General features: G+C 37.3%; 2 protein-coding genes across 5 annotated transcripts; one reads left to right on the forward strand and one right to left on the reverse strand.

Annotated features, from left to right (window-relative positions):
- Nucleotides 1-14,156: 14,156 nt before the first annotated feature.
- Nucleotides 14,157-114,286, reverse strand: LOC131050076 (pentatricopeptide repeat-containing protein At1g63330). Of its 4 annotated transcripts, none has more exons than XM_059218474.1 (6): nt 111,600-114,286; nt 111,381-111,492; nt 110,782-110,925; nt 80,713-80,809; nt 51,726-51,873; nt 14,157-15,331 (listed from the first exon to the last, which is right to left on the reverse strand). In XM_059218474.1, exon 1 carries the CDS (start codon nt 114,255-114,257, stop codon nt 112,173-112,175), a length of 2,085 nt encoding a protein of 694 aa, XP_059074457.1. In that variant the 5' UTR covers nt 114,258-114,286; the 3' UTR covers nt 14,157-15,331; nt 51,726-51,873; nt 80,713-80,809; nt 110,782-110,925; nt 111,381-111,492; nt 111,600-112,172. The 4 variants fall into 4 exon arrangements, with proteins under 4 accessions (XP_059074457.1, XP_059074458.1, XP_059074456.1 ...); XM_059218475.1 differs by having other exon boundaries at nt 110,782-110,919; nt 111,576-114,286; XM_059218473.1 differs by having other exon boundaries at nt 14,158-15,331; nt 110,782-110,919.
- A 23,957-nt stretch (nt 114,287-138,243) lies between these two features.
- On the forward strand, nt 138,244-140,162 carry LOC131050077 (berberine bridge enzyme-like D-2). The gene has a single exon (XM_057984215.2). It carries the CDS (start codon nt 138,421-138,423, stop codon nt 139,954-139,956), a length of 1,536 nt encoding a protein of 511 aa, XP_057840198.2. The 5' UTR covers nt 138,244-138,420; the 3' UTR covers nt 139,957-140,162.
- Nucleotides 140,163-144,179: the final 4,017 nt, after the last annotated feature.

The following is a 144,179-nucleotide window of genomic DNA, read 5'->3' on the forward strand; positions in this document are numbered from 1 at the left end:
ATATATCGATCCAAAGGATCCAGTTGGCCCAAAAAGGATCAAAACCCGAAGAACAAGACCTAACATGCAAAGTGAACAAGGTCGGCCTCCACCAAGAGATTCCTCCGAAAAATCCAAAGGATGAAATGTAGAAGGTTGGCCACACACCAAGGAACATCGAAATCAACGCTCAAGGCTCCGGAAGATTCGGAATGGGTTTTGGTAGATCACTAGAATAGGTCTCAGGCAACCGGTATCAAGAAACTGTTATGGAAACCGATGGGGATATCTTGCCGGAAAGTGATCCAAATGGGATGTGGTTTGAAAGCAAGAAAGATGATCAAGTCTTCAAGTAGAATCCAACTCCACGAGATCCAGTGAGCTAAAACCGGGACACAGAGAAAAAAAACTGAAACTGCAAACAGAAAACAAAACAGAAAGGAAAATATTTTTCTTGGTTGATGCAAGATTCTTGTGAACCGAGGATGCTCCTGCATCACTATGAGAGAGAAAGATAATTTTCAATCAAGAATGGCAGCCATAACTCCCGCTATTGACCTAATCATAACCTCCTTATTAATATCATTATAATAATATTCAAGATTCCTAAGAAAATAATTTTTTTAAAATTATCCATTCATACCTCAAGGGAATCTAATCACCCATTTAAAAAGTGTTGGAGAAATATCCAACATACATAGGATTTCAAGGTTAATAGCATTTAACCACTCCATAGTGGCTTTTAGATGAAAAATGTAAAAAATAGTGTCCAGTATAAATAAATAATTTGGTTTTTATAAGAGAAAACTTCTCACATTTCAAGCTTAGAATAAAAGTGCACCTTTCTTGTTGAATCAATCATCCTTCAAACTAATGAGAATTGAGAATAATATTTTTTTCAAACACATACGAATTTGTATGCATGCTTAGAACAACCACAATTTAACCTTACATACACCTCCAATCACTATTCAAAATTAAATTAGAATCTTGAAAAAATATATATAAACCATAACTCTCCTAATAATTCTAAAAAATTTGTTAATCTATTATTAATTTCAAAAAATAACTATAAATTTAAATTTACATCATTTATCCTTCATCAACTTTGTAAAATTGAAATTTAAATATAAAACCAATTTAAAAAAATAAAACCTTTGATACAACTCAATTAAAAAAAGCAAGCTAGACAAATTCCATCAAAGTAACCATGCTTAACTAACAATTTTGAAAATACTAGGAGAGTAAAGATCAAGAGAAATGGAATTATTAAAAACATTTGAGGCAAACTTCCTTTATGTTTCCAGCTATGATTCTTTTATGCAATTTTTCAATTCAAGCTTATTTCTTTTATTTAACAATCTAAAACCCACTCTAAAGCTTTTGATTAGGATTTTTTATATTATTTACACAAAACACAATGATTTTGATTTGAAGTGTTTACAACCAATGGTAGTTGCCCGAGAACCTATTTTTAAAGGGTGATGACCATTTGATGGCCCCATCCCCATCACTATACTACAATTTACCTATCAAATTTACAAAAGTTAAACTATTTAAATTGCCCAAGCCCCAAAATATTTAAAACATTAAAAGTGGCTTTGGTCCCATTATATTAATATAATGTGATAACACCAATAGCTATTTATTCCATCCTCTTGTTTTACAATTAATATAACACCTATATTAACTACACATCTTGCATTTCTTTCTTTATTTTGGATTTGCAATTTTATTACTATTTGTAATGGTAAAAATTGTATATTTTGTATTTCTTTTTTTTATTTTGGATTTTCTTTAATCTATATATCCTTAATAAATAAATAATGATAAAAAATAATTATTTGCATGGGAAAGTTAGTAAATAAGTTGATCTTAAATTTTTGTTTCCATTTGCTGTTATTTCCAAGGTTTAAACCGGATCTTAAATTTGTCTATTGTCTACATTGGATTAGATTTGATGTCATGGAAGCTAGATCACTTCCACAATCTAGAAAATAATCTCTTGTTTCAAAAATAAAATTCAAACTTTAACCTAGTTGTTTCCTTCAATTAATTATTATGAAACAACTTGAAGTGTAAAATAGTTAAATTGCATGTTATGGTGTTGTATTTAAGGGAAAACCATTATTCATTTAGAATGTCTAGTAAATATAATTTAACACATTCTTTTACACAACTCACCCTAACAAGAATTTTTTAATGATATTAATATTGCATCATAATTTTATGGTACACACACAACCATTTGTCCTTGATCTTGTTCAAAGTTATTAACTTGACGTCCTCTGCATTATTTGGCACAAGGAAGTAATTATCCCTACTATATGCAAACCAAGGAGTTCGAGAACCATTTTTTTATAGACAAGCAAACTAATTATTTTGAGGTAAACCAAAAGTATGAAATGCTAAAAAAATAACCAAGATCATATTCAAAAAAGAGAATATATTTCTTGATTTGGTTAAGACCAATACTTGTGCTCGATCAATTCCACAATCATAGAAACGGTCCTAATTGAAGAACAAAGAGTTTACATATATTGATACATTCATCTAGTAAGCCCTAAAGAGACAAGTTACTCCAATGCACTTAATACAATCATATGGTAATGATGATTAATTAATTAATACTAATGTGTTTGATTAAAAAAGCAGTGTTAACTAGGGCACTGACCCTTTACATAGTCAAGGTCTATCAAAAAATAAAAATTACAAACAAACCAAGTAAATGAAGAAAGCCTACCGAAAGAAAACAAACACAACCCCAATCAAGGGGGAACAGAGACATCTAGCCCCAAGATAAGGGAAGAGGTGGGAGGAGAGAGGATTTCCCCTTTCGCTGACGATGAACCACTATCCAAGCAATGGAGTCATTAGGGTCCACAAACTATAGATCATTTGGCATGGAGCCGAAAGAAGGCGAATCGAAAGGGGTCTCTATGGACTACAAGGGGGTCGTAGGAGCTTGGGTGAGTCAAACTGCAGATCAGGTTGAGTAGCACAAGAGTCGTCAGAATGTTCCTTTGAAGCATAGACCCTTAAATGGTCCAGAGTAGCATCCTTCCACCAAGTGGGATCCCCTCGTCGATGAGAAACTGAGCAATAGCAAAGCATTTTCAGAAACAAAAGGTGAGGCCCTCGAAATCAAGCGGTTATGTCCATGGCCAGTCCCCAACCATCAGAACCACATTACCAGGGAGTGGTGAAGCAACATCAATGTCAACTAAAATTTGGGCAAAGATGGAGTGGCCCATAGAGGAGGTGTCCTCGTCCACCATCAGGAAGCGACCAATGGAGGTACCAATAGCCTCGTAGCACGACTACTCCCAAGAATGAAAAGGTTCAAAAGAGAGACACAAACTGGATGCACATTTAGTAGTTCAATGAGGGGGTTGAAAGCAGTAGTCCAGGGTTTAATCGAGAGAGGGTGAGCGTCCTAGGCCCACACCTTACTCGGAATAAGATCCCAATGAACAATCCCTTTGCATAAGGAAACAATTCAATGTTGTAAACAATCAAGGGTTTCCAAGATTCACTTACCCAACGGTGAAGATTCGGTAGGGATGGCCAAAACCAAGAAAATGTGCATAACAAGGCGCAGCGCTGGTAAAAACTAATGTTATCCACCACATCTTGCCCATAGACAATCACAGGGGATATCTTGGCACATGAGAGAGGACGGACACCAGAGGAGGAGGGAGCCGCAGAATGGGCCACACGAGTGAAGCTACATTTCCTCGTAGGAGGAGCAGCGCCAGAAGTGTGTTTGCCAAGAGCAGTCGCTGGACCACAAGCCAGAGGCGAAGCCATCAAGAACATGTGGTTCACGAGTGCCTCAGTAGCGCTAGGAGAGGCCACCAGAGTGGGGTCCCCATATGGAAGGGAACCCCCTGGAGTAGCAACCAAGGCAAGAGGTGGAAGACCAAGTGAGGAAGGGAGGGAAGAGTTCAAATGAGCGGGAGCGGGAGAGCCATTGAGAGCCATGCGAGCAAATTCAATACTAATATGTATGTATAGAAGTAATTATTTTATTATAATTTTTCGTGAACCCAACATTCAAATCCCCCTAGAGTTTTACCCTAGGCTTTTAACTTTTTTATTACTAATTTTTGAATCTATATTTTTAATTGATATATCTTTATTTTAGATTTTATGGACTTTGGATTCACCCTTTCTTGTTCTTCTTAGACCTATTTTGATTAGGGTTCGGGCTTTCATTGTTTCACATCTCCTCAATATTTACCCTCGCGCCCTTTAGATTTAAGGAATTCTTTAAATTTCAAGTCTGGTTTTTTTCTTATTTCATATTAGATATAAATTTTACCATGGATCCCTCCTTGGTCTTTGATGATGATTATTATTGCTCTCATTATAGTGTAATAGGCAATTATTTTATTTATATATTGATTACTCCTCATATATTGCCGAAGGTTCCTTGTTGAGAGTATGATTTTCATGAGGCCTATATGTTTTCTAACCCTAATGAGGATGATCTCTCTTGTGTTCAATTAGTTTGCATTTTCGATGGTTGTGCCTTTAAATGCCCTTGTGTAATGGTATTTATGTTGATGGTTCTCTCTATTTATGATGATAGGCATGGTGATGCATTATGTAATAGGATGCGCCTTTTGTCATTCATGATGTTGTTGAGCCTTATGATGCTATCCCCACCTTTATATCCTTTGATTCATGTTCTATTGATGTGGTATCATATAAGGAGCCTAGAGATAGTGCATGAACTAAACTACCTTTACTCATCCATGATGATATCACTCTACCATATCAAACTCCAATATTGTGGCATGCTTCATTGCATGACAATGGTTTGCTTCATTGGAACCAATTATTAATATCTCATTTTGATTCTATAGTTAGCCAAGAAGATTCATTGTTTCATCCCACATTGTACATCATGACATTTGTGCTCTTGGTGAGAACTAATTGCAAACATAACTTTGATATTTTGACTAATTACATGTCAAGTCCTCACTTGATAATAATGAATAATTAGATGATAACTTATTAATAAGAGAATTTAGACTCATTGTGCAAGATAAAGCATTAGATTGATTTGATTCCTCTTGCCTAGGCATTGATGTAAGCTTTCATACTACATATTTCCCTTTCCCTAGACCCTTGTTTATCTGTTTCATTTACACTTTATATGGTTGATAGTATTCACTAAGCATCAACAAAGAATGAGGTGCTTATTCTCTTATACAGTATAGTGTAGTGTGATATAGAAGGAACAATAAAAATAAATTGAGGACCATATATAGTTACAAGTATCGTAATTAATGGGTTGATCAAAGTGGTGGGCTTTGGAAATATCCCACTAATGCGCCTCCAAATAATTACCGATACTATCACATACTCCTACTCCAACCAATATTCCAATTATGAGTACAAGAAACCTAGATGCCCCTACACTCTATAGGGATATTTCCTAAAGAATGTAACTTCTTCAAGTAGGATTTCCTCCAGGCTGCTTCATTCATCCCAAAACTTGTCAATGCCTCTCTTCTTGAGATTGGGGCGCTCACTCCTACATAGGATAACTATTCTTATTCATTTCTAGGAGGGTGTATTGATTAATCACTTTTTAATCTTTAAGGTTGATACCCAGCACTAAACTGGGGTTGACAAGAGATGAACAAAATCCCCATACCCATGACACATTGATTAAAACTTAGGGGTTGACTCAATGGAAAAGAAGAAAAAATTATTCCATACTTCCTACTTTTCATGGATTGATTCCTTTCCTCAATATAAAGGATTGAGCATACATTGTGATATCCCTATCTTTACCTTATAATAAGAAGCAATAAAAACACTTATATGATCAAGGGTGGCAACCTTGAAACACCTTTAACTAGTTAGTAGTTAGGAAATAATAATTTGTACATAGTAATTAAGTAGTACAAGTAGGCAACATTACACATTGTATCAATAAAGAATGAAGTATGATGACCTAATGGAGGAAAGTCATCTTATTCATAAGACTTCACGATTTTCCTATCTTGGATCAGAGTAAAGCATAGAGAATGTGATAGAGACGTGAATACAAGAAGTTTGATTTGTTATTCACACCTTGCATAATCAAGGAATGAAGGCTTACAACATACTAAAGCTATGGTTATAATGAAGATCTCTTATGCACCAATCATATATGCATCCATATCAATCTATAACATTTGTAGTGCAAAAGAAAGACAATGGAGAGGATGAGTAACATATCCCATCATCGTTAGCAAGACAACATGAAGTCAATTGATTGCATAGATATAACAACACTCAAATATCGTTGCTTTACTAATAAAAAACAGCACTCAAATATCAATGCTACACCAATCATACATAGAGACAACTTCTTATCAATGTAACCACTATAACATCCATTTTTATTCATCACTGTCATAAAGATAGCAAAAAGAGTATCAATTGCCTCATGATTATATAATGGGATATATTGACTAACATCATGGATCCGATCAGGAAGACAAGATCATGGCAGTTAGGAAACCTATTAATGATTGCAAAGGAGAATCAATATTGCTTAAACTAATTGATTAAGGACAACAATTAATGGCTAGCGATTAAGCAATGGTTAATAATTAAGAAAATACAAATTAAAGGAATCGATCAACAACTAACCATTCCATTAGTTAGTCATTTAAATAATAACCATAAAACCAAGCAACTCTGATTACAAATAATCATGTAATGATGCGATTAGAACATCATATCTAATCTTCATGAAGCAGTGTGATTAACCCCTAATATTCACTTATGAGGAGACATGATCAAGGAAAGGCATGACTACTCCAAATCGAAGGGATGCAATCGATCAATATTACAGATATTTATAAACGGTGAAGCCACAATAGTGGGTTACACATTTTTGGATGAAGAAATTGCACTCATTTGTCCAAAACATATTTTTTACCACTTTCAATCAAATGCCATGTTCGATTGAACAAAAAAAATCATTCGATCGAACATACTATTTTATATACATTCCATCAAATATAAAATTATTTTAAAAAGGGGTTCAATTGAACCCCCCTTTTTAATGGTTTTTTTTTAAAGAACGTGGTCGTTAAAAAAATTTACGCTGGCCATGTTCGATAGAAGATGGGTTTGATCGAACCCCTTTCGATAGAGCATATGTTCTATCGAACCAACCTACTAGAGATCTCCCCCACAAACTCTCGTAGTTTCTGCAAATTCATGGCCTTCAAAGCTCAAATTGGGAGCTCAAATTGGGAGCTCAAATGGAATGATCTTGACAAACCCAAATGCATGATAATAGTACTCGAAACAAGCTTTCCAATGATTATTTTTTTGATATACATTGAATTTATTATGATTATTTTTTAGATTTACTAAACATAGGTTTCTCACTAAGCATCCTCTTATGTTCAATGCTTATGAAAAAATAGTAAACAAGTGAAAAAATTCTAAAAAATATCTACACAATAGGTATTGAAGTCCTCTTTCCAACAAAAAATAATTAAAAAAAAATCGATACATACACAACAAGTTATGAGCTACCAAATGAACATATGTCAAAATTACAATCAACTCAACTTCGAAACTTAATAAAATATGAAATATTGAAGATAATGTTATGAAACCAATTGCAAACATTAGATATGGATGTCAGAAAACTAAATTCGAAAGAATCACATTCATATCTATTTTAGAATAAAAGTTATGCCATACCAAATCGGTATCACTCTTTAAAAATGTTTTTTTTGTAAAAAAAAAGTTTTCATGGGAGATAAAATGTAAAAAAATTGATTCCAAAAATTTTCAAAAAAATATATTTAGAATCTACATACAAAATTTCACAAATCACTAGTTCTCATCATCTACAAATTCCTTAAGGTTTAGTAGTAATAGGTGTCTGAATGTGAATTTTTTTCTCAAAATTAATATTGCAGTGTCAAAGTTGGCTAAAAAATGTAACCCACTATTGTGGGTTAATACTTAAGGGAGGATCAAATACCCATTCCTATCATCAAATTTTGTCTTTATTTCTTATTTGCATCCATATTTGGATCTACTCAATCAAGACTTTTCCTTTGGCATCAAACAGGTTGCATACTTCAAGAGATAAATGAAAAATAACACCACCATAATTGCACATTCCCAAAGACCAATCGAAGACAACAATATAGCATTCTTGCTATCAGGGAATTAGGAGGCTCATTGCATATCTCACATCGATACATCAGGAAGAGCAAAAATCTCTATATATCAACAGATTGGAATATCTTAACCTTGCATAATTCCTCAAGTCATATCGGATATAGCAGTGATCTATCATCCAATCCACATATTATTATTTGCAGATTATACATATTACTTAGATTATCATATACTTCGAAATTGATAAATTATCATTCTATTAAGTATTTGTTATCAACATTATCAATATTTCATAAGAATTCAGAGCAATTGATTTACAAGTTAGTTGTTCCCTTCTTCCCAAGTGCTAACATAAGGGGACATTACATACATCCTACTCTATAATAGTTGCCCCATCCACCTAACCTCCTTTCTTTAGTTATTTTGAGGGCAATTTGGAAAGCATCTCCAATGGCCACAACATATTCCTTTCACCTAAGGGACACGAGTCTTGTTGATTTAGCTTTCATCTCAATAGAGATCATCTACCTAATATGACTACTTTGAGATGCTTGAAGAGATAAGTAATTATATTCACTTCTCTTGGACTTCAATTTATTGTCAAGGGTATACTTGATTGCTCTCCAAATTAACCTACATTCTACATGGCATTTAATTCATAGAATTACAATATAATGGGTCACCATTATCAATAGATGGCCTAGGGGTAGAAAGTTAAACCTAATCATCCAAGATTGTCTTGCATACTCATCAAAAGTTGACTAGGGTTCAAAGGATTATATCTAATCTTGTTATTGTATCCCCTCTCAACCCAATCTTCCTCCTAAATCTAGGCTCATAAGGAATTTGATATTATTCACCAAACACAAAACACAAGCTAAACTACCACTTTGGGATATATTATGTATGTTACCCTATATATGAAAATCTTGCAAAAATATTTTGGGAAAATATAGGTTGAGTATTCCTCCACAAACCATAAAATCATTGATTGGATCCATTGGATCTTTTATCTAATCATGTGTTTTGTTTGATGATGTAGAGCTTCTGCCTAGCATGATTATCAATGCTCATATTTGCCTCTACATATAGTGGTAAATTTTCAAATAAATATTAAGCATGCCTTGGATAATGATAGTTTTAATTTGAACATATGTAGTGAGGATTGTTTGCAAATCCCAAGAGTGGCTATAAGAAAATTAAAGAAAAATTGATTTCACCAATAAGGATTTTGATCATTTTGGTCACCAATCTATGGATGTTATTTGCCTATCCATCACCTTCGGTCAAATCAGCTTTAATACATTGTTTAATTTGATGCCTAATTAAATAGCTTATAATTTATTATTAGGTTTCCCTAAAATTCATGTCATGGGGGTTGTAGCATCTAAATTTTCGTAGAGGTCAAATTTACTTAAAATAGTAAGCAATCTCATATAGATGTTAACCCTCATCCATACAATCATTGTCAAATGGTTCCCCAATATAAAATTGATAGTACATAGAATCAATCTATTCTCAACATATGAAAACTAATAAATCTCCAAAATAAATACTTGCATAAGAAGAATATCAGGAACAAGAAATTAAGGAGCAATTCACTACCCATTATGGCAATGCTTTGTTTGGTGATGATTGGTATACATTAGATTTCACCTTGTAGTATTGGCAAACACAATATTAAAAATATTATTTACGCCATTATTTTATATGGACCCATTCATCTATGGTTGACCACCACCTACTAATATATTATAGAAATGAAACAAAACTATCTTGCATGTGCAATAGTGATGTAGAGAGAGACAAGTAAACTCTAGATTATTGTACTCCCTCTATACTATTTGATAAAGTATAATGCCTAACATGTAAGATTATGCAAAAACTCATATATAATGGTCATGGACTTGGAAATTGTGAGCAATTCATTTTAGAACCAATACAATTACAATAAAACAAACACTAACACATTGGATATGTATAAAAAAAATTTAAGAAATTATTAAAAGACAAACAAGAGAAAAAAAAAAGATATTATATAGCTTTGAGCTTTACATGTACCTTTTTATTATATATACTCATAAATATTATAGCAACCCATAATAGAATTACAATTGATTCAATTCATTTAGCTATGCAAGATCTAGTGATTTCTTATAGGGTTTTGCATGATAACTTATGGCGATTCTATAACCATTATGATTTACAACTTTGTACAATGTTTGCTTCACCCACATTTATTATAATGGTTTCATTTCCAAAATGGGGTACATGAACCTACGGTTACATGGATATGTTACATTTGGTGAGAGACAATTAATGATAAAAATTATTCTTATGAGCATTACACATCCAATCTCCCAAATACTAACTTTAGAAAAAACAAAAAACAAATGACTAGAAGTCCATTTATAAATTACACATGTATCAATAGTCGTTCATTTTTTAGCATTTTTGAACCATAATTCGCTAATTTGTACACCTTTATTGGTACCCATAGTGCACGACTACTAGGTGCATTTGTTCATAAGTATTGACAATTTTAAGTGCATGGTTATAGGGGCATCTTTAAGCAGGTATCGAGCGACACTTTGAAATGTGTACTTTTTTACCCTTGCGTGCACAATGGGTCCCACTACATGCATCATTATTACCCAGAAGCCAAAACAATAGCTATAAGCAATTAAGTCGCATGCGGAAACAACAAAAAAAAATCTTCAAAATCTAAGTACCATTTAGAATCTATGGGTTCACAAAGTTAGCTATAATGGCTACTAGTACACTTCCCGTATCAAGAAGCAATACCATATACTTTATTATAGATATTTTGTAGTTGTGATTATGCTTATTTTTTAATGTTTTACATGCTAATTATTTGGATATTTTATTGTATGTTTGCAAGTTTTAGCTAGGACACTCGAAGGAACTTGTATCAAACAGTGTCTTCTTCTTTTTATATATCCTTGAAACACTGTGAAAATGGGGATTAGTAAAATAATATGAAAACATGCTAGTAACGAACTTTCAACCATAAGCAAAACATGAAAACAAATCCATCCAAAGCATTATCAAAGAATATTAGCACAAGAGGTTAGTTAGGAAATAAATAAACAAACATGAATATTACTTCATCATGATGCTCCCTATACCATGACTCTTCTTTGTCCTCCTCCTCTCCAAGATCTTGCTACTATGTGAAGTATGCCCTCAGCTTGAGCATTAGCACAAAAGGGATGTCTAATGGAAGATGGGAGATGGTTGATTATGTCAAATGTGGATGACGCTTATGAATGGAGTATTAATGTCAAATAGAAATTCCAACTAGTGGAAGAACTAAAACATAATACAAATCATTCAAAATCTAAACAAAATAACAATGCATGGATAACTTTTGTGTGACTCTTCAACAATAAGGAAACCATTAAAGGCATAAAGACTTTAAAGGTAACCATTAAAAATTTGAAGATTCTGGAAGGAAACCATCAAAGGCTTGAAGACTATTAAGGAAGCCATTAAAGGTTTGAGTTGATGGATTTTGGGCTAACCTTTGGTTTAGGAATGTGCAAACCATTAAGGATGATTAGGCTAATGATAGGGGTTTTTAGAAATGATTAGGAAGAGGGTTAACTTGCAACTTGCATTTTTTTTGAAGTGCAAGTGGGTGAGAGTTTTTAGGAATTTATTTAAATGTAAGAGATGGGATTAAAATACTTGTTAATTTATTTAAATGTGAGAGATGAGATTTAAATAATTGTTAATTTTTTAAAATGTGAGAGGGGGGTTAATTAAACAAATATGCTTTATTTATTTAATTAATTGTCAAAATATGGTTAAGTGAATTAAATCAAATAAATTGAATAATTTATTTAATTAATATAGAAGAACATAGTTAGGATGAATTAATTAAATATTAGTTTTTGATTAAGGAAAAACAAGTTTTTAAGGGACCAGAAACCCTTTACAAGACAGGTTTTAGAAGGACCTACAACCCGAACCAAAAGATAAACTTGAAAGACCACTCAAAGAAACAGAACACAAAAGAGATTTGGCCCAGCCAATCAAAAGAAAGGGAACAACATTAACCCCCACCAACAACCTTCAGGCTGCAAAAAACCAGCAGCCCTAACCCAACCAGGAAGGATCAAGAATTTGACCTACCCTTATGGGATCAAAGGGTCATATCAAAAGAGGATTGGGACAATTTAGATTTTTTACTTTTAACAGTAATCCATCCCTCATCAACCCTAGCAGCAGCCTTTTGCCAAGAGGATGGGTCCAGAATAGAGGACCTCCCCTCATTAGGAGGAACAGAGCCAGCATCCAGAGAGGCAAATACAGCAGCCACAATCTAAGATGCAGGAGGGTCATCCATCGAAGAGGAAGATCCGTCATTTTTCAAACGATCACTTGGGATGCCACCGCAGGCATCCACACATACCTGAGGCAAGGCAACACCAAAAACAAGAGGCGTACCCTCAGTTTGAGGAACCTATGCCACCACCTGGGAGAAGCTTTTCTTTTTAACAAAATAGTGTTCAGAGGATGCACCCTTCCACCAAGAAGCAGGTCTTTTTTTCTTTTTATCTGTTTCACACCCTGCAGCAACATGTCCAGTCTGGAAGCACTTTCGACATCTAAAGGGGATACCTTCAAAGTCGAGTGGTTGGACCCAAGATCCCAAGGAAGATTCAATCTCTAACTCAGCTGGAAGCCCTTTAGAGACATCAATGTTAACCAAAATACGAGCATAAGTAGAATGATAAATTTGGTAAGATTCCTTATCAATCATTAGGAATTCGCCTAAAGCCTCCCCCACTTCCTCTAGCAGAGAGTCCATCCATAGATGAAGGGGAAGGTTAGGGAGCCTAACCCAAATAGAAATCTCATTAAATGAATCAATAGATGGGTTAAAGCCTAAGATCCAGGGTTTAACCATCAAAACATATTTGTCCTCCCAGCTGAAAGGATTAATCCCTAAGATTTTCGATCTGTCATCTACATATTCAAATTTAGCAATGAAAAAACCCTTGGCTGAAGGAAAAATGTTAACTAAAAAGTGTGCAGCTGAGGAAGGCTTGGCCAAAAACCCCGAAACCTGTAGATCAGACCATGAGCTTCAAACACAGAGGAAGTGTGGATGATCTCCATATCAGTATCAGTAGACACCTTGAAAACCAAAGGTTTGCAAACAGAAACAACCAGAGGCCCCAAGCCATGGATACCCCGATCAGCAGTAGAGGGCGCTGGATGCACCATATCACCATCCATAGAGGAAACCCCTGCAGAGCTCCCATTCACAACACCAAGCAAAGTCTCACCAGCCGCACCAGGGGAACTAGGGGACTGGACGAAATCACCAGCGGACCTAAGGGTAGACAGCTTCGCTGCAGCAAACGACCTAAGGGCAGCGGCAGCGGCAGCTGCAGACGCAGATGGCCTTAGGGCGGCAGACGCAGACAGCATCGCGATGAGTCTAATCAAAAAGAGAATAATATTAGTTGAATGATGGTTAAATAATCAAATAAATATCAAATATCTATTTAATAAAATGGACAGAAATGGTTGTCTACAATCCTCATTGGGTGTCTAAATAAATTAAATTCCATGTTGGTTATGTGTATTGTAGTTTGACATGCATTCTAGTAGTAAATTGCATGCAAGTAATAGTGGGCACAAAGATTAGTCATCTATGTATCTAAGAATGTTGATAATGTGTCAATGTTGCTAGATGATTTTTTTCAAGCCCATGATATGTGTTAGGTGTTCAATTCATATACATGTTCTGAATGAATTAAAGTGTGCTTAAATACAACAACCCAACATGACTTTTAAACAAGATCAAGGACAAAAAGTAGTCATGTGTGTGTCTAAGAATGTTGATGATGTGTCAATATCACTAGAAAATTATCAAAAGTCTTGGTGAAAGAAAATTTAATTTCACCAATAAGGATTTTGATAATTTTGGTGACTAATTTATGAATGCTATTTGCCTACCCATCACCTTCAGTCAAATTACTATTAATACATTGTTTAATTTGATGCCTAATTACTATTACTATAAATTGTGTGTATTGTACTTTCACATGCATTCTCATAGTAAATTGCATGCAAGTAATAGTGTTGACAAAAAGCAATGGTGAAAATTGCTTCCCTTGTACTTTTCCCCTTTGTGTTGGACTCAATGAGACCATGAAATCCCTAATGTAATAACCAATGTGCAAAAATGATGATTCTTGTGTAAAAATTGGCAAATAACATATTCTTGGTTTTTTGTTCCCATCTGTACTCATTCCCAAAGTCTAAAATTGGCTCTCAATTTGTCCATTTCCTACCCTCTATCGAAAATGCAATCATGGAAGCAATTAGCACACTCGCAAATATAAAACTCAAATTTGGGCTCAATTCTTTTCCCTTTGATTGAGCGTATGAGTTGTGTTGAAGCATGAAATGCTTAAATTACATGTTGTGTTGTTGTGTTTAAGCACAATTTAATTCATTAAGAACATGTAGTAAATATATGAATTGAACACCTAACACACATCATGGGCCTTAAAAAATCATCTAGCAATATTGACACATCATCAACACTCTTAGACACACAGATGACTACTTTTTGTCCTTGATCTTGACATTGTTCAAGGAAAAATATTTCCTAAATAGCTGCAAAATGCTCAAATGACACCACAAACCAGAAAGTCAACCTGCCACCTGTCTGTGACTGAAGTCGGAAATCAAGGATCCTCTGGCAATCTCACCCCTAAAATCTAGGGATGCTCCTAGAAACTAGGAAACAAATCCAAATCCTCTGAAACTGAACCCAAAGAATAATCTCAAGGAGACCCAACCCTGGGTATGGTCATAACCTCCTAAATAGTAGGGATATCCTCCATAAATGTAGGAACTGTCTCCTAAAAATAAGGAACTGCTCCAAACTGATCAACTACTGCCAGAACACCAAGTCCCAGACACTGTATAACCACACTGAGTCTCTATCCATCGCTGTCAGCCTACAAGACCCCATAATACGCTGACTCACATGTCTCTGCTAGATAGAGCTAAAGAGGGGACATGACAGTAAAATAGCTACAATTAAAACTAATCATGAGGTCGTTACATCATTTTTCTCTTGCTTTTCCACTATTCCAAGTTGCAATTGAGCTCCCATATGATTTACCCTTCTCTTTTTCATGACGTGTCCCTAGCACAAAAGTGAAAAGAGAAAGATTACATTAGTATCAGCTAATGGAATCAATAATCGCAAGTCATTAATGAAATTATAGCAATTATAGCTTAATTGTTATTAACATTACCTATACATGTCATAATCAAATTACATCATTGCATATTTAAATTATCGTACAAGATAAATGTGAAATTAATTATTCTAAAATTGATCAAAATCCATGATAGATTAGATAATAATGTTCAATATAATGGGGCACTACAATTTCAAAGAGGGCAATAACAAACAATGGCTTTGACAGTGGAGCAGTCCAATGTGCAGAGGGCTGATTGGACCTCAAATATCTTTTTAAATTAGGAAAAAAGAAATCTATTATTTTGCCACTCTGCTCTTGTAATAGGAATTTCGAGTTTGACTAAGGTTCTGTTAGCATATTTCTATTTTGGTACCATGAGGTCCTTGGTGTGGCAATGATTCCATGTCTCTTTGTGGATGCACTTCATCTACATGTTATGTTTGTGATATGATATAAAATTATTTGAGCTGTGAAGTTTGTGAAGTTTCTGGGTTAGATTGTGTAAAAGTTTTTGCATCAACATTTTAGATCACACTCCATGATCCATGATCAAGATAGTAGAGAGCTAAAGAGAACATACAAAAAAATTATAAAAATTAAAATTATTTGTTTGTTGCATTAGAAAACATCCAGCCTAGCCACCCAATTCTAGACTCCCTATTGGGACAGTACGAATTTATCCATGTGATTGAAAGTCAACCCACAAGATCTACCTCTCTGACAGAAGGTCTTTGAAAAACTTCAAAATCACCTTCTTTTCCAATCAATATATAAAATTATCCCTGAAATATTGCCTCTTTGTCGGAGTCATAGATATGCAGCTGTGTATGCTTCCATTAAAGTATACATGATTGGCAAAAAAGCCTAGCCCGTTGTTGTCACTTACCAAATTTTCACTAAAAATTCACACTGAAGGTTGCCACAGAGATGGAACTTTATGAGTCTTCAACATAACATATTTCTGCCCCATGTCAAAGACTATTAGTATTAACTAACGAATCTATTTACTCTGCAAACATGAGAATCTGTCAAAACAAGCAATGACAAATTCCAGGAATATATTACTCTATTAATTTCCATAAAATTCAACTTCTTGTAAACCATTAACATTCTGGCAAAGAACTCCCAAATTTATATTATTAACTAAATTGAAAAAGAATATTTAAGTACTTCCTACTTCCAAATGCACCTTCATGCCAACTTGATGCATCCAATTTCTGTGCCCTCAAGTTAGTTGAGAATTAGAAACGAAATGCCAAACCTTCGTTTCAAGCAAGTACGAAAGAGAACCTTGCATGCACCATTCATATGCTTGTAACAAGTTCAAACCTTGATTACCTGTCATGTCCCTTTTCACTTAAGGTTGGCCTTCAGCGCAAGTCATAAATAAGGGTTTTTAATAACACCACCAATGTATATTAAATAATAAAAATATTTCATATAAAATGAATAAAGAAAATTTCAAATTCTCAGTTTGGCACCCAATTTAGGGCCTAGGGCCCCAGTCTAAAACCCAGCTATTAAATCCATTCCAGGCGCCAATTTGAGGGCATGTTTTTGAAAATTGGATTTTGGCTGTCGCGAGAATTTTTGCTGCTCCAAACAGGGAAGAAACCCTCTGTTCGGAACGCCCTGAGGCTGGGACAAACAGATTTTAACCAATCTATGGAGACATATCCTATCTACAGTAGGCATCACCCTACCATATTTAGCCATTGTAACTGCAAGGAGCCTGAAGGGTTTGTTAGCACTGCTCAGGCTGGGGTCCCACAGATGAGAGCTTCCTAAAAAAAATCAGTGGGTGCTGCTGAGATTTCTCAGGAGTATCTTAAAGCTGGTGGTTACATGCATAATTGAAAAACTCTTACTCGGCAATAACTCTTTTGGCACAAAACTAATTAAAACTTGGGATTCGAGAAAAACTCGACAATAACCAGCAATTTTATCGAGCATTTTATATACATAAATGTTTTAAAATATTCTTTAAAAACACCCATTACTAAATTTGTCGAGCATATTACTAATTTCCATCATGTATAAATCAAAATTAGAATTTAATGCATACCATAGACCAAAAAACAAGTTCAACTCTAAATGAGTTATAATGCCACTTCCACTAGCCATGTTACATGTAGAAGTTACCTCACCTACAGAGATTTTTGGCAAGTTGTGTAATAATAACGTCTAAGTAGGCACATTCAAGAGTTATATCCCAATTCCCCATCACCCCCTCATTGTAATCAAGTTTTTTATTTGACAGATTCCAATAACTAATGGGGATTTGGGAGTGGAAACCTCAATGAGGGTGGGTAGTGCCCCTCGTGGGGATCTGAGGGCAACACCAGCAATGGGGACAAGGGGCAGCACCCCTTGTGGAGATTTTGGGGCAACGCCCCTAACAGGGTCAAGGGGCAGTCAAGCCCAAATTAAGGCCTTCGAAACCATTACCACCATTATCATAAATGAAAATCGCATTTTTTAACTGCAAGCAAATAAAATAAAAAATTATATGAATCTAGAAGAGTTTTTTAAACAAAACTCGTGGTTTTTTCATTTACTCGGGAGTTTTATAGGAAAAAATAGCCAAGAGTTTTTCAAAAACTCATTGGAGAGTTTTTGGGTGAGTAACTCACCTGGCATTTTAACTCGAGAGCAATCGCAAGTCAAAAGAGTTATTGGAGAGTTTTTCAACTATGGTTCCATGAATTTAGAAGTGCAGTTCAGCTTAAAATTTTAAGCTCTGAAATTTAAAAAAGTGGAATGAACTGTAAATATAGAGATTAAAATAAATAAATAAAATCACTTTCCCTTCAATTTTTTTTCCTGGCAGGAATCTAAAACTTCAGATGATTGACAAGTGTGAAGAAAACTTCCTAAACTGGTGGGGCAATTTCTAGCCACACCACAATTTCACCTGCTCAAATCTGCAGCCCTGAAAAGTAGGGGATGCTATTATTCAGGAAAGGATTCCAATTAATCCTGTAGCATATCTTTTTTTGCTTCACGGGACTCACTGCTCCTTAAAAATAGAACTTGAAGCCCCTCCATAGGACCCCAACCTCACAATCAGACCTGAGGTACTTTCAGGAGTTGTACTGCAGCGATCTGGTACAAACTTACCCTCACACACCACCAATCAAGCTAAGATACCAGACTCTACCCAAGCAAGCAGGTACCAGGCAGAACTCAATCCAAGGTCATCTCTAAAACAAAATCAAATGCTACAGATCAAAAACCCACCCAGCAGTTTGGAATCTCATTGTTGGTGCTGTACAGGAGATTTCTATAGAACTACAGAGGCATCAAACAAATTGTCTGAGTGCAGGCTTCAATGTGATTTAGATCCAATCCAAGGGCATCATTCAGGCATGCCAAAGACCACCACTAGTCTGATCTGGAGGTTCCTAATCAGTCCTGCACAGAACAATCTGCCTTAAAATGCACTCCTGAGCACTGCCAGTCATATCTGTTTGCAGCACAAACATACTGTGAGGGAACTAATAACCAGTCACCTGACTTGCTGTTATCTATTCATGTGTTGGAGTTGTACCCTAGGTGTATTTAATGAATAAAATTGTCAGAATTATTTCCTTTTCTTTTCAGGATCTGATACTGCTGTCATTGTCTGCAAAGTTTATCAGTGGTTTGATTTCATCTAATCTGAGTGCCTTGCATTAACTAATAATCATTTCCAGATCTGCAGTATTTGTCATCATATTTTAAGGTTTAACAGTAATGTGATAGTTTGGATCTGATTATATTTATATTGAATTTCCAAGAGTTAACCCTAGGGACACTATATGGCCATCCTAATGTTATATCTCTCATAATTCTCAAGCCAGGATAAGGGAATCCCAAATAGGCCAGCCTTCTTCAACCTGTAAGCTAACATGCTATGGTTCCTTATTTCCTTCCCTGTCACCTGCTAGATCCACTCAAGAACCATTCTTTAAATCACACGATGCAGGTTGACTATAACTCAGCTACTGAACAAAACATCCTTTTAGCAGCCAGCACCGTTAACTGAGAATTCTCTTACATAGACTGACTGAAAAAACACATTCCCATTGGAATCATCATCTTAAATACCATTACTAGGAGCAGCAGCATGCTATCCTGCTTGATCCCAGTGAGAGCAATAGTGTTGGACTGCAGCTGAATGAGAATGGCCTGATAACAAGAAGATTTTTTCTCAAAAGGCTGACGATGTGACATTATGAGCACCTGAAATGCTCTTGATGATAGTTAACTATAGTTTGGCAAATACAATTTCCAGGATTCAGAATAGCATGGTCCCTTTAGAGAAAGGCTCTGCAAGGAAATACTCAGGTCAGACACTCAATAGTACAAGGATAAGCCTCAAGAGAGCACCAAAAATGAGCCTTGTCCTAGCATGCACCTCTTCAGCCCTAAATTCATCAAGCAAATGTGTGAATTTGAACAAAATTAGAACAGTAAGACATCCTGGATTCTCACAATCAAGCTTGAACATGTAATGATACAAAAATAAACTGTGCTTTCCTCTACTTTCTCATTATTATCTGATAGGTAAGCACAAGAAACATTCTGTACATCGTACAGTGCAGTTTGACTCTTAAAGTGCCACTTACTGAATGAACCTTCCATTTAGTAGCCAACATTGGTAACTGAAAATTCTCTCTCACAAAATTTCTGAGCCTCCAAACTGAACAACAATTGCTGAGAAATGCAGTTTATCCCAGCTATATTTAACCTGATTCCCACTAGAATTCCTATCCTAAAAATCACTACTAGCAATAGCATCACCCCACTTGACCTGAGTAGAAGTAATATGCAGCAGAACGAGAATTCTCTAATAAACATGTAAAATCTCCGTTGAAGATCAACAATCTAGCAGTACAATCACTTAAAGGGCAACTGGTCATAGTGTAAGAACCCTATTGGCTCAACCACTAATGCTGCTGTGGTATTTGTTTTTGGTTTTGTAATTTTGTGATTTTTTTGTGTTTTGCAAGGGTTTGAATGCAAAAAGAAAATGCATATAATCTGATTGAACTATTTGCAACTGAATATCTAAAACTTGTTACAAGAAATGATAACTTCATTCACACAACTTCATCATTTATTGAATAATAAGCCCTTACAACATGCATACCCGGAAATAGAGATATCAATGGCTGCTGGAGACCAAAAAGCAACCAATAAACAGTACGAACCAGCAAGCTTGTTGATTTTATTGGAATTAATGTATGGCAGGCATCTTCACAGCAAGGTGCCCCTCCTAGAATATTTTTGAGATTTTTGAAGGCTTCCTTGACAATATTCGCCCTACCCAAGCTGGCTGCCTTGGCTGATGTTCTTGCTGCTGATAGAAAGCAAGCCGTCCCTCTCTAATAAGTGTGCAAACAATTAAATAACTCCCCTGAATATGATCTGCACTCTCTCTGAATTCCTTTGAGTGATTTATACGCTGAAACCCTTTGATTCAACACCAAAATAAGCCCAAATAGAACTTCTGATTGAAGCCCCCTCTGAAAGCCAAATTCACTGGATATTTCACCAATTCAGATGGCCGCAATCACTGAAGATTTTCCGTTCTTCAATGGCTGATGAAAGACTGAAACCCTTGGTCTCTGCTCTCCACAAGTCATGAAAAAGAGATGCAACAATAATAATCGAACTTCTTCTTGTTAAGCATAAATAATCCTCAAGAGAGTTTGATTTTCACCCAAAAAGCACTTTATAACATTAAATGTTATAACATTAAGTTGGCATCATTAAATGAAATAAAGACCTTGGGTTATGTGCACAAAATTAATTAATAAGTCGGCCCCCTTCTCATGATGCCTAGACCCTCAAGTTATAAAGTTAAGTTATAACTTTATATTTACCTTATTTAATGATTATTATTAATTTGGCCACCTAAACATTAATATCTCCTAAAATACTTAAAATTTTTCGATGCCGCCTGAAATGGGAGTCCACCCTGCTTTTCCCCATGTGACCATACACCTCTACTAAAAATAGAAAGGGTCCTTCTCAAACAACCCAAGACTTACTATAAATGGTAAGTATAGCAATTACCATAGCAAATGAAGTCCGAATGATGCCAAACGAAGACCAAACCGAAGTATACTGAACACTAGAGATGATACAATCCTCAGGAGACCCTCTAACCATTCTCATTAGCCTACGAGGGTCAAAATGATAAGCTAATCTCATTGAAAGTTTGATGTCAACAAGAAGGGGAAATCACACATAGTTAAATCAAATCTACCAAATACAATTTCTCAGCTTCAAAATAATATGGTTCCTTAGAGTCGGGCCATCACATGAGTCAAAACACCTCATTGAACAAGAATAGGGATTCAATGCAACTTTAATCTTTGAACCCAAATTCGTGGGGAAAAGATGGACTTGATCCAAACCAAAAGCTATTTTTTCAAATACTATCATGGACAAGTCATGTCCATTCAATTAAATACTCTCTTAATTAAGCTATGTTCAACAATGTCCTTCCATTCTATAGCTCCTCATTTGTGCATTTCCAAGGGAGCTACAGACAAACCATGAAATTTCCAAGCATGCACATGAATATAAACTCGAGGCCTTGATTTAAAAAATTTTGAAAGTCAATACCTTTTGGTAAGAAATATGGCCTAATGACTAGGTTCTCACATTATTGGGCTATATAGTGGATACAAACTAAATGCTTCTATTTCTACACTCAAGAAAATTCACCAAATTCAAATAAACTCAATAGAATGCAAAAGGATGGAATGTTTTTCTGAGGACAGACATAATTCTTGAAATTCTTGATGTAGTCTTGTACAATATACTGATTCTATACATATTGGAAAAGGTACAAAATGTATGTCATTATATTTGACAGTCGCTGAATATTATAAAAATCCATAGATGTGTACTAATACTAATACAGACTGAACAAATGTTCCAGCCCTAATCTGGAACCTGACCCAAAATACAGAGAAATTTTAGTTGACAATAATAAACTAGAAACCTTGCCATTTTATTTCTATAGCATAGTATAAGATTAAATGATTTCTCACATGAAAAAGATACCATAATGCACACATTTATTGTAAGGAAGTTTCAAGAAACAGAAAATCAAAAGTAAGATATAAGTAATAAGCACACAAGCTCCCAGACAAACTTTCAATAATTGCACTGCACTTAAAAATTAGCCATGGTGAATGATTGAAGTGAGGGAGATGGCAAAGTCACAGCCAACAAAAATGATGTAGTGATCAGAGCTAGACCAATGATACTACCTGGCATAAGTAATCTAACTATAAGCAGATCTGGGAAGTTGGAGGTTGCAGAGAATGGCACAGTTAAGGATAGTTCCACCCATTTTCAGAAAGGTTTCCTTGATCTGTCTAATCTGAAAGCTAAAAACAAAGTCAAAGCACAGCAGCAGAAGCCTGTAGAAGTACTGTTGATGTGTTTTTTATGCACATGCAAACACAGAATAAAATACCCAAAAGTATCTTATCCTCTCTTGAACAAAGCTTCTCAAATGCTGAAGATTGTCTTAAGGATCACTTTAGACGACTCCAAGGTTCTTATATGTCGGTTCATGACGTGTGGATAAGCACAGTTGGTTGATGTGATTGCTGGTATCACAAAGGGACTTACGTGAATTGTCGAATTCTTGAATCGCTGGAACTTGATCATCTGATGTTGCAATATAGTGATGCCTTTTGATCCTAAACTAACTCATTATTGAAAAAAGGGCAAAAGGTGAAGGGTTGAGACAGTCTATTCTAAGGCCTAGAATGTAAGAAGATGGATGAATGATTAGATGGAATCCTACCGAGCGAGGTCTCACCATCAAACTGAACAATTTGACACAAGCTCAATGCAATCTTCTAAGGACATTTCAAAGATGTTCAAATCATTACCCTCAAGCATTGCTCACCATTCAAGTTAATGCATAAACAATGGAAGCATAACAATTTGAATTTAAGCTCACATTACTCCAGTTGACCATGCAAGGCACACTTACAATCAGCAAGAGGCTAGTGGTATGGACTAAATGGATTCCACATAAATGCATTCAACAAATTCCTCCATTCAATCTAATTAACATGAAAACAAAATTGAGAAATAGAACCATGAGGCTTGTTGAAATAACAAATTTCACCATTACTTCAATGAAAAGAGTATCTCATTTACAAGTCATAACAACAATTCTTCCTTCTCCTAATCTACTCTAACTTATATTCTATCTTCTATTCTATTCTTCTAAGACTATCCATTTTCTAATTATTCACTATTAGCTATTCCCTCTTACAAATGAGAGACTTGAGCCTTTTATAGTGCTCTCAATACAATTCAATGGTTCAGATCCATTTGAAATCAATAGCCGAGATTTTACAATGAAACCTAACTAGGGTTTGTTACAACAAACTCAATTTGGCCAATGAAATGATTACAACACTTTGGCATGACCAATAGATAACAAGGGTAGGTGTCTCGGAGTCTGTGCCATCACTGGTGAGTCAGGTACATTGAATCAAGACGTGTTGATATGGAACTTCTTTGACTGGGGAGTGGTGACTGGGACGATGACTAGGATTCTACCTTTATCTTGCACTTGTAGGCTTGATAGATCATCATGAAGGAATATTTCTTGATACTCAACATTGTCTAGCTTCAACGATGATGACAATGATCTTCTAACTTTGATTAACTCTTCTGAAACTGTCTTCTCAAATGCCTTGATCATGGAAGTGCAAGGTATAAATCTTAGTTTTTGAAGAATTGATGAACTTCTGATGTCACCATTGTCTCTCTCCTTCGGAATTCCTTCTCTTGTGACTCCCTTCATGTCATTGATGTTGTAGATCATGTCTTTGTGTAAGTGAATGCTTCTTGTGTGATCTCCTTATTTCTTTCTTCATCTCCTACAAGACAAACAAGCAAGTATCAAATACACTTGATATATATAGGTTTAATAAGAGCATATAAAGAGAATTCGCCCTCATGAAGGGACACTTGAAGTTGTTTTTTTTTGCTTGTAGAGAGGGGCTCTTGAAGTTTACTCCACCCTCTGAAGTTCATGAAGGTACCCTTATCTTTTGAACTTGCTCTTTTTCATTTTCTTGAACTTCGTTCATACCCTTGATTTCTTGAACTTCATTGATGTATCTCATTCCTGAAGCTCATTGAGATGAAGTTCTTGAGGTCTTGGAGATGAAATGAATTTCAAATGAACTTCCCTTTAATCTTTTTGTTGTTTCATTGATTTAATCCTTACACTTACACATACACTCAAACAAAGCTCTTAAGAAAAAATTCGCTCATCACCCTCCAATCATGAAGTTTGCTCATGTAGGTGAGTTTATGAAGTTCAATTCGCTTATGTATGTTGATTCATGAAGTTGAGATTTACTCATGTAGGTTATAACTTATAACATGGAGTTAAGATTCGCTCATGTAGGTGAATTCATGAAGTTCGCTCCAAATCTCCAACTCATGAAGTTCGCTCCAAACCTCCAGGTCATGAAGTTCGCTCCAATCTTTCAACTCCTGAAGTTCGCTCCAAATCTCCAGGTCATGAAGTTCGCTTCCCTTGTTGAGTTCATGAAATTCGTTTCAAATTGAATCCATTCAAGGTAAAAACTATCAAACATCTTCCGCTCCTCTACTTCCCATTTTGCTCATGAAGGCTTGAAGGTGAAATTCCCTCATGTGTGCTCACTCATGAAGTTTGCTCCATTTCATCAACTCATGAAGTTCGGCCCATTTCATCAACTAATGAAGTTCGCTCCAAATCATCAACTCATGAAGTTCGCTCCAATTTCTCAACTCATGAAGTTCGCTCCACACTTCCAACTCATAAGTTTGCTCCAATTTCTCAACTTATGAAGTTTGCTCCAAACTTCCAACTCATGAAGTTCGCTCCAATTTCTCAACTCATGAAGTTTGCTCCAAATTCTCAACTCATGAAGTTCGCTCCAATTTTCCAACTCATGAAGTTCGCTCCAAACTTCCAACTCATGAAGTTCGCTCCAAACTTCCAACTCATGAAGTTCGCTCCAATTTCTCAACTCATGAAGTTCGCTCCAAACTTCCAACTCATGAAGTTTGCTCCAAATTCTCAACTCATGAAGTTCGCTCCAAATTTCCAACTCTTGAAGTTCGCTCCGAATTCTCAACTCATGAAGTTGAAGTTCACTCTCCTGACCTTGAAGATGAAGTCTCTCCTCATGGAGGAGCTTATGAAGTGGATTTCAAATCAAGACTAAACTCTCCTTTTCTCACTTTCACTTACTTTCTCAACTTCAATACATGATAACTTGCTCAACATGAGGTCTTAGAGTGAATTTTCGCTCTGTGGGAGAAGTGCAAGAAATTTGCTACACAAGGAGTGTTCATGAAGTGAAGTTCGTTCCTTTAAGAGGAGCACTTGAAGTGACCTTCAAATTAGCAATCCTTCCTCACTCATGGTTGAACTCATCATATCTAGACTTTGCAAACTTACTTCACACTCATGCAAGACTATCCACCTGACTCCTAGCCTTTTGGGCGCCTATACCTCCCTAATGAAAAGGCTAATAGCTAAGGACATCAAACACTACCTAGAAAGCAGGAAAAAAGTGGGGGTCCCCATTTGCGATGGGGCGATGTGTGAATACCTCACAACAAGTACCAGGCATTCACAAGATATTCTCAAAATGTAAAAAATGCCTTAATCCATTTCATAGCTGCAGAGACTTCTAAAAGAAGCAAACCTTAAAAGACATAGGCTCTTTGTCACCTGTTCTGATGAAAGTGTCTCGTCTTAAGGCAAGAGAGCCAAAAATTTCACAGGGTCTCTGTAGTGAAGGGGATTGTTTGACAACATAGGAAGGGAGGATCCGTTGGATAGGAGCAAGGGTAAGGTTTGGCCCAGTAGCCTTCAGACTTTTGACAAGGCAGATCAGCCTTTGAACGACTTTTTAGTCCCTTACCTTGGGGCACATCCCATCATTTTCACTTTAAGGATCAACAAAGCTTTTTCTCCCAGATGATTGCAATGAAGAGATTTCTAGGGAGATAGGAAATAGATCCCTTGTAAGACAGCAAAGAATACACAGATAGGATTAGAAAGTTCATATCAAGCTGCAACTCAATTAAGGGTTACAAAGCTTCAAACCTATGACTGGGTTTGGAGAATTTAAGAATGAAAGATAATGAAAAAATAGAAGATTATTGTGTTAGAATTATAGATTTCGTGAATAAAATAAAAATATATGGTGTGAAGTGAAAGATTATGTGGTTGTGAAGAAGATCTTGAGATCTCTTACACCCAAATGGATGCATATTGTGATTACTCTGCAGATTTAATGCAGGAAAGAAGCTAGTGCAATGTTATTACTACAAGAAATTTGGTAGTATAGAAAGAGACTGCAGATTGAAGAATTCACATGAAGGAAGCAAAGAAACTATGCACAAGAGTGCAGAAGGAATTCAAATGAAGGTTCAAAACAAGATAAAGATAAAGATCCACTGAACTTCTACTTTTCATGGAATGAAGTTGAAAACACAAACAATGAGATATGGTTTCTAGATTTAGGTTTTTTCTAATCATATGATAGGTTGTCAAGAAGCATTTTCAAATATTAATGATGAATTCAAAAGTAAAGTAGGGTTGGGTGATAATACAGTATTAGAAGATTGTGGAAAAGGAAAATGGATATATACATTAGACAATAGAAATTGTTGATGTATATCACTCACCATCATACCAGCAAAAATTGTTTGGGGGAAAAATCGGCAAACCAAAAGTAATTTTTTTTTTTTAAAAATCAGGAAAAAGTATCTGATTTGAAAAAAAACATTAAAAATTGTAGAAAAGAGACAAAAACACTTTTTTTAAGATTTAAGGGCATTTCCGTAGCATAGAGATATAGAGAGCAACTGAAATAAAGAGTTTAACCCATCAATTGTACAAAATACATGTATGAAATGTGTATTTCTAGAGCAAGTGTGGAAAATTATTTTCTATTTAATATTGGGTGAACCATTTTCTATAACTGATGTACTTGATTTGACATTTTGGGTAGAGCTTGGAAGTGCACAACAGAGCTGCCATTGTGTGGATTGTAATGCCGAAAGTCTCTACATATGTTGTATTGTTTTTATCCAATATTGCATACCAACCCTAAAAAGTTACAACACAATACAAAAGCAAAACTACATTTATTCCTCACTCACCTGAAACTCCATACCTACTCATTGCTCAGGGCTACAAGTTTTCTGTGGTGTTCTTTAACATTCAACATTGAATTATCAATTATCAGCTGTGTCTATACTTAATTTTGTAAATTACAGCCAAACCCAACCATACCAAACCTAGGGAAAAAGAAATCGGCAAACTGCCAAACTCAAACCTGAATCAGCAACTTAGGAGTTTAGCAATCTAGGAATACCAGTTTCAATGCCTAAATATCAATTTCATTGGTTTCGCAAAAAAATAGAAAAAATTTCACCTTCCTTGATATTTTGTACATTTTATATTAAAATTGGGCCAATCCTAAGGAGATAATTCTTTTTATATACATTTAAGAGAATATTTATATTAAATTGGCAAAGAAAAAGATTTTTGGAATAAACTACCAACTGGCAAATATTTTTGATGAAATTTTACTTTATATGAGAGCTTATTTTCTCTCCATTGTCCATTTAACTTGTAACATGTTGACCATTGTGGCTGTATCTACTCTTCTGCTCTGTTATTTGCTGACCCCAAAAAAATGATTTCCATCCCCAAATATATCTTCCAAAGTTTGCCAATCTACAAAAGAATACTCCAACAAATGTTTCACACTTCCTTTCCTCGATAATTAAATGATATTGGTGTTTTGATATAGTCTACTGTTTCAGAAGAATGGTAAGAAGAGTCGAGAGTTGATTGCATGTGTGCATGTTGACCACAAACAACATGAGAAACAATCTACAATCAAGGGAACAATTTGTGATGTTTTGTCATTTGTATTTTATGTACACAGAAATTGAAAATCATCACAATAGAGTGATTATATGCCCCATAATACAGCTACAAGATGTGACAAGGTGAGTTATAATACCCTTCGAGGGTAGTGTAGCCAATTTCCCTTTCTTAAATTTGCAACATTTATGATTATGGCTTATGGAACACAACCAACTGATTAAGAATTGGAGACTATAGAAGAGGTAAACAAATTTGATGTGTTAATCTTGGATTTCGCTCGAGAAGGTGAAGAAGACATCTAGGATTTAAGGAAGGAAAACTTAATCAAATGGAAGTCAACTATTCACAACATTAAAGAAGATCGTGATACGACAATTCACAATCTGTAAATATATCTTACGGGGTTGAAAATTGTAGCAACCATAGACAATGCACTTGAAACATAGACAGATATATTTAACGGCAGGCAATTGTATACTTCAACACATTAGTCAAACAATTATCATTGAAGACCCCTACCTCTAATCGCTCAAATTCGCAGTCACGGCTTTTTTCATGTCCCTCTATTCCTGCAAATTTACAGTCATGCCTTTTTTCATGTTGCTCTATTCGCTCAAATTCACAGTCCCGCCGTTTTTCACATCTCAGCAGCACTAAAAATTGCAATAGTGGTCAAAATAGGTCATGCAACTACAATATATAAAGAAAATCACGTTTTAAGGGTTTGTGATGCATTTTTTACACGATTTTTCGATGAGTTTTTCACAATTTAAACTGGTCAATGCTAGTATAAAAAATCACAATTTTTGCAATGTTTTTCAGATTTTTGCTTCTATGCTCACCATAACTAAGGCATAATCTAATGAGTGTTTGACAGCTTGTTGAAAAAGAACTTGAATTGGTATTTGATGATAAAGTATGTACTATCTATGATAAGAGACAAGGAGAAAAGCTGATTGTTACAGCAGAGATGACAAAGAACCAAATGTTCAAAGCAAGTGAATCAAATGTTTGTTATGTTGCTATAGAGAATGCAAGTTGGTTACAGCACCAAAGGTATGGACATCTTAATTTTAAAGGACTGCATATTTTGTAACTTGTATCAAATAAATATAACATATGAGTTACCAGAGATTCAAGCACAAGGAAAGGAAGTGACCAAGGGTTGTGCACTTGGAAAGCAGGGACGGGTTTCCCAAAAGTGCATGGAAAGCAAGTCAGCCATTGGAGGTTATTCGTTCAGATTTGTGTGGCCCCATGTCCAAGCAAGCATAGGCATGAAACACTACATGATTACTTTCATTGATGATTTTTCTACATATATAGTTTGATTTTGAAGAAAAAGAGTGATTCTTTTGAAGCCTTCAAAATGTTTAAGGCTATTGTAGAAAACAAAAGCGGAAATACATAAAATGTTTAAGAATGGATAGAGGAGGCGAATCTTATTCAGAAGAATTTAATAAATTTTATGCAAAGAATGGAGTCAAGAGAATTAATAACACCTTATGCAGTGTAGCAAAAAGAAAGAATAGGATGCTAATAGAAGGTCGGCAAAAAGCATGCTGGAAGCAAAAGAGTATGGAAAAGATTTTTTGGGCTAAAGCAGATAGCACTATTGTTTACATCATGAATAGAATACAATTATTGCAGGAATAGAAAGAACATTGCATGAAGATTGGTATAGAAGAAAAATTATAGTAAAATGCATCGAAGTTCAAAGTATTTGGTTGTTCGGCATATGTTCACATAAGTGATGAAAAAAGACAAAAACTAGATGCAAAGATTGAAGCATGCATATTTACAGGTTATAGTGCAAAAAGAAAAGCCTAAAAATTTTATTCACTAGAAGGAAGAAAGAGACTTCTTTCACAAGATGCATTATTTGTTGAAAGAAGATTCTATTTAGGTAATTTGAAAAGACAATGAAATAGTGAATCAAGGAATAATTTGGGACCAAGATGAAAAATTAAAAGTGCAAAACTTACATCAAGTTCAAGCAATGTTGTTACAAAAAGTAAAAAGGTAATGCAATCTCATCCTCCAAATCTAATGACAGATCAAATTTTTGAAAGAAAATTTAAAAGAAGACAAGTTAGAGAAAACAATGAAGATGGTGAATTAATCAATGATGCATTTTTTTCAAATATTAAGATGGAACCTAGTAAGTTTGAAGAATCAACTGAAAAGAAAGAATGGATTGCAGCAATGGAAGAGGAGATTGATGCTACTGAAAGAAACAAAAAATGGTAGCTTGTAAACTACCAAAAGATAAAGAATTGATAGGAACTAAATAGGTTTACAAAGTGAAAAACAAAGTGATCAAATAGTTGAAAAAAAAAAGCTAGATTGATTGCAAAAGGATGTGCTTGAAGGTATGGTATAGTCTATAAAGAGATTTATGCACTTGTTACAAGGCATGACACTATAAGATTGATATTATCATTTGGCAAAATAAAAGGGATAGAAACTATACTGCCTAGATGTGAAAAGTGCATTTCTGAATAGATACATTGAAGAGGAAATATATGTGAATCAGCCACAAGGATTTGAAGAAAGTGAAGATGGATATGTTTACAAGTTGAAGAAAGTGCTCTATGGTTTGAACTTTGAAACAAGAACCAAATGCATGGCATTCAAAAATTGATACATGGTTCTTAACGAATGGGTATATGAGAAGCAAGAATAAACCATCACCATATTTCAAGAAGGAAGGTAATGAAACACAATATGTTTGTCTATCTGTTGATGATCTAAACTATACAAGAAGTTCAAATAGGATGAAGACAAAATTCAAAGAGTCGATGATGAGAGAATTTGAAAGGACTAATTTATAACTAATGCAATATCTTCTTGGCATGGGGGTATGTCAATCTCTTGGTAAAATCTTTATTTGTCAAGCTAAGTATGTGTGATATGTGGAAGAAGTTTAATATGCTAAATATTATGATTGTAATATCAGCGGTTTTGTAATTTATAAGTGAACCTATAGAAAGACATTTACAAGCAGCAAAGAGAACACTGAGGTATGTGAAATAAACAAAGAATCATGGAATTCATTATTATTCAATTGAGAATTCAAAGTTATTCATTGTTTAGATGCAGTTTAGGCAAGATCATTGAATGATAGAGAAAGCACATCTAGACATTGTTTTTACACTAGGAAGTGGATTGGTTAAATGGGGTTCAAAGAAGTAGAATACAGTGGCATTATCATATATAAGTAAAATATCTTGCATTAATGATAGCATCTACACAAGCATGTCATGCCCCGGCCCTGATACCTTCATAAATCTGATATACATAACTGATTAGAAAATTGTCTTATTTAGAAGACATCACAATTTTCTAATATCTAGCCGACTCCCTTGAGTTTGATAAAAATTAGATAAAATGCTGGCCGACTCATTAAAAGATGGAAATAATATGAAATAGAATTAATAATAATAATGAAAATATTGTTATCTTTAATAGCTGACTACTTAGAGAGGAATTGCTCCCCCTAAAACAATACAGATTTGATAAGGCCGACCTTCCAACTTGAATAGCGGCCACATTCCATAAAGTTCCCCTATTTGTAAGAGTTGCCTCTATTCATGAAATGTATAATGAAATAAATAAAATACAAACCCTTGCCTGGCCAACCTTAATATCTTTCCAAGAAAAAAGATATATAAATGATAGGCTAATCGCAGACATAGGGGAGGAGAGGAGGTTGCAAGTGCAGAAAGTTAGTGCAGCAATTACATTGTTTACAAAAACAGCAATCCCGTTACATATAAAGCAGCGATCTCAGTGACCTAAATAATAATTAAGGTAGCAATTTCAATATGTTAACAGCAGCAATTAGGTTAAGGCATTTGAAAAAGACACCACTTTTTAGGGAAGGGTGACTACAAGAAGGGACACAACCTTCCATTGTCAAGTGAAGGTTATTTAAGAACTCCATTTGAAGTTAGGCATCAACTCAGAATCAGACAAACATATCCAGCAATGAATGCAGGCGGAAGAGGAATGCAGATCAGAGAAGATACCAAATAATAAATACCAAACAGCATTTAGGTAATAAATCGAAGAAGATCGGAGTTCTCATAAAGTAATCAGATCAGATCCAAACCCCACTACTCTGATTCTCTGTGGTATGCAGAAATAATTATTTTAACATGTATATATATCTAATGGGTTGTATACAGTAATAGATGCATGAATCTTTATATACTAATATAATATATACATCTATGTACTTAACAACATGAATATTAGACAATAGTAATAATATGATTTCCAATTTGCAACAATTAATCATAGTAGAGTTGAGGAAGGGAATGCAAGGAGGGGGAACGGCTATAGATTCCTCACTCGGCACACCACCTCATATGAGATGGCGAAAGGCCACATGAGGCCAAGAGGGATAGGATACCCGCTCTTGGGTCTAGGGTGGAGGATCACTTTGGGGCACCCCATTGCAGTTTCCTCTTCCATCTCTATGCTGATTGATTGTTGAGATGAACTCTTGGGAATTTCAATCATAAGAGGATAAAGAGGGATTTCACGATGAGGGAGAATGGCTATGGATGCCTCACTAGGTACATCACCTCATATGAGATGGCAGAAGGCCACATGAGGACAAGAGGGATAGGAGATCCACTATTGGGCCTAGGGTAGAGGATCTCTTTGGGCACCCTATCGTGTCTCCTTATCTCATGCCCCATTATGTTTGAACCCCACATAATAGTTTAGATTTGTTATATGTTTATGAATAAATGTTTCTTTAGCCCTAGTAATGGATTTATCTCATGAATTATATCTTCAATATTTGTCTAACTTGATTACAGGTTTCCAAAATGGACTTTATCTTTTCTTATCCTTGGGTGAGAATTACATCTTTAACTATATTATATTCTTTGTTTCATTTGGATTTGTGAATTTAGGGCAAAATATAAGGTGATCCAGAAAGGGGACATTGCAAAGCATTATGGTTAAGAAGAGTTTTAGAATATCTAGGAGAGGAACAAAGAAATCCTAACAAAGATGATAACAATTGATGCTGATGACATTTTAATACATTATGCAGTTAACTAGAATTTTGAACATAGTTAATAATAGCAAATTATGTTTTAAACATTACTTTTCCAACAGTCAAACTTTTTTCAGGAATCAAAATTTAGAGATTTATTTATTAATTAGATGTTTTAAAAAAAAAGTTTGTCACTATGTTTTGAGGCATAAGTTTTTTTGGAGATTTAGGATCTCATTTTAGAGGACAAAATCTTCTGATTTATTCACTCAAATTTTGGTTTTATATTTAGATCTTACCTATGTTCCACCAAGTTTTCGGGGATGGGATATTTTGAGGCCATTTTGGGGGATGACAGGGGACGGATATATATATATATATATATATATATACATTTCACATATTCATTCATATGATGACATTGATAAAGCATTCATCATATTGGCATATACGTTATAGAATCCTTAAAACACAACAATAGAGTATACATGAGAGTCGAACAAATTAATATTTAATTGCTTCCATAATTCATGTCAATGTGCATATGATATAAAATTGAAAAATAGTAATACTACATACACCAAAATGCCCAAAGGCTACAAGTTTGTACTACAATGTCAAAATGACAAAGTCAAAAATGTCAAAAACTGTAAAACATAATGATGGAAAGTACTATGGCTGCCTCTAATTGATGCTGGTTTTTCCAACAACACCTTCAAATTCGGCTGCTTTGTCTTTCTAACTTTGCTGCAAAAAAAAATTAATGTAAAAATCAACTCAAACGCTACTCAGGGAGTGTTATGTTTAGTCATGTTAGGGTTAGAGCGGCATGGGGGCCACAAATATCATTTAAAAATGTTATTTTTAAAGCTGGGTGTTTTTTATGTTTTTTGAGCACTAGAAAAAAAGGGATGACTGGCTATCTCCGGGATGTTTGGGGACGCTACGGACATCCCTAATGTGTTCTGGGGATGGCCAGCCATCCCCATGCCGTTTCCAGGACATCATTGTTGATTAGGGACGTTTCCTGTCCAAATTGTTTTTGGTAATGCCTTGGAGCGGGGACAGAGGCTAAAACTCCCAAGGACGCATCCCCGTGTACTGCTGGTTTTTACTGCCTAGCTGGAGAATTGCATGCAAGGCATCTTATTTTGGGAGATTGTTTAGTTGTTTTTTATCATCTATGTTTAGGAGATCAGATTCTATATTGGATACATTGATCCAATCTATTTGTAAGAAGTTTTGCATGAAATTCAAAGAGAAAATCGTATTTTAATTCAAACTCAAGGAACTCAATATAGAACAAATAAGAGTTCATTTTCTTGTCTTAATTTATGAGCAGGCCCTGTTCCATACAAAATTTACTAACAATTTCATGATTGGAATTGCCCACATTCAATTATTCAAATTGAAGCTGCGATATTGAATATGAGTATTTTGGCACTAAGTAGGTATGCAATGACAACTAAGCAAGTATTCATCACAGAGATGATGTGCAGTAACACCATTAAGCTTTATGTATTCATATATCAGGATCTATGGTGTCACAAACTTTAATTATATTGTAGTTGTTTTCCTTTACTTGGAGGATAATAGGAATACATTCCATGGCTTGCAGTAAAGAACAAGGCTGACTACAATCATTCCCAAGGTATAGTTATACAAGTTTGGTAATTTGGGGCCACAATGATCCTTACTAAAGACCCAGTTCTTGGTGCAAGAGAGTAGAATGTTTTCCACTTCCTAGGAATTGATAAAGGAAAGGTCTAAGTTACCGGTTCGGGTTCAGATTCAGGTTCAGATTCGGGTACAGATTCGCGGATTCAGCAAACAAAAAAAAAATTCTTGGGTACGGGTACGGGTTTGTCCATACATATATATATATATTTTTTAATTATATATAAATATTATATATATATATATATATACATGTGTCATATATTATATATATGTTCAAACATCAAAATTATAAATATATATGTTCACAGTTCAAACATACAAATATGAAACATACAATGTAACTTTCCCATGCAATGATACATAAATGATAGCAGATAGATCATAAATCATAAATCCATAATTGCCAATGCCAGTAAATATTCTGATATTCATATATCATAAATGTAATATCATATTCATAATATGCAAAAAAGATATTATTCAAGTTTCAAGTTTCAACTGATTCAAGTTTCAAAATGTGAAAATGTCATGACACAGTAAAGTATAAAAAAGCATTTAAAAAACTGTTTTTATTTGGTTTTTTGTTTTCTGACCCGTGGGCCTTGTTTTTGGGAACCCACGAGCTTGGGTTCACCCGGGTCTGCCTAAGTTCGACTTGGGTCCCACCCGGGTCCTGCCCAGGTGGCTGGGTTCCCTGTGGGTCCTACCACACAGGACCCACAGGGAACCCAGCCGCCTGGACAGGACCCGGGTGGGACCCAGGTCGAACCAGGCTCAGACCAAGACCGGGCAAGAACCAAGACCCGGACCTGGCCATTTTTTGCAAGAACCGGTATCTGAGGGAAAGGTTGTAAGAGATAATTATTTCACGAGAATGACCTAATTTAGCTTGTGCTCCTTTCCTCAAGGATTATTTAAAAATTGTCTATATAAACTAGACATTTGAGACTCATTGAGTAGTAAGGTCAGAGGATAAAGCTTGAGGCGGAATTTAAAATTTGGGCACGACACCAATTTCCAAGTTGAATCCAAGTAACTATGATCAGAAGTCTGATGGCACATCAATGGGGAATCTAATTATGTATTGCCTGTGTAGACAAGGGACTAGACATTTGTAATATTGCTCATGTTGCAGAATTGTCTATAACTATAGTCTAGGAGATAGTTCTTAGTTAAGCCCATTGTATTAGATTGTAAAATCTATTGATCTATAACGATCGTAAGGTTGAAGGCTTGATTATATTATCTACGGGCTTGGTGTAATTATTATGGATGGATAAAGACATCATTATATCAATGTTTTTGCTATGTACTTGTTTTTATCCATTGTTGGATAAGATATGGGTGTTTGTTCTTGTTTTTATCCACTGATGGATAAGATATGGGTGTTTGTTATTAAGATCCAAGAACGAGGGGTTAGGCTACATGTCTGGACAGTCTTTCATCAGACCCTTCATTTGTAATTGCATCAAATAGTATTAGAGCAAAGGTTATTGCTGGAGTGAATAATAATACCATAGCAGAAGATTTGTGTGTGTTGCATCCATTTAGAGTTGCTCAGAAATTCTTGTGCATTGGTTGCACTTCAGGTGATCATTCAAAGGAGTGGTTCACAAAGTTTTATGCATGTGTCACACTACAAGTGATCCAAGAAGTGGTTCACAAAAACCTTGTATGTGTGTCACATTACAAGTGAACTATTAGGGAGGTGGCTCAAAAAGGAAGTTGCCTTCAACACTATGGTGCAAGATTGTAGGTTGTGGAAAAGGTTATATGAACTAAAAAGTAACTTGATAGGCCATGCTAACAAGATGCAAAACATAGGAGTGTTTGTCAGAGGTAAAGTTCTAGTTCCTGATTTGGAAAGAGCCTTGAAGAAGCAAGAAGAAAAGACAATTGACCCTTTCAAGAATGTGGTGTCTAACTTTGAAAGGTTGATGAACCAGCAAAACAAGGAGATGCTTGGTCAGATTAAGGTGATGCTCGGTCAGCTCAAAATGGGAATAGATCAGCCAAAACAAGTAATGATAATGGTGTTAAGAACTAGTAGATAAACAAGGAAAACTGTCAAGCGTAGTAGCACAAACACTTCTAGAGGATGTGCAGTAGACCTAAAATGGGTATGGAAGAGAAGTAGAATTGCTTGGGTGGCAGAGACCAAGTGCAAGCAGGAAGTGGAATTTCACAAAGATGTGGATGGACCTAAGATTCTGAATTTGAGGATGTTGACACAATGTGCGGTAACGCCTACAAGGATGAGAAGATTACAAAGATGTTATAATGGATAATAGCTGGATGCATAATGTATTACCCAACAAAGAAGAGGATCTGTGCAGTTCTGGTCAGCACATAGTGGATTTAGACCCAGCAGAGGATGTGATAGTAACAACTCAAAGCTGGGAGGAGTAATTGAGAATCAGCATGACAGAAAGATGAAAAGGAAAGTCCAAGAAGTTTGTGTGTTTAGTGGAGTTGTCATTAAAGGAGAGACGGTAAACAAGGATTTCAAAAAGAACATGTGAAGATGGAGTTAGATGTTGCCAGCTAGTGCAATATTATCAACAAATACTCTAAGGAGTTACAATGTGCAGAAGTAATATACGTTTAGGAGGGTGTAGATGAGCCATTACAAAGATGTTGTGATAGCTATGTTGAAGGAATTATATGGCGAGAGGACACCATGGAAGAACACTTGGTGAGGGTGGACAATACAAGTGAGACTCGTGTCCTCAAGGAGCAAGAAAGTGTACTATAGGGTCAATTATGGGTGGAGGAGGTCAGTATCTTACCCAATTCTTGCCTTTAGAACTAGAAGAGGCGTAAGGAAATATTCTTGCATGTTTCCTAAAACCTATCCATGTGTTGAGAATGCATTAAAATTGAACTACCAGCCAAAAGGGTGGTTCTACTATCAAGTCCTTATTTGCTTGTTCTAAGCTTGCAAATTTCATACCTAGGGTGTCTGATGTGTGTTGTACTCTGCAAAACTCATATTTGATAGGGTCAAATCATTAGGGGATGTCTTGCCATTGTTGTCCAAGTTTTGGTGAGTTTTGACCTTCATTTTCCTAGCTTTTTCTTCAATTTTGGGTTTCAAAGCAGTCACTGCAAGTAGGAGATTTTAATACAAAATTTGTGATTCAAAGGCTCTAAGGCATGCTTTTCAAGGTGGAAAGTCTACATTTCTTGATGGTAAATCAATCATGAGTTTATCTTCCATCTTTGTGAAAATTTTGGTTACTTTTGGCCTTCATTTTGGCCATTTTCTGTGCAATTTCAGGTTTCAGAGCAGTCGCTGCAAGTGGGGCTTTTTTGATGTCATTGCAAGTAAAGTCACTACAAGTGGGGGTCTTTTAGATGTCATTACAAGTTAAGTTGTTGAAATAATAGCTATGGTCGGATCTTTCAGGCCGACATAACAAATTACAAATGTGTGAATGGCCTTTGACCTTACACATTTATATATAACGATTTATAAGTTATCTTGCCTATTAAAAGGAATCGTATTTATGTTATCCGAATTTGTTACTAACTAAATCTAATTGATTAACAATAATAACGTTGTATAATCGGTTAATGAGAATCGGTTATCCCTTGACCCGCCACCTTTGGGAAAGGCACATTTGGAGAGGCACAGCCGACTTGGTCAAGGAGTCATGTTGTTTAGATGACCCGCAGATGGATACATAAGAACGTCTTTTTCTCTCTAAGCAGGAAGCAACATATGTGTGGGCAGATCAAATCATATACACTACGATCTAGATATGTGTGGGCAGATCGAATTATATACACTGCAATCTGGAATGTGTGGGCAGTACAGATCAAATTGTAGCAGATCGAAATACATATAACATACTTGCAGATCAAACTATATCTACAGCAAATTACTCCAGTGATCTAATATCATCTACAGCACTATCGTACTGTATGCACTGTCATTCTTGAGAATGTTGTGAGTTCTTCAGCACTATCGTGCTGTATGCAAGCAACTCGTGTGTATTCATCTTCAGCTGTGCACATTCATCTCAGTGCATGATTTGTCTACAGTGGATTGTCCTTAACACATAGCAGATTTGATTTGTAGAGGAAAGCATTGGTGGTACATCCTGCAGCAATTCAGTTTGCATCTCCTTCAGTCTAAAGTGACTGGATCCATCTATAAGCTTCAAGGAGTGAAGCAATTACATTGGTCTTTGTACTTGATCATTGTAACAGCATCTTGTTGTTCATATTTAATATATATATATATATATTAGAGATATAATTTCCGTGCTCGGGGGAGACGATAACAGTATATCGTCTATGGTTGGGAGGGCAACAATGATGTGAATCATTGCCCGTGGTTAATCAAGCACACCCTATGATTACTGTGCATGGTCATCTTCTTGTGATCCTAGTATTGTAACAAATTCAACATAAGTCACTACAAGTAGGAACTTTTTGATGCAATTACAAGTTTTAAATTTCACTTTATGTTTCTTTTTTCACTTTAAGTGTTTGTGGGGGTCTTTTTGAGGTGATTGCAAGTAATTGAAATTACAAGTCTTTCAACTTGTAAAGTGTCCTTCAAAACCCGAAATTGGCCTTAAGTCATTTTTTCAAACTTGTAAAGTGACTTTTGAAACCTGAATTTGGCTTTAAGTCATGTTTGAAACTTGTAAAGTGATTTTAAAAGCCCTATTACAAGTTATTTGTCAAAAAGTAACTTGTAATAGGTCATGAAAAACCCGATTTGCTTGAAGTAAAGTTTTACAAGTTATTTTAAACTTGTAATGAGTCTCTCCAAACCCGAAATTAGTTTTGCAAGTGCGATGATTACAAGTGCAAGTCATATTTCACTTGCAGTCCGGTCCTCAAGACCCAATTGCAAGTAGTTCCTAAATGTGTAAAACTTGCCTTCTTGCCATCAAATTCCAAAAACCCAATTATACCTCTTGCTGACTGTTATGTGTCATATATAGTCAAAAACCTGACTCATCTTCTTGAAACCCGTTTTGTTCTTAAAAGACATGTTATGCCTTTCATAGAACCCGATTCCAAGTAGAGGATTTCAAGTTATGTGCTAATGTAACTTGCAATTGGGTCCTCAAGACCCGACTGCAAGTGTTTATTGATATACTTCCCTCTGATTACTCTCTCATATGGCTTTTCGAGTTTCAAGGAGAGGAGTGCAAGTTCATGATTGCAAGTAGAATGTATCATGCATCATAAGAGTGGTTGCAGATTTTCCCCTTTAAAGTTTCAAGTTCAATTTGTTATCAAATCCCCAAGTTCTGATTTCAAGGGCAGATTATGAAGGCTTTCCCACAAGATTGCAAGCAATACACACTTGTAATTGGGTCTTCAAGACCCGATTACAAGTGGAAATGTAAAAGTTTCTCTCTACATTGGACTTGTAGTCAGCCTCCCAAAACCCGAAATTGGTCCAAAATGCACTCAAAAACACTTTAAAATGAGTCTCTAGGGTCCGATCACAAGTGCAAACTTGTATTTTCCCATTACACATATGAAGTTGCATGTTCATCCTACATAATTGCAAGTCAATGCTCTTGTTTTTCCACACATGTAATGCAGTCTTCAAAACCCGAAATTGAACTTTGGCCCCACTTTTGTAGTCCCTTTGTCTCACCCATGTCAGTCATGTTTGCAGTTGCACACATGGCCTACCAAATCAATAAATTAAGGCATGGGCATTATTTTGCAAGCAGATTCCAAGATAGGAGAAAGACCAACAACATGACGGAGCCACACAAGGAGATGGATAAGTGATATGAATGATTGAGAGCATAGAATGCTTTCAAGATAGAGATAGGCTTCTATGTGGGGGAAAAAAAGTGAGACTAAGCAAACAAGCCCTAATCCCACTCTCATGTACACACTGTGGAATACCAAAGAGCCTAGGGAGGTAACACACTTTGGCTACTTCTTGTGAGGAAGAGAGAGCCAAGGATTACCTCTTAGGGTTTCTATTCCTTTGCTGCAAATGAGAGGAAGAAGTGATGCAAAGTGCAGATTTGAATTTTAACCTAGAATACAAGTATGCATAAACAACCCTAATTTGGAAATGCAGAACTGAGAATAACTGATATGTTGCTGCAAAGTACAGATTAAGAGACAAATTCAGATGTGCACCTGTACCAAAAATCTGAGCAAAAATGTCCAAGACTGGAGTGCTACGCCCATGTCCTGATTCTACAGACTGGAGGTTGTACCTGACAGGCTGGGATCTCTAGATTCTGAACTGATGATCTCCCAAACTCTGCTGAAAACAGGGAGGACCAAGGCGCCATGCCCCTGTCCTGGGTAGGACCAAGGTGCCATGCCCCTGTCCCAGGGGCTTCTAATCAAGTCTCTGTGTGCTCTGTCAGTCCTGAAAGTTGCAGCAACGCTCGGATCCCGAATCTGCACCTATAGCTGAAAATAGGGTTTTGGGTGGCTATATGGGGTTTTGCCTTAGTCAAACCCCTATTTTAGTGATTCCCACCTCAACAAATAGCTGATTTATATAGTAAAATAGTGTGTGCAAGATCCTAGGATGGGAGTAAACAATCTAGAGCAACCCTAAAGAGTAAACCCTAAATGCTTGTAACTGACAAAGTAAATGCTCTAAATCAATGATGCAAAGTGATCTAAAGCATGAATGTAAATCAAATTGATGTAATGAAGTTCATACAAAGACATAGAAACAACATGAACCATACCCAACCCCAAAGGAGAGGTACAAGCCAATCTTCAGTCGGCGATCTCCTATTGCTTTCCTATATCTTCAAAAGCCCCCAATTGATGAAAGAATGTTTGATGAATGCTTGATAGGTGTTGTTGAATGTTGTTGAAGACTCCAAAGATCTACTCTTTCGCTACATAGAAGACTCCTTGTAATCACTCCCAAAAGCTTTTTCCAGATTCGATCCCTTAGACCTTCAAATAAAGAAAGAGAGCTCTTATGTATGAAATCCTAGATCTTAATTTCATCTTTAGGCCGACCTAGGATTTGAATTTCCCGCCAATCTTTTGGGGTTAAGCATTATAATATCATAGAATTGTGCTCCCAAAATTTCGGGAAAAATGTCAGCGACCGTGTTGCACTTGCACACGGTCCGACCAACTTTTCACCAAATTTCCAGGGCCGTTAGATATGATGATATTAGAGCGGATTCCAAAATTACAGTTGATTCTGAGATGTTTTGATATGCGAAATCGGGCCTTAAAAGTCAAAATAGGACCTAATTAGGGTTTATGATTTAATGATTAAAGGAATAAGATGAAAAGGGGAACGCTTAGGGTAAAGGGTCAAACTTTATAATGTGTGAAATGATGAAATATGGATTTAGATTTAACTAAATTAATTAATTAAATGCTTAAGGGAATTAGAAATGCAAGATGCAAAACACACTAAGGCGGGTGCTAAACCAAGCGTGGAATTGTAACACCCTAGCAAGGGTGTACAATTTACAACGCTACAGCTTCTTACTTCAACCTTGCAAAGAACTTCCCTCCTAAAAAGCCAGTACTACCCCAAGCAAGAAAATAAGATTGAAGTTCATTGGCCAAAGACACAAAGATCATTAAGGATGCAAATTCTTGTTCTGGTTCGAGATCTCTTCACCAATCCTGAATACTTCAAGTTCTAGCATCCTAAAGCAGCATGAAGATCATCACAGACAAAGGATGATGTAGTTAGAGTCGTGTCTTCGGACACATAGAATAGTTTCAATTATGTATTTTATTTTTTTTTGACAAGTTACATGTAAAGACAATTTTTGTGATTGCAAGTGTCGCTTTCACTCGCATTCTTGTAAAATGTAATTGCATTTAAGGCAACTACAAGTTGAGTTAGATTAGGACTATAGTTGGAATAAGTCATAGTAGTTGAGAGAATTTCTCAAGTTAGTTAGGATCCTCCCACTTTTTTCTCAAGGCTCCTCTCCTATAAATACTTGAGGGGGTCTATTGTAATTGATATCTTTTGGCAATGCAACAAAATTTTGCCAGTTTGTATGTGCACTCTAAGACTTTGAGCTTAGATGTAAATCAAATTGCTTTCAATAAAAGAGGCAAGTTGTGTTAAGACTTTGTGCCAATTCAATTTGTTATGTGATTAAATTTTTTGGAGTTAATTATGATTTTTGTTCTATTGTTCAAGAGAGATTTAAATTCAATCTTGCAGACTTTGAGCTGCTAATTGTATTTAGAGTCATAGGTTTGGTTTTCAAGCTTGTTATTGCAGATTTTGAGCTGCTTATCACATTTGAAGCTAGTGTAGAAAGCTCATGTAAGGAGATAACATGTACACTTTGTGCTGCTTTATATTTTTAGGACTTGTGCATGTAAGGTAAAAGTGCATCATACTCACAGACTTTGTGCTGCTATATGTTGCACTTGAACTTAAAGTTATCGTTATAAAAAGGGTAGATAGGATTGTGGATATTCAAGACTTTGTGCTTGATATTGTTTTCCCGTTCCGGAGGAGGTGACGAAAGTCTTTGTGCTTTCATGAAACTTCATTTCCTCTCTCATTTTGCTTTATAATTTGTTGTTATTTATTTACAATTGCTATTACTTTTCTATGAAGAGGAAAGAATAGTCTTTCTTGAAAGAAGAAAAAAGATTGCTGTCCTACCCATATTAGTTTAGATTAGTTTATAGATAGGGGGAGCCTTCCCTAATTTAGGAGAGTATCATACTCACACACTGTGGCTGAAACCACAATTTTGCGCATCCCTCAAGTATGCAAAATTTTCAACCAACAATGTAGAAGCATCTCAAGGGTCAAGCAATCTTACAAAACCCAAAATATATGTTTTATTTCCTGATTTTTTTTGTTCTTTTGGCAAATTTTCAAATTCTCATTAGAATTTGGCTTTGTGGGTTTGATAGTAATTTACATCAAGCGTAAGAATGTATTTGGCAATGGCACATGATGATTGGTTTGCTGCATGAAGAGAAAAAAGAGCTAATTGATAGTATCAATCCTATGTGATAATGTATATAAAGTATTTCATCACCAAGAAGCTATGTTGTAACACCCAAGAAAGGATTCCTCACAAGGATGCTATACAATGACACCTTTGAGCTTTATGAGTTCAAATTTTATAGCTAGAGATGGCACAAAGTTTAATTATTCAAATTGAACTTGAGATAACACATATGAAGTATTTCATCACTAAGAAAATATACAGTAAGAACTAAACTAGTATTCATCATAGGGATATTGTGCGATAATACCATTGATCTTTATGTGTTCATACTTCATAATTTGAGGTGGACCAAAACTGAATTATTCAAATTGGAATTGCTTTCCTTTACTTGGAGGATAAGAGGAATGCATCCCATGGCTAGCAATGAAGAAAAAAGAGTACTAGAATCATTCCCAAGGTGCAAGTATACATGTTTGGTGATTGAGGCCATAATGATCCTTATTGAAGACCTAATTCCTAGCACAAAGGAGTAGAATACATTTCGATGGCTACGAATTGATGAAGAAAAAGTTGTAAAAGATAATTATTTCAGATGGCCAGCCAGATTTAATTTTAGTTCCTTTCCTCAACGATTATTTGAGAATTGGCTATATAAATCAAAGGTTTGAGACACATTTGAGCAACAAGGTTTGAGGTTACAGCTTGGGACATAGTGTTCAAAGTAAAATTGAAGATTTGTGTAGAAGGCTTGTTTCCAAGTTGTTTCCAAGTGGAAACAATGATCAAAAGTTTGATGGAACGTCATTGAGAAATCTAATTATTTTATTGCTTGTGGTGTCACAAGGGAGTGAAGATTTGTAGTATTGCTCATGTTGTAGAATTGTCTATAACAAATTTTGGGAGATCCATATGGCTCGCAGATTTTCGCAATCAACTTCACATGCAAATTCCCGTCTCCCTTCTCCTGTGTAGCTTCGGAATGGAGGCATTGGTTCATTTGGCACGACAAAGAGGGCATCCCTTGATGCCCTAGGTCACTTGGACAAGGGTTCACACCCTGTGGCTTCCGATTATGGTCAAATTTTGCACCCTCCTATGTTTGTTGCTACTCCACCTAACCTAGATTGCAGCTCAATACGTTTGGGTTTGGATCAAATTGTGGAAGCAAAAAATTTTGTGAGGTATTGCACCAAGGTCTTCAAGATGCCAATAGGGGCTATGGGGATTCCTCCTTTGAGAGTACCACTCAAGGCAACAACAATATTCGGAATTGTTCATCTCTACTTGTGTGCACATCAAATTTGACCCCAGAAGTTTGCCTAGATAACTTTGCTATTGACAGGGAAGCTACCTTGTAGGGTTATGCTTATATTTGTCACTTGACAAATATTTGGCCAAAACTTTGTGACCTATATTCATGGGTCTCTAAGAAGTCGAAAGAATATATGAAGGGAGAAATTTGGATTTACCCCTATGCTAAGGGTTTCTTTATTCTAGAATTTGATTCTCAAGAAGATAGTGAGCTAGTGATGGAGAATGTGCCTTGGATCTTCCAAGGTGATTTCCTGTGTATGAAACCCTAGTTCCTAGCTTTTGATCCATGCACAAAATTCTTCACGATAGCTTATTTTTGGGTGCAGCTACCGTATCTCCCTTTACAATTCTGGGAACTCGATTGTCTAAGGGCTAGTGGAAATGGCTTAGGGAAGTATCATTGCACTTCCAAGGAAACAATAGATTATCAAACTCTACTCGTGCTCGAATATGCATTGAAATGGATTTATCCGATGGCCTCCCGACAAATATACTTTGGAAGGTGGGTGATAGATGTTGGAGGGCAGTCTATTGATTGTGAGAAGATATCCTACAAATGCAAGAGATGTTTCTCAACAAATCACTTCACTCCACAATGTCAAAAACTACATGCTATGGGGAATACAACTTCTTCTGGTAAACCATCCCAATGGGCGAGAGCTAGGCCTCCGCATCATGTCATTCCTCTCAAATCCTCTCACGAGTCAAATCAACTCCCTACTCCTCCTATGGCCACTAAGGCTTGCTCCCCTTCTCCTTCTAGCTCACTCCACCTATGATCCACCCTTATGATGGCTCCTTGACAACCTCCCATTCTTCACAGTCATCACCCAATTTGCGAGATTACATTCCATTCAGCTCTCTCGTGCCGATGGAAAATTCAATGGTGATTGGCAATAAAAAGGATCCTGAGGCTATTGATGGTCATTCTAATGATCATGGTGGACAAAAGTGAAGAGGAGGAAACAGGAATCCTCAACATCAGATGACATTGAGATCCTCCAAGAAAGGGATAAATGTGAAGTCTTACTTGCTTCAACTTATCCATATGGGCTGAGCATTTTTCTTTATCATAGGTTTGTTACAATAGGTGGCAACAGTAACCTTTTAGATTTGGCCCGAATTGACCCTTTTGTCATGATGCATCCCTATTAGAGGGTTGATGTGTTTCATGACTTTTATTACCTTTTAATACAATACTTACAACTTCGGTTGTATCTTACCGAACAAAAAAAAAGAATTGTCTATAACTACAAACTAAGAAAGAGCTCCTAATGAGATCCATTATATTGGACTATAAGAATTGTTGGTCTATAATGATTGTAAGGGTGAAGACTTGATTTTGTTGCCTAAAAGCTTGGTGTAAATCTTGTGGATGAATAGAGGCATTGTTATCTCTATGTTTTTGCTATGTCGTTGCTTTTATATGTTGTTTGATTAGATTTGGGTGCTTCTTACTACAATCTACGGGTTAGGCTACATGCTTGAATAGTCTTTCATCAAACCCTTCATCCATGAATGCGTCATATATACCTTGCTATGAAATAATGTGGCCAAGATACTCCACCCACTTGACCCTAAATGCATGCTTACAACACTTAGCAAAAAGGGAATGATCCTTTAAAATCTTGAGAGTCATCTTTGCATGCCTTAGATGATTAACCAAAGTGCAATTGTAAATTAGAATGTCATCAAAGAAAACCATGATGAAGTTGTGAGCACAGCCTTGGAACAACTTATTAATTAAACTATGAAAGGTAGGAGCAGTAATTAAGCCAAAGGGCATTGCCTAGAATTCATAATGATCTTCACAAGTCCAAAAGGTTATTTTGGTCATGTCCTCCTTGACACAAATTTGGTCATAGCTTGAGCAAAGATTCAATTTTGTAAAAAAAGTGGCCCTAGAAAGCTCAACCAAGAAATCATCAATGACTACAATAGGGAACTTATATTTGATGGTTAATTTATTGTTCCAAAAATTAGGACACATCTACCCTCCGCCATCTTTTTTTGGAAAAATAACCACATGAGATGAATAAGGGTTGGTACTAGGTCAAATGACACCTACTCTTGTAGCTAGTTAACCATCTTTTCAAATTCATTATTTTGTTCAAAAGGATATATAGAGGGCTTTATATTTGGAAGTTGATTGCTAAGAATGAGGAGAATCGCATGGTCATGGGATTGCATGGAAGGCAACCTTTTGATCTCCTCGACAATTGATGATGCTAATCCACTAGCCCTTGCAAATCATACAAAAGAAAAGTACAAAAAGGAGGTTTAGCTTCGATAGAGTGGAATTGTGCAATAATGCAAAAACACTTAACAACTTCTCCACTCAATGAGAACTAACCATTTGAACATCACTAGCCTTCAAACCTTGTAAGGTCCGTTCCTTACAATTGGGAGTAGTCACAAGCAAGTTGCCCTACTGTTTGCAGCCATTGTACTCCCAACACTAATCAATACCCCCCCAAGAAAAGAGCATACATATTAGTGGCTAGTTAATAGTCTCCCATAGTGAGTTTACATTACAACACTTGCCACCGCATGACATGGTGTTCCCATTGGCCACCATAATTTGGAAATTGTTGTAAGCATGGACATAACAATGGACCTAATCAGCAAGTTTCCTATTAATGTAGTTATGCATGCTACCACCTTCAATCCAGACCACCACCCATTGGCATTTGATGTAGTCAATGACTAAGAATTTTGAGGGAAGAGAATCCAGCAAGAGTATGAATAGATATGTGAATATCCTCAATGGGTACAATTTCTAGTAAAGCGACCCCTTCTTCCTCTTTTGAAGATTCCGTCATGTCCCTAGGCACCCCTATAGAAACAATGAGATACAATTGTTGTTCCTTGCATCTGTGACCTTTCTCCATTTTTATCACAATTGAAACATATCCCCTCAACCTTTACTGAGCTAACTCTTCTCTAAATAACATGTGAATAGTGGTGAGTTTACAACCTCAACCTATCATCTCTTTCTGCCTAGAGGACAAAGAAGAGGATTGTAAAGCTTTTTCTATGCTGCAAACTTATACTCAACTTAGTGGACTAAACCAAGAGCATCCCAAAATGTGGCTAGTTTGAACATTTGGACCTCAGCTTAAATATCTTCTTTGAGATCACTAACAAGACAACTTTTAAAAAATTGTTCAAGGCCACTTGTTTGATTTGCTAGTTTCTTAGACTCTATGTGGTATTCCCAAACTGAAAGTGTCTAGCACAACTTAGTGAGGGCTCTGTTGATGTGTTTTTATGCACTTCATACACAAAATAAATTACCAAGGTATCTCATCCTCTCTTGAACAAAATCTTCTCAAATGTTGAGCAAATGGATCACTTGAGATGACTCCAAGGTTTATACTGTCAAGTCTTGATATGTGGATAACTCAATGGTTTGATGTGATATTGTTGGTATCACAAGGGGAACTTACATTTTGCATGAATGCTTGAATGCTGTTGGAATGTGGAAATTCACTTGATTTGAAAAAAAGACAAAAGGGATTGAGGGTTTAGAGAAATCTAAGCTATTCCTAAGATCATGATAGCACTAGATCCTAAAACCGAGCTTTGCTTTGCCATGTTACCAACAACTACACAAAACCAATGCAATCTTCCAAGGTAAATGAAAGGTTTTCATATCATGACCATTCATCCAAATACCCAATACACTGGCGCAACTTGAATAAACATATCCACAATCGAACTTAGCACATCTTGATGTTCAAGCTAACTATGCACTGTAATTGAAAATCATCCAACCACAAATAGTATGAACCAAGGAATTATCAACATCCACGCATTACTCAGTCACAATCAATGAACTTCATCTAGCATGAGGATATAACAAGAAACCATAAAATATGGAAAAGAAACACCACCATTCACCATAAACTCAATGAAAAGTATGTTTATTTACATTCTTGGCAACACTTTCCACCTTCTCCTCCTACTCTACCTCTAGCTACTTCTAACTGCTTGCTCTCTAATGTCTATTGCCTAGCCACTATTAACCTTACAAATGAGGAGAGCAAGTCCTTTTATAGAGCTCCCCTTACAAATGAATGCCCTGGATAAAATCCAAATCAATGGCCAAGATTACAAGATAAAACCCTAATTAGGGTTTGTTACACCCATGAGATAACATTTAAAGCTTGACCAATGATTTAATTACAATAAATAGGACACATGTCCTTCCTTGAATGTTAACCAATAGGAATCGAGGTTGGGCGAGATAAACAACATTTGATGAAGTGACAAGTGTTGCTTGCTCCACTCTTGGATGCATCAGGTTCAATGCATCTAGATGTAATGTCCCCATTTTTCCTAGCCTTTCATGAAAATTTAGCCTTTTGGCTAAGTGGAGAGATAAGGAGAAATTCATTAAATTAATTTCTTATAAATTCGTTAAATTAATTTCTTATAAATTCATTAAATAAATTAAAAAATTAAAAAGTGACTTTATATTTAATTAATTTAATTAAATAGTGACTAAAATAAAATATTAAATTATAAAGTCACTTAATAAATAATAAAGTGTACCTACCCTCTTCAAGAAGGAATCTCATGATGGGTTATGAAAAGGATAAATAGAAGAGGGTGATTGATGATCAGGCAGATTGGAAGATTGATTGGATATGATAACATGACTGATGTGTTGCATTGGTTGAATCTCTGAGGATGCAAACCTTCAGCAGATTGAGGAAGGGCTGGACAAAACCCTAGCTTCTTCTTGGGAGTGGGAGATACTCAGTTTTCCACATTGTGCATAACGGGTTTATGGTGGTTGGGAAGGACAATTCAGTCCTTTCACTTGAGCTTAAGGAGATTTTATATCAGATTGGAGAGTTTGCTTTAGAGTGACATTTTGGCTTGATTTTGCCCTTTGGTCATGATAGATGCAAGCTCACTTGAGTTTGAGGGAAGCGATATTGCCTTAAGAGGAAAGCAATGTTATTTTGGTGTATTTAAAGGTGAATTGATGGAGCAATTAGTTGCTGATCAGATCTGAGACATTTTTGTAGTAGACCTACCTGGCCCTTCGATTTTGTCATTCTTTATCACCTAAACACCGAAAATGCCTTTTGGGAGGTTAGAAATTTCATTGGCATGATAAGGCGCTTCTTTTGAGGATGTTAGAAGACAATCAGCAAACTTAACCAAGGATATTCACAGTCTAAAGAAAGGTCCGAACTGCATCCTCTTATCCACGATTTTGTTCAACACATATCATTGAAGCATTAAAATTACAGTTGGAGGTTAGTGATTTTGAAAAGAGACTTAGGCGCCTCATTCCATGGCAATTTGGAGATGACTTGGAGAGAGATCGGCTTCCAACTGTTGCAAATCAGAAATCGGACCTGATTGCTACCATCCTACATTTTGGCTCCGAGGACGAGTATTGGACTTTCAAAATTTCACACTAAGTTGGGCAATCCATCCTCGTCAACAAGGCGATCATTTTGAAAGAGATTTGGAGTGCTTTGGACTGACTAATAATGATATCTTAGATCATTGTTGCAGCAGCAGGGGCGGCTTAGGAGAGGCCCGATTTGGCATGGTGAAGGGGCCAAGACATCAATGCATGAATGATCCTAGAAGGCGTCTTGAATCAGGTTCCTATTACCTTGCTTTAAATAAGTGTTATCAGTCAATGCGCTTGAGTATATCTGCAGTCTCTTATGTACTCAGAAATCTGAATTATGACAGTGAATGTACTTATTGATTAGCAGTTTAAATCATAGCTGTCTATTGAAATGTAATGTGATTCATCATGTGAATAAGACAGCTAGGAGTTTGCTTGAGTCAACTTTCCATTGTATGTACTTTTCTGAGGGCAGATGCCAACTGTTTGACATAATGTCAGCAAGCCTATGAATCTGATTTTTGAGTCTAATTTGGTGTTAGGACATCATAATTTGATTGTATATGCATTCTTGGCTATCATGCTTTCACTTGCAGTCATTTGTAGTTGTACATTTATGAGAAATATGTGATGGTTCACCTCTATACCAATCTTCAAACTTCTGAGACAGCAGTCCGCATAACACGCAACATTAGCAAACAGCATAACACACGGTTCTTGACAGCAAATATTCCCTGTTTTCAGTATTCTATTAGACAGGGGATATTACACTAGACGTGTTGACCTTGACTGATGAATGAAGGTGAGCCGTCACCACCTCAGCTACTTGCACGCCTTGTAACTCATCACAAGTGTGTGGTTGACTGCTCTTGACCTTGATCATTGTATTGATGATTGATCTTCCATGCTTGCTGATGAAATTTTCCTCCTAAGGTCATCATCCTTGTAGTAGTTGCAATGCTTGATGTCATGATGTCTCTCTCTTGCATTGTTAAACCTTCCTTGTGTTTGTAAGGTGAACCCTATGTAGTGATGTAAAATGCTTAGAAGACCTGGCCCTAATCATGATTTGCACTGGAATTGATACCTTGAATTTCATCCTTGATATTGCAATTTCCCCCTTCGGGCCATCTAGCCCTGCTGAAATGTTGTTGAGAGCTTTCCTCTTTTGTTGCAATGTTTCCTCGAAACGCTTGCAGCCTGTTCCTTCACCCTGCTTCTCCTATGCATCAAACCTGAAAAGAAAACATTTATGAATCAAGAATCATATAAGTATAATAATATAGTATTTCACACTCTTGATACATCCTTAATCATGCTTCCAAATATTCATTCAAACCTGGAAATGACTGAGTTTCACTTTGAAAATGATGTTCTCAGCTCTGAAATCTGATCAATATACTAGTAAAATTTAGCTAATTCTGAATGTATATCTTCTTCACCAATCAATGAATTCCAAAAAATTTACCTTATATCAGACCTGGGATGAATGAATTAGCCTTCCACCTCATACCCTTCAATTCTGGAAATCAGAAGGTGTAAAATTCTGAGTCTGATTGCATTTACTTATAGTCTGGTTATGATTATACTTGACCTAAATTCACACCTATGCCTACTCCAGTTCACCAAAGTCTGCTCTGTTAATCTGCTGGTAAAAGTCTGCTCTGCTAAAGTTCACTTTAATGTTTGAAAATGAAAATTTAGCCCTTCTTTATACCTTTTCACACCTTTGAATTTGCATCCCTAAAGAATCAGGCCTACCTGAATACTTATTTGTTGAATTAAAATGAATTTATGTCGGCTAGGGTTAACTTCATTCATTTTGATTTCAAACCTTGTGTTTCTTCTTCCAACAAGGCCAACTTGGATAGAAATGTGTTGAGCGCATTTAGGGATGTACTAAGGATAAAGCTGAGTGCTATTTCTAGGCTTTCAAGGACAAACTCAAGTTGGCCAAAGGATCTAATCGATTTGTCTTTTATCCTTTTGAAGACCAGGTTGGCTGGAAAAAATAATTATTAGAAATTTTTAAGTTTTAACCATGCTAATTTAACCCAAGGATGAAAAAATCGTCTGATTTGCGATTTATCGGGAGTCAAGTTGAAACGATTTAATCTGCAAAAAAATCGTTGGCCATTTTTAGGAAAAAACCGTGCTATTTTAAGAGGGAAAATCACAACAAAATTGCGAGAAAAATGGCAAAAAATCGTGTTTTAAAAAGCGATTTCGGTTTTTAATGAAACCCTAAACGCGTGGGAGAAAATGCATGCAGTACACACCCGATGGCTATGTCACAGGGTTCACTGAACTTCAAAATTCATCTAAAAATTCGTCAAAATTCGCCCTATATTCATACGGGCAAAGGGCATAGTTTTTTTTATAAGTATATTTAAAAAACGTTTTCCAAAGCTTTTTCTATTTGAGCAACACGAATGTGTTAAAGTTTTTTTAACCGCTCCAATGTCAAACAGCATGAATGAGTATATCCACAACCGGCCAGGATGGAGTTTTTTAAATGTTTTTCATTGTCAAAATGCACAATCATGGCGAAACCAAAAATTTGTGGTCGAAACCTTCGGAAACAAAATAAGCGATATCGCAGATTAAAGAAAAGAGCACACTGTTTTTATTTTAATTTTTAAAAATAAAAGTTAATATCTTTTAATTTTATGTTTTAAATCATGTAGTTCTAGTATTTATTTTTTTTAATTAAATATAGCAAAATTAAATATAATATTTCAAATACTTGATTTAATATATTTATTATTTAAACAAAAATAAAATTTTAAATCTTTAATTTTATGTTTTAAATCAAGTAGATTTGTTATTTAATTTGTTTTCTATTAAATATATTAAAGTCACAAGAAATTTGTCAAATGTTTGATAAATTTGCCAATTTTTTCCCTATTTTTTGCTGGGTCCCGGTTTTTTTTTAATTTTGGGCCAAAAGATTTATTGCCGAGTAAGAGTTTTCCATCTTTGATTTGAACACATATAAATAGGTGTTTGTGCACCTAACCTCAAGCACAATCTGCCTTCACACTTGCCTTTTTCCTAAATCTCTCTGCTCTGCTATTAGCAAATTAGGGGGCTGCCTTAGGTCTGCCTTTAGGCGAATTTCTGCCCTGCACTGCGAATTAGGTCTGCTGTGCCTTTAGGACTGATTTCAGGTGAATTAGGTCTGCTTTTTTAGGTCTTGCCCTAATGTCTTCTTCCATGTTTTGATCTTGCTTCCACATATTGTGTTTGGTGAATACTCCAGCCAACTTTCTTCCTTGCTGATTCAAACATGCTTACTTCCTTACTTCGTGGATTTCAGTTGAGCGTGGATTTTGCTGAGTCATGGACAAGCCCCTCCTTTGCATTTTGTGGATTCCAGCACTTCATGGATAAATTTGCTCACGTCAACTCTCATCCACCTTGAGCATTAAGGAGGTTAAGTTGTGGATTTTGAAGGTTCAAGGATAAAATCATGAATTATATCATACTTCTCTCATTTTCCTTCCATTCCTTAAGCGTTTCTCACCTTCATTCCTTAATCACTTTTAATCCTTCTTCCCTGAACTTGTTTCACTTAGGCATTCATTTGCTCAAACATGGGATATTTCACTCATCTCCACAAGGTCATGGATTTTATCAACTCAAGGACAAATTTGCTTACCTCCCTCCGTGCTATTGATTGCATCGATCACTTCATCACATCATGAACTCACTTCACTCGGCGCTCATGTACTCAAACATATGGATGTTGCACTCACCTTCACTAGGTCATGGATTTTCTCAAGTCATGGATGATCTCTTGCTTCCTCAAGATGGTGGTCTTTAGCACTTCATCACTTGATTTACTCATTGCCATGTTGCTGATTTAGCTAAGGCAGAGATAAAGTTGATTTCCAGCCTCAAAGTCAGTGACCCAACAAGGTAGTGGATTTGAGCATCACTCACCTCAGTAGGTCAAGGATTTGAGCATCACTCACCTAGGTAGGTTGGGGATTTTGGAGACCCAAGGATAATTTCACACGCCTTCCTCAAGTTGTGGATTGCTTTGGTTGCTTCACTCTTCAACATACTTAGTCACCTAAAACATCAAACATCATCATGTTGGGAACATCTTCATCAAGTCGTGGATTTTATCAACCCAAGGATAAATTTGCTCACATCCACCTCCAAGTCGTGGATTTCCTTGGTTCGTGGATTTTGAAGGGTTGTGAATTTTGGCAACCTAAGGATAATCTCTCTCACATCCACCTTCAAGTTGTGGATTTTGCCAACTCAAGGATGATTTTGCTCACATCCATCTCCAAGTCGTGGATTTCCCTAGTTTGTGGATTTTGGCAACCTAAGGATAATCTCTCTCACATCCACCTTCAAGTCGTGGATTTTGCCAACTCAAGGATGATTTCGCTCACATCCATCTCCAAGTCGTGGATTTTAGCAAGTGGAGGATGATCTCGCTCACTATTCAATCTCGCCAACTCCAACACTTAGTTTATCGAATCACCCTCAATTTTATCTTCATCTTCATTCTCCAAGCAAGGATCAACCTTGCCATTTTCATGCTTTAGGCGTGGATTTTAGCAACTAAAGGATGTGCTCAAGTCATGGATTTATCGTTGTCATTTACCTTCAACATCAAGATCTCTTCATCTAATTCGCTTCAAGACATCTTTATCATCATTTGTCAAGGCATTAGAATAGCATTACTTCAACCCATCCTCGCTTTCAAATTTCTTCAAGCATTGGACCTCCACAAGTTGTGGATTTCAGCAACTCGAGGATAAGATCATCAGCTCACCATCTAGGTCGTGCATTTGATGTAATGTCCCTTTCTCAATAGTAATCAGTTTCGTTGGCCATTAGCCTATTCCGGAGACCAGTATGCTAATCAGGAGCAAAAATTAGGGTTTCCTACTTCTAGGAGGATGTTTTGGCTTTTTTGGTGGCTTACATGTTGGAGTTTCACAGTTTTGATTATGGATGCCTTCTGGGTTTTCAAAAAGCTTCGCAATGATGATACATGCATAGCAAGCAGTGAAATTTGGTAAACTTACCATTTTTAGTAATTGGAGGTGAGGGCAACTCATTTCTCTGGGTTTTTTTGGGTTTTCAAAGAGCTTCCGAATGGTATGACATGCAAATGAATTGGAGGACTTTTCCGAACGCTATTTGTAGTAAGTTGCGACGGCTGCTCTAAATGTGGTTAAAATCACTTTGGAAACACTTACTATTTTTAGTAAGTGCTATTTTTAGCAGGGTTTTAGCAAGTCAGTGCAGACAGTTATTTCTGGCAGGTTAGTTTGAGCAATTTGTCTTCCAGCATTTTTGGAGCTATTTTGGCAAGTCTGAGCTTATTTTGGGCGATTCATGCTTGAGGAAAAAATATTTTATAAGTGAATTATTAATAAGGCTAGATGGACGCCTTAGGAGGAAATGAGTTAATGTTATGATATAATTCACTTTATTACTTTGGAAGCCTTAACACACTTTATTGATATTTTTTATTAAAGTATCATTTTCAAGACATAAGGTGGGCAATCATTTTGGAGATTTTTCATTTAAAGATTATAACCTTTAAAGTGTCCAAGCAATAGTTGATTTTGGCATCCCTTTTGGAGGAATATATGATTTAAAATAAAGGCAAATATTATATTGCTTTGGGCGTCCAAGTTGGCATTTGACTTCATTTCATTTCATGTCAATTTGGAGGGAGTTGAATTTGAATTTGAAGAAATTTCTCTATAAATACAGGACTCTACTCCTCATTTGATCATCCATGATTATTTGCAATGAAGTGTTGCCGAAATTCCGATTGATTGCTTCAAGGAATGCATACCTCCTAGCTAGTTCTTGGCTTCTTGCTTGAAAGATAGCAACTAGTTGAGATTGTGAGACTGTTCTTTACACTGAAGAACAGATGGAGTTCATTGTTGTAGTAACATTTGATGTTTTCTAATGTGATTTGGGATGTTTGTGAGTTTTCGGGTTGCAAGTGGATTGTAGAGCTGAAGTGGTTTTTTCATCATAAGTCTAAGGGGGAAATTTTGTGGCTTCTAGGTATTCTATCTTTATTTTCCTAAGGCCTAGGCGATCCTATATGCCAGTTTTCAGAAGTTAATTTGGAGTTGTGAATTTTATATAGCAAGTCGCCCTTCTTCCCAGGTCGTATCATGTCTGGGGCTGTCTTGGAATGTGTGCATTAAGGGATAGATCGGATTTGTAGCTGGTTGTTGGTCTTGGTTTGGGGCTCCTCCTCATTAGAGCTCATTTGCACTTAGTTTCAGGTCTTTCCATTGAGTTATGGAGGAGTGATAAGCATTTTAGTGTGTTTTAATGTTGTCGGTCTATGTTTTTCAGTCTGCTGGTGAAGTATATCAGATTCAGAGTTTTGGAGTGTGGGGTTGTTTTTTGAGGAGTTAGTCTCTTGTAGCTTGTGAAGTGCATTGAACATCATTTGCAGCTTTGGACAGCGATATCTCTTGATCTGAAAATTCTTGTTATGTATTGTAATGCTGATTAGTACTACTAACAACAATCTCATTTTGGAATTGTTTCACAACACCCACTGAATAAGTGGAAGAGGTTGGCTTCACCACCTATCTTTATTTCATTGTACTCCTATCTTCTCGCTGAATAAGTGGTTGGGTAGATAGTTTGTTATTTCTAGTCCTCCCGCTGAATAAGTGGTTGAGTGATTGTCTTGTTTACTTCAATTTCTTGGATTTGTAATTGGCTGGTTATACCGCCAAATAGCTGTTGAATTTCAGTATTTCTTTATCCCACTGAAAAGTGGAAGTGGCTGGTCCAACCGCCAATTTGTATTGCTCTCCATATTTTATCATGCTAAAGCTAATGGGTGAATCTATGGTGTTAAAAATCTGAAAAAAAATTGTGGTGGACATTCTAGTGGTATCAAAGCTGGTTTTCCTACCAGCCTGTGTGTTCAGTTGATCAGAGATCTCCATGAGCCATACAGAAGTCTATTACTACAACAAAGAGAAAAATAGACAGCAATATCAGATCCCAGCAGTGTCGGTTGAAGAGACTTTTTCAGAGGTTCTTAGAAACCAAGATACAACAGTGGACACTATGGCAGAGAGAATGGCAGCACAGAGTGAGTCCGCTGAAGCAAGAGCATAAAGGAAGTTTGACACCATGATGTACATGATGTCCCAATTGTTGGCCAAAATTAATCAAAATATTGGTGGGTGCGATGTTCCCGGTATAATTAAATAATAAATTTAATTACTTTATTGTAAGGCCCCAAATTTAATAACAAATCTTTCGGGCCCTTTATTTAATTAGATTAGGCAAGTCTTAGTTTGGTCGTGTCGGCCCGTTTGTAACCCTTCGGGAAGTTTTCCAGAGCCCATATATATGGCCGAGTTAGTCTTTGTCATAGGTATGCGAATTTTGGTATTTTTCTCTATTGTGCAAATTCCTGTTGGAGTTCTGTTATCCGCCATTTCAGAGGTGAAAGACCCTCCCTATTTGGTATTTGTAGTTTCGGTGAAATTCACCCCTCACCCTATTCTGTTTTGTGTACTCGTTCCGGATCTGGCAAATCTTGAATCTCGGCATTGTTTACTTTCTCCAGTTGCATATCTGTTAATCTGATATACATGCATAAGGGATTCCTAATATTTAGAATTCATTACTTATGGAAGATGAACCCCTTCACCGCACACCCGCTGAAGCCCACCATACGATTATACCACCGTACATCTCACCTTCACCGTACATCCCCACCATACGTCACACCTCCACCGTACATCTCACCTTCACCATACATCCCCACCGTACGTCACACCTCCACTGTACATCCCCACCGTACATCCCCACAATACCCCCTCACCTACACCGTACGGTTCCACACCCTCACTGTACGTAGCACCCTCACTTGCAACCTCATCTCCATAGTACACCCTCACCCTCACCATACGGTCACACCCTATACATTCACAATCTTGTCGTACATTGACAAAGGAACATTACAGTGGTATCAGAGCTGGTGATCTTGCCAGCCTGTCGTGTAGTGGATGCAAGTGTACACTAGAAGGAGGTACCGTTCGACCGATCGAATGGGGGAAACAGAGGACTCTACAAGAGAAGTCATGGCACTATTAAGGGAGCTAACCAAAAGCCAAGCTCAGCTCAACAACACCATAACCAGAGGGGAGCAACAACAACAAATCATGGAGGAAACCTTACGACAATTGGCCTTGGAAAAAACGAATGGAGAACAAAATGGGCAAGGTGATGATTCGGTCACTGGAAGGTCAAACATCCAACGCTCACATTCACGGCCACTGATGCTGACTTTTCCTCGGAAATCAGAAGCACCACGTGGGGAGCAAGAACCCACCTTTCAGGAGATGCAAGCACAGTTGAACCAAGATTGGAGGGATGCAAATCTCGAGGAGGACATATCCTTCAAGGATTATGCTGAGCTCGGGATGAAATACTCAAGCGGCAGAAGTCGGGGCTATTATGGACACTAACAATGACATCAAGCGGAAGGTTGGCAAGATCAACCTGTCATCCTTTGATGGGACTGGAGCAACCTCGGCACGAGCTTGGGTTCAACAAGCAGATACCTACTTCCAACTCAACCTGATGCCTGAAGATGAAGCTATCAAGTTTGCAACACTTCACCTGGAAGGAGTTGCGCACAAATGGTGGCATCATGGAATGGTCACCCTCGGCCATGACCAGATAATTTCCTATGCCGACTTCACGGAGAAGCTCATAGATCGATTTGATGGGAAGGATCCCGAACTCAATTTTAAGGAGCTAGCGCAACTAAAATAGTCGGGACCTGTGGACAATTACATCACGGAGTTCCAGAGACTATCCGTGTTGGTAACAGACATCTCAGAGCAGAGATTGGTGGTCTTGTTCATGGACGGATTGATGGAACCTTTGAAAGGTTGGGTGAAAGGGTTCAACCCTAGCACGCTCACGGAAGCAATCAAAAAGGCGCGTAACATGGCAACATCTTCCTCTTCCATAAATTTTGCACATACCAAACCACCTTTCGTTCTGAAGGATAAGGATAATAAACCCTTTCCGAAGAGGTCATTGTTGGATGAAGCCACAAAACAGGAACTTAGAAGGAAGAAAATTTGTTTCACCTGCAAGGAGCCATGGGAACCAAGACACCGATGTTTGGGCGAAGGAAAGATTCACTATATTGAAGTGATGTCCGATGGAGAAGAGGAGCCTGAGGGAAGTGAACCACCAAGGGAAGGGTCTCTCAAAGAAACCAGCCTGGCGGAGAGAATCTCCACATTGGTACGGAGGGGAGGCATCATTGCCACACTGGCGGGTACCCCAAGGTGCAGTGTATTTAGGGTATGTGGTACACTCCTAGGGCAATGAGTCCTGGTTATGCTCGATAGTGGGGCCTCGCTCAACTTCATAAACTCATCACTCGTCACCCGAAGGGGTTTGTGTACAAAGGAGCATGAAGGGTTCGATCTCAAGGTGGCAAGAGGCAATCTCCTATCATGCACTCACCTGGTTCCGCAATTGAGCATCACCATGGGAAATTACACAGTGACCGACGATTTCTTCGTAGTAGATCTAGATGACACGGATGTCATATTGGGCATTCAATGGATGGAGACCCTCGACCAGTACACGCAGAGCTTCAAAAGGATGGAGTTCTCATTCGAGGTAGATGGCAAGAAGGTGGTTCTTAGAGGAATGCGAATGGCGGCCCAAGGGAGATTTCCGCCAAACGGATGGAAGCCATCTTTAGCCATGATGTAGTCTGGGTAGCACATTGCTTGATCTCGACAAAACCTATGAAAGAGCAACCCACTTACTACCAGGATGAGGAACTTCAGTCGGTTTTGGATAAGCATAGTTTGGTCTTCGCTGATATTCCACCTAGTATACCCCCACATCGAGGGTTTGAGCACACCATCGAGTTGGAGGGAGCAAAACCCATTATCACCACACCCTATCGCCACCCGAAGAAGTTCAAAGAAGAGATAGAGAAAACGATCCAGGAACTCCTCGATAAAGGATAGATCTAGCCTAGCTCTAGCCCCTTTGCATCCTCGGTGGTACTGGTGAAGAAGGACGGAACTCTCAGAATTGAAGAAGGACGGAACTCTCAGAATGTGTGCTGACTACCGTGCACTGAACAAAAAGACTATCAAGAATAGATACCCCATTCCCAGGATCAATGAGCTGCTGGACGAACTACATGGCGCAGCCTATTTTTCCAAAATTGATCTCCGCTCCGGCTACCATCAGATCCGTATGAGGGAGCAAGATGTGGAAAAGACAGCCTTTTGTTGCCATTATGGACACTATGAGTTCTTGGTCATGCCGTTTGGATTAACCAATGTTTTGGCCACTTTCCAGTCCTGCATGAACCACATCTTCAACGGACAACTGCGTAAGTTCCTACTGGTATTCTTCGATGACATACTCATCTACAGCAAGACCTGGGAGGAACACCTAGGACATTTGAATGAAGTATTGGGAATTATGAAATCGCAATCATTGTATGCCAAAAAGTCCAAATGTGAATTTGGAATGACCGAGGTCCTGTGAATTTGGGTCACGTCATCAGCGCCCAGGGGGTACAAGTGCATTAGGAGAAGATTCAAGCAATTTTGGATTGGCCTCCACCCAAGACTCTCTCGGAGCTACATGGATTTTTCGGGTTGTGCAGTTATTATAGAAGGTTTGTCAAAGGATTTTCACAACTTGGTGCACCACTGACAAATCTAAAAAGAAAGGATCCTTCCATTGGACTGCGAAGGCGCAACACACCTTCGATAAATTAAAAGAAGTTATGAGTACGTGTTCAATTCTGGCACTACGAGACTTCACTCGCCCTTTCATCCTGGAGTGCGATGCCTCGAGTGAAGGCATTGGAGCGGTGTTGATGCAAGACCATCACCCCATTGCGTTCGAGAGTCGGAATCTTTCGGGAGCTGAGCAGTTGTACTCCATCTACAACAAGGAGATGCTCGCCATCATGCACGCACTGACGAAGTTTCGGCAGTACCTCGTCGGGGCAAAGTTTGTCGTACGGACAGACCTCAACAGCTTGCAATATTTCTTGGAGCAGAGGAATCTGAATGAACGACAACAGAAGTGGGTGAGCAAAGTCCAAGCATTTGATTTTGACATTGAATATGTGAAGGGAAAGAATAACGTGGTAGCCAACGCCCTGTCAAGAAGGCCTGCCATATGTTCTCTATCCCAGATTTCGGCGGATTGGAAGGAACACCTGTTGGTTGAATACTCCAAGAATACTTTTGCCTGCGAACTGATGGATGGTCAAGTGCAGGATGACCGATACAATGTGGTTGACGACATCATTTACTAAAAGCACAGAATTTATCTGGTACCCGAGTCTAAGATGAAGGAAAAGATTCTGAAGGAAATGCACGACTCTCCCTTGGCCGAACACCCAGGATACTTGAAAACCTACAAATAGATCCGAGAAAGGTTTTCCTAGAAGGGACTTAAGAACGACATCCTGTAGTATGTGCAGGAATGCGCCACCTGCTAGCAGAACAAATCTGAGCACACCTTACCGGCTGGACTGCTGCAATCACTGCCAATCCCCGACCAGAAATGGGATAGCATCTCGATGGATTTCATTACTGGGCTCCCCAAAGTGCAAGGAAAGGATTGCATTTTCGTCGTAGTTGACCGCTTAACCAAGTATGCCCATTTTTTTGCAATCCCCACAGGATACCAAGCAGTTCAAGTGGCCGAGTTGTTCTTCTGTGAGGTATTCCACTTACATGGTCTACCGCGAAACATAGTCGATGACAGGCATAGCCGTTTTTTGAGTGCCTTCTGGATGGAGTTATTTCGGTTGGCAGGAACTGAGTTGTCGCCTAGCACGAGCTACCATCCATAGACAGACGGACAGACCGAGATTGTGAACAAATGGCTGGAGGGTTATCTCAGGAACTACGTCTCAGCTCAACCGAAGGCTTGGGTTCACTGGCTACATTTGGGTGAACATTGTTACAACACCACCTATCACATGTCGATAGGCATGCCACCCTTCAAAGCATTGTAAGGTTATGAACCTTCTTCATTTGTTGATCTGGCATTGGGAGACAGTTGTGCACCGAGGGCCAAAGATTGGCTTCAGGAGAGTTTAGACATCCTGAGATCTCTCAAAGATAACCTGCAGAAGGCTCAGAACCAGCAAAAGATGTATGCCGACCAACACCGGGTTGAGCGAACTTTTGAGGTGGGCGATCTGGTATACCTCTGACTTCAACCGTACAGACAATCCTCCTTGAAGACAAGTGGTAAGGAGAAGTTGAAGCCGTGTTTCTATGGACCCTACAGGGTGGTTCGGAGGGTGGGCGAAGTTGCCTATGAGTTGGAGCTTCCTGAGGGGAGTCGGATTCACAAGGTTTCTCACGTATCACGTCTCAAGAAGGCCGTTGGGCAGCGCATCACAGTGTCCAAGGATTTGCCACCCATTGACGAGTAAGGAAAACTAATTCTGGAGTCGGCAGAGCTCATCGAGGTCAGAGAAAAGAGGCTGAGATCACGCACAGTCAAGGAGTTCCTTGTGCACTGGAAGAATCTACCCATCGAGGATGCCACCTGGGAAGGCGAGCAAATTCTGGAGCATCCAAGCCTGCAATTTTTGGCCCGAGAGGACTGTGATGTCCCCGATATAATTAAATAATAAATTTAATTACTTTATTGTAAGGCCCCAAATTTAATAACAAATCTTTCGGGCCCTTTATTTAATTAAATTAAGCAAGTCTTAGTTTGGTCGTGTCGACCCGTTTGTAACCCTTCGGGAAGTTTTCCGGAGCCCATATATATGGTCGAGTTAGTCTTTGTCATAGGTATGCGAATTTTGGTATTTTTCTCTATTGTGCGAATTCCTATTGGAGTTCTGTTATCCGCCATTTCGGAGGTGAAAGACCCTCCCTATTTGGTATTTGCAGTTTCGGTGAGATTCACCCCTCACCCTATTTTGTTCTGTGTACTCGATCCGGATCTAGCAAATCTTGAGTCTCAACATTGTTTACTTTCTCCAGTTGCATATCTGTTAATCTGATATACATGCATAAGGGATTCCTAATATTCATAATTCATTACTTACAGAAGATGAACCCCTTCACCACACACCCGCTAAAGCCCACCATACGGTTATACCACCATACATCTCACCTTCACCGTACATCCCCACCGTACGTCACACCCCCACCATACATCCCCACCGTACCTTCCCACCGTACATCTCATCTCACCATACATCTCACCTCACCGTACATCTCACCCCACCGAACATCATCACCGTACATCTCACCCCACCGTACATCATCATCGTACATCCCCACCGTACCCCCTCACCGTACGTAGCACCCTCACCTGCAACCTCACCTCCACCATACACCCTCACCCTCACCATATAGTCACACCTCGTACATTCACAATCTTGTCGTACATTAACAAAGGAACATTACAGTGGGACTCCTAATCAACCCACTAATGGCCCTGAAGCTAGCACTTCCAACAACCTTGGTGGAAATGGAAACAACAAATGGAGAAAAAGGAAGTAACCAAGGGAGTAACAATGGAGGTCCTAATGGAGGAATGCCTGGAGGGTCAATCTCTAGGCCTTTGCAACTTGTCTTCCTACCCAAGGAAGCATCACAAGCTGAAATTGATATTCCAACAACTGATGAAGTAAGAAACAATTATATGGAGTATGTCTCTCTCCTTGTTGAGATTCGGGAAATCCTCACCCTCGATCAGTTCATGAACCAAAAAAAGAAGAGAGGTGGAAGATATGATAACCGCCCTTATGCTCTAAGAGATTATCAGCAAGCCCTTGGAAAGGTTACTCTAGCCCACTTTGACGAAAGTGATAAGTAATCTACTAGATCATGGGTTCAGAAGTTGGATAATTATTTGTCCTTGAGACCAATGCCGGAAGAAGATGCTATCAAGTTTACTACTTTGCATTTGGATGGAGCTGCTCATGAGTGGTGGTATCATGGTTTGGTCACTCTTGGCCATGGTCTTATTGTCACCTACAATGAGTTCACCAACAAGCTCATTGAAAGATTCGACACAAAAGATCCTGAGGTGAAGTTTCGAGAGCTTGCTTAGCTGAAACAGCAAGGTTCATTGGACACTTACATAGCTGATTTCCAAAGACTCGTTGTGATGGTGCCAAACATCACAGAGAAAAGGCTTATATTCCTTTTTACGGAGGGATTGGAGGAACCTTTGAAAGGTTGGGTGAAGGCTTTTGATCCACCAACTTTGCATGAAGCCATTAAAAAATCAAAAAGTATGGAGTTGGATGCCCCTAAGTCAAAATTTCAGTCCAAGTCTTTCCCTTATCGAAAGGACAAGAAGAAATTTTCTGATCAGACCAAGAAGTTTCCTTCTAGGATGGATGATGAGCTCCGAAGGAAGAATTTGTGTTACTCTTGCAAGGAACCATGGGCCCCAAGTCATAAGTGCTATGGAAAAGGCAATGCGCATTGCATGGAAGCCTATTTTGCTGATGGATCAGAATTTGAAAATACAGAACAGCGGACTGATATGGAGGAAAGTGAGTACGAAGAGGTTGAAGATGACCAAGAAGATGGGGGTGTAGTTGCTCAAATTTCCAATCTCCATAAAAATGAATCATTCAGAGTTAGGGGAGTGCTTGGAGAGCACCAAGACATTGCCCTTATTGACACGGGAGCTGTTAATGCATGGTAGCTTATGCAAGATAAGATCTTCCTAACCTTCCTTGTTCTGTTATTTACATACTTCATGTCTGATTTATATTGCATATGATTATCGGATTGTACAAACATTACTTATCATTATGCTATCGGGCTAACAACCCGATAGCATATTAATGTCAATTATTAATTGGCATTAATATGCTATCGGGGTATTAACCCGATAGCATATTAAATGCTATAAGTTATCGGGTTATTAGCCGATACATACTTGCTATCGGGTGCATAACCATTGGCACCGGTTCACATCTGTTATCGGGCTTAATTATATCGGGCATATTTGTTATCGGGTTTAATGAAAACACCGCTTCATTTGGAATTAACATTGGTTAACAACTGCACCGGTTAGATTACATACATCGTGCACTTTGAATCATCGGTGTTTATATGAACCGATTCATTACATTGACCAGTCATTATATTATGATATTACAATATGCTATCGGGGGTTTTGAATCGATAATCAGCATTGTGTTAATGGTATAATTACAAAGGCACCGATCAATGAATGCATTGATCGGTCATGCCTAAAAGGCATGACCGGTCAATACACCAATTGACCGGTTGCCTAAATGATATATATGCCAATTGAATTCATTTGGAGTAGACAATAGAAAATATTAAATGATTTCTCTCCTTCAGACCTGCAGATAAAATCAGAATTATTAGACATTGACATAATTCCTCATACCCATTTATAGCATACATAGTTCATAACTTGTTCTTTAATTGAAATTGAAATAACTTTACATGGTATCAGAGCCAGGTTATCGAACCTAAGGCTATTCAATTTTGATAAAATTCAAGGACTAAGTTACAAACTACATCACATTTCCATAATGGCCAACGCTATCAGATTCGAAGATAGACTCGGAGGTAGCGAAGATTTTTCAGCTTGGAAGTTTAGAATCAAAATGATTTTAAGAGAAAACAAAGTTGATTCATATGTCCAAACTGAAAGTGCACAACCAGAAGATGAAACCAAGAAATCCACATGGATCGAGAGAAATGATAAGGCTATTAAAATAATAGTGGATGGGGTAAGAAATAATATAATGCCCATCATTAGAAAGCAGGAGACGGCTTATAAAATGTTCAAGGCACTTGAAAAGACATTTGAGATATCAAATGCAAGTCGTACTCTAGCACTAAAACGAGAAATAAATCATATCACCATGAACAAAGGGGAGACAATCAACGCCTACTTCATGCGGATATCAGTTCTAAAAGATGATCTTGCAACTCTGGACTACGAGATCCGAGGCAAAGAACTAACACTCATTGTTTTAGATGGGTTGCCTAGTGGATGGAGTACATTCGTCCAAGGCATCAGTGCAAGGTCCAAATATCCTAAGTTTGAGAGACTAAGAGATGACTGTCTACAAAAAGAATCCCGATTGAACAAGGTAGGAATAAAACAGAAGAATATAGATGAAGACTTGCAAGTCCTAAATACAAACATCAATAAAAAATACAAAAAGAAGCAATCCAGGAAAAGAAAAGCTAAACAAGGTAAGAACACTTCTAAGAAAGACCTATCACATGTTCAATGTTATAGGTGTGACAAATTCGGACACTATGTTGCAAACTGTCCAGAGAAAGGGAAGCAAGCCACATTTGCAAAAGTAAAGAAATCTAGAAAAGAAAATGACTCCAAGAACTATGTCCTCTACTCAGCACTTACAAGCCATACTTCAAACAAATCTAACTCATGGGTGATCGACAGTGGTTCATCCAGACACATCACCGGCTTAAGAGAAATACTAGACTCCATGATAGAGAAAGATGATGAGGAAGTAACCATCGCAGACGATTCTTCACATCCAGTCAGAGGAATTGGAACCTGCACCATCAAACTGAAGTCAGGCATGTCACTACGACTTGAAGAAGTACTATATGTTCCAGGCATCAAAAGAAATCTAATCTCCATATCAGCACTAGAAGATCAAGGATACAGAGTGACCTTCATGGAAAACAAGGTGTTGGCTTGGCCAAAGAGATCCTCCATCAAAGACGCTAAGGTCATTGGTCGAAGACAAGGCTATTTGTATGAGCTATGTACAGAGCCCAATCTAGCATTGATCCATGAAGCAACTAATGCAAATGAAGTATGGCACAGGAGATTAGGTCATCTGAATTATAGAGCTTTGTCAACCATGGGAAACCTTGTCACAGGTCTACCTAAGTTGAAGCAATATCATTCAAAGGCATGCAAAGGGTGTGCCTTAGGTAAAAATACCAAAAATGCATTTCAGAATAGTACTAGGAAAACTAGCAAAGTTTTGGAGTTAATTCATTCTGATGTATGTGGACCTATGTTCGTACCCTCGCTAGGGGGATTTTTGTACTATGTAATTTTTGTTGATGACTACTCTAGGAAGACGTGGATCTACTTTCTGAAATATAAAGAATCAGAAGAGATCCTAAGTAGGTTCAAAGAGTTTAAAACATTAACAGAAAATCTCTCTGAAAACAAAATTAAAACCTTAAGAACTGACAATGGGGGGGAATACACATCAGAACTATTTAAAGACTTTTGTAAAAATTCTGGGATTAAGAGGGAGTTGACAATACCTTATAATCCACAACAAAATGGAGTAGCTGAAAGGAAAAATAGGACCATAGTAGAAGCTGCCAAAGCCATGATACTAGATCAAAATCTAAACTTGAACCTTTGGGCAGAAGCAACTAACACTGCTGTGTACATACAAAATAGATGTCCTCATTCACACCTTGAAGATAAAACTCCTGAGGAAGTCTTTACCAAGACAAAACCAGATATCAGCCATCTTAGGATATTTGGGTGTCCGGTCTATATTCATGTACCTAAAGAGAAAAGACTAAAACTAGAACTCTCTGGAAAAAGGGGAATACTTGTAGGATACAGTGAAACTTCTAAAGCCTACAGAATCTATGTACAAGGGCAAAGAAATATTGAACTCAGTAGAGATGTAATCTTTGAAGAAGATTTAGCCTTCAAAAGGGCTCAAAATACAATAGAACCTGAAATTCATAATCCTACTCCTAACCTAGAAGAAGAACCTACTCCTGAGCTTCAGAGGGAGTATCTTGAGGAAACTATAAGTGAAACACAAGACCCACCTATAGATAATCGCAAGAAAAGACCACTATGGGCCACCAAAACTATAGCAGAAGCTCAGAAGTTCGCTGCTCCTTCAGGAACCTTCAGGGAAAGCAAGAGGCCTAATAAATTCATCAACTATGCTGCACTTATGAATGATCTATCTAAAGCTGAACCTAACAATGTTTCAGATGCATTCAAACATCAAGTATGGATAGATGCCATGACTGAAGAATATCAGTCCATTATGAAGAATGATGTTTGGGAGATTGTTCCTAGGCCAACCAAGAAGTCTGTCGTGTCTTCTAAATGGTTGTTTAAAATCAAGCATGCTGCAGATGGCAGTATTGAAAAACACAAGGCCAGATTTGTAGCTAGAGGGTTCTCACAGAAGGAAGGAATAGATTACGAAGAAACATTTGCACCTGTTGCCAGGTACACATCAGTAAGAGCTGTCCTAGCCATTGCAGCAGCAAAGGGGTGGAAGGTACATCAGATGGATGTTAAGACAGCATCCCTAAATGGCGAGATCGTGGAAGAAGTCTACTTAGAGCAACCTGAAGGGTTTGAAATTCATGATGCAACGTCTCATGTGTGTAGACTCAAGAAAGCTCTTTATGGGCTCAAACAGGCTCCCAGAGTTTGGTATGAAAGAATTGACACCTATCTCTCAAAGCTGGGTTTCTCTAAGAATGATGCAGATCCTAATCTCTACCTCAAAAGAAATAAAGGTGATATGTTAATATTAATTTTATATGTTGATGACTTATTAATTACAGGAGATAATCACCTAATAGATCAATGCAAGAAAGATCTATCCACAGAATTTGATATGAAAGACTTGGGGCTTCTTCATTACTTCCTAGGATTGGAAGTATGGCAGAATTCTGATAATATTATACTGAACCAAGGGAAGTACACCTTGGACATATTGACAAGATTTAGAATGCTAAACTGCAGACCCATGACCTCTCCTATGGAAACCAACTTCCATAAACTTAAAGAAGCAGCAGCAGAATCAAGACCTACTGACCCCACTCAATACAGGCAGATGATTGGGTCCCTGATGTATCTAGTAAATACAAGGCCAGATATCTGCTATGCTGTTAATGCCTTAAGTCAATTCATGTGTGAACCTAAGGAGATACACCTGGTTGCAGTAAAGCATATAATGAGATATCTACAAGGTACCCTAAAGCTTGGTCTTAAATATGAAAAGGTTGACATAGATCTACATGGATTTACAGATTCAGATTGGGCTGGCAGTGTGACTGACAGAAAGAGCACTTCAGGGTGTTGCTTCAGTTTAGGGTCAGCCATGATATCCTGGATCAGCAGAAAACAATCTTCAGTAGCTCAGAGTTCCACAGAGGCTGAATATATTGCAGCTTCAATGGCTGCCCGAGAAGCAGTATGGCTAAGGAAATTGCTCGTGGGATTATTTGGAGAACCTATGAAACCTACAGTCATTCAGTGTGATAATCAAAGCTGTATAAAACTTTCTGTAAATCCAGTATTTCATGACAGGTCCAAACATATTGAGATTCCATATCACTATGTACGAGATATGGTTGACAGGGATGTGATAAAGTTAGAATATGTGTGTACAGGAGATCAGACTGCAGATATTCTAACCAAACCACTTTCCAGAGTGAAGGTTGATCACTTCAGAAAGGGTTTAGGTATGATAGAAAGGTAATCTGCTTTGTAATCTATACTTACATATATTTAAGATGTTTAATGTGTAAACTTCTTTGTCATGTCTGGACTATCTCTTGGCTTCTTGCCACTTGTGTTCATATCTAAGAGGTGACGATCTCTCAGATACTGAACACTTGTATGTAGACATCATAAGGTGACGATCTTATGATAGTCAAACCAGTAATCATGTTGGATCACTGGTAAGTCATGGATGTGTCATGACTATGTTGTGATACAACATTTGTACAAATGTTATTGCATTATCACAATTTGGATATAATGAGAACTTAAACACTTCTCATATGGTTATCCTTGTATTGCGTGTTAAGCAATACTGATATCACGTGTAGGTGATATCTCAACCATTGATCATGATTGGATCTCTGGTAAGTCATGGATTTGCCATGACTATGTTGTGATAAACATTTATAAATGTTATTGCACTTATCACAACTTGGATATGATGAGAAACTAACCTTTCTCATAGACTTATCCTTAAGTATTGCGTGTTAGGCAATACTAATATCACGTGTTAAGTGATATCTTGATGAATCTTACAGATCACATGTTTTGATGATTTCTCACATGATCAGGTGATGATTCTCTTACTTTTATCACATGTTAAAATAATACTTTATGTCACATGCTCAGGTGATGTTCTTCTATTTTGTATCATATGTCTTGATGGTACTTCTCATGTATAAATGATTTTTGCTGACTGAAATTATCTAAGTTATGAAAAGGAAATGTGATGCAGGTTGCCTTATCTATCTTCCAAAGCTAAGAGGGAGTGTTAATGCATGGTAGCTTATGCAAGATAAGATCTTCCTAACCTTCCTTGTTCTGTTATTTACATGCTTCATGTCTGATTTATATTGCATATGATTATCGGATTGTACAAACATTACTTATCATTATGCTATCGGGCTAACAACCCGATAGCATATTAATGTCAATTATTAATTGGCATTAATATGCTATCGGGGTATTAACCCGATAGCATATTAAATGTTATAAGTTATCGGGTTATTAGCCGATACATACTTGCTATCGGGTGCATAACCATTGGCACCGATTCACATCTGTTATCGGGTTTAATGAAAACACCGCTTCATTTGGAATTAACATTGGTTAACAACTGCACCGGTTGGATTACATACATCGTGCACTTTGAATCATCGGTGTTTATATGAACCGATTCATTACATTGACCAGTCATTATATTATGATATTACAATATGCTATCGGGGGTTTTGAATCGATAATCAGCATTGTGTTTACAAAGGCACCGATCAATGGGTGCATTGATCGGTCATGCCTAAAAGGTATGACCGGTCAATACACCAATTGACCGGTTGCCTAAATGATATATATGCCAATTGAATTCATTTGGAGTAGACATAGAAAATATTAAATGATCTCTCTCCTTCAGACCTGCAGATAAAATCAGAATTATTAGACATTGACATAATTCCTCATATCCATTTATAGCATACATAGTTCATAACTTGTTCTTTAATTGAAATTGAAATAACTTTACAGGAGCAACACATAATTTCATTGATTAAAGAATTGTTGCAAAGAGAGGCCTTATAACCGAAGTAGTTGATGGATTCAAAGTAATGGTGGCAGACGGTTCTACTATCTCTTGCAACCAGATGGTTTCCAATATGTCTTTGAGGTTGGGAAATTATGAAGTCAAGGATGACTTCTATGTTGTTAGCATTGGAGGTACTGATGATGCAGTACTTGGCATACAATGGCTGCGATCTCTTGGTGAGATCACTCTCAATCTGCAAACAGTGGAGTTGAAATTCATGGCCAAAGGGAAGAAAGTGGTGTTGAGAGGGATGTCTAATGGAGGCCTTCGTATTGTGTCATTGAAGAGGATGGAGAGGTTGATCTGTCATGATCAAGTGGAATGGGCAGCGGAATGTGTGATCATGCCATCCGATCCTATGGTAGAAAAGAGACACTACCCTCCAGATATTCAAGAATGATCACCAAGAGGAGTAAAGTCTTTGATAGCCCACCCCCTGGGAGACAACTTGAGAGAGTGACTAAGCACATTATTGAATTGGAAGGAGCTAAACCGGTCATTACTACTCCCTACCGGTATCCAAAGAAGTTGAAGGATGAGATAGAAAAGGCCATCAAGGAACTCTTGGATATGGGATACTTCCAGCCAAGTAAGAGCCCCTTTGCTTCTGTAGTGGTTTTAGTGAAGAAGAAGGATTGGACCATGCGCATGTGTGTGGATTACCGAGCCCTTAATCAAAAAACAATCAAGAATCAGTACCCCATACCCAGGATGGATGAGTTACATGGAGCTATTTTCTTCTCTAAGATTGATCTTAGATCAAGCTACCATCATATCCAAATGAGGGAGTCAAACATTGAGAAAACTGCTTTCAGATGCGACTTTGGGCATTTTGAGTTCCTAGTCATGCCCTTTGGGTTGACTAATGCTCTTGCTACCTTCCAATCCTGCATGAACAAGATCTTTCCGAAGCAATTGAGAAAGTTTGAGCTTATCTTCTTTGATGATACCCTCATCTTCAGCAAATCTTGGAAGGAGCACCTGAAGCACTTGGATGAAGTGCTCATTATTCTAGAGTCTAAATCATTGTTTACAAAAGAATCCAAGTGTGAGTTTGGGATGAAGGAGCTGCTCTACTTGGTCATATCATCAATGCGGATGGAGTAAAGGTTGATCCCGAAAAGATCAAGGCAATAGTTGATTGGCCTCCACCTGAGAACTTGATGCATCTAAAAGCGTTCTTGGGTCTTTGTGGCTTCTACAACAGATTTGTGAAGGGCTACTCTCAGATTGCTACTCCCCTTACAGATCTCACTAAAAAGGGAGTTTTTGTTTGGTCAGAAAAGGCACAAGGTGTGTTTGACAAGTTCAAGGAGATTATGAGCTCATAACCTGTTTTAGCTATACCAGATTTTTCCAAGCCCTTTGAGCTACAATGTGATGCATCTGGAGAAAGTATTGGTGTTGTTTTGAAGCAAGAGAAGCATCTGATTGTGTTTGAGAGCAGAAAACTAAGAGGAATTGAGAAGACTTAGTCTATCTATGACAAGGAAATGCTCACGATCATGCATGCATTGGCCAAGTTCAGACAATACTTGGTGGGGAGCAAATTTGTTGTCAAAACAGATCACAATAGTCTCAAGCACTTCATGCACCAAAAGGAATTGAATGAAAGGCAGCAGAAGTGGGTGTGTAAACTACAAGCTTACAATTTCGACATTGAGTATATCAAGGGCAAGAACAACATTGTGGCAGATGCACTCTCAAGAAGGCCCCACTTAAGCTCTTTGTGTGAGCTTACTACTGATTGGAAGGACTTATTGCTTGCTGATTATGCCAAAAATCAGTTTGCAACCAGCATTATTGAGGGTACTTTCCAAGATGAAAGGTACAAGGTAGTTGATGGGCTGATCCACTACAAGAGAAGGATCTGTTTGTTGCCCGAATCTAAGCTCAAGAAGAAGGTTTTGCAGACTTTCCATGACATTCCTCTTGCTGGTCCTCAAGGATATTTTAAAACCTATAGGCAGATTCGTGAGAGGTTCTCTTGGAAGGGATTGAAAAATGATGTGTTGAACTATATCAAGGAGTGTCACACTTGTCAGATGAACAAAAATGAGCATACTCTTCCAGCTGGTTTGTTGCAGCCTCTACCAATTCCCAATCAAAAATGAGAAAGTATTTCAATGGACTTCATCACGGGGTTGCCAAGAGCTTACGACAAAGATTGTATCTATGTTGTGGTGGATACATTGACCAAGTTTGCTCATTTTTTTGCCATTGCTAGCTCATTTATAGCAGCTCAAGTTGCTAATGTGTTTTTCCATGAGGTGTTTAGACTTCACAGGTTGCCAAAAAACATTGTCAGTGAGAGGGACAGCAAGTTCCAAAGCACTTTTTGGCAAGAAGTTTTCAGATTGTGTGGTACAGTGTTCACTCCAAGCACTAGTTATCACCCACAAACTAATGGGCAAATGGAGATTGTAAACAAGTGGTTGGAGGGCTATCTTAGGAATTATGTCTCAGAGTAGCAAAAAGCTTGGGTGAGATGGCTACACTTAGGAGAGTACTACTACAATTCCTCCAACCACATGTCCATCAGAATGTCTCCTTTCATGACACTATGGTTATGAGGCTCCTAGCTTTTTTGATTTGATGTTTGGTGGTAGCAAAGCCCCCCAAGCAAAAGATATGGTGCAGCAGTGTCAAGGCATTTTGAGGACCTTGAAGAATAACCTCCAGATTGCACAGAATCAGCAGAAGTTGTACGCTGATCAGCAACATATGGAGTGCACATTTGAGGTTGGAGACATGGTCTATCTTAGGCTTCAGCCTTTCAGACAGTCTACTCTCAAGAAGAGTGGAGCGGAGCGGAGAAACTCAAGCCACATTTCTATGGGTCATTCAGAGTTATCAGGAGAGTTGGTGTAGTGGCTTACGAGTTGGAGCTATCAGCGAGTAGCAAAGTTCACAGTGTCTTCCACGTGTCTCGCCTCAAGAAGGCACTTGGACACAATGTAGTTGTCTCTTCTGATTTGCCTCCCCTGGATGAGGAAGGACAATTGGTGTTGATTCCAAAGGAGATCATTGATTTTAGAGAACGCTCTTTGAGGAGGAGGACAATCAAGGAGTATTTTGTGAAGTGGAAGAATTTACCTTTGGAGGATGGTACTTGGAAAAATGAGGAGATTTTGCAGCATCCAGACTTGTGGTTGCTTGAGGACAAGCCATCTTGGGGAGGGCAGACTATAATGTCCCCTTCTCAACAATAATCAGTTCCATTGGCCGTTGGTTGGTAGCCTATTACGAAGACCCGTAGGCTAGTCAAGAGCAGGAATTAGGGTTTCCTACTTCTAGGAGGATGTTTCGGCATTTTTAGTGGCTTGCATGTTGGAGTTTCACAGTTTTGATTCTGGATTCCTTCTGGGTTTTTAGAAAGCTTCGCAATGATGGTGCATGCATAGGAAGCAGTAAAGTTTGGTAAACTTACTATTTTAGTAAGTGGGAGCAAGGACAGTTCATTTCTCTAGGTTTTTCTGGGTTTTCAAAGAGCTTCACAATGGTATGACATGCAAATGAATTGGAGGACTTTTTCGGACGCTATTTTTAGTAAGTTGCGACGGCTGCTCTAAATGTGGTTAAAATCACTTTGGAAACACTTACTATTTTTAGCAGTATGCTATATTTAGTAAGTGCTATTTTTAGCAATACTATTTTTAGCAGGGTTTCAGAAGGTCAATTCAGATGGCTATTTTTGACAGGTCAATTTGAGCAATTTGTCTTCCAACAGTTTTGGAGCTATTTTGGCAAGTCTAAGCTTATTTTGGGTGATTCCTGCTTGAAGAAAAATATTTTATAAGTGAATTATTAATAAGGCTAGATGGATGCCTTAGGAGAAAATGAGTTAATTTTATGATATAATTCACTTTATTACTTTGGACGCCTGAACACACTTTATTGATATTTTTTATTAAAGTATAATTTTCAAGACATAAGGTGGATGTCCATTTCGGAGATTTTTCATTTAAAGATTATAACCTTTAAAGTGTCCAAACAATAGTTGATTTTGGCGTCCCTTTTGGAGGAATATATGATTTAAAATAAAGGCAAATATTATATTGCTTTGGGTGTCCAAGTTAGCATTTGACTTCATTTCATGTCAATTCGGAGGGAGTCGAATTTGAATTTGAAGAAATTTCTCTATAAATACAAGGCTCTACTCCTCATTTGATCATATCCATGATTATTTGCAATGAAGTGCTGTCGAAATTCTGATTGATTGCTTCGAGGAATGCATACCTCCTAGCTAGTTCTTGGCTTCTTGCTTGAAAGATAGCAACTAGTTGAGATTGTGAGACTGTTCTTTACACAAAAGAACAAATGGAGTTCATTATTGTAGTAACATTTGATGTTTTCTAATGCGTTTTGGGGTGTTTGTGAGTTTTCAGGTTGCAGGTGGATTGTAGAGCTGAAGTGTTTTTTTCATCATAAGTCTAAGGGAGAAACTTTGTGGCTTCTGGGTATTCTCTCTTTATTTCCCTAAGGCTCAAAGGTTAATTTGGAGTTGTGAATTTTATATAGCAAATCGCCCTTCTTCCCAGGTCGTACCATGTCTAGGGTTGTCTTGGAATGTGTGCATTAACGGTTGATTGGGTTTGCAGCTGGCTATTGGTCTTGGTTTGGGGTGCCTCCTCACTAGAGCCCATTTGCACTTAGTTTCAGGTCTTTCCGTTGAGTTTTGGAGGAGTTATAAGCATTTTAGTGTATTTTAATGTTGCTGGTTTGTGTTTTTCAGTCTGCTGGTGAAGTATATCAGATTTAGAGTTTTGGAGTGTGGGGTTGTTTTTTGGGGAGTTAGTCTCTTGTAACTTGTGAAGTGCATTGAACATCATTTGCAGCTTTGGACAGCGATATCTCTTGATCTGAAAATTCTTGTTATGTATTGTAATGTTGATTAGTAGTACCAACAACAATCTCATTTTGGAATTGTTTCACAACACCCACTGAATAAGTGGAAGAGGTTGGCTTCGCCGCCTATCTTTATTTCATTGTACTCTTGTCTTCCCATTGAATAATTGGTTGAGTAGATTGTTTGTTATTTCCAGTCCTCCCGTTGAATAAGTGGTTGAGTGATTATCTTGTTTACTTCAGTTACTTGGATTTGTAATTGGCTAGTTATACCGCCAAATAGCTGTTGAATTTCAGTATTTATTTATCCCACTGAAAAGTGGAAGTGGCTGGTCCAACTGCCAATTTGTATTGCTCTCTATATTTTATCATGCTAAAGCTAATGGGTGAATTTATGGTGTTAAAAATCTGAAAAAAAATTGTGGGGGACATTTCATTTGAGTAACTCAAGGATAAAAGTTACCTAGGTTGTGCATTTGAGAAACTAAAGGACAAAAGTGATCTAGGTCGTGGATTTGAGAACTCAAGGATAAAAGTCACCTAGGTCGTGGATTTGAGCAACCAAAGGATAAAAGTCACCTAGGTCATGTGTAAAAGTATTCAAATTTATGTTCAAAAGTGGAATGTTAAGGATTTTGTCTTTCTTTTAATTCCTTAGACAATATTCAATGCTATTAATGTATGCTCTCTACTTATTTCTGATTATGAACTGAAACTTCTTTGTTTGCAGGTGGTTGTAGATAATATTTATTGATTTCAATATTTCTCCAGCATTCTTCACAGCACATATATATAGGCATTGCCTTGTAAGATCAAGGCATGCCTTGACCGGACATGTCTCATGACATGTCCGATCAAGACATGTCTTGATCAAGGGTGGTGCCTCTTCATAATGCAAACCGATAACTATCGGTTAATATAAATGCCGATGCATAACAAATGATAATCGATGCCAATCAGTTTGTGATTTAATGCGGTTTGATTATCATTGTAACCAAAAATGAATCGATTAGTTTCTAATGCAATTTTAGTTATCATTAACCGATCACTAATCGATTTATTCTTAATGCTATTTCATGGTAATTGATGGTAAATGCAACCCGATTATGGATCGGTATAAAAGCAAAAATATGTTAATACGATAACTATTGTAGTTATCATATGACAACACTAATTACCCATCATATGAATCGGTTAGTTTCTAATGCAATTTTAGTTATCATTAACCGATCACTAATCGATTTATTCTTAATGCTATTTCATGGTAATCGATGCTAAATGCAACCCGATTATGGATCGGTATAAGAGCAAAAATATGTTAATACGATAACTATTAGTGTTGTTATATGACAACCAGAATAGATATGCAGAACCGATTACAATCACAGCATATAAATGAAATCACTGCATAGCAAATACAATCATATCTCGATCGTTGATAGAAATGCTTATAAAGATGATTATGATGTCTACCATTAGCATGTAGATTTATCGATAGGATAGATGATTGGATGAGAGACTTCATTTATCTCTCATTCAATCATTTATCTTACCGAAGCTACATTGTTTGAACACTCCCTCTTAGCTAGGGAAGATAAATGGAGATCTATGTAAACATTGAAATAATCATCTAATTATATAGCATCACATTTCTCATAATAGAATGTATTACATGACCTCGTAATACAAAAGATCAAGTCACATATGCTCGTGACATGATGTATCACATAACACGTGATACAGAAATATATCACATCATCTCGTGATATAGATATCAATATCGCATAACACGCGATACCTTGGATATAAAATAATTTGAGAATATTGAATTCTCTTATATCCAAGTTATGGTATGTACACTGACATTACGTCACATAATGTCTACCATAACATATCATGGCACATCCATGAGTCAAGATGATATCAAGTCAGCATGATATCAACATTACAAGATCGTCACCTTGTAATGTTCAGTACAAGTGTTCATTATCTAAAAAATCGTCACCTCTTAGAAATGGACACAGGGGGAGGAGCCCATAAAGTCATAACACGACAAAAGAAGTTTACACATTAAACATCTTATATATTAGTACATATCATAAAGCAAATTACAATTCAATCATACCAAGTCCTTTCCTGAAGTGTTCGACTTTTACTCTGGATAGAGGTTTGGTCAGTATGTCTGATGTCTAGTCTCCTGTACTGATATACTACAACTAAATCACATTCCTATCCACCATATCTCTCACATAGTGGTAAGGAATCTCTATGTGTTTGGATCTATCATGAAATACAGGGTTCACAGAGGGTTTTATACAACTCTGGTTATCACAATGAATTATAGTAGGCTTCAGTGGCTCACCGAATAATCCCACAAGTAGTTTTCTAAGCCATACAACTTCTCATGCATCCATGGAAGCTGCAATATATTCGGCCTCTGTAGAACTCTGAGCTATTGAAGACTATTTCCTGCTAATCCAAGATATCATGGCTGAAGCCAAACTGAAGTAGCATCTTGAGGTGCTTTTCCTGTCAGTCACACTTCCAGCCCAATCTGAATCAGTGAACCCATGAAGATCCAAATCAACTTTCTCATACTTGAGTCCATAGTTAAGAGTACCTTGAAGGTATCTCATAATATGTTTCACAGCCATAAGATGTATCTCCTAAGGTTCACACATGAACTGGCTCAAGGCATTTACTGGATAACAGATATCAAGTCTAGTATTGACCAAGTACATTAACGATCTAATCATCTGTCTGTAGAGAGTGGGATCTACCATTGGGGAATCTGCTACTGCCTCCTTCAGTTTGTGAAGATTAGTTTCCATAGGAGAAGACATGGGTCTGCAGTTCATCATACCAAATCTCTTCAATATGTCTAAGGTGTATTTTCCTTGATTAAGCACAATACTGTCAGAGTTTTGCCAAACTTCCAATCCAAGAAAGTAATGTAGAAGGCCTAAATCCTTCATATCAAACTCCTTTTCAAGGTCTTTCTTACATTGTCCAATAAGGTGATTTTCTCCTGTAATCAGAAGATCATCAACATATAAGATCAATATCAGCATATTACCTTTGACTTTCTTGAAGTATAGATTCGGATCTGCATCATTCTTTGAGAATCCCAATCCCAGAAGATAGCTGTCAATTCTTTCATACCAGGCCCTGGGAGCCTGTTTTAAACCATATAGGGCTTTCTTTAATCTGCACACGTGTGTCTCTGCATTGTGGATCTCAAACCCTTCTGGTTGTTCTAAGTAGACTTCCTCCTCAATTTTACCATTCAAGAAAGCAGTTTTCACATCCATCTGATGGACTTTCCAACCTTTGACTGCTACAATGGCCAGTTCTGCTCTAACTGAGGTGTACCTAGCAACTGGAGCAAATGTCTCATCATAGTCTATCCCTTCTTTCTGTGAGAATCCCTGGGCAACAAATCTGGCTTTGTGTTTCTCTATGCTACCATCTGCGGCATGTTTGATTTTGAACAGCCACTTGGATGAAACAATGGATTTCCCTTTTGGCCTCGGAACAATTTCCCACACATCATTGTTAAGTATGGATGTATATTCTTCAAACATTGCATCTTTCCAAACTTGGTGTTTAAGAGCTTCTGGTACACTAGAGGGTTCTGATTTGGAGAGATCATTCATAAGGGCTACATAGCTAGAAAATCTTCGGGGCCTCTTACTTTCTCTAAAAGTCCCTGAAGGAGCTGCAAAGTCCCTTGCATCCTCCATTGTTTTGTGAGCCCTGTTACCTATTTTTTGCTTCTAGCTGAAAAATAGGTTAGGTTATGTTTGTTTTTACAAAATGGAACAAAGTACATATTACTTCTGCTATATTGCATTCCAACTGCACTAAGGAAGAATCAACTAAAAATTACATTTCAATACTTCTAATTCGTAACAACAAAAGAGAGAGACATCCCATCCAGAAAAAAAGGAAGAATTTTATTGATAATCAAATACATGCGTCTCACAAAATGAGCCATGAGACTAGCTATACACAACTGGTGTAAGAAAGAGATACATAGGCATGTATACATGAGTATAAAATAAAAAGAGCATGTTGAGAGTCGAACCAGTCATTGCCTGAATGACTGCTATGGTTGGAATAGCCCTGATGTTGACTTTGTATTGATGCTTTGTCCTTGTCTGCGTCCGCCTTCCTTCTGGTATCTGCAAAAGAATGAAGTATACAATGCGTTAGAACATTTTGTTCTAAGCAATGGCTGATTACATTCCTAACATGTATACTAACGCATGCATGTATATGTAAATCTTAGATTACATCAGATGCATATAATCAGCATCATAGAGGAATCTCAGAAAGGGAAATATCAGATCAGAAGAAATCAAGAAAATCATTATACATAGGCATATTATTTCTAGCATATTTGCTTCATGTGCAGCTATAGATCTGATCATGTTCATTTTCAGTATGTGGGGTAAATGGGCTCCCACAAGGGTTGAGCCCAGCATGCTTATAATTGTATCAATCAAACATTCATCATTCATGACAGTAAGTTGATTCTTACACTATTACAAAGCAGTAGTATCTATTCAATGCAACTACAATGAATAAAAGCAGTGATGAGTATTTTCAAGGGCAGCATATACAATGAGCAGCTTTCAAATGTCATCCTTAGGAGTTTTGGCAAATAAGGAGTAGAAAAAATGAGTTTCAGAGCTATACTTGTTAAAGAATGGGAAAGATCAGAAAAATACAATCTTCAAGCTTAAAAATGAGCCTCACAAGCAGTAAAGATAATGAAGAAAGTACCAGTAGCTAATGGTTTTGAAGATCTTTTGGATCTTAAATTGCTGTCATAATAGAGAGGGACACACCATTTACAAGTAAAGGTTACAGTGTTCATGTGGTAAAAATGACAGACACGTGGTCAAGTGCAGTCATGTAAGTTCAAGCATGATGTAACAATCTAAAACAGCAGCCATAGGTGACAAAACTCTAGTCAAGAAGCATGAAAATGAGAGGTTACAGATAGCTCTTATCTCTGGAAACATAATGTCGAATTCTGGGACTGAATATGAGGAAAAAAAGGAAAAAAAACAGTCAAAGACAGTGAAGGGCTTAATTACTCAGTAAGGAGCAGCAACAACAAAAGTCATGATGCTAAAAGCACAAGTCACAGTTCCCAAAAATTATGAATTAACAGTCACCATTTCTTTGAGTCAATCGTATGTAGATGCATGGAAAACAACTACCAAAGATCAGTCAATCACAGTGGGCAGCAAATAGTAAGGAACACAATGCATTTTCAGAATCATAACGAAGACAACTTTCTAGCACAATGCATGATACCATTGAACATAGTTATAGAAGGGATGCATGTAATCAAAGATACAATCACAGTGATCAATTTGCAAAAGTAGCAGTCATATAAGGAGTTTTCATAGCCAAACACCATGAAACCAAGACAGTCCCAGAATTGCCAAATTACATCTATGCTTGATGGCAGTTACATAAATACCACAGTCAAAGCGTTAATTGCTTAAAAAGGCACAGCATAGAGTATTGATTTGCATTGAAATGAGTTTTAACCTTCGTTTCTTCCATTGGAATTATGAGTAGGGTTGAAATAAAGGAAAGTGAGGAATGAAATGACTGCTACAGCAGCAGTTTGTATAATCTTTATTGTTAAGGTTTTGATTTCTTGCAAAAAATGGTGTATAATGCAGTTCTTTCAACACAAAATGGGGGCTATTTAGAGGAACTGGAGAGACCTTAGAACCTATAGCATGATTCATTGCAGACTGTTCGTGTTCTTCGTGAAGGGATGGTCATAACAGTAGAACCTGAATGTTACTTTATCAGTGCAACATGGATTCCAACTATGGAGAAATCAGATATATCATACTTCATAAACAAGCAAGCCATTTCCACATTTCAAGATTTCAGAGGAGTATGCTCAGAAAATTGACTTTAAGAGTCAGAAAAATATGCACCTGAGTTTTCTTTTTTTCAGAAATTCGAAAAGAAAAACGGATCCAAGGAAGAGAGGCTCGTGTGGCGGCACCCAGCACTCGGAATCACGCCCAGCTCGCAAAAAATCACACTACAGCAGGAAAATGAAGATATCGAATGCCAAAGGGAATAAGAAGAAGCTCGTATGTTTCACGCCCAGCTCGCAAAATTCACGCCCAGCAGCAACAAAGCACAGAAAATGATAAATTTCAATTGTTGTGAGAGGCCCAGAATCAACAAATTGCAGGTTCAACCTCCAAACCCTCCTTGTCAGCGCCCAGCAGAGCTTCTAAGTGAAGCTATCGGATGCAATGAAGAAGGAAGTGAATAATTTAGGGTTTGTTTTCCCTAAAATATCTTCAATAGCCTTAAGTTTTTTTTTGCCTTGACTTTATTTTTTATTTTTCCTTGCCAATGTCCCCGTGAAAGCTCTAGAGAGGTCGATGCTTTTCAAATTCCTTTTTAATATGTAAGTTTTGTTAAGTGATTAATTTATTTATCACTTAGCAATCTCTTTAGATTTTATGATTTATTAAGTGATTTATGGTTTATCACTTATTAAAATAATGAAATGTAAAAATATTTATTAAGTGGTCAATCACAAATCACTTAATAAATATATCTTTTATCAAGATTTTAGGCATGGGTCAAATAAATAAAATTTAATATGTATCAATTGAAGTAGTTTTTTCAATTTATCATTTTAATTAAATAATTTATTTTATTTCATGTTTATGGTTAAAGTAAAAAAGAAAAAAATACTAATAAATGAAAATAATAAAATGTTTGTTAAAGTGATAAATAAGTCACTTTATTTAATTATTTTATTATTATTTCATTTACTAGCATTTTGCCTTTAAGTATAAACATGAAGCAAAGCAAATATTTAATTAAATAATAAATTTAAAAAATTACTTTGAGGTGTATATTTTATTTTTATTTGTTAAAGGTCAAGGAGATATTTATTTATTGCATTAATGAAGGCTTGCAGGCCTGTCAGTGATATTTTGGGGCCATTTATGGTGCTTTTAGGAGCTTTTATGGTTGCAGCATTGGTTGGCTTGACTTTTGGCCCAGGTTTCTCCCTTTCAAACATGTTTCAAGTCTTTCCAAGTGGGTTTTTTGGTTCTACTCGCCCAAGAGGAGGTGGATTATTTTATTCATTATCTGCCTTTGGAAAAAGCATATATACTGCAGGACTTCTTTATTTTCAGGGGTTCTTACCTTTTGCTTCTGGCAGACTGTAATTTTTTGAGTTCTCTCTGCAGAAAGGAAGGAGTTTGTAACCAGTTTTGATAAAGCTTTGTAACACCTTTTGACAGTAATACATATTTTCCCTTCTCAGATTTCTTGTTTTTGTGTCCTTGGTCCTAATGCAGTTTCAAGTGATGTCTTTTATCCTTGTGATTGTGTTGCTGTTAGCACCTTTATGCAGAAGCTTTTTCTAATCAGTTGCAGGTCATAGGTTGTGCCAGTTGTAAGAGTAACCTCAGTTTGTGAGAAAACATCTTTTCTCCTGCTGAGATTATAATTTTTACAGCCTTCTTATGAAGTGTTGATGCAGAGGTTATGAACTTTCTGATTTGTGCAGGGTTTCCTTTTATTACTGGTTATTTCGTGTGTTAATCAGTTTGTCCAAGTTTTTCTGGTATTCATTTTTGGTGTATCACCTGTTAGATAGTAGTTTCATTTTTATGTTCTCCTTCTTCTCTTTTCTCAGCAAAATCGTTAGGTTTAGGTGAATGCCAATTAGAAAGAACCAGCTTGCTTTGGAGGTCCACTTCAGTTTTAGGTTACCCACAACCTAGAAGTGTTCCCATGTTTCAATAGGCAGCTGAAGTTCATAGCTTTAGCAAGGGTGCAGGCTTCATTGATAACAAGCCCATAGAGGTCTTTTCTTAGGGATTACTTGGGGAGGAATCTGTACTTCATTTTCTTCTGAACACTCCCTCTAAATCTCAGGAGTGGGATCCTCTTCTAGGTCTGAAGATGGAGCATAGATTTCAGACTCAATAGAATATTTAGCCCTTTTGAAGGTTGTCTTCTTCAAATATAACATCTCTACTAAGTTCAATATTGCTATGTCCAAGTACAAAAATTTTGTAAGCTTTAGAGGTTTCACTATATCCAACAAAGATTCCTTTTCTTCCAGAGGGTTCTAGTTTTGTCCTTTTCTCTTTAGGTATGTGAAAGTAAACAGGGCAGCCAAATATTCTAAAGTGGGTGATATCTGGCTTTATCCCGATGAAGACTTCTTTAGGGGTCTTGTCTTCAATGTGGGAATGAGGACATCTATTTTGTATGTAAATAGCAGTGTTGGAGGCTTCTGCCCAAAGGTGAGTTTCTAAATTCTGATCAAGGAGCATGGCTTTGGCTGCTTCTACAATGGTTCTATTTTTCCTTTCAGCAACCTGTTGACGTGTATTTTGTACACAATCATACACAGAATAAAATACCCAAGGGTACCTTATCCTCTCTTGAATAAAGTCTCTGATTGCTGAAGATGTCGCAAAAAAGGATCAATCAGGGTGACTCCAATGTTCTTTTATGTAGGGTCTCTACGTGTGGATAAGCACCAGTGGTTGTTATGATTGTTGTTTCATCAAGGGGCCTTACGTATCCGAAGGACAGAATTTCCTAATACTAATGAATTCCAAAAAAGATCAAAAGGCAGAGTTTGCAAGGGATAAATTCTAATCTAATCCTAAGAATGACTCGATGTAGGCTTAGACTTGGCAAGATTCGACCAATTTCAATATTGCCATGAAATAACAACTCAACTGAAATTGATGCGATCTTCTAAGGTAACAAATGATCTTTCAATTCATCAAAGATCATGGACACTACCACAAAGGCACATATCCAAAGTTCAATGACTATTGAAGGTTTAAGTAATTCAAGTCTTTCCAGTTGACCACACAAGGCGTTCCCACAATCAGTAAGAAGCTAGTGGTTTGGAACGTGAATCTCACCAAAGATCAAGCCCAACACTTAGTCCTTCAAACTTAAATAATACTTTGACTGAGAATGATTCAAGAAAGTAAACAGCCATGAAGATAGCCAGAAGAATTGCAACAAAACACCATAACTTCAATATTTTATTGATCTCAAAGCCAAAATAGACAACAATTGCTTGAATTTCTTTCTTCAAAGCTCAATCTTGCTACAAAATAACTTTCTTCTCTCCAAAAGCTCTAAACTTCTAACTATTTCTTATTGCTAACTGTTTCTAATTCTTCTATATGACAAAATGAAAATGAATGAGGGTATATATAGCATCCTCAATTACAATGAATGGCCCAGATCAAAAGAAGATCAATGGCTAAAATTATGACACCTAAACCCTAATTAGGGTTTTATTACAAAAGTTCCCCTTTTATTGAACAATATTAAATGCATAGCCAAATATTTAATTTGGCACAAAAATCTAGGAAACATAGACCAATGATAATTAAGGTGCCATGTCATCTATAACAACCTTTCTTCTAGAATCTTATTTCCTTTCCAATGCTCTTTCTTAGCATATGCAATGAATCTAGACACGATTCCTTCAATCTCAGCAATTGGAATCTCGAGAAGATTCCTCATTCGTTCCTCCAAGTGGATGACCTGATCGAAAGCCTTGAGAAGAGCCGCGTCCCATTCAGGTTCAAGTTCTTTGATCTTCTCAATCAGGAGCATGGTAGCAAACATTTGATCCCGTTGCTCATCTGTGATAACATTCTCATCTTTGCAAAAGATGACCTTGACTCTTTCTTCTAATTCTTGAAGATCCACATCTGTCTCAACTTCGATCCTCCTGCCAAGAATAGCACATAATACTTCAAACACCTTGTCCTGGATAGGATGGATGATCTCTTCAACTTGATTGCATTTGTTACTGATGTCCTCAAAAAGAACTTCCTTCATCTGGAGTAAAGTTGACCATTGAAGTAAACTATGGGATCCTCCATCCATTATCTTCTCTTGTGCTAGGATCTTCCTTGATGTTTGTCTGATTACTTGCAGGACAGGAATGATAACATCCTTAGTATGAGCGAAAGCAGCTACCGTTATCATTAGGTTGTGGATGATCTCAAGAACCTGGATAGCTCAGTGGATGGTCTGCATCATCCTTGTTGCGAATTCAACAGCAACTGTATGAGATTTGTCAATCCAAGAGCTCATAAGCTGGACCAAACTCTTGACTCTCTCTGCCTCACCAACTGATTCAATGGGAAGTGCCTGCACAGGAGATACTGCTGGATCCTGACGTCCCAAAGGCTGATTGAGATGGCTAAAGTAGCCTCTCCATGCACCGACCTCTCTCTCAAGCTTTCTATTTTTCTCCATTTCTTCCCTAAGCTTGTCTTTTAGTGCCTCAAACGAATCAGTTGCCTCATCCAACGTTTGCTCAGCAATGAATGGACCAAGCTCAAATGTTTCTACATCATACTCTTCTGCAAGGATTTCACCTTCATACTTGTCCACCGCTGGTGTAGCTATCTGCAACTTCCTGGATCCTGTCTCATCTCTGATCATCTTGGACATCTTAGTGGCCTTCCTCTTTTCTGTCACTTCCTGAGAATTTCCAACAAGGCTTTCTAAATCAATCACATTATCTTCGTCCTCAATCACAATCACCCTTGTTAGTCTCTCCTTTAACCAATCTGGAATGGCAGATCTTGTTTCTCTAACTTGTATCTCTTTAGGCAATGTTTCTTCTTCTCGGAGAGGAGATGTCACTTCGTCATCATTCTTGTCTTCATGTAGCTCATTGACTTGGAGAGATCGACTTGATGAACGTTGAGGTGCCTGTCCTTCTTCATGTTTATCGTTCTGTACCATTGATTCCATAGATTCCTCCATTTCAAGTGTCCTCTTCTCTTGTCGAGAAGATGTGCCGGATGAACGATCTCGATTGGCCTCTTGCTTCTTCTTGGAGGATTCCCTTTTCTTAGGTCTCTCTTTTCTCTTTGAGCCTCTAGGATGAGGATTGCCTTCACTTGCGCTTCGAAGGTTGCCTTCGCTCGTGCTTCTGGGATGAGGATTACCTTCACTTACACTTGCTCCTCCTTCTTTTGGTCTTTCTTCCAAAGTAAAAGTCATAGATATGTTCTGCTCTCTCAACTTTTGATGTTGCACATCAACCCATCTGCGAGTACAAGACAAAACTGGAGCCATCAAAGCATCTAGATCCAAAATCTCAGGTTCATTCCAATCTATCCTCACTGCTTTGCTTTCTCGGTCATAGGATGATTGGAGATGTCTGCCACTGTCTTGAGCTTGGTCGGCCACTCTGTAAATTTTGCATTTCCTAATGAAGTCTAAAGGCAATCTGGAATGCATCTTTCTTTTTACTTCAAAATCATCTGAGAGATTCATCCAAAAGTCCTCTACCTGAAACTCATGCTTGTACTTCCTACCGACTGTCTCCTCTATATACCCATAAGGATCAAAACTCTCTCTCAAGGCAAAGAATGAAAATGAATATAAGGCCAACTCCCTTTCTGCATCATCCATGGCTAGAGCATTAGGACATACCTCAACTGAATTTCCTAGTATGATAGGCACAGGAACTCCATTTCCATGCCTGTGTCTGAATGCCTTCGCATAAGCTGCCAACTGTCTAGTTACCTCAAGTAACACTATTCTGTCTGTCGGATATCTCGGCAACATGTAGGGAGGTGAAGGACATCCATGAACTCTAATATAAGTAAATTTCTGAAATTGGATGAACCAAGCACCATACCTCTTTACAAGCTCTTGTGCATCTTGAGATAGCCGATTGTGAATCCCGCCTTGCAATGTCCTGGTGATGTTCATCGTGAAGGTATCATTGACTAACTTGTAGTCACTTCCTGGTGGATGATGCAAATGAACATAGGAATCACAAACTCTAACTTCCCCGGGCCCTCTTCCGATCACTCCTCTGTGAGGTAGTCCTGCATATTCAAAACTCCTGATCAAGGCATATATGATGTATGAACTCATGTGGAAAGACTTAGTAGCCTTCAGTCTTCTTAACTGCACGTCCAAGCAATGGCTAATCATTCTAGCCCAATGAATTGTTCCTTTTCCTTGAACTATTACTTGGATGAAGTAGAACATCCACTTCTCAAAATAGAAGGCTTGAGGAGCTCCTGTGACTCGGTTGAGTAATGTTATCAAATCTCTGTATTCCTCCTAGAAGTCAATCCTATGTGGTGTGTTTGGAATCTTGCTCAGGCGAGGACGACTCTTGAGTAACCAATTCTTGTTGATGATGCTCAAGCAAGTGTCTGGATCATCTTCGTACATGGACCTGGCTCCTTCTAAGCTTTTATAAATCATATCTCTGTGCTCCGGAAGATGGAGAGCCTCACTTATAGCCTCCTCTGAAAGGTAAGCCAAAGTGTTTCCTTCCCTGGACACGATCGATTTGGACTGTGGGTCATAATGGCGAGCACACTCGATCATCAACTCATGGCACTGGATTGCTGGAGGGAAGCCGGCCGCCTTGATAATGCCACTTTCAATTATTCTCCTTGCGACAGGTGATGGCTTGCCAATGTAAGGGACCTCTCAAAACTTCTTCACACTGAAGTTTCCCAAGTTGGTATCTCCAATGTTGCTCCACTTCGACACGATCTTGGTCTCCAATTCTTCATTCTTTTGATCTTCCTTCATGAGGGCTGGACGACTGGTGGATGCTCCTGCCTTTGGGGTCGCCATCGTGACACCTACACAACATTTCTCAATGAGTAATAGATTTTGCAATGTAGAAATATAGACTAGATTAAAGTTTAAATTTAGGAAACTTCATGATAAATCTTTGAATTATCATTTCCTAAATATAACGATGCAATAGGAAATTCAAAATTCAAAATTTGGACAAGGGAGATCTTGCCATACCTCTCTTGAGAACTAACTCTAAAAAAGAACGATGCAAAATTAGGAAATTCGCTAGGCAAAATGAAGATCGAAGTCTTCTAGCAAAATGCGCCTTCTTTATTAACTTCACCACCTCTTAGTTTTAATGCCTTGAGGAAAATTCGCTCCAACTCTAGCCTCCAACAAAGTTTGCACTCTTCCTTGGGCCAGATTTCGCACTCCTTTATTGCCTCTCCAAATCGCATATGAATGAATGATTAAATGATGGTTTAAAATGCTTCAAAATACCTCTCTTATATAGGCGCTCACCATTATACTCTCCCATAGGCCGACCTTTGGAAATAAGGCCAATAATAAACAAAATTTAAATAAAAGGAGAGGCCGACTTTTGTAAAAACATTAAAATAGTATCCCCAAGCGCCCCAATTTTAAATTTAATTTAATAATAATTAAATTTAAATGCCTTTGTAATTAATAATTTTGATTTTTAAAAGGCTTAAATTAATTATTAAATGCTAAGCGCACTTATTAAATGCCAATTTAATCAAAATATTTCAAGTTTTTAAGCGAATTTGGCAATTTAATGCAATTTGAAGGATATTGGTGTCCAAGCATGGGAAGAATAATGAATATCAACCTCATCGCTCTGGTCCCTTGGAGAGGGACAGGAGCGCCCATGCATTTTAACCTTGTATTTCTTGTTTTTCATGTTCAAAGTCCCATCTTGGACGTCCAAAATAGCATTTTAATTGGGAACCTTGAGCTTAATTCATTCCTTTTGTGGAAGGAGTGTGCCTTAAAGTACTTTCGCCCTGGTCCCTTGGTGAGGGACAGGAGCGAACTTGTCTTTTATCTTTGATCCTTGTCTCTTTAATCACCAATTCATGTTACAGGGCAAGTGATGATTTCATCCATCCATTCCATACATGCTTAACTTGTCCTGTGCAAGGCAAACTCGATATTCTAGGGATTTTTGCCCTGGTCCCTTGGTGAGGGACAGGAGCGAACCTTACCTTTTGCCTTTGGTCTTTCTCTCTTTAATTGCCAAATCGAGTTGCGAGGTAGGCAATGATCTTTATTGTTTGCTTCATGCATGTCCAATTCGCTTTCTCGAGACTAAATGAGCTCCTCCAAGGATTATCGCCCTGGTCCTCCAATGAAGGACAGGAGCGAATTTTATACTTAAGCCAAAAATTGTCGATTTTTGGGGATGTTTCCTTGTCCATCGTTTTCCAAAAGGCGTTTCTCGTTTCGTACAACCTTGCCTTGGCGTGATTCTGGAGGGAGATGCTTGATTTTGTAGAAATCGCCCTGGTCCTCCAGTGAAGGACAGGAGCGATTTTTTATCCATGGCACAAATCCTCAATCATATCAATATCAAATTATCTTCGAGGCGTAAAACGTTATTCGTTATTCTATCTTGAGTCTTGCAAACGGAAGTAGCACTCCAAAATGTTAGGCAATCAGGCAAATTTGAAGATTTCGCTCTGGTCCCTTGGAGAGGGGCAGGAGCGCCTTAGCCCATTTTCATTGAATTTGGTGGTCTTTATTACCTTTTTCTTCCTTAAAGCATTCCAAACATTATCGCCATCTTGTGTCTTGACTTGGACTCGTCCAAATTTGGAAGGGAAGACTTGATAATGCATTTTTCGCCCTGGTCCCTGGGTGAGGGACAGGAGCGCCTTGGCCAATATGGGCTTCACTTGTGTTTCGCCAACTTTCAAAATTATCTTCAACGGGATGATCAAGCCTTCCTTCCCTTATCTCAAACTTAAAACTCGCTTTTCCTTTGCCAAAAACTTGTCTCTTGAGAAAATCGCTCTGGTCCCTTGGAGAGGGACAGGAGCTTCATTTGAAAATCGCCCTGGTCCCTTGGAGAGGGACAAGAGCGAACTTGTATTTTGGGTCGATTTTCTCCTTCGTGGTCCATTCAAGTTATATTCAACGGGCAAAACATACTTCCTTTGTCTTCCTCAAATCGCGAAATCATTTAAATCTTGTGAGGACAATGCAAATTTGGAATTCAAGCTCCGGTCCTTCAGTGAGGGACAGGAGCGATTTTGCAAACCCAAGCTTATCCGTCCTTTGTCAGCCTTCCAAATTATATTCAATGGATAAATCATGCTTTCTTTGGTCTCTTCAAATCATAAAATCGTCTTGATCTTGCAAGGACAGTGCAAATTTGAAGATCAAGCTCCGGTCCTTCAGTGAGGGACAGGAGCGATTTTTGTCCTCAAGGTCAAATCTCCACAATTTTCATTTCAAATTTCCTTTGCTGGGGAAGATACAATCATTTTGCAAGCTATGAACAAAAGTCAAAATCCAAAAAATGTCCAAGAAGGTGTGTTTGAGGAAAATCGCTCTGGTCCCTGGGAGAGGGACAGGAGCGAACTTATCTTGCTAGGCCAAAATTTCAACCCTTCATTGCCAACGACCAAGTCTGGATACTCCTTCATGCTCATTTCATCCTTCATTGCGTCCTTGATGCTTCAGTTCGATCAACTAAGGCCAAAAATGATCTAAATAAGCCATTTCACCCTGGTCCTTCAATGAGGGACAGGAGCGATTTGGCCTTAAACCTTAAAAACTTTGTCATTTTTGAGTCTTCAAAATCTTCAAAACCTTCAATTCACGTCCGATTGCATCCCTTGGCGACCCTGCACAAAATAATTAAGACAAGTCAATAACCAAGATGCACCAAATATCACTTTTGCCCTGGTCCCTGAGAGAGGGACAGGAGCGATTTTGCCCTTAGAGGCCAAAATATCAAAAATTTAGGTCTTCAGATCACTTCATCATGCGGGGTTAGGTCGTCTTCAAGTCCAAGAATCGGTTAATTTGCTTCCAAAATTTGGTTAAAGTTTGCCCAGACAAAATGTATAATTTAATCATTAAAACGCTAACCCTTAGACCTAACTTGAATTTGCCCTCAAAATCTTGGCTGGACCCATCCTGAGACACTTGACTTCCTGGCAGGCTCATCTTATTTCAAAATTGCAATCTACGCGAGGATGCTTAATAATCTTTCAAAATTTGACTAGACTTCGGCTTGAAAATATCAAAAGGAAAATCCAAAGGCTTAACCCTAGTCCAGACGACTCACTCACTTACTCAAAACCCTAAAAGCAGAGAGAAGAACAAGCAAAACCGAGCAAAAAAAAAGAGGGGGTCCCCATTTTAATGGGGCGATGTGTGAAATGGTCACAACACAACCCCATTTTGTTGGGGGTTGTAAGGAACAGTGAACTCCCTCTTAATCCCAGCTTCTTTACAAAATTCCCTAAAGATGTCTGAGGTATATTCCCTCCCATTATCAGTTTTTAGGACTTTTATTTTCTTTCCGGAAGAGTTTTCAGAGAGGGATTTGAATTCCTTACATCTCTTGAGAATCTCTTTAGATTCTTTACGTTTAAGGAAGTAGATCCAAGTCTTCTTGGAGAAGTCATCAATGAATATTACATAATAAAGGAACCCTCCTAATGATGGTACAGACATTGGCCCACATAGGTCAAAATGAACTAGTTCCAAAACATTGCTCGTTTTCCTAGAACTATTCTGAAAGAAACTCTTAGTATTTTTGCCTAGGGCACACCCCTTACATTTACCGGAATGGTATTGTTTTAACTTAGGCAAACCAATTACTAATTTTTCCATTGAACATAAAGCACGAAAGTTTAAATGACCTAATCTTCTATGCCAAATTTCGTTAGAATCTACAATCTCATGAAGTAGGGCTAGGTTAGATTCAGTACATACCTCGTACAAATAGCCTTTTCTATGTTCTAGGGTTATAGCCTTCTTGATGGAAGAGTTTTGTGGCCATACTAGAACTTTACCATTCATGAAGGTTATTTTGTACCCATCATCTTCAAGTACAGATATGGAGATTAAGTTCCTCTTGATGCTAGGAACGAATAGGACTCCAATGAGTTGGAGAGACATGCCTGTCTTCAGCTTAATGGTGCAGGTACCGACGCCTTTCATTGGATGTGCAGAGTCATCACCAATGGTTACATCTTCATCAGTTTCTTCTAACATGGAATCCAATAATTCTCTATACCTAGTGATGTGTCTTGAAGACCCACTGTCAATGATCCAGGTGTTAGATTTATTGGATACTTGGCTAGAGAGGGCAGAGTAGAATACATGTTTCTCGGAGTCATATTCTTCCCTTTTCACTTTTGCAAATGTAGCTTGTTGTTTGATTCTATCCGGACATCTTGCTGCATAGTGTCCATATTGATCACACCTAAAGCACTGAATGTGACAGTTGTCTTTCTTAGATGACCTTTTCTCATGTCGGTTCTTTCTCTTCTTGAAATGTTTCTTCTTGCTTTTCTTGTTGGAGTTGGTATTTAGAACATGGAGATCTTCATCTATGTTCTTTTGCTTGATCCCTTTCTTATTTAACCTTGACTCCTCTTGAAGACAATTTACTCTTAGTTTATCAAATTTCGGATATTTAGCCCTTGCACTAATGCCTTGGACGAATGTTTCCCATGTACTAGGCAGCCCATCTAGAGCAATGAGCGTCAACTCTTTGCTCTGGATCTCATATCCAAGCGTTGCCAGTTCATCCCTTAGGGTTGATATCTGCATAAAATATGCATTGATTGACTCTCCTTTGTTCATATTTATATGATTTATTTCCCTTTTTAGAGCCAGGGTTCTACTTGTGTTGTTTATCTCAAATGCACTTTCGAGTGCTTCGAACATATGGTAGGCAGTCTCATGCTTTGTTATTATTGGCATAATATGATTTCTCACTCCATCGACTATGATCTTCATGGCTTTTTCATTTCCCTCGATCCATGCCGATTTGTCAGGTTCATTCTCAAGTTCTTTAGATTCAACTTTATTCTCTTTTAGAATCATCTTAATTATGAATTTCCATGCTGAGAAATTGTCGCCTCCTTCAAGTCTATCCTCAAATCTAATAGCGTTAGCCATGGAAATGTGATGTCTATATCCTCGATTTGAACTTCTCAAATTTGAATGCCTTAGGTTCGATCAACCTTGCTCTGATACCATGTAAAAGTATTCAAATTTATGTTCAAAAGTGGAATGTTAAGGATTTTGTCTTTCTTTTAATTCCTTAGACAATATTCAATGCTATTAATGTATGCTCTCTACTTATTTCTGATTATGAACTGAAACTTCTTTGTTTGCAGGTGGCTGTAGATAATATTTATTGATTTCGATATTTCTCCAGCATTCTTCACGGCACATATATATAGGCATTGCCTTGTAAGATCAAGGCATGCCTTGACCGGACATGTCTCATGACATGTCCGATCATGACATGTCTTGATCAAGGGTGGTGCCTCTTCATAATGCAAACCGATAACTATCGGTTAATATAAATGCCGATACATAACAAATGATAATCGATGCCAATCGGTTTGTGATTTAATGCGGTTTGATTATCATTGTAACCGATAATGAATCGGTTAGTTTCTAATGCAATTTTAGTTATCATTAACTGATCACTAATCGGTTTATTCTTAATGCTATTTCATGGTAATCGATGGTAAATGCAACCCGATTATGGATCGGTATAAGAGCAAAAATATGTTAATACGATAACTATTGTAGTTATCATATGACAACTAGAATAGATATGCAAAACCGATTACAATCGCAGCATATAAATGAAATCACTGCATAGCAAATACGATCATATCTCGATCGTTGATAGAAATGCTTATAAAGATGATTATGATGTCTACCATTAGCATGAAGATTTTTCGATAGGATAGATGATTGAATGAGAGACTTCATTTATCTCTCATTCAATCATTTATCTTACCAAAGCTACATTGTTTCAACATCATGGATTTAAGCAACTCAAAGATAATCTTTATCACCTCCACTTCAAGTTGATAGCTTCATTGCTTGTCTAAGTTGATCATTTCAATGCCTTCACTTGCAAACTTGGAGGATTCAAGGGGTAAACCCAATCATTGCTCCTTCCATTTAACCTCATCACCAAGACCCTCAAGTTCGTGGATTTTGGTGAGTCATGGATAACTCACTTCAACCTCATCACTTATTACTTTCACCAAGTGTAGAGTGACTTGCTCATAGGGTTGACTTGGTGTTTTATTTCTTTTCATCATCACTCAAAACTGGAATCGTCCTCATCAAACACTTCATCCCAATTGATTGATCATCACTTCTTGATTGATGCTCACTTGTACATTTTGATCTAAGGGCATCCACTTGCTCGCTTGACTACTCATCACACCCAAGACTTGCCTTGACTTGTGTTGAAGGTTGCACTGTGAAGCATGACTTAATGATCATCTTGACCTCTATCTATTACTTAAGCATTGAGAGCTATAATGACTCCAATCTAACCCAAAGAGAGACTTGACTGCTGCAAGACTGCCTAGCTTGATCGCATCTTGACGACAAGGCATTGCATCCCCTCACAATCAAAAGGTTAATGACTAAAGAAACTACTACCAAGCCAGACGACTAAGCTAGAACAAGTACGCTACCAAGCAAAAAGTGGGGGTCCCTATTTGCAATTGGGTTGATGTGTGAAAATGTCACAAGGCTCCTATAAAGTCTTCAAATGCACTTGGACCATAGTGATTAAGGAGTTTCTTGCACAAAAGTCTACCCATGTGATAAATGGGTGAGATTTTTCCAGCCATTCGATGGCTTCATTTTGTAGGTGGAAAGAAGCTATACAGATATTTTGATCAATTGGAATTTGATGGAATACAAAATATTGCTCTACTCCATATAACTAGTTGGCAAGATCATCATCATTAACTTTGAAAATTCTAGGTTAGGTGGGCATTGGTGCATACCCTTATTCTATGGATTGCAAAAATCCTCAATGTTGGGGCACTAATCCTATAAGAGTGTTAACACCTACTAGACTGTTAAATCTTGTCAGCAAAGCCTATTTGTGATGAGCATATACATGGAATTTAGGGCTCCCAAACTATTTACTAGATCAACTAGCATGTCAATCCATCTAGCTTGAAGAGGCATGCATCCCAATCAAATTGTAGTTTTTGGACTCTATAATTGACAGATTCCAAAGATAACTTTAATTGGCCTTGTGATCCATGGCTAGTATGATATAGTATTAAGACTATATATAGTATGATATAGTATTAAGACTATATATAGTTGTGATCCATAGTTGAACCCAAAGTTACTAGAACCCAAAGTAACTATAATGAAATGAATGTCTTAAAGTTAATACTAATCGAAAATAAGTTATTATGTTAATTATGATTTAATTATAATCATAACACAATAGAGAGACATTGTTCTGTTTGGGAGGACGTGACTCCAAGAATAAGTCAAGTCTCTCCCAATAATCATGGCCCTCACTCCACGTTAAAAGGGGAGGGTCTTTCATGGCAAAAGGAGAAGAGAGGAATTGGGACGAATATAGAAGGAAGGCAGAGACTATCTTCAGTGACAGAAAACAATCAGCAATCACCATGAAAAGTCAGCCATCCATTATTATCAACTGGTAAGTCAGCATGTCCCTAATATTGCATACATCATGATTATAGGAGGTCTCCTATCAGTCTTTGATAATGTATAATTACACTAGGGACTGCACCAATAATATCCAGGAATGCTCAAAATCTGCATTATTTGTTTGTATCAGAATGACTGCTGTAATGGAAGTTCATTGACTCTTACAGTAGGCAATATACAATCAGTATGAAGTAATTCATTAGAAACTGTGTTTGTTAAGATCATCAAGTGTGAGAAGAATGGGGGAGTATTCTAGTGGTAACGAGGGGCTCACATGTGGTCATAAGGACCCATGGAGTCAAGGAACCAATTACTCCCTCCATGCCAATCTCACCAAGATGGTGATGTGTGTAAGGGTATAAAAGCTTGAAAGGGCAGCAATACGGGCCACCAAGTCTAGCAAGGAGGCTAGAAGCAACCATTCCTTGGGCTTGGTAAACAACGGACCCAAGCAACCCTTTCATGCCTCATATACTCTCTCTCTCTCTTTGTTGTTGCTGTTGAAATTAAATAGCTAGTTCGAATTATTTGATGGCAAATATATATATTGTAATAACTTAAGTGATTACAATACTTGTAACTTGTAGTAAAAAAGGGCAAGCCCTATTTGGGCAATTGATTTAACTTGTAAATTGTATATGGGTCCTGACCAATATGTAACTTGTAAATTCAAAATTATATCTTGGCGCCAAAAACATGCAAGGCCGACCAAGGTTTATTGTTTACATGAATTCATATATAAGTAAGATGATTTGACGATCACAAATCATCAATCACAAGCGAATATATATCTCTCTACCTTATGCGATCTGCTTCCAACTACAATCATCATCATCAGCAAAAGGATATTCATCAAGTGTGAGCGAACTTCACTGAATTGGTTTCCTGTTGAAGCGAATCTGATCTAGGAGTGAAAATCTGTCCTAGGGCATCCAAATCTACATATACTCTGCCGAATTTATGTTCATGCTAGGCGAACTAACTCAGGGACAAGCGAACATCAAGTCTGAACTGCCAAACCTGATTCAGACTGGGCAAGGCACATTGGGTCTGCCAAATTCATTCTCAATTTGGTTGACAGTGATCTGCACTCACAAATAATTTCACTCTCATTGTTGTGTGGCCTAAAGAGGGTAGCTATTGTAACTTGCTACTGAGTTAATTATAATCACATCTGAATCTTGTTGCTGGGTTTTTCCTCCAAGAGGGAGGTTTTCCCAAGGTACATGTGTGTTATGTGTTTACTTTACCTTGCATTCTTATTTCCCGTTAATTAATGTAAATCTGATTGCTAAAATTAATATGGTATCAGAGCTTGGTTTATAGATATTAGTAATCAGATTTTACTATTTCTTTTCAGTCTAACCTACTATTCAAGTTTAAACTACATGGCTTCCTCTCTCGGGGCTGAAGATAGGTTGGAAGGTTCTGCGAATTACACCTCTTGGATAATCAGAATGCTGATGGCTTTAAATGACCTTGCTGAATATGTTAGCAAGGATGCTAAAGAACCTACTGACGAAAAGGAAAAGGAAGAATGGAAGAAGAAGGACTTTCAAGCTAGAAGGTTGATCATTGATTCCGTCAAAGATCATATTGTGTCATCTATCTCCAAGATGAAGTCTGCAAAACAGATGTTCAGCACATTGGAGAAGATGTATGAAGTCAACAACACTAGCTGCAGTCTTGCCTTGAGGAATCAGCTCACTCACATCCGATTGGAGAAAGGGGAATCTATCACCTCTTACTTCATGAGGATGACTGATCTAAAAGATCAACTTTCAGTAGTTGGGAAGGAAGTTGAAGACAGCGATCTTACCTTGACTGCCCTCAATGGTCTTCCTCCAACTTGGGAACCATTCGTTCAAAGAATCAGCGCTAGGATTGAGCTTCCCAAGTTTGAACGGTTGAGAGGAGATTGCATCCAAGAAGAGTCTCGGCTAGCTGCTAAGGGAGCAATTAGGAGCTCTCATGGAGGAGATCATCACATGCTTGCAGCCCAATCAGTCAAGAAGAAAGGTGGAAATTGGAAGAAGAGCAACTTCAAAAGGAGTAGAGATTTTAGACCTTCAATGAGCCATGATTCAAGGAAGAAGCCAAGAGACCTCTCACGCATTCGTTGCTTCAGATGTGACAAGTTTGGTCACTATGCGAAGGAATGTCAAAATCAGCTCAAGCAAGGAGAAGCGAATCTCAATGAAGTTGCACAACAGAAAAACAATGAAGACTTCCTCTTCATCTCTGCCTTGTCAAGCAATGTGCTGACTGACTGCGACACATGGTTGATTGATAGTGGCGCATCTAGACACATCACGGGCTACCGAGAGCATCTTTCAGACTTGATAGAGAAAGAATCCAATCTTCATGTGGTAATTGGTGATGATGCTCGATATTCGGTAAGAGGTTTCGGTACTACTTTAAATTTAGATTCTGGTATCTCTCTACATCTCAGTGATATTCTATTTGTGCGTGGAATTAAAAGGAATCTTATCTCCATTTCTGCACTAGAAGATAAGGGTTATCAAGTAGCATTTGCTAAGGGTAGAGTACTTGCATGGCCTAAGAAATCTAGTTTTAAATCTACTCATGTCATTGGTAATAGATATGATAGCTTATACAAACTTTCAGCTAAACCTATTCAAGCTCTCATTCATGAGGCTCCTAAGATCAGCGAACTATGGCATAGGAGGGTTGGTCATCTACACTTCCAAGCACTTCCCTTACTTGAGAAGATGGTCAAAGGTATGCCTAAACTTAGTCAATTTCATGATGATGCTTGCAAAGGATGTGCTTTAGGTAAGAACACTAAAAGTCCATTTTATAAAAGTGAAAGTAGAGCTAAAGAAAAAATAGCACTTGTTCATTCTCATTTATGTGGACCTATGTCTGTTGATTCACCTAGTGGATGTCTATATTATGTAATATTCATAGATGATTTCTCTAGAAAGACTTGGATTTACTTTCTGAAAACTAAAGAATCTGATGAAGTACTAAGTAGGTTCAAGGAATTTAAGGCTTTAGTTGAAAATCTATCTGGAAAAAGAATTAAAGTTTTAAGGTCTGACAATGGAGGTGAATACACCTCAGGTAGTTTTCATGACTTTTGCGTAGAGACAGGAATCAAGAGGGAGTTTTGTGTTCCCTACAATCCTCAGCAAAATGGTGTGGCTGAAAGGAAGAATGGATCCATTATTGAAGCGCCTAAGGCAATGATTCATGATCAGGATCTGCAGACTTTCTTATGGGCCGAAGCATCTAAAACTACGATGTATATTCAGAATAGATGCCCTCATCGTGTGTTAAAGAACATGACTCCTGAAGAAGCCTTCACCAGAGTCAAACCTGATATTAGCAACCTAAGGATCTTCAAAAGCCCTATCTATGTTCATGTACCAAAGGAAAAGAGAACTAAGCTAGAGCCATCCGAAAAGAAGGGTATCCTTGTTGGATACAGTGAATCCTCCACAGCATTCCGAGTCTACATTCCAGGGCAAAGGTACATTGAGGTAAGTAGAGATGTAACCTTTGAAGAAAATATTGCTCTTAAGAAATCTAAAGGTTCCTTGGTTGATAATGACAAAGGAATTAATGAAAATCAAGATATGGACGTTGATACTAACCCTGAGATTTAGAGGGAGCCTATTGAGCCCTCTGAACACATTAAGCCTTGTGATCCTTCTGAGCCTCTGGATCCAACTAATGGACCTAGAGACATTGCAGTTAGTAAAAAGAGACCACTTTGGGTTAAGAACACCATCCAAGAAGCCGAAAAGTTTACAGCACCCAAAGGAACATTTAGAGAAAGCAAGAGACCTCAGAAGCTCTCCAACTATGTTGAAATGATGTGCAACATTATTGAGACCGAACCATCAAATGTAGGAGAAGCTATGAACCAGCAAGCGTGGAAGTTAGCCATGGACAAAGAATATCAATCCATCATCAAGAATGAAGTCTGGGATATTGTGCCTAAACCTAAAGGTAAGTTTGTTGTATCCTCTAAATGGTTGTTTAAAATTAAACATGCTGTTGATGGAAGTATTGAGAAATATAAAGCTAGATTTGTAGCTCGTGGTTTTTCTCAAAAGGAAGGCATAGATTATGAGGAAACATTTGCTCTTGTTGCTAGATATACTTCTATCAGAACCATTATAGCTATTGTTGTAGCTAAGGGCTGGAAGTTACATCAGATGGATGTAAAGACTGCCTTCCTTAATGGTGTCATTGAGGAAGAAGTTTGTATTGAACAACCAGAAGGTTATGAGATCCATAATAAAGAATCTCATGTGTGCAGACTAAAGAAAGCTCTTTACGGCCTCAAGCAAGCTCCTCGAGCTCGGTATGAAAGGATTGATAAGTATTTGGTTAGTTTAGGATTCTGTAAGAATGATGTTGTTTCTAACCTTTACTTTAAAGTATTTGATGGTGAAATGCTAATTCTAGTTTTATATGTGGATGATTTATTTCTAACTGGTGAAAACAGTCTCATCATTAGATGTAAGAAAGAATTAGCCACTGAATTTGAAATGAAGGATCTAGGTCTAATGCATTACTTTCTAGGTTTAGAAGTATGGCAAAGATCTAATGAAATTATTCTTAGTCAAGGAAAATATACCGTTGATATATTGAAAAGATTTGGTATGATGGATTGTAAACCTATGTCTACTCCTATGGAAACTAACTTGAAGAAATTGAGTTTATCTGCAGCTAACTCTAATTTTGCAAATCCATCGGAGTACTGGCAGTTGATTGGATCCTTGATGTATCTAGTTAACACTAGACCGGATATTTGTTATGCAGTGAGTGCCCTCAGCCAGTTCATAAACAAGCCGAAACATGTTCATCTTGTTGCAGCCAAGCATATCCTGAGATATTTGCAAGGCACAGTTGGCTATGGGTTGAAGTATCCAATCAACACTGTCATCACCTTGGAAGGCTACTCTGATCTAATTGGGCAGGAAGTGTAACTGATAGGAAGAGCACTTCAGGATTTTGTTTCGGTTTGGGTTCCACCATGATCTCTTGGGCCAACGGAAACAGTCCTCAATTGCATTAAGTACTACAGAAGCTAAGTACATTGCGTCAAGTGTGGCGTCAAGAGAAGCAGTGTGGCTTCGCAAGCTTCTTGTTGGGTTGTTTGGACAACCTTGGGAACCCACAGTCATTCATTGTGACAATCAGAGTTGTATTAAGATGTCTGCTAATCCAATGTTTCATAACAGGTCAAAACATGTGGAAACTCGTTATCACTATGTTCGTGATATGGTACAGAGAGGTGCCATTCAGCTGAAATATGTCAACACTGATGAGCAGATTGTAGATGTTCTAACCAAGCCTCTAGCTTGTGTGAAGTTTGAATACTTCAAAGAGAGACTTGGAGTTGTTGAGAACACAACTCTGGCTGAGAGGGAGTCTTAGTCCCAGTGATGCACTAAGTTGTATCTTCCACCCTCTGCGGGCAATGCAAGGTGGAGTCACCCTCTGCGGGCAATGCAAGGTGATATTGAATCCTTCTCAGGAAGAAGGATGAGGTTAAAGACCTCTTCCACCCTCTGCGAGCAATGCAAGGTGGATCCATCCTCTGCGGGCAATGCAAGATGGATTTTATGGAAAGGTCCATGATGTGTTATTACAATATATGGTTACTTGCTATAATCCTCCCTAGCTAAGAGTGAGTATTGAAATTAAATAGCTAGTTCAAATTATTTGATGGCAAATATATATATTGTAATAACTTAAGTGATTACAATACTTGTAACTTGTAATAAAAAAGGGCAGACCCTTATTGGGCAATTGATTTAACTTGTAAATTGTATATGGGTCCTGACCAATATGTAACTTGTAAATTCAAAATTATATCTTGGCGCCAAAAATATGCAAGGCCGACCAAGGTTTATTGTTGACATGAATTCATATATAAGTAAGATGATTTGAGGATCACAAATCATCAATCACAAGCCAATATATATCTCTCTACCTTATGCGATTTGCTTCCAGCTGCAATCATCATCATCAGCAAAAGGATATTCATCAAGTGTGAGCGAACTTCAGCGAATTGGTTTCCTGTTGAAGTGAATCTGATCTAGGAGTGAAAATTTGTCCTAGGGCATCCAAACCTACATATACTCTGTCGAATTTATGTTCATGATAGGCGAACTAACTCAGGGACAAGCGAACATCAAGTCTGAACTGCCGAACCTGATTTAGACTGCGCAAGGCACATTGGGTCTGCCAAATTCATTCTCAATTTGGTTAACAGTGATATGCACTCACAGATAAGTTCACTCTCATTGTTGTGTGGCCTAAAGAGGGTAGCTATTGTAACCTGCTGCTGAGTTAATTATAATCAGATCCGAATCTTGTTGTTGGGTTTTTCCTCCAAGAGGGAGGTTTTCCCAGGGTATATGTGTGTTATGTGTTTACTTTACCTTGCATTCTTATTTCCTGTTAATTAATGTAGATCTGATTGCTAAAATTAACGGTTGCAGTAGAATAGATTATAACTAATCAAGAATGAATATGTCTGTAGGCTAAGTCACCAAGTTTGAATTCGAATTCGAAGTTCGACAACTTTGAAATTCGAATGAAGTTCGATGAGGGAAAAATTCGAAATGTATAAAATTCGAATTAAATTCGCCATATGTAATTTTTAAATTGTTTTAATAAATATATGTAATATATCTATAAAATTGCCTAAATAGTTTAACATTGATAAATAGATTTGAAATCGTTACAAAAAGATGACATATTTATAAAATATAAACCATAGGAAACAATGAAACATATGCTAGGGCATGAACGGCGGCAAAAACGGCAAGCAAAAATTGCAGGCGAACTTCTCCTGTAGGCTGCGACTATCACGGGTCCGCGACTACTTCTCCTGCAGGCCGCGACTCATGACAGACTGAAGATGTGTATAAAAAATATTAACAGAAGAAGGCCAAAAATTAAAATTAAGAAGAAACAGCAAACTGAAAAATAAAATAAAATTCGAATTTCAACAATTTTTTTTTTTGAAGTTCGGCGAATTTCGAACTTCAAGGATGAAATTCGGCCAAACCTGGTGACATAGTTTGTAGGTGTGTTCCTTTCCTTGTGGGTGCAGGTTATCTCAAGGTTTTCAAGGTTTGCGCTTGAGAGACTTGTTAGGAAGGTGAGAATCTCGTTCCATGGTCTCCATAGCCATGAACTCACAAATCTGATCCATAGTGCATTGTTGGAGTGTAAAAGGGCCAAGAATAAGAAATCTGAAACAAATTGCTTTCCGGTAAATGCTTGGTTTGACGAAGAATGTAAAATTCTAAGGAGAAATTTAAGAGATCCACACAAGGAAGAGATCAACATAAAGGTTTACAAGCAGATTTTAAAACAGAAAAAAGCTGATTTTGTGCTCACAAAGCAAGAAGAATTAATTTTCCTTGGTAAAAATAACCCCAAGTCTTTTTGGAAGGAGCTGCAATCCAAGAAAAAGCAAACGGAAAACAACAATACAGCTAAACAGTGGTTTGATTATGCTAAACAGCTTTATGAGCAGGACGTTGGGGTGGAATCGCCTCCGATTTTCAACATTAATTCTGATCTTTTTACAAAGCAGGAAATTGAAAGGGGTGTAAAAAAGTTGGGTGTTGGAAAAGCAAAAGACTTGGTTGATCTTCAAGCGGAATATTTGAAGTGGGGTTTGAAATCTTTGGCGCCACACATTATGAAAAATTTTAACAACATCATACAACAGGGTTTCCCAAAGATTGGACTACTAGTCTTGCCATTCCTCTTTTCAAGAGCGGAGATGTCAATAATCCCTCTAATTGCAGGACCATTATGATTAACCCTTTGTTTGCAAAGTTATTTGGCAGCATGATAGAGAATAGAATTAGCAAGTGAGCGGAAGAGAATGGTAAGCGGGTAAAAGGGCAAGTTGGTTTCAGACCTAAACATTCCACAGTTGATCATGGTATCACTTTGAGACATTTAATTGAAAAAAGATGGGAAGAGAAAGAAGAGATCTTATGCTGTTGTGTTGATTTCAAATAGGCTTTTGACACGGTTCCTATGGTTAAACTTTGGAAAAGAATGGAAGATCTTGGGATTCCCATTCATCTTAGAGCAGCTGTCCATAGGCTTTATGAGGAGGTTAAAGACAAAATCAAAACCTCTAATGGTCTCTCCGAAAGCTTTAGAAGCGATATCACAGTCAAGCAAGGGTGTCTGCTATCTCCTACATTGTTTGGTTTATACATTGACAAGTTGGAAGAGTGGTTAAACTCTCAGAATGGTGATGGTGTTCGTCTGGGTGAATTTGTGATAAAACTTTTGCTTTATGCGGATGACCTCATTCTTATTGCTAAAATAGCTCTTGGTTTGCAAGAGCATTTGTATGCTTTGGAGCACTTTTGCAAAACGGTCAGGATGCAAGTCAATATCAGCAAGACAAAAATCATGGTTTTTTCTAATAAGAGGAAACGAAACCAGCATAAGTTTTACTTTGAAGACAGTATTCTTGAAGAATCAGACTATAAATATCTTGGGATTGACTTCAACAAATAGCAGGAAGAAGAGAATCCTCCTAGGTGGTTGGAAAGCTTGGTATGCTCTTCAGAACAGATGTAGAAAAGCGGAACTTTGGGATTGGAAGGCCTCCCAAACTCTTTTTGGGCTTTTAGTTCTTCCTGTTATTCTCTATGGTTGTGAATTATGGGCCAGCAGCACTTCAGGTTCACAATGGAAGCAGATCGAGCAAATCCAAAAACGCTTGATAACAAACAAGTTCAAGATTAAAAATATAGTTCCTTATGATATCGTGTTGAGTGAAACTGGGGCTGCTCCTATTGAAGCTATTGCTATGGTTTGTCTCATTAGTTATCTCAAAAGAATTGGGCAAATGGAGGAAGGCAGATGGCCTAAAGCGGTTTTCAATGACATCTTGTGCAAAAGAAAGAAGACTTGGATGCAACAAAACATCAAATGGTTGAGTAAATGGAATATCTACCTAAATTCATGCCCCACAAATAGTAAAGAGATAAAGGCTTTTGTTATGGATAAGTTTCACAAGTGGGCTTGGGGTAATGAGTTAGCGAGAAAGAAAAAATATTATATCACGGAGTTCAATCCTTCTTATGATCATCGTCAAAAAACTTATACAAGGGCTAATGTTGCGTGGAAAGCTAAGTGTATTATTGCTCAATTAAGAACTAACTCTCATCAGCTCCGTAGTGAAACTAGTCGTTGGAAAAGACCAAAAGAAACTTGGGAGGAAAGAGTACATATTTTTTGCACATCTGGGAAAGTTGAAACCAAAAAACACTTCATTTTAGAGTGCGACACCTTCAAAGATGTTAGGGACAAGTATAATAAATTATTGACTGAGGGATCTTGGTATGATTTTTTCAGCGAGGATTTTGTCGAGAGGTTGGGGCCACTTGTCAGCATTTTACACAAAAAGCGGGCAGATTTGCAAAAATCGATTAGATCTGATATGCTGTCTCATAGACTTTGTTAAGTCTTGTGGACGTTAAAATAAATTTATTTCTTTCTTTCTCAATTAAGTCTCCACTCTCCAAATATCAAGTAAGCTTCAAGCCCTATCTCTAATTTATGAAATTGTAAGTAGGATGTTAGATTCAAGAATAATTGATTGAGCATTATGATAAATATCTAATTCAGATTTACTATTATTAAGCTAAGTTGTAGGGTTCGCCCCACTAGGCCCCTGGTACCGATTCGGTCCAGTTCTGGTCCAGGTCCTAGTCCAGTCCACTTGTGGTCTGGATAGGGTCTGTGATTCACAGGGCTGGTTCGGACCAAGTTTACCCCAGGCGGACCCTGGTTGAACCCGAGTAGGCCCAAGCGGACCCTGGTTGAACCCGGGCATCCAGCGGCCCAAAAAGAAAAGGTTTTTTGCAAAATTTTATATTTTTTTCAAATCCGCCACTTAAAAATTAAAATGAAACCCTAAAAGTGAGTTTTAGAAAATAGACTTGGCTCATTTCTCCTCATTTGTGTTGCAAACAACAGTTTTTTGCTAGTAGGTTGAACAAAGGGTGAAGAAAGTTTGGCTTCCAAAATCAAATAGGAGGAGTTGAAGACTGATTTTTGAAGCTTCAACAAGTGTTGCAGCATCATTTTCACACATTTACAAGCTCCCATTGGCTGGAAAAGGTAGGTCTTTGAACATTTTTTTCAACTATTTTTGTTTCACAAATTGTCAAACATGAAACATTAATTGCTTTTCATTATTTTGTTTTTGTTTTTGAATGTGTTCATATTATTTCTTGTCGTAGGAACTAGAATGGCATCTACCTCTTCCTCCATTGGCACAAATGAACAATCAAAACAAAGAAATGATCCAAATTCTCCCCTATGGAAGTATGTTGACATTATAAGACCGCTTCTAGGAGGTGGGGGATTCCGTTGGAGATGCCAAGGATGTGGTAAAGAACGTCATAATTCATATTTTCGGGTAATAGGTCATTTGTGTGGAATACCAGGAAGAGGTATCAAAAAATGCCCTAGAAAAGATGGTGTAGCTATACCACATGAGGCGGTGTTGAAATATATTAGGGAGCATGAGGCAGCAAAAGAGAGAGAAGCCCACAAATTGAATCAAACCACACCAAAAAAACAAAGGGAATGCAACCCCCATTTAATCCCAATGTTGTAGTAGAAAACCAACCCTTCTTTTCCACAACTGAGCCCCAAAGTAAAGCACCCTTTACACACAAAAGAACAAAGGGGCCTTTAGAAACCGCATTTCAAAATGAGAGTCGAGACATTACTGACCAAAATGTAGCCAAAATGCATATATACAAATGGGTTGGCTTTCAATGTTGTTCGCTCCCCATATTGGAAGAAAATGTTGAGAAGTGTTAATGAAACTCCAAGAGGGTATAAGGGCCTAGGTTATGATAAGGTATGTGGAACCTTATTGGAAAGAGAGGTGAAGGGGGTTGACGATGCTTTGAAACCCATAAGGGATTCATGGGCTGAGACAAGTGTATCAATTGTTTCAAATAAGTGGAAAGATTCTAAAAAACGTCCCTTGATCAATGTCATAGCAGTGTCCCCCTAAAGGAGCAATGTTTTTGAAAGTTGTGGATTGTGAGGGTCAAGTAAAAGATAGGCCAATTTATTGCAAATATTCTCATCTCCACCATTGCGTCAGTGGGACCCCGCAATGTTGTCCAAGTCATAATGGACAACGTAAAAAATTGTAGAGTTGTTGGTTTGTTGGTTGAGGAACGCTATCATCACATCTTTTGGACACCTTGTGCGGTCCATTCACTCAATCTTATGCTACAAAAGATTGGGAATAAAATTGATTGAATCAAAAATGTGTATGCAGCGGCTGAGGACTCCAAATGTTCATCACAAACCACCACGTCTCATGGGATTTTTAGATCCTTTTTGAATTTGGAGCTATTTAAGGTAAGTGAAATAGTAATTTAATTTTACATTGTCTGATTTTTTAAATTTTCAATACTCATAATTTCATTGTGTAAGCTATATTGTGTATTCTTCTTTAAAGTTGGGCTTTATTTTTTAATCATTTTGGCATTAATTTGTGTTATAGGTTGTTGAGACCTGTTTTGCATCAAACACAATTGTCTTGTGACAGCTTGTGAAAGTTAACGTGGCACTTTGCAATATGGTGATCAACCCAAATCGGACTATATGGAAGCAAAGCAGCAATGAGAGGGTAGCAAGAATTAGGGTCAAGATATTTAATGAGTCATGGTGGGATCTTGTGACATATCTCCTTAGTTTCAATGAGCCCATTATGAGCATGATTCGCTATACTGGCATGGATAGGCGTTGCATTGGGGAGATTTATGATGGCATTGACTCGATGCTTGAAAAAATGAAGTGCATTATAAATGCAAGAGAGCAAGAACCCGAGGAGAATTCTTTAAACAAGTGGAAGCAATTGTTGTAGAAAGGTGGAATAAGATGACCACTCCTCTGCATCTTCTTGCCTGTGCCTCGACACCAAAGTACTATAGCAATCAATTTCTTGATGAACCAAGAAGGCTTGCACCATGGAGAGATCTAGAAATGTCTGATGGGTACAGGGCAGCATTCCTTAAACTCTATCCTGATGATGATTTGCGAGATATTATTACAAATGAGTTCATAGAATTTGCAAATGGAAATAGTCTAAGTGTTGATGCTCTTCGTCATGGATTCAAGAAGGATGCTCATAGTCGGTGGTAATTCCATGCCACATGCTTCCAAAACCTACAACCCCTCGTTGTCAAAGTTTTATCACAAGTATAACTTTAATTATTTAAAATTTATCACAAGTTTTATTTATAGTTTACTTTGTCTTCATAGGTTGCTAGTTCAACTGCATCAGAAGAAATTGGAGCACATACTCTTTCATCCACTCAGTAAAGCACAATAGATTGCAATAAAAAAAAGCAGAGAATTTAGTATATGTGCATTCCAACCTATGTCTTCTTTCGCACAAGCAACATGGCTACAACCAAGGGGAAACGAAGGTGTGGGATATAGAGCCAGAGCATACTGATTTGTATGCTTCCGCTTCTCAGCTTGTTGCATTTGATGACTCGGATAGCGAACAAACTTATAGTGCAATTGCAAGTGGCATTGGCATTGGTTCATCTAATGTCAATGAGGAGGATGAGAATGATGAGAATGATGATGAATTAGAGAATCCATTTGATGATTAAACTTTAAATTGTTGAAAGTTGAAACAATGATACTTAAATATTTTGTCATTTTGATATTAAACTTGATGTATATGATGCTATGTGACATGCTAATCATAATTCATGCTTATAGGCTGCATAAAATATATATATATATATGTGTGTGTGTGTGTGTGTGTGTGTGTGTGTGTGTGTGTGTGTGTGTGTGTGTGTGTGTGTGTGTGTGTGTGTGTGTGTGTGTGTTTGTACTAACAAACCCAAACGAACCAAACCCCTTTTCAAAATTTTGCCGTACTGGTTCTTCGAACCCAAACCGGCAACTTATTTAAATTTTAGATAGAAATTGACTCCTAATTAAGCAAATTGATTTGAATTACGAGTGTATTGAAATTGGGTAATTGTTGTTAAACAGGCTTATATCTAGTAGGGGACATTACATCCTTCCCCTTTTAGACGTTTTGGGGAGGCCAGTCTTGCTGTCTTGGAAATGGTGTTATTCTTGAAGGATAAGCCAAAGAAGCATAAAGGGTGTAAATTGCAATGAAAAGACTGTAGTTGGAAGTGAAGGTAGTGATAAGCGAAGGTTCCCAATGGACTATGGAGAGTCTCTTTTCTTGCAAAGGAAGGAGGCAGGTAGTTGTTCTCCCTAAGATGTTCTCTTAAGAGAGTGTTGGTTGTATTTCTGGAGATTGATGTTGGTTTTTCCTGGTGCTCTTGAATTGGCTATATTGCTAATTTGCTACCATTATTTTCTTTGTAGTTTTGATAATTTTCTGTATTTGGCTTAGAGGATATAGCATCAAATGGTCTGGATATTTCTTCTAAGATTCTTGGTTCTTTGAGGGAATGAGTGAAAGTATCCTAGTCTTTCAGAATGTAATAATGCCTATCTTTTGTTTAACGGGTAAGGACCCCAATAGATCCCTTAACTAATTGATCGAAACAAAAAAATGCATGCAAGAAAATCCTAGATGATAGACAATGAATTCATTCATTCAATTCCCTGATCCTCTTTCCACGTGAAAATGGTCCACAATTTTTAAGAAATATATTGTTCTCTATCCTTACTATTTTTTCATAATGGATAAGGAAATTTATTACACAATTACTTTTCCTAAATACAGCATGACAGTGCATACCTAGCTTGCTCTCTAGTCATCTTGGTTTCATGCTTTGAAACGTCTTTGTCATGTCTTTGGCAATAATCATATGCTAGTAGCTTGTTTTTGAATGGCCGTGCATTGGTTGTTTCCGTCTTCCTGTAGACCTCTTGAAATCTAAGTCTTCACATAAAAACAAAAACCATATTACACAACACGCACGTAGAATAAGAAGGAAGTTTGATACAACAGAAATACCAGAAGTAAACCATTAGTAATCCCTCCCTCCTCTTTACCATTTCAAAGAAAACAATATCGTCATATGCACAAGGCAGACAAAATTGATAGCCAAACATGATAGATTCTAAAACCATTTATATAGAGCTTCACATTTCTACTGTCCGTTTTAAGTTAGAAAAGAAAGTACCTTTTCCATCACAAACAAATATATTTTGCCTCCCCAAAATAATGCAAATTGATTGTATGGTCCATTCATACTCATTTTAGATACCTCTCAATGAATGGACAATTGCATGTGTCCTTTTTGCATGAACATTAAGGCTAAAAACAGTTTTCAGCATCTCATATTAAAAGCCTTATTATACAACAAAGAGATTGAGCTAAAAAGGTTAAATTACCGCATCCAAGTCTGGATGTAAGATACCCCAACGGATGAGATCAGGTGCAAGTTCGAGATGAATTTGATGGAAGAGATACCAATCAGCCGTGGCATGTAAGCCAAAGGTCTCCCTGCAAGTGGAATTTGCCAATCAAAAAGAAAATTGCCGCACTGCAAATATATATATTATAATCAAAATGCCATAACTTGTTACCTTTGGGCATCTAAAGTTTTGTACCTTCAACATGTTATGAGAATGCCCTTTGGCTTCCTGCAGCTAACATTAATAGCTGAACCTAACTAATAGTGCATGTGTATCAATATTGATGCATTGGCCCTCTTTCACCATTACGAGGATCAGCTTGAGGGATTTTTGCAGTATCCTTACCACCAACTGACCAACAATTATGGTGTTACTCATTATTTGGTCTGGATCAAAGATTTCTCTAATTTCTCTTGAAAAAGACTAAGATTTCTCTGGAGTCTGCAGTTGATCACCTTCTCTCATTAAATCCATGAAAACACTAAACATTTCATAAGCAGGACGTAACCTGCCTTAAGAATCAATTAAATCAATTCCTGAGTTTCTTTGAACAAGATTATTTATTGGTACAGTATCTGGCTCTGGCTCTTTTCAGATATCGCTAGGAGGACATATTTTGTGTCCAAGGCCTCACTAGCTCTGCATAGTCCATCTGTGAGTTTAGTATATGCAACCAAATCAGTTTTGTGACCATTTTTTAACATCTCATCAAAGACATTAATAGCCCCATCCAAATTGCCTAGTTAAAAGACACCATCCATTAATGTACTAGAATATTAGATCGGGAATGTAGCCTTCCCCAAGCATTAGATGTAGTAGCTTGGTGGCTTGCTGCATCTTGTCTGCCTTGCACAATGCATTAACAAGTGTGTTGTATGTGTCAAAATTGGCCCTGAATCCCATGTGCAACATCTCATCCCAAAGTTCCATGGCCTCTTTTAAATTTCCTTTCTTGCAGAATGCACCAATTAGCATTTCATATGTTATAACATTGGGATGACATCCTTTCTTCAACATCTCTTGGAACCATCTCCTAGTGTCATTTACTTTTCTGTACCCGCAATACCTGCAGAGGCTATCAATCAGCAACTTATATGTTATAACATTAGGAGTAAGACCCTTTATCACCATGTCATGGAAAAGCTCCCTAGCTTTCCATGGCTGATTTTGTTTGATGAATCCATCTAGCAGCGTGTTATAAGTAGCAACAGTGGGAATATAGTTGTTCTCTTGGATAATATTAAACAACCTAATAGCTTCTTCTAAATTAGCTTGCATACACAGCCCACTTATTAATATATTATATGTAAAAATGTCAGGAACAAAACCATCTTCCAATATTTGTTGAAACAGTCTTCTTGCTTCTACCATCCTTCCTTTTTTGCATAATCCATCCATTAGTGTGTTGTATGTTATAAGGTCTGGTTTAAGTCTTTTGTTTCTCATTTCTTGCAGGAGATCCTTAGCCTCCTGAAGCCTCCCTAATTTGCAAAAACCATTAATCAATGTACTATATACAACAACATCAGGAATAATCTTCTTCTTTAGCATCAGCGACAGCAGGTCTATCGCAGCATCTGTGTCGCCTAGTTTGCACAGCCCATCTATAAGCGTACCATAACAAACAGCATCAGCAACAAGGCCCTCATCCAGCATGTGATGAAACAGACTCATGGCGTCATCTATATTCCCTTCTTTACAGAACCCATCCATCAGTGAAGCGTATGTTACAATATTTGGGGTTTGACCTTCATTTTTCATCTCACTGAAAACATCCATTGCCATCCCCGTTTTCCCTTCCTTACTGAAACTGTCAATAATCGTATTATAGGTCACAAAATTTGGGCGACAACCCTGTTCCTGCATCTTGTGAACAAGCTCCAAGGCTTGCAAAAATTCCCCCAACTTGCAAAACCCATTGATCACAACATTATAGACAACAATATTTGGTTTAAATCCCTTATCCAATCCTTCATGAAAAAGCCTGATGGCTTCCTGTGGCCTATTCTCCTTAATAAGCCCATCCAACAATGTACTATATGTCACAACATCAGAATCCAAACCCTTAGCTTCCATTTCATGGAAAAGATCGAAAGCCTTTTGCAACATACCCCCTTTGCAAAACCCCTTGATTAAAATATTGTAACTATAAATATCAGGAACACATCCATTCTTCTTCATCAGTTCAAACAAAAGTATAGCCTCCTGCAAATTCCCTGTCTTACATATACCATCCATCATAATATTATACGTAGTGACATCAAAAATGTGATTTTTCTTCGACATGTTGTTAAAAAACTCTACCGCGTGACTCAATTTCCCTGCCCTTATGAACCCTTTAATAATTGTGCTGAACGTAACATTGGAAGGATTGCAGTTTTGGGCAATCATTTGATCAAACATTTTCATAGCAGAGCTCATGTTACCATTCTGAGAGTGGCAATTAATTACAATGTTGAATGTACTGCGATCAGGAGTAATAGCTGCAAGTGTTATTGCTTTGTAAAGTTTTAATACTGATTCGTACCTTTTATGCCTGGTTAAAGCTCCCAACACGAAATTGCAAGTGGAAATTCTAGGAACGAATGATGTATGCAGAGCCCGCTTTAATTCTTCAGTGGCCTCCTCCAGCTTGCCACTGTTGCACATAGTCTGGATATGATAGTGAAAATATTGAGGTGAATGCATGTAGTTTTGGAAAGTGGGCGTTGCAGGACAGTGATTGGATTCTAGAGCTGAGGAGTCATCATCAATACAAATAGCATATTGATGTATGCAGGAATAGTTTAAAAAAATTTGCAGAGAATGTCTGGCTACTGTTTGACTAAATGGTCGTAACAGTTTAGGCTTCATGATTCAGTAAACCATGGAATTCAAACAGTTTAGGCTTCATGATTCAGTAAACCATGAAATTCAAACAGTTTCATATTGTTATCCGGCTGAGTTACCATGTGCTGTTTGGTACCCATGCATCCACGGAGTACTTCTTTCAATTGAGTGTGCATAATGTAATGGTGAAATTCGCAGACACGTGCTCTTAGGTTCCCATTTAGTAATCGCTTTTAGAATGCCTTAAAAAGATTGCACTCTCACCCTTTTTTCAAATTTCTTTTTCAATCTTTATTTATTCTTATTTATCATTTTTTTATACATGTGATTTTATTTCTATTTTATTTGTATCTATTTTCATTTATTAGTTTATATTATCATATTTTTATTTTCAATTTGTAGGTCAAATCATTTTTGTGACATGTGAGAATGATCATTCATGGTATGGATCTAAACTAAAAAAAATCAAAGTTTGTCAACTCCTACTCTTTTCCACTAACTATTAGGAGTTGAGTTGGTATACATTTGTGTGACAATTTGTTGTCTTAGTATTTAAAGACATTTATTTGAACATTTAAATGCTTCTAAAAATTTCAAGCAATATCCACGCTACAAGGAGGATTCTTAATAACAATTAAATTTGGAACATTACATAAATAGTACTTGCATCAAAATTCACATCCTAGATCACTTGCATTACCTACCACACTTGTCAAGATCATAAAGTTAGTAGTTTGACTAACAAGAACATGAAGCCATACAATTCGACAATCTCTCCAACTTATTTCTAAATATCATTAATCCTTACATGTCAATAGAGATCAAGAGTTTGAGTAAGCCACGTTACAAAAATTGTAATGCATCTTTAGTTCGGACTAATCCATATAGCTAGACCTATATATTTGTTTTAGTATTTATATGTATTGTCATTCTATTTGTATTGGTACCAGTATTGGATGTGCTTTATGAGATATTTATGATATTATTATGTTATGATGGACTATGTTGTCTTTTTGTTCATTATGTATGTTTATGCTTGAGTGATGATTTCATGTATCATGTTGAACCTCATTCGAGGAGATTATATGTGCTTCGGCAATTATGAATATGCACAAGTACATTTAGCATGCGTTGAGTGGTTACTGTTGGCATTTGCATGAAGATTGCATTGATGAATTATTATGTTGTCATTGATGTCAATTGTAACTGGTAATGATGTTGTTATGATGTTGTTTTGCAATCGGTAGGTGAGCTAGTGAAGGAAACTAGTATTACTTAAGAAGCAGTGAGATCAACTGGTAACCCTACCTGTTGATGTGCCAAACCCTAACCGATGGAGCTTGGTGAATCGGTTGTATTGGTTTATGATCAAATGATGAACGGTAATGATTATGACACGTATGCATGTTGTATGTGATGAGTTTCAAATAGTTTTTGGCGCATAGAGATAATGGTTTTATCTTGGAAATGAGCGAGTACATTGCATGAAGAGGAAACCGCGTGATGCGTTACAGGATTCGATGAAGCGGTGATCAAGGAGCGGTTGAGGTTGTCTTGAACAATATGCAATGATTGCTATGTAATCTAACGATCATACTTGAACCAATTTGTTTGTAATCTCTATGAGATCTTAGGTTTGTGATGTGTTGACCTATTGTTTGCTTATAAGGTCGATGAGTTGTTTTGTTGTAGTGTTGGCAATTTTGGTTAAGTGTTTGTGTGATTGATTGCCAAACCAGAAGGTGTATCTGCAGTATGTGTGAAGGCAGATAGAAGAATGAAAATGATCTGATCAAGCAGTGTAGTGCTATTTACCAGATTAGCAAACCCCTGTTGTTCTCTAACAATTACAACAGTCAAATCCCTTAACTAGGTAAGCTTTAACAAGCTTAGTGCTATCTAACTCATCTAACCAGGTGATCCATTAGCTTGGATTTCAAATCCTCTACCGACATTACTCCTAACAGGGTATTGCTCATAACAGGGCATTATAGTCAATCCCTTAACTGGGTGGTCCCTAACAGGATCTATTCCTAACATGACTTTTTGTAAAAGCTTTAATAGGCTTGGCTCCTAACAGGGTGAACTTCAGAAGAGTTCAGAATACTTGTGGGTATTCATCCTTACCATGGTTTTTCCCATTCCACGTCAAAAATCATTATGTCAAGTGGTGAATGGTTTTTGTGGTTATGTTTGTTATGGTTAATTAGCTTAACTGTTAAATCCATTAGTTATGATAAGATGACCGATAGTAATCTGAAATGTGCTTTACTATTGTCAGTAAAGTATTTGAATGTTTTTGTTAAATGGTTTGAGAGTTTCAGAGGTGTTATACTATTATTTTGTTATGACAGTCAACCGGTATACTTGACAATGATATTGAAGTTTGTAGTTCAATGTTTGAACCAGTTAGTTCAAAGATTGACTTGAGAGATTGTTTTTGAGTTTGGTGAAAGTTTAGTCAGTTTTCTATCTACTGATTCACCCCCCCCCCCTCTCAGTAGTTGTCTAGATCCTTATTGATTCATCATACCATCAATTGGTATCAGAGTATTTCAGGTCCTCTAGTGTCTAAGCCTAACAACTTGAGGTAAAGACCTAGAAGAACATGATGAAGAAAGAAGGTCTAAAGTTTAATAGGGAAAACTACTGAATATGTAGTGATAGGATGAAAATATATATCAAGAGTCTAGGAAGTCAATACTGGAAACATGTTGTTACACAATATGTTGCACCTAGTGGGACTATGTCTGATGATCAAAAGAAAGAGCAACAAGAAAATAATCAAGCATTGGAGGCCATTATTAGTTCTTTGTCTGATTCAGAGTATGTTGATGTCCATGGTCTAGAGACTACTTATGATGTGTGGAAGAAACTTGAAGAGATCTATAGCGGTGATGAGCATGTGAAGATTGCCAAAGAAGAGAGTTTGAGAGGTAAATTTGATGACATACGGATGGTTGAAGGTGAGAATATTCAACAGTATGGTCAAAGGATCAAAGAGATAGTAGGTGAGATCAAGAGTGTTGGTGGTACAGTGGAGGATGCCATAGTGGTTAGTAAGGTGTTAAGTTTACCATTCTACGCTATCCGAGTTGTAGCCATTCAGGAGCTAAAATATATTGATAAAACTAAGTTAACTCTTCACTCCATCATTGGTAAACTTACTGCATTTGAATTAAATGGTTATGATGGTAGTGCTTAGAATTTTGAATCTGCATTTAGAGCTTCAGTTTCTAACCCACCTGTGAAGAAAAGAAAAGATGTTAGTCACAGTTATGAGTCTAGATCCAATAGAGAAGTTGATGATGAAGATAGTCTGATCGAGCTTGAAGCATTGTTTGCCAAGCGGTTACCCAGAGGTACCGGTAAGTACAGAGGTAAATTACCTTTGAAATGTTTTGCATGTAACAAGATTTGACACATTGCAGCTAATTGTCCTAATGGTGACAATGAGCATAAGCGTGAGAAGTACAAGAAGTACAAAGGAAAAGGCAAAAGAGATTGTCTCATTGCAGTTGATGGTGGTATCACTGATGCAGAATCTGAGGGAGATGATAATGAAGACATTTTCTTTATTGCCATTAAAGAGGAGACATCTGATCAGAAGGCATTAGTTTCTCGCATGGATAGTTCTGATGATTGGATCATAGATAGTGCTTGTTCACACCACATGACCGGTGATCGGGGTAAATTTCTTACATTGAAGGAATTTGATGGAGGAGTTGTAATATTTGTAAATGACTCACCTTGCATGGTAATAGGAAAGGGAACCATTTCTCTTAATGGAAAGAGTAGTGCAGATGATGTCTATTGGGTTGAAAGACTAAAGCACAATTTGTTGAGTGTAGCTCAACTCAATGGCAGAGGTTATCCATTGGAATTTAAAAATGAAATGTGCAAAATCTATGGGAGCAAAGGTGAACTGATTGCAACTGGAAAGCAGACAAAAGGTAACCTGTTTCACCTGAATCCTAAAGTCAACAACTGCTTAATTGCTAAAGTAGATGCAATTGGCTTTGGCATCGAAGATTTTATCATATAAATTTTGATAATATTGTCAAAGTTAGTAAGTCCAAGTCCGTAAGAGGTTTTCCTCAGTTGGACAAACCGGTGAATGCTCTATGTAAGGAATGTCAGTTAGAGAAGATGACATCCTCAACTTGTAAGAGTGAATCTTTCTCAGCAGAACATTTGTTAGATTTGGTTCATACAGATCTCTGTGGACCAATAAGGACTAAAACTTTTCAAGGTAATAGATATTTTATGATCTTCACTGATGATTGCTCAAGAATGATGTGGGTCACATTCTTGAAGGAAAAAATGGAAGCTTTTAGTAAGTTTAAGGCATTCAGGGCCTTAGCTGAAAAGGAAAGTGGTAAGAAGATAAAGTGTGTAAGGACTAATCAAGGAGGTGAATTTACTTCACAGGAATTCACTAGATATTGTGAAGACAATAGAATTAAGAGGCAACTTTCTACACCGAGGACACCACAACAAAATGATATTGCAGAGAGGAACAACTGGTCAGTTGTTGAAGCTGCTAGAACAATCTTAATATAAGGAGGAGTAGCTAAAACTTTCTGGAGAGAAGCTATCAGCACAACTGTCTACACTATGAATCAAATATTGGTAAAGAGAGTTAAGGATAAAACTCCTTATGAATACTGGTATGGTAGATCACCTAATGTCAGTTATTTTAAGATTTTTGGCAGTAAATGTTTTATCAAGAGAGGTGACTATGTTAGAAAGTTTGATGCTAAGAGTGATGAAGGCATATTTCTTGGTTACTCCACTGAGAGTAAGGGTTACAAATGTTACAACAACTGGACACAGAAAATCATTGAAAGTGATGATGTCCGAGTAGATGAGTATCTTGGAGTTTCAGAAAAAACCAGTGAGGAGAAGAAGGAAGATGAATCTTACATTCTGATTTTGGAACCAGAACCGGTGAAGCTAGAAGCTGATGAAGTGAATGTTGTAGTACCATTTAAACCAGAACAAGTAGATTCTGAAGATGATGATAGTGAGGAAGAAGAACCTGAAGATAATGATCATGTTATTCCAAGGTATGTGAGACTCAATCATAATCCTGACCAGGTTATTGGAGATAAAGATGTTAGAGTGTTAACCAGAAGAAGAATTAGATAGAATTCTTGCATGATCTCCACTATTGAGCCTAGAGCTGCTAAGGAAGCATTTGGAGATGATCACTGGATCAAAGCTATGGAAGAGGAGCTTGACTAGATTGAGAAGAACAATACATGGACCCTAGTACCCAGACCGATGAATAAAAATGTGATAGGTATTAAATGGGTATTCAAGAATAAACTGAATGAAGATGGAGTAGTAGTCAGAAACAAAGTTAGATTGGTATGCAAAGGTTATGCACAGGAAGAAGGAGAAGACTATGGTGAGACATTTGCACTAGTTGCTATATTGGAAGGTGTTATGACTTTACTTGCATTTGCAGCATATAGGGGATTCAAAGTATATTAGATGGATGTGAAGTCAGCATTTCTAAATGGAATACCAGAAGAGGAAGTATACATTGAACAGCTAGATGGTTATGCTTTGACTGATGCAAAGGATATGGTGTGTAAACTACACAAGGCATTATATGGTTTGAAGCAAGCACCGAGATCATGGTATGAAAGACTACATTCATACCCGATGAAGATAGGTTTCCAGAGAACCAGTGAAGACAACAATATATATCTCAAGACTGAAGGAGATAAGATAGTGGTTAGTGAAGTCTTTGTGGATGATATCATATTTGGAGGCAATGATGACATGAGTGAAGACTTTGCAAATGAGATGAAAAGTGAATTTGAAATGTCTCTAGTAGGTGAGATAAAATTCTTCATAGGTTTGCAAATTCAACAGATAAAGAGTGGTATTTTTATCACACAGTCCAAATATGTGAAAGAGGTATTGAAGACATTTGGAATGAGTGATTGTAAACCAGTTGGGACACCAATGATTACAAGTTGTAAACTGTCTAAGGAGGATGATGTCGAATCTGTTGATGAAAAGGAGTACAGATCAATGATAGGGAAACTGCATTATGTTGTTCATAGTAGACCGGATATTGCTCATGCAGTTGGTTTAGTTGCCAGATTTCAGAAGAACCCAAAGGAGACACACATGATTGCAACTAAAAGGATATTCAAATATTTGAAAGGTACTATTGATTATGGATTATGGTATCCATATGCAGGTAACTATGATTTGAAGGTTTATACAGATGCAAACTGGGCAGGAAATGTTGATGACAAGAAGAGCACAACCGGTGGTGCATTCTTTCTTGGAGGAAGACTTGTATCTTGGAGCAGCAAGAAACAGAGTTGTATATCACAGTCCACTGTTGAAGCTGAATATATGGCAGCGTATATGAATTGTACCTAGGTGATCTAGATAAAACACATTCTGGAAGGATTCAAGTTGAAGATTAGAGAACCAGTAAATATTTTATGTGATAACACCAGTGCAATAAATATTTCAAAGAACCTAGTGTTGCATGCCAGAACCAAGCATGTTGAGTTGAAATATCATTTCTTGAGGGAGAAAGTGCAGAGTAAAGATGTGTTATTGGAGCATGTATCTACCAAGGAGCAGCTAGTAGAAATCTTTACTAAACCTCTGCCTAAGACTACTTTTGAGTATCTTAGAGGTCAGCTAGGGGTTGTGCCCCTACATGAGGTCAATTGAGCAGATATGGAATACATCAGTCCTAGAGCTAATTGAAGAATCTTGAAGTAGGATTGGTGTAGAGTGGAGTTACTCCATAGGGGGAGCATCAAGTTGCAGATTGTTGATGCAAAATAGTGAAGAATGACACTACATGTTTTACTTTCACTTTGGCATTGTTGTCAAAGGGGGAGAAGTACTATATGATTATGGGGAGAAGAATTGTATGATTGATAGAGAGGTTGACAGTAGCCAGTTAGTCAGTTACCAGCTGAAGACATGGTGATTCAGTTGAAGGAGAGTACATGGTAAAATGTAAACCATGATTCCTATACCTGTGTATGTGCATTACTCTCATTCATCACAATCAAGAGTATTGATATTTGTATTGCCATCAATGCCAAAGGGGGAGATTGTTGGTATTTGCATGAAGATTGCATCGATGAACTATTATTTGTCATTGATGTCAATTGTAACCGATAATGATGATGTTATGATGTTGTTTTGCAATCGATAGGTGAGCTAGTGAAGGAAACCAATATTACTTAAGAAGTAGTGAGATCAACCGGTAACCCTACCTGTTAATGTGCCAAACCCTAACCGATGGAGCTTGGTGAATCGGTTGTACTAGTTTATGATCAAATGATGAACGGTAATGATTATGCCACATATGCATGTTGTATGTGATGAGTTTCAAATGGTTTTTGGTGCGTAGAGATAACAATTTTATCTTAGGAATGAGCGAGTACATTGCATGAAGAGGAAATTGCGTGATGAGTTACAAGATTCGATGAAACGGTGATCAAGGAGCGGTCGAGGTTGTCTTGAACAATGTGCAATGATTGCTATGTAATCTAACAGTCATTACTTGAACCGATTTGTTTGTAATCTCTATGAGATCTTAGGTTTGTGATGTGTTACCGACCTATTGTTTTTCTTATAAGGTCGATGAGTTGTTTTGTTGTAGTGTTGGCAATTTTGGTTAAGTGTTAGCGTGATTGATTTCCAAACCAGAAGGTGTATCTGTAGTATGTGTGAAGGCAAATAGAAGAATGAAAAGGATCTGATCAAGAAGTGTAGTGTTATTTACCAGATTAGCAAACCCATGTTGTTCTCTAACAATTACAATAGTCAAATCCCTTAACCCGGTAAGCTTTAACAGGCTTAGTGCTATCTAAATCCTCTAACCAAGTGATCCATTAGCTTGGATTTCAAATCCTCTACCGAGGTTACTCCTAACATGGTATTGCTTATAACAGGGCAATATAGTCAATCTCTTAATTGGGTGGTCCCTAACAGGATCTGTTCCTAACAGGACTTTTTGTAAAAGCTTTAACAGGCTTGGCTCTTAACAGGGCAAACTTCAGAAGAGTTCATAATACTTTTGGGTATTCATCCCCACTGTGGTTTTTCCCATTTGGGTTTCCATGTCAAAAATCATTGTGCCAAGTGGTGAATGGTTTTTGTGGTTATATTTGCTATGGTTAATTTGCTTAACTGTTAAATCCATTAGTTATGATAAGATGATCGACAATAATCTGAAATGTGCTTTTACTATTATCAATAAAGTATTTGAATGTTTTTGTTAAATGGCTTGAGAGTTTCAAAGTTGTTATATTGTTATTATGTTATGACAGTCAACCGGTATACTTGACAGTGATATTGAAGTTTGTAGTTCAGTGTTTGAACCAGTTAGTTCAGAGATTTACTTGAGAGATTGTTTTTGAGTTTGGTGAAAGTTTAGTCAGTTTTCTATCTACTGATTCACCCCCCCTCCCTCTCTATAGTTGTCTGGATCCTTATTGATTCATCATACCATCAGTTACAATTATCAAAAAATTTCCACCTCATTCCACAATTCTAAGGTATTCATCAATAGTGGTTATGAGGAGGTGTCACATTGGCCATACCCACATTGTACTCAATTCAAGTATTGTTTACTGTTACCTAGTCAGAATAGAGAGATGAAGGATGAAGAGTTTCTAATGGAATTTGAAGCTCTTCTGGCCAGGAGATTCCCAAAAGGAACTGGTAAATACAAAGGTAAACTACCTTTGAAATGTTTCTCCTACAACCGGATAGGACATATTGCTATGAACTATCCTAATAGTGACAACAAGGACAAACTGGAAAGGTTCAAGAAATTCAAAGGAGGAAACCGGAGAAATTGTTTTGTGGCAGTTGATGAAGGTGTCACAGATGAGGAATCTGAAGATGAAGAAAATGAAGACATTGTGTTCATTGCTGTAAAGGAAGATGTGACAGATAAGAAGGCTCTTGTGTCCCAGTTTGATGATTCCAATGAGTGGATCATTGACAGTGGCTACTCTCACCATATGACTGGTGACCGAAGCAAGTTTCTATCATTAGAAGAGTATGATGGTGGTGTGGTTCGCTTTGGCAATGATGCACCATGCATGGTCAAAGGCAGAGGGTCCATCTCCTTGAATGGAAAGAGTAGTGCTGACAATGTGTATTGGGTTGATGGTCTTAGACACAACCTTCTAAGTGTTGCCTAGTTAAATGACAGTGGACTCACTCTGCAATTCAAGAATGGAGTTTGCAGAATCAAAGGTAAAGATGGTAAATTGGTAGCCACCGGCATGCAAACTAAAGGTAACCTATTTCATCTAAATGCTAATATAAGTACACGTCTTATGGCTAAGCTTGATGATAGCTGGATATGGCATAGGAGATTCTGCCATGTGAACTTTGACAACATTGTGAAGGCTAGTAAGATCAAGGCAGTTAGAGGGTTGCTGGTGCTGAGAAAACCAGATAATACCTTGTGTAGAGAATGTCAATTGGGGAAAATGTCTTCCTCAACTTTTAAAGGTAAATCTTTCACTGCTGACAACTTGCTTGATCTTGTGCATACTGATTTATGTGGTTCTATGAAAACTAGAAGTGTGTAGGGTGATAGGTACTTCATGATTCTCACTGATGACTGCTCAAGAATGATGTGGGTCACATTCTTGAAAGACAAGTTTGAAGCTTTTGGGAAATTCAAAGCTTTCAGAGCATTAGTGGAAAAGGAAAGCGGTAAAAGGATCAAGTGTCTCAGAACTGATCAAGGAGGGGAATTCACTTCCAATGAATTCAACAAGTACTGTGAAGATTTTGGCATCAAGAGACAACTATCTGCCCCCCAGACTCCACAGCAGAATGGCCTAGCAGAGAGGAATAACCAAACTGTGGTTGAAGCAGCTAGAAGTATGTTGATCCAAGGAAAGGTTGCTCACACCTTTTGTAGAGAAGCGGTGAGCACTGCAGTTTACACTATGAACTGGGTACTCATCAAAAAGGGCAAGGACAAAACTCCTTATGAGTATTGGACCAGTAAGACCCCCGTGGTAAATTATTTTAAGGTCTTTGGTAGCAAATGTTACATCAAGAGGAGTGAACATCAGGGCAAATTTGAAGCTAAATGTGATGAAGGAATATTTCTAGGATATTCCACCAAGAGTAAAGCTTTCAAGTGCTACAACAATAGGACTCAGAGAATTATGGAAAGCATCAATGTAAGAGTTGATGAATCCTCTGAGAAGACTGAGAAAACTGGCAGTGAGCAAGTTGTAAATGAACTGGTTGCAACCTTCTGGGAACCGGTTGTCAGTCAAGCGAGCACCAGTAACAGTGTTCCTGAACTGGTGAATGTTGATACTGATGAAGATAAGGATGAAGAAGAAAAGCAAGAAGAACCAATTAATACCATTCCTCGATATGTCAAGTTGAATCATGATCCCAAGCAGTTCATAGGTGATAAGGATGCAGGAATCCTTACCAGAAGAAAGATCAGAGAAAACTTATGCATGATCTCTGAATTTGAGCCTAAATCATTCAAAGAGGCTCATAATGATAAAGACTAGATCAAGGCAATGGAAGAAGAACTTGACCAAATAGAGAAAAATGGTACATGGTCCTTGGTACCCAGACTAGAGCATAAGAATGTCATTGGCACCAAATGGGTGTTTATAAATAAGTTGAATGAGGATGGCACAATGATTAGGAATAAAGCTAGACTGGTGTGCAAAGGATATGCTCAAGAAGAAGGTGAAGACTATGGGGAAACCTTTGCTCCTGTAGCCAAATTGGAAGGAGTTCGTATGCTTCTTGCATATGTAGCTTTTAAGAGATTCAAGGTGTATCAAATGGATGTAAAATCTGCATTCCTAAATGGTGTACTTGAAGAGGAGGTATATATTGAGCAACCTAATGGGTTTACCCTGTCTGAAGATAGTGACATGGTATGTAGGCTACACAAAGCATTATATGGTCTAAAGCAAGCACCTAGGGCATGGTATGAGCGCCTACATTCCCATCTTCTGAAGATTGGATTTGAGAGAACAAGTGAAGATAGTAATATCTACTTGAAGTTTGAAGAAGATCAGATCCTGATCTGTGAAGTCTTTGTTGATGACATCATCTTTGGTGGAGATGACAAGATGAGTCATGAGTTTGCTGATGAGATGAAGAAAGAGTTCGAAATGTCACTCATAGGGGAGATTAAGTTTTTCATTGGACTGCAGATCTAGCAGATGAAAGATGGAATCTTCATCACTCAGTCCAAATATGTCAAAGAGGTGTTGAAGACTTTTGGCATGGAAGATAGCAAACCGGTTGGTACACCGATGGTGACCAGTTGCAAATTGACAAAGGAAGATGATTCTGCATTGGTTGATGAGAAGGAATACTGATCAATGATTGGTAAGTTGCACTATGCAGTGCATAGCAGACCGGATATTGCACATGCAGTTGGCATCACTGCAAGGTTTCAGAAGAGTCGAAGAGAATCTCACTTGAGTGCAGTCAAGCGGATTCTTAAGTATCTGAAGGGAACAATTGACTATGGATTGTGGTACCCATACAACAATAATTTCAATCTAAAAGTATTCACAGATGCTGATTGGGCCGGTAATGTGGATGATCGAAAGAGCACAACAGGTGGTGCATTCTTTCTCGATGGTGGACTAGTCTCATGGATGAGAAAAAAGTAGAGTTGCATCTCTCAGTCTACAACAGAAGCGGAGTATGTTGCAGCTTTCATGAACTGTACTCAGGCAATCTGGATGAAGCATGTACGGGAAGGCTTCAAGATCCCTGTACCTGAACTGGTAAGTTTATTCTGTGATAACACAAGTGCTATCAATATATCAAAGAATTCGGTTTTACATTCTAGAACCAAGCATTTTGAACTTAAGTATCATTTCTTGAGGGAAAAGGTTCAGAACAAAGAGATTGCACTAGAGCATGTGTCCAGTAAGGAGCAGTTAGCAGACATATTCACCAAGCCTCTCCCAAAGACAATATTTGTGCATTTGAGAGGTGAATTAGGGGTATTGCCCCTTCAGGAGGTGAACTAAAAGTGGTAGTTCCACATCAGTCAGGTATTCGATAGACAAATATTTGGTTGATTGGTGTGTTTAAGGATGCTACTCCTCAGGGGGAGCAGCATAAGGAAACAGTGGTGATTGTACCTCCACTTTGGCATTGTTGTTAAAGGGGGAGAAGAAGTGAAACGAAAAGACATCTGCAGCAACTAGGGAGAAGATGTGAAGCAGAGAAGATATCTTTTGTATATTGTCATTAATGCTAAAGGGGGAGATTGTTGGCATTATGAGAACCGTCATGAGCCTTATGTAAACTGGCATGAAGACATAATGATATTGTATGTTGTCATTGATGTCAATATGAGACATAGTGTGAACCGGCACATGAGATAAGAGAAGAAAGAGATATCGGCATATGTGTGAACCGATATATGCCTAAGTGAAGCAGCACATTTGTTCAAAGTGAACCGGCATGCAGTTATGGGAACCAACACATGGAAGCACTGTATGACTACCAGTTGGTAAGGCATCTTCCACTTTGGGGTTTCCAGTTGGAGTATCTCAAGTCTATGTGACTCAATCGGTGATCTTTGTGTGATGAGTCAGTAGTATGATGGAGGACAGATCATGTTGCCACGTAAGCTCTATGCGCGTGAAGGATCTTGCATGAAGAAGACTATTCCTATCTACCTCGGGAATGTGTGAAGTCTGTCAAATAGTGATGACGCGTGATGGGTTATCAGCCGCCATGAAAATGGTGGATAATGGACGATGGAGAATGTCTTGAGATCGACTCAAGACTGGTGCATTCAATGCAGTATGTTTCAACGGTCAGGATCGAACTGTTTGAATTGCTCAACCTAATAGGTTTAGGGTTTAGGGTTTTTGCTACCGACCTGTATGTTCCCTATAAGGTCGATGTTAGGTTTCTGTCTAAAGTTGTTGGAAAAAAGTAGTGAGTGCGTATCCAACGAAAGTGATACAAGTTTCTTGCCAGACCATAGGAGAAAAGAGATACCTGCAAAGTGTATGTGCAGAAGGAGAAGAGGAGCCTAAACGGATCTGTATTAGTATTAAGTACTGTTAACAGATCATTGTAATACCTGTTGATCTCTAACCACTTCAACAGTTGCAAAATCCCCTATCAGGGTAGCCTTAACTGGCTTGATTCAAAATCCCTTAAATCGGGTGGTCTTAACCGGCTTGCTGTAAATCCCTTAACCGGGTAACTCGAAGCTAATGAGTTCTGAGAAGCTAGAAAAGCTTAGGAGATCCTTTCAGCTATTGAGTTCTTAAAATCCTCTAACAAGGTGACCCTACTGGGTTTAACCCTTAACCGAGTGATCCCTAACAGGATCAGTTCCTACCAGAACCTATTGTAATGTTCTTAACCAGACAAGGCTCCTAACAGAGCGGACTTCTAAAGAGTTCAAAAAGCAGCTTGTGGGTATTCATCCCCACCGTGGTTTTTCCCAGTTGGGTTTCCACGAGAAAAATATGTGTGTCATGTGAAATGCTTTTGTCTTGTGATGCTTTGTTTTCTCTGCTATGCACATGAAGTTTCTATGTTTTATGCTTGTCTATAAAACATATTGAACTCACTGTTGTGAATATTTGATGGTTAGGTCTACTAGTTCATGCATGAGAATATTATGATAATGTGGTATTGAGCTAAGAGAAAAGCTTAGCAAGTAACCAGTTCATGACTGATTGAGTTATTCTGGATGCTACCGGTTGCACTCTGTTTTACCGATATCTCTGTTTATCAGTCATTGAGAGTGGTTGCTATCAAACCGGTTTTGAACTGTATTTGTGTCTGTACTGATTCACCCCCCCTCTCAGTACCAGTTTGGTACTAGTGGTTCATCATTGAGTTATCAGTCCTGAATCACATCTAAACTCAACCACATAATTCAACATATACAATAGCTTCCATCAAAAAGCACATGGCTTAATCCCATAAAGAGGGTAATGTAATTATGTCAAGAAATTGATAAACCACCATAGCCATCATAAGTAAAGCCCACGTAGAAAAAAGAGCATCATACTACTGACACAAAGATATAGCTCAAAGACCAACCTTTGGAGCCTCAAGTCATACGGGCCAAAACAACATAAAAGATGAAAAATCCTAACACCCAATGGTTTAGGTTACTAAAACATTAAAGGTAAAGGGTTTGGTTTGATCAAACTTCAACAAAATTCCAAAGTTAAAAATTTAACATCAAGGCATAAAGTAACTTTGGCCAATTACATCACAATGATATCCAATATAAAACTACCATTACACTTGGCCACAATGTCCTCATTACAGAAAGCACACTCAAGGGATAACACAGGTGACACAAACAAGTCAACTCACATTCACAAAACCTCAGATGGGAAATGGCGATTACTGACATATAAGCACTTAGCATCATAACAGAAGCCTTCTCTTAAAATAATGATAACTTAATTTTAATAATACTACAAACATTACTTAGTTGAAACCAGTGGAACATAGAAACTCGCACAATCCCATTTAAGTTCTTTACCCCAATCTAACCCCAAGACAACCAATTTGACTAAATAATCAATATATATACAAAAGATTACCAAAATGTTATAATAATTAATCTTTGCCATCAAACATATGAATATATTGATTACCCGAGAATAATGATAACACAAATAAATAAATAAATAAATAAATATATATATATAGACACACACACACACACACACACACACATATTTGATCATTAACGAAAATAATAAATAAAGAGGAAAAAAGTAATCTTCTGGTTAATGAAATAAAATGATAATTACTCTATTAGTATTATTTCTGACACAAGAAAGATAATTTAATTTAATTTTAAAACCAAAATGAAAAAATATAATTTCATTTATTCCAAACAAATATAATATAACTCCATTTTATTAACACCAAATTAAACATATATATAAATTTCATTGAAACTAAATTAAATATAAAATAATCTAATTTCATAAACCAAATTACATATATCTAAATTCCTTAAAATAAAATAACTTAATATAATCCACATATATCTAAAACAAAAACCGCCCAAAAAAACATTAAATAATAATATAACCAATGTTTCAAAATCTGCAGACATTCTTTATGGCTTTGTGGGAACATTCCATAGCCGTGGACAAGCCCACGACTGTGGGTTTGGCTTCCCACAGTATGGGTAGAGTTGCCCATAGTGTGGGTGCTCCCCACGATGTGGGAGAGCCACCCACAACCATGGGTTTCCCCACGCTATTGGTTGGCTTCCATAAGTGTGGGCTCTTCCCACGAAGTCATGGCTTGAGCCACCATGCTATGGTACAACTCCCCACCCAAAACACAAATAATTTTTTTAATAAATTTAAAATTTATTTTTAAAACAAACACAAATAAATCTTTAATAAATATAAACTTTGATTTTAAAACCCGATAAAAATACAAACTTCCAACAAGGAAACATAAATAACAAAATTTGCTAATCCATACAAAATCTCATGATTGAAATCATGAATCCCAAAATTAAGTAGACTCAGGCATGCTACCAATTGCAATAAAATTTAATAAATTTTAAAAATAAAACTAGGAAGACTTGTAATCTGGAAACATTGGGAAATCAAAACAACCATGGGCAACACCAAAAATTATAACAATTGAAAACCTCAACCAAAGATTTATGCAGAGAGAAATAGCTAATATGATTACTCGATCAGATTTTCTCGAAAACCATAAACAAATGATTCAAACAATCTTTTAAACACCCAAACTAATTTCCTTTCAAACTATTCCAAAGAAAGCACAATCACAAATAGGATTTTAATCCCTACCTTAAATCGCAATCCTAGTAAAGAACTTGCAGGTGAAGCGTCTAGTTCCAGAGCCTAGCAACACATCCAGGCCACCTAAAAAGATAAACCCTCTCTGCAAATTTCCAATCTTTTGATGCCCATACTTGTTTCCCCAAAATCCTGAAAGGAAAAAAACAACCATAACAAAAAAACCCCTTATTCTGGAAATCTTCCCAAATATAAAGGGTTTTCCCAAAAATCATCTCGGGGAATGGAAATTTCCTAAAAAAACAACGCTCACATAGAAGATAAAAAAAAATTTCCTTATAGAATTTTTTTAATTAAATTCATTTAAAATTTCCAATAAACTTAATAACAAATAAATTTAATCAAACGTTAAAATACCACTCATGTAATTAATAAATAAATATTTTATTTAATTTATTTAAACAAAGCATTGTTATTTCATAAATACCTTTATACATATATACATGATATTCATGAATTATTAATTACTCATAAATAAAAATAATTAATTAGATTAATTTTAAATATAAACAAAACTTAATAACAAGTTAATAATTAAATTTCATCACAAAACATTAAACCCAAACTTAAAACGAAAGTAGACACATAACACATACCAAAGCATCAAATAATTGCCTAAGTGGCATTCCAATTAGGTTGACAATGGCAACAGATAATGCTCTAAAATTGAGCAAGGCTAAGGGTAACAGTGATGGACTTTATGATTATATCCCATAGCTTCCATCGGGATATTGTAGGCACGCTTAGACCTGTGAAACTAGGTGGAGTCAATGCCTTGTACCTGCAACCCTACATCATCAAGAAAAACATACATACATATATCCAACAATTACAGGGGAAGAACAATTACTACTTATTATAGTTGCCATTATTTTTATATCCAAAGTCATTCTATATACTCTAGTCAGTTACTACTACCGAAACATTCAATCAGTATGCACAGAGCAGTTGGTTATAGAAGAAAGTACTCACAGAGCCCAGTATACATCGAGCTGTCTATCGAGTAACATTCCATGTCTATCGAGCAACAATAATGATACACTGAGTTGATATACACCGAGTGAAACGTTTTACCAGATTCATTGAACCTAGACACACATGTGGAAACATGTTACAAGATCGAGGAGCAAGAGAACCATTATCACATTGGAAATTGCACTTAAGGATTGTGTATGATTTTGAGGTCATCTAACCAATGAAATATTTTGTATGGTTATTCATTCGATAAATCATGTTTGTAAGATCGAAGCAATGAATCATATCACCGACATAAGAGATCTATTTATACAACATGGATTAAGGATAAAAGTGTGACATAGAGAGATATAGAGGTGTATGAAGCAAGACATGTGTGATACATAAGAAAGAACTGAGTGTTATGACTGTTACAGAGACACAAAGGTCACTGAGACAGATTTCAGAGAACAATCAAAGAACAAAGTAAATAGAAGGGTTTACCGAGTTACTTCATGGGTTACCGAGGTATGCTATAAGCAAGGTAATCTCATTTTGAGCACATAGAATCTACTATAACATTTCAGATGTAAAGTTGCAGATATTTGTAAAGATTTTATTGTAATAATTTGAGTTGTAAGTGAAACCTTTAACAGGGTAAAAGACTCTAACAAAGTCTATAAATTGTAAAGCCTTTAACCAGGTGCAACATTTAGAATAAGTGTTGTAAAATCCTTTAGCAAGGTAGATCTAACGATCTTGATACTCCTAACAGAGTAAGCTATCAGAAATAGTTGAACATGTAGCTCTAACTGAGCACTCTTTATTATTGTAGTAGTGAAGTTGTGGGTGCCATCCCCACCGAAGTTTTTTTCTCTAACTAAGAGTTTCTGTGTAACCAAAATATATGTGTTATGGAGTGAATCATGTATGATTGTTATTTATTTATTTTAGCTTTATGTTATGTTGCATCAGTTTTTGGTTTATGCATAACAGTAAAGATATTATTGTTAAAAGGTTTTGAAGTACTGATTCACCCCTCCTCTCTCAGTACATTAGCTTTCCATATTGGGCCTAACAATTGGTATCAGAGGTTGAATCTTGGAAAAGGGTTTAACAACCTAAAGAGAAAGATCTTATCAATGGAAGGCTATAAACAATCTCAGAGAATTGTGTATCTACAAGAAGAGTTGGATCGTGCTAATCAAGTGATTGCAGACATGCAAAGACAAATGCAAAAATCATTGAAAGTGAGAAGAAGATTATCTGATGATTTACAAGACTCTCAAGAGCTAGTGGAACAAATTGAAACATCATCTGAGAACAGTATATCTGAAGAGACTGAAGAGGTGATTGGACAACTGAAAGAAAAGAACAAAGCACTGACTGATCAGCTAAAAGAAATGAAAAGAGGACATGAACATTTCAGCACATAGATGACTAAAAATCTTGATGCATTGAGGACAACCAAGGATAAAGTAAGAGATCTAGAAAGAGAAAAACAACTGCTTGAAGCATTAGTATCTGAAAAGAATAATGAAATCACTAGGATGACTGGAATACAAAGTAATCTATCAGATCAATTAGGTTATGCGCATCATGAAGAAAATCTGAAGGATGATGAGAATCAAGCATTGAAACTTGAAGTATCAAGGTTGACCGATGAACTTGAAATAGAAAAGAAATCCAAGGAAACACTGAAGAAGAGTTATGAAGCATCAAAGATGTTGGATGAACAATTGAATACAAGAAGACCCAACAAGGATGCAGGACTCAGTTACAAAGGAAAAAAAATCTATCGAGAAGGGAATTCATACAATCGAGAGAGGATAATCATCAAAGCAAGCTGGAAATAAGAAGGATATCAAAGGAAAGAAGCCTATTTGCAACTACTGTGGAAATCAAGGTCATACTACTAACTTGTGCCAAATCAGAAAAGGTAAGCAACCGAATGTCACTAAGTCTAATGGTTATTGTTACAATTACAATAAATATAGTCACACATCTAATCAATGTAGGACAAAGACTGTTAACAATTATCAGAAGGCAAAATTCAAAGGGTTTTGTAAAAACTGCAATAGATATGGACATAGTACCAAGAAGTGTTGGTTTAAGCAAAAGAACTATATGTGGTCTGCATACCGAGCAAATGCTAGAGGTTACTGAACTCACACATATCCTTACCAACAGTATTCTGCAGTACCATGGGATTACAATACAAGGATATGGTGTGAATGTTGTGGAAGATATGGACATATAAGTGCCAACTGCTTTATAAGGTTTGGAATGAACAACCGAAGATCATGGAGAAATCCTGGTATGGCATGTTTTCATTGTCACAAAATTGGACACTTGGCTAGAGATTGCAGAGATCAACCTAGAGGAGATATTGAAGAAATAAAAGGCAAATTACGGATGATTTGGAAAAAGAAGGAAATTGTGTCAAATGAAGAAAGCACCTTATCTACCGAGTTAGGTGCACCTATTCCAAATTAATCGGTAAAGGTATGAAGGGATTGCATTCTTTCAAAGGTCAAATCTTAACAGTTCCTATTTCATCCTGTACTTAATTCAAAATCTGCATAATTAAAGATGCATTAGGAAACTTGAAATTTTATCAAGTCTTTTTGAGCAATAGTCAAGTCGGTAAATATAAGAAGTCTAGCTACTCGGTAAAAGCATAAAAATAAGTAGTGGTACCGAGTGCATTTAATGTTTTCTGACCTAACTGCACGAAGCTCGATGAGGTACAATGATACTTAAAGCTATTGCACGGTCATTTTTCACTCACCAAGTTTTCAAGAGAGCAGAGCAAAGCGATTCAAAGGCGATCAAACCACCTCCCGAGCAAATTCAAAGGTATTTACATCAATCACAATGCATTATCAAGATAGTTTACCGATCATATCTAGTTGTTATTATTTGCTAAGTAGAAAGCGTCTGCCGTTTGAAAGTCTTCAAACCCTAAGGATCTTTTGCTAGTATTTATCTGAAATCTGCAATGGCACCTAAGATCCAGAATCCCATTGTTGTTGAGAACATTGAAAAGCCCTCACTGAAATACTCTTTAACTCCCAAAATTGCATCTGAACCGGATGACAAAACTGCATTTTCACTCATTCCGGATAGAGTTTTATTAGTTGAGGATGTGAGATTCTTCACTAAGTGTCGAGTTGAAGAACTAGGTCATGTTGAGATCAAAGACACATATGATGAATTGTGTACCGATGGTAAAATGGATAGCAAATATGAACACATCAAAATCAAGGGATTAACCGAAGCCCTAACTTATCCTCGTGTATTCAAACCCCAATGGGTCAAGTTTGTTCTAAGAAGAGTTCATGATGACTTCATGTGGTTAGAAGAGCAACCATTTAAGATCACCAAAGAAATCATTCATTTGATCACCGATTACCCTATTTATGATCATGCCTGAGCTTAGAAAATGATATCACATAAGGAATTGATCAGTTTAATCGGAGTAGAATTTGATTGCAGGGGATTGAAACTGAACAATGTCACAGATGCAGAGCTAAAGTTTGCCATTAGAGTAATAGGTTATTGTTTCTTCCAATCAGCAAGGGAAAATAGTGTACCCTGTGCAACAGTAGACTTAGCATATAAAATTGTAAAGAAAGGCATGAAAATTGATTTATGTGAGGTATTGTTGAAAAACTTATTTGAGAATCTCAATACCATAAGGAAGCCAAAGAAGAACAATTCGACTAATACACTAAAGTTTGGATCACTGTTAATATGCATATTTTTCTATTTTGAGAAATTCTTTCCATCAGTCGGTAAAGTTGTTTGGGAGCTACACCGACCAATCACCCATCAAATCAATGACTTCATCAAGAAGCTAGGTAATAATTTTAATGATATTATGGATGATTATTTTAGCAAGTTTCAAGAGAAGATGCATAACAGATATAGAATTCCACCCAAGCTAGTGGAGAAATACAAGGATGACATATGTTTTGAAGTGGACACCGATTACAGCTATGTTAATGTTGTGGAACTGAGAACCCAATCTTTACCACCTATGGGTTACGAGATTGATTTGACATCACACAACAGCAGATAGATGCTTTTTTGACATTACCAAGGCATTCTACTAAGCTGAGGTATGGAACATATGAAGAAGTGAAGGAAAAAGTAAAAATGAGCATTGTAGTACCCAAGGCTACAAGGAAGGCAACAAAGATGATTAAGACATTAACGGAGAAATTTGGAGAAGGTTCTTCCTCCACACCTATCAAGGGCACTATAGTAATCACCGAAGAGGAATCTGAAGCCCAAGAGGCAGCTATAACACTGAGTACTGAATTGCCTAAGGAAAAAGCATTGAAAAGAAAGAAACAGGATACATCAAAAGTATCACCGACTCATCCAACAAAGCGACCTAACACAAGAGCATCTGCAACATCACCAAGTAAGAAAACAAAGAGTGTTGCCGCACCCAAGGTAACAAAAACTTATAAGAAATCTACTCAGAGACTCATTTTGACCAAAGAGTCTAGTGACACTGAATCTGAAGATGCAAGTAAATTTTAGATTGTCAAGAGCAAAAAGGTAAATGAACATAGTGTTGAAAATTTTTATGCTAATTTGAAGCAATATGGTGGATTATTTGGAGCATTCAGATATGTTAAATATGAATCCAGATCTGATGATGAAAAGAGACAAATAGAAGAAGCTGTCATCTGCACACTATTGAAATTCTTATTGGCCCCATTGGAATTATCTAAATCTCTTCCAAATGAATTATATTTGCATATTGACAACAGGTGGAAGTATGCCATGAACTTAGAGAAACAGATGAGAGAAAGAAGTCTGGTACATCTTTTCCCAGACATGTCGGTAGATGAGATCACTGAACATCTGAAAAACTACCACACAAAATTCCTAGTCAAGCAAAGAGCCTTGAAATTGATGAATGGCCTTTACTTGGATGTAGAGAATGAGACCAAGGAAAAATGGCAGGACATATTTCACATCAAGAATGCTGGTGAACAAGCTGAAGCTGGAATAGTTGATGTCACCGAGCAAGATCTTGATATCACCAAGCAAGACCCTGCTGACACTATACAAATTGATGAGGATATCATGGACACCGAGGCACCAAAATAGGAAATGATAGAAGGGAATGCATATGCCAAAATGGTATCTAGTGAGTCAGTTTTGGAACAAGTTCAGCCCTATCCTCCGGTCACTTAGTCTACTTCAACCGAGGCCCCTCAAGATACTGAACAAGGGACAGAAGGTCACAAATCTACAGAAGGAGAAACTACTTCTCAGGCCACCAGGGAACAGTCTTCACAAGCTCCTTCTAGCACTAAAAATGTTATATCTGAGACCCCAAGCACTGAAGCACCAAAGGACACAACAAAGGCTACATCAGAGTCTAAAGAAACCGACCAAAGTGTTGCCTCTACCGAGCAACCTACCGAGGGTCATCAAGCCTCACAAGCCATTTTTCTTGTTCAACCGATCAAAGGTAAAAAAAAGAAGATGAAAAAGCATAGTTTCAAACTAGATTTGTCAAAACCAATAGTGTTGCCCAATGTTGATATATCCAAATTAAAAGGGCAAGCATTCATTGAATTCGGTGAACTATGCAAAGCCAAAGCCGAATAGGAGAAGCAAATGGTTATTCAAAAGAAAAATAAAGTATTTCAAAAGGTGAAAGCACTCTTAACCGATATGCTACCTGAAGCTATAGTAACCAAAGATGCAGCCATCCACATTCAACTAGATGAACTCCTAACCAAGATAGAGACATCTGGAGTAGATGCATCCAAATATTTGAGCAAGTTAAAAGACAATGAGCTCACTGCAAAAATGATTGAAGAGGTACAGAAAGCTATTGCCATTGGCAAAGTTAAACTTGTCAAATTTATTGCTGAGTTGACCCCTCAACTCAAGCACATTCTTTATTTATTTCAGAAACTCTGTACATTCTCTCTATTCATTAAGGACATAAAAAATAAAACAGAAGTAATTGAGAAAGATATCACCGATCTCTCTAACAAGTTGACCATTGAGCCACATTCCATTCAGAATTTCTATACCAAGCTACAAAAACTCATGACTCAACAATTGGAACTAAGGAATGAAGAACACAAGATAAGGATGGACATAATGACACTTCAAACATTATTCCTTCCTCATCTTTCATCTGTCCAAGAGCAGATCAACAAAGCTACCTCCCTATCCACTCAGCAAGAGGGAAGCACCTTAGATGGACTAATCTCACTGTTAGCTGACATTACAGCTCAGAATTCACTTATGGACAGTGTTAAGGATGCCCTCTCTGCCACCCTTACCGATGCAAAGACTAAGTACAAATCCATTTTTGACCAGTTGCCACCACCGAATGGTAACTATGCCAAAATGGGCGCTTTGGAACAGGGTATGGAAATTTAACAAGGCATATTGGAGCAGGGATTTTTATTAGATATTATAGTTGGAAATTCTTTGGTAGAGGCAAGGGACATTAATTGTGCCGTGAACACCTTTGCGAAATTGATGAAGATGAACATTCTTCTTAATATGTTTCGTGAATTGCACTTTCTGAATCATAGTTAGAAATTTGGCAACTAATCACACATAAAAACAAAACCCTAGAAACCGAAAATGTTATGTCATTTGAATTGAGCAGAATTATTTTGTCCTCCAAGGTCTTCTGCACCCAACCAGGGAAATCCCACACCCAACCAATCTAAACACATACTACATCAAGAAACCATTTAAAACCCTCATTTGCTTGCACTGCTTGCAAATTCAGTTCTCACTTAATGGATTTACTTCCTATTTTAAGTCAAAATGCATGAAGACGGCCTGAAAATGTACAGGAAGGTGTGTGGAAAATCCACATCCTATAATTGAGATGGATCCAACAAAATATCTACTTTACAAAATATGTATTTTGAATAGGTATTGTCACAAAAGATTTGCTGGACAAGCTCTGGCAATTGTCAAATTTTGATTCTGGCAGGGACTAACAAAATGTCTAAGCTGACCGAAAAATCCCAAATCTTATTCACACCAATATTTCAAACAACAATTTCTTTCACATTAAGGATGCGTTAAGCAGCCAGCCCTACCAAGGCAAAAGACGCCGCTAAACACCTAAAACCATTTTGACCATACGCAGGTCAACAATAGGATGTGGAGGACAACAAAACGATCAGGGACATCTCATAAAATATTACTGTAATAGGTTAAACATGATACGTATTAGACCCGATTCTCCATTCTCAAGTGAACAAGAAAAATGTGCATAACATGCTCCAAGCTTATCACAATGGTGAAAAAAGTTAGAAATACAAACAACAGAACAAGGAGGTCAAACATAATTGCCCATCATGAAGTTCTTAATCTGCATCGTTTTCCTGCTCTTCAAATCATCAGCAATCGTTTACGCTTCGAGGAACGATTTATTTTCATGTCTAAGTTCGAGTGGAATAGCGAACGTCACCACTCAATCCAATGCCCTACAATTTGATTCCCTTTTCCGATATTCACTCCTGAACCTGAGATTCACAGAGCCTTCTGTTCGCAGGCCGCAGTTGATAATAATCCCGCAAAGCAGAAATCAAGTGCAGAAGGCGGTGGGCTGCTCCATTCAATACGGTTGGGAGATTCGGGTGCGCAGCGGAGGGCACAGCTACGAGGGCCTCTCCTCCACCGCTGATGCTCCCAATTTTCTCATCGTTGATCTCATGGCCGTCGACAACGTACACGTGGACGTGACTTCCTCAACAGCTTGGGTAGAAGCAGGAGCCACGCTGGGTCAAGTGTACGCTGCCATTGCCGAAAAGACCGAAAGGCTCGGTTTCCCGGCCGGTACTTGTCCCACGGTTGGCTCCTCCGGCCATTTTGCCGGAGGTGGACTCGGCATTCTAACCAGAAAGTATGGCATGGCCGCCGACAACGTGATCGATGTATTCCTTCTCACGGCCGCCGGCAAGGTTTTGAACCGGAAAAGCATGGGGGAAGATCTGTTTTGGGCTGTACGAGGCGGCGGCGGAGGTAGCTGGGGTGTCGTCCTTGCCTGGAAAATCAGGCTTGTGAGCGTTCCTTCGACTGTCACGGTTTTTACAGTTTTAAAGACGGGACGAGATTCCGTAACAGAAACTGTGCATCGATGGCAATACGTGGCACCCAATATGGAAAAAGACCTGTTTATGCGTGTACGAGTTTTCGGAGTCGAACAAGGGGGGAACAAGACGATTCAGGCTTCTTTCCATGGTATGTACCTTGGCCCACAAGACGAACTGCTTAGTAAAGTCAAGGAAAGCTTTCCTGAGCTGGGTATAGCTGCTGCGGACTGCCAGGAGATGAGCTGGATTGAGTCGGTAGCCTATTTTGCTGGAACGAATCTGAGCGATTTGAGCACCAGATACTATTCAGGCAAATTATTCTTCAAAAATAAATCTGATTTTGCCAGGAAGCCTTTGCCCAAGTCAGCCCTGCGTGGTCTGTGGCCTATGCTGGAGAATGAGGTGGGTGGTAACATCATAATGTCCCCGCTGGGTGGATTTATGAATGAAACCCCGTCCACTGCCCTGCCCTTTCCTCATCGGGCAGGGAATTTATTCGACATTCAATATGTGTTGACATGGTATGAGGAAGGAAACGATGCCCGCCATGTTGAGTGGATGAGAAATCTTTACAAATATATGAGTCCATATGTTTCCCACTCACCGCGGGCTGCATATGTAAATTATCTGGATCTGGATTTGGGGTTTTCGTCGAGTGGGTCATCCTCCGTTGAAGAAGCGAGAAGTTGGGGAGAGAAGTATTTTCTGGGGAACTTTGATAGGCTTGTTAAGGTGAAGAGCCAGGTTGATCCTCACAACGTTTTCAGGAACGCTCAGAGCATTCCTGTAATGAAGTAAATGTCCGTGAATTGGAGATGACGACGTGGTCATTAATAATTGGTCAGCGTATAGAAGAATATCGACCAAGCTATCTTTTATTATATTTATCCAAATAAATCTTTAATATTAACTATAGCTATCTCAATCAACCATTCCACGGTTATATTTATTGAAATTCATTGTATTTTTAAACTTTGAATAATTCTAATAAGGTGATAAATATTTGACGGTATATTAGAGGTAATTTTAGTTTTCAAGAATTTTATGGATATGATAAATAGCTCTTGCATTTAAATGAGGTACAATGTTTTTTTTTTTTAATTAGTAAAAAGTTGTTAGTGGGCAATACTCTTGTATTAATAAAAGATCTTTACATTGAGAGTTCTTGCATATGCATATTCTACTACATTACTTTCTTCTATCTACAACCAACACACCTATCACCATTAACATGTACAATTCATTTCTATCTATATTGGATAATGTCCATATAGTAAAAAAAATTGGGCATAGACACCTAGAACTAGTAACCATTAACCGCTAAACACCAAAAAAAAGCATCTATCACAAAAATGGGATTCTATCCCAACAGACCCTTCACAAAAACTGAACCAAAAAAACAAAGCAAAGGATTGCCTAGTGGCAAAAACTACCCCTAGTCCTCATCAAACTCTAATTCGGCCTCCACATGAACCTTGTGCACTGCCATTGCTCTGGCAATCACTAGGCATTTTGGGTCGCACAACGCATGAGTCTAACCGGCAGCAATCTCCTCAACATCTCTAGCATCATTTGGAATCCACTCTTCCCCCAGTCCCATACCCTAGTCATTCTCTCCATCCTCATTTCCCCCCTCATCAATGGCGATGTCCCTACGACTAATAAGTCCTTCCTCCCGAACATAGCTTTCAAACCCACCATCTACAAGGCCCGCCTCAATGGTTGTTATTCTCAGAACAAAAGCAATATTTCGATTCTTCTCCTGCCAACATTGGTCTCTCTAACTCCAGGGTTTGAACAATCAGATATTTCTTGACTTCCACTACTCTCCCCAGTGACATATAATAGTTCTGTGCCAACGGGATGCGGAAATTCCCGTCAATGTTGTCCATGGCAACATCTATCTCCCCCAAGAAAGTATGCCTTAAGATTATTTGACACGCCTTCTTTTCCTTGTGCTTTCTCACCCCCATGTAGACTAACAGTGCCAAGAACATGGCAGGGATATCCACATTGACCCTATACAATGATATGCTTTTAGAAATTCATCCCCCATAATCTTTTTTATTGCGTGCAAGATATGGGGGTGACTGGTCTCCTTTACAAAGAGTAATCTCTTGTCCAAAATCTCCCCCAAGAATGCCATTTGTTGCTTTGAAGTGTCCAGCAGAATGGGTGTATCCATCTTTTGCATCTCACCACCACTCAACCACTCTTCAAATCTAGTGAGAAAATTTTGGTGTGTTCTTTCGCCAAGCCTTTCTCCTAAATAGCCGCCCATCATCTACAAATATTCCTTGGAATGAATTTAGCAATTATGATATCACTGTCTCTCTTTATCCTCCAAATCTTTCTCATTTAATTTGGGATATTTTCCAACCTTACTTGCCTATCCCAATCGTGGGATATGCCAATCTTGGTATAGAAGAATGAGGTGCAATGGTTAAGCCGATAGTAATTTATAAAACAGTAAATTTGACAAAAGTATAAATGCTTTATCAATTTATTGGCATTGAAATTGAAAATTTGACAAAAGATATATAATTAAATGTATAAATATTTTATCAAAATTAGATTACAATTGACCCTAAAAAGTATAAATAATTCATCAATTTCTTGGCATTGACATTGAGACTACTCACATCATACATTGAGAGATATTTATTTTGAAGAACAGACTTTTTAATCCTAATTGAACCATAAAGCTAACTCTATACCTAATTTTTAGACCAACTCTTATTGAAAAACTAATCAATTGTAAAGTCTTTGTGACAAACTCATTTTATGTATATCTTGCGTGTCATTTTATTTGCATTGAAGGCCAATTTACATTAATGGTAATGAATGACTCGGAGAGAGCTCTCAACACATAGTTATTCTAACATCATTTAAAATCATATGAAAAGACACACTGAAAAATATCATTAATTTAGACAACAACATTATTTATTCATTATTCCATTAAAATTAAATAATATATCATATCTTAGGATAGCATTTGGCATAATTTGACATTATTTACAAACTCCTTTCCACTTGTGCCAAATGGGTGCTTAGGAATTGTGTATGAGTATCCATAAAAGAACTTGATGTATGCCTTTTTTCACCAAACCACCATTCTAATTATATTTTTTATACCCTTCTATGGTAGGTCTTATTTTCTATTAACATAAGAAAATAAGTGATAATGCACGTTTCTATTGAAGTAAATGCATATATAAACATTCAAAATATCTTATGATTGTGATTGATCCTACATGAATATTGATTATTGTTAAATATTTTTCTTTGCACTTTTCATGTTATTTCACATGTTAACAATCTATCATATAGACCTCTTGATGTACTCTTCAAATACACTTAATATTTTTGATGTCATGAATGACATGAGAAAACCTTTCCACAAAAAAAATAATTCAAACATCAACATATAAATCTAAATACAATGCAAGCTCTCATCCTTCATATTCAATCAAAATGTAAGCAATAATCAATTAAGAATCAACAATGTTTCATTTTTCTATTTCTTTTGAATTAGAAAATATGATTTCTTCATCGAACCCCTAAGGAATACATATTGTATCCATTCAAATACTAAAGGATTTAAATCGGTTGACATATTTAGAAAGAACCCAAATCTATATTTTAATAGGCAAGAAAACTCTTTTTTTTTAAGAATATGTCGAACTCAATTTTTATCATTAAAGACAACTCTTACACAAATTTTTAACTTTCTTATATCAAGTGGAAGCATATCTTACTAAAAATTGGCTTTTGCATCATGTTTTTCAAAAGAAACTAATTGCTATTAAACAAAATTGTAATAAAATTTTATAACTTTCCCTAATCATAGAAAACTGTTTTTTTTTTCAAGTATAGAAATTTGAAAACTTTAGATAATCATAATGAACCAAAAAATCACACATAAGGCCTTGAAAGTATTAAAAGAAATATTAAAATTATAATAAATAGGAAAACAAATAACAATATTTTTAAATGACAAATTTTTTAAAATTTATGAAAATAATTCTAAACATCACCAATAAAAATGTAATGTTTAAATTATTTTTACAACCTTTGCAACTTCAAATGCTAATTTTAACAAAATAGATATTTATTTGCCACTAGTGAGATTTGTTTCTTGTATTTCAAATCATTCTAACATTGAACTAGCATTCATTTTTACATAATGGATTTGATTTTCTATAACTTACATTTTTCTAATAATGACTATATAATTGAAAAAAATTAACATTATGAATGATTGCATAGTTATTGAGTGAATTTTGTAATTATGAGAAGCTAATCCCATTGTTGAAATAGGGTCAACCTCTCTAATAACTAGAAAATGAGAAAAACATTGAGTTATGATAATATTTACTCATTTTTTAATTTTTTTTTAATAAAAGTGGATTATTCCACTAAACTTTTTTATTAATATTTTTTATTTTTTACACAAGATTCAAAGAGCATACCGGAGGAAAGAACCCTGGGAAGAAAACCTTTGGTCACAACTCATAAAATAAACCTGTAGTATCTAACAGATCAGTTTATGCACCCCGCCCAAAACCACATACAAAATGCGGTCACAACACATATATAATCAGTTTTGCATAGAGCCCATATGACAATTTGCCAAAAAAACCCATCGGATAATTTTCAAATGTAGACTCCACGACTGCTACCAATGGAAGAAGACAAAATTTTCCAAAGCCCTATGCCAAATCCCATGAGCTAAAAACCTTCCTGCCAAAAAAGAAAGTATCAAAAAACCTTTGGAAAAACACTATTGCATCAAATACCATCAGCTCGAACTCTCCTCTAGACAACGAACATGAATACTTGAAATGAAAGGGGAAAGCGGGAATAATTATCATCATAAAATTTTACATCAACATTACTCAAGAAAATCATATAACTATTGTTGCAAACCTTCCCATACCCTAGAAGGAATTTCCTCAAAACCCACCTCTCGTTGATTAGCATTACTATCAATGGCTAAGTTTGCCAAATAATCTGCA

This window comes from Cryptomeria japonica, chromosome 3 (assembly GCF_030272615.1).
Source record: "Cryptomeria japonica chromosome 3, Sugi_1.0, whole genome shotgun sequence".
Lineage (NCBI taxonomy): Eukaryota > Viridiplantae > Streptophyta > Pinopsida > Cupressales > Cupressaceae > Cryptomeria > Cryptomeria japonica.

Excerpts from the sequence above, each read along its gene's own strand:
- LOC131050076 (XM_059218474.1), bottom strand. The coding sequence starts at position 114,257 with ATGAAGCCTAAACTGTTACGACCATTTAGTCAAACAGTAGCCAGACAT.
- LOC131050077 (XM_057984215.2), top strand. The coding sequence starts at position 138,421 with ATGAAGTTCTTAATCTGCATCGTTTTCCTGCTCTTCAAATCATCAGCA.